This window comes from Gymnoscopelus braueri, assembly GCF_963280865.1.
Source record: "Gymnoscopelus braueri genome assembly, chromosome: 14".
Classification (NCBI taxonomy): domain Eukaryota; kingdom Metazoa; phylum Chordata; class Actinopteri; order Myctophiformes; family Myctophidae; genus Gymnoscopelus; species Gymnoscopelus braueri.
The window spans coordinates 42,621,378-42,761,377 of NC_137619.1; the positions used below are offsets into that span (position 1 = coordinate 42,621,378).

The 140,000-nt window shown below is 41.3% G+C and overlaps 2 protein-coding genes across 2 annotated transcripts; both read right to left on the minus strand.

The window, feature by feature from the left end:
• Positions 1-29,512: 29,512 nt before the first annotated feature.
• Positions 29,513-90,700, minus strand: kcnk12 (potassium channel, subfamily K, member 12; the record flags this gene model as incomplete). Its single annotated transcript, XM_080448713.1, has 2 exons — positions 29,513-30,408; positions 90,361-90,700. The coding sequence occupies 2 exons, from the start codon at positions 90,698-90,700 to the stop codon at positions 29,513-29,515; spliced, it is 1,236 nt and encodes a 411-aa protein (XP_080304839.1).
• Positions 69,514-73,143, minus strand: LOC308099871 (uncharacterized protein). Its single transcript, XM_080448714.1, has 7 exons — positions 72,904-73,143; positions 71,440-71,499; positions 71,193-71,258; positions 70,960-71,025; positions 70,645-70,704; positions 70,395-70,460; positions 69,514-70,139 (listed from the first exon to the last, which is right to left on the minus strand). The coding sequence occupies exons 1-7, from the start codon at positions 72,997-72,999 to the stop codon at positions 70,059-70,061; spliced, it is 495 nt and encodes a 164-aa protein (XP_080304840.1). The 5' UTR covers positions 73,000-73,143; the 3' UTR covers positions 69,514-70,058.
• Positions 90,701-140,000: the final 49,300 nt, after the last annotated feature.

Consider the following 140,000-nt stretch of genomic DNA (forward strand, 5'->3'; position numbering starts at 1 on the left):
TGGCACCAGTGGCCACTTTCCCCCCACGCGAAATTTCATACAGGGGAGAGGCCAGAGCCCCAGACCTCACGGGGCTTTCAAACGCAGTGCGATTTTCACTTATTTTCCCGGGTTTTTCGGCCGCAGTTTGCCACCCAGGGACCGGGGGGGGCACCGACGCGTGCGCACCCCCGGCCCGGATCCAACGAGCCCTCCGCCGGCGCCGGGCGACCCAGGGTCTGAGAGGTACCGCCCGTTTTGGCCCAAAAAAGAGCAGATCGACAAGCCGAAAAAAGTTGAGATTTTCGGCCGGGGGTCCGCCAGGGGGTCCCCGCGGACCTCTGGAGGCCATACAAACACTCAGCGCGATTTTTTATTTTTTTTTGAGAACCATGATTTTGGGGGTCTCCGCCGCCCAATTTTGGGTGCATTTTTAGTGTTTTGGGCATTAAGGGGTTAATAATAAAAAATGCCCAAGGGATTTCACCGGGCACCCTCTTGAATCCTTAAGAGGGGACCCCCAGCAGCAAGAATCAGTTGAGAAAAAAACTTTAACCGACGAAACCACGTTAAGCCCCATGACTCCCGGACTAATAAGGTGATAAGGTGGTCAGTTGGCTCTCATGCATTGAAGGAGGCATGAGCTCGGCCCTGGCCTCCCTAGGTTGGCAGAGGGAAGGTAGCGCCCAGGATTACATAGACAATTGGCACTGGGTGTAAAAAAATGGGGTTACAAAATCGTGGGATAAATATTTAAATACAAAAAAAAATGACTCGATTAGTCACCCCATGGAGACTTGAATTCATGGATACATTTTTGTTTTTGTCGCATTCCTAAGCCAATAATTTGATGACCAGCGGACCGGAGGAGACACAAAGGGGACTCTCCTACCGGTACCGCTGCCGGTCATCAATTATTGGCTTAGGAATGCGACAAAAACAAAAAAATATCCATGAATTCAAGTCTCCATGGGGTGACTAATCCATAGAAAAATAGTCATTTTGGGGTTGAACTAAAGGAACTGTGACCACTAATAATGCACTACACACACCATGGAGAATAAAGTCAGTAGAAGCACCAATTTATAACATATTTTGTGTAATTATACGAACAACATTTAGGGAGGGGGGGGGGGCTATCATGCAGTAACCTGGGAAATGCTGGGTAACAGAACATGAACCTGAATGTGTCATTTTGTGCCACGTTGTTGTTGGCAACGCCGGTCAATATATACAGTCTATACATAGTATGTATATATCAATAAAACTAAAACTACATAATATAATATACATAAAGTAAATGATAATTAATTGCTACAGATTGTTGGTGTGCATGTGTCTGGTGGAGTTTCAAAGTATCTTCAAGGTTCTGGAACCATTCAACTGTCTGAGAGATCATCTATATATATACTGTATGTAAATCTGATCCCTAGAAATCTCTCCAATGCCAGACTGAAAGCTGGCCTTGGTCAATATCAGTGCATGAGTCAGCCGTCAGAAGAGAGTCTGCATAAATGTGATCTCCATGGGACGCCAGGAGGGAAGAAGCCTCTGCTCTCAAGAAATATTAACATGCACAGCTGAAGTTTGCCAGAAGACACTTGGCTGAAGAACAGCACCACTGGGACAATGTGCAGTGTGTGGACAGATGAATCCAAGGCCTCAGGACCTGACCAGTAGACAGTGATGGAAGAAGTACTCACATGTTTCACTTAAAAGAGAATTTTGGACCAAGGATGAATGGTACAGTAGAAAAATGTCATAACTCCATCCCGGGTCCGCCATAGCTTAAAGGGATACTTCGCTTTCACATAAAATAAACATTAAAAAAATATATTAAAAAAAAATGAAAGAAGTTATGGCAAAATAAAGGCCCCCTCACACATTAGTAGGACACTCTAATGCGTGAGGGGGCCATGAATTTTCCATTACTTTTTTCATTTATTTTTAATATATTTTTTAAATGTTTATTTTATGTGAAAGTGAAGTATCCCTTTAACACACTCACTGCCAAAGGGGAGCATTCTCCCCTTTTCAGTCAATGGTGTTTACCGCCAAAGGGGAGAATTCTCCCCTTTTTTTTTATTGTATTTTGTTTTTGAATTTCTAAAAGGTTTCTCAAATTTTTTAGTATAATTGTTTTCCCGTTATTCACAGCAAATTAATTAAATTAATTAAAAAATAAAAAATAAATCCATTCACTTCAATGTTAAAAAATAAACGGAGAAATAATTAAAAAAAAATCTATAAAAAACTGATTAAAAACCCTGGCAGTGGGTGAGTACATTATGAATAAACTCTGGCAGTCACTTAAAATGTGCGCCAATAGGCCTTGCGCTAGATCGCGTATTTTAATAGCTTTTTATTTTATTTTTTGTGAGATCTGACGTTCATAGTGACAGAACACTACACAACAAAAAAAAGAAAAAAACGAAGTCTCGCTAGACGAGATTGAAATCTCGAGATTTCGATCTAGTCTAGTGAGACTTTAAAAAAAAATTTTTTGACAGTGTTCTGTCACTATGAACGTCAGATCTCACCCAAAAAAAATAGGCAATCTAGCGCAAGGCCTATTGGTGCACGTTTTAAGCTGTGGCGGACCCGGGACGGAGTTATGACATTTATCTACTGTACCATTCATCCTAAGATATCATAACGTCATAGAAAAGGTAAGAAAACCTTGGTCCAAAATTCCCCTTTAAGTAAAGGTATCAATACTGCAATGTAGATGTACTCTGTTACAAGTGGAAGTTCTGTATACAAAATGTACTTTATGTAGTAAAAGTACAAAAGTATTGGCATACAAATACTTAAAGTACCAAAAGTAAAAGTACTAGAATGTTTGAAAATAGCGTTGCATCGCGGCGCGTTGTGAGCTTGTAGATCGGCTATTTTCAAATAGCCTATGTATAAAATAGGGCTAAAGTGGTTAATGTATGTTTTATAATATAATAGTTTATATCTGCAAAGTAACTAGAGTTTTCAAATAATTGTAGTGGAGTAAAAGTACAATATTTTCCTTTGAGATGTACAGTAGTGGCGTAGAAGTAAAAGTATTGAAAATTGTAAATACTGAAGAAAGTATTCCACATTTAGTTCTGATTCTGGGTTCAAGAAACAGACCTGTACCAGATGACCTGGTAAGTCTGGATGGTTCAGAATCATGATGTAACACAATTTTTTGCCCAAAACCATGTAATGCTTTATAAACAAACAGATAGACTATCTGTTTGTTTATAAAGCATTACAGTATTTAGAAATTAATTCATTTACAGACAGGGAGCCAGTGTAAAGATCTAACAACACAGACCAAGAGAATAAGTAGGCCTGATAGTATAGGATCTGGCAGTGCGTGGAGAGGCCGAGGGTGAAAAACGACCCTGCACATCCACATCCACGTACAATGCAGAATCCACAGTCTATCTCAGCCGAGGGCTGAACTCTCACTGGCATCATCTGCTATGCTCCCAGTACGCCCACGCTTCTTCTTTTTTTTAAAGGTCCAGTGCAATGACATTTTCGGTCATTTTATTTGAAGTTTCAGTCTGAAACGGCCTCACAACCAGTGAAGTAAAAGTATCAATACTGCATTGTAGAAGTACTCTGTTACAAGTAAAAGTCCGGAATAAAAAAATTACTTGAATAAAAGTACAAAAGTATTGGTATCAAAATGTACTTAAAGTACCAAAAGTAAAAGTACTAAAATGTTTGAAAATAGCAGAGCAAGAGCAGGCTGGCCAAGAGAGACAGAGACGGCCACCCTGCAGAATGTTTGTTACCAAGTTGCTTATTTCTAACCTAAAATGTTTTCAGATACATATTTTAGTGTGCTGATTAAGTTAACGATGAGTAATACACCGTCTGGACGTCATCTTGAATGAGATTCAAAACGGAGTAGTTCTGTAATTAAAATCAGCTGTGTTTGGAGGAACGCGCAGCTATGGAAATCACACAGGTGAATGTAATCAAGTCATTTATATTCATGAAAGTGTATCTATGGGTGCGTTCGAAAATACAGCACTGAGCGCACTGGCCAATACAAACTAATAGGCGAGTGTGCTCCGGTGCGTAATTTTCGAACGCGCCCTTTGTCATCACGCAGCACATTTTTGTTTACAGGAAGTAATTAAGATTGGCTTTTTAGGGACTTTTGATATAAAAATACACAAACATGTTTTTTCTTTTCAACATGGCATCTATTATTAGGTTTGCCCATACAGTATGATGACCACGGATATGCTCTGACATTGTGAAAAACATATCCTTCATTTCACTAGACCTTTAAGTCATCTCTGCATTCAAAACACACACGCGCAGCCCAGTGGTCCAGCTGACCAATGGGCACTGATCGGAGCACTGCCAGAGATGAACCGCAAGGCTGGCGCCTCGAAAAGGTCATCAGCTTGAAAGGAATTCACTTTAATATGCATATGAATGTGGGGAGCTTACCGCCGAAAATAGATGAGTTTCGTCCGCTGACTTTCGAAGTATACAGTTGGGAATTATTTGAGTACCACACACGCACACGCACACACACACGCACACACGCACGCACGCACGCACGCACACACACACACAGTTCTTTTCATCTCCAAAAACTAAATTTTCAACACAAATGAACCATGATCACGTCAGCCGATAACACACCACAAACATAACAAGGTGCTAAGTGGTCCTCTGTAGTCTCACTTTATCCCATCAGACAGGAAACTCCTCTCAGATCACCATGGAATCTACACTCCAGCACTGACAATGTACCAACCTGGCAACTGACTGAATCCTTTTTTACTTTGCTTTGTTCTCATTCACTGCCAGAATAAATACATAAATAAATCATCCACTGCCAGCGATTTTTCGATTGAAGTAGTCTTTTGGCATCGCGACCCCCGTTCGCTTGTTATAGGCCGTTGAAAATAGCATGTCTCGCCAACAATACATAGTAAAACACAGGAGGCGAGATACAGGCGATTTCCCAAATACCTTAACCAGGAAGTGAATGGAGCAGTACAGCTTGGGATCACGTGATCTCCTGGTTCTGCGTGCATCTGGGGAAGAAATGGTCACTCATGTGTTAGCGAAGAGCGCCATCTAGTGGAAACACACACAAAAGAAGTTGTCAAAGTCATCCATGCCAGTGAAATAATGCATAGCAAATTGTGACATTATTAAAATCTGTATTATGCACTATCCAAGAGTATCATATGAATGTTGTTCTGTTATCATTTGAACAATGACCCACAACATACATTGTATTTCACATCACCCATTCATGCACACCACAACGGCACAGATACACTGGTAAACATTATAATGCTAATGTGGTAGCGCCGTACGCATTTACACACCGAAGGCGGAGGCAGCCATGCAAGGCAACCTGCTCATCAGGAGAAGTTATGGTTCTTGGTCAGGGACGCTTTGACACACAGCCAGGGGGAGCCGGGGATCGAACTGCGGCGTATATACCGCTTTGCCAGCATGTCTGCACATTAAGGGCCCTATTTATGATCTATCTCTAGCGTATGGTGCACTGCACGGTGGCGCATGGTATGTAGGGTGCAATCAGTGGTGTAAAGTAACTAAGTACATTTACTCAAGTACTGCACTTAAGTACAATTTTGAGGTATTTGTACTTTACTTGGGTATTTCCAATTTCCAATACTTTTACCTCTACTCCACTACATCTCGGATCCAAATATTATACTTTTACTCCACTACAATTATTTGAAAACTTTAGTTACTTTGTAGATTTGGATTATTATTACAAAACATACATTAACTACTTCAGCCCTATACATTTTGGCCATTTGGAAATAGCCGATCTACAAGCTCACAAAGTGTCGCATCGCGACGCGTTGTGAGCTTGTAGATCTGCTATTTTCAAAAGATTTTTATATATTTGAAAATGGGACATTCTGCATAATGAGTACTTTTACTTCTGGTACTTTAAGTACATTCTAATACCATAACTTTTGTACTTTTAACCAAGTACACTTTGAATCCTGGACTTTTACTTGTAACGGAGAATTTCTAAATTGCAGTATTGATACCTTTACTTTTACTACGTAAAAAAATGTAGTACTTTTTCCACTACTGGGTGCAATTGTGTAAGGGGTAGTTAAATGGCTCGTTACCTGAGTACAAAGTGAGGCGCACGCCACAAAGAGGTTGTATCTACTCTTAATTAGTATGTTTTGGTCATTACATCAATTAAACCAGAGTGTTGGCTCCCATTACCTTTAACTAGAAGGTGCACGTGTGCCTGCTTCATGCCCATATACTTAAATGACGGCAATTGGAGGAGATACAAACAATTTTCTGCTGAGAGAGCAACATAAAACCTACTGGAGCAGCAGAAATAATGTGATTTAATGATACGAGGAGATGTGGAAGGAACAAAAGCTCTCTGCTCACCAAGACATTACAAGGAAATGAGAGGTGGAACTACCGCAGTGGCCCTGCTGCTGTGTTCAGAACCACGCCTTCTTCCTGTAGCCTGTCTCCTCATGTACAAAAGATGTGCCTCCCATTCATCGCATGTGAGACTCAAGAGTTCTTTTTACTGGTGTTTATTCACTGAAAACATTGTAGAACTGACAGTACATACAGACAAGACAAAAAAACTAAAAATGAACTGGGATATTCTTACATTTACATTAATATTCATGACTTTCACATGAAGACTCATACTGATCACTTTGCCTGCTTGCACATACTTTAATTTATTTATTTCTGTTCAACTCCCTCTCTTCTCCTGCTCTCCCTCAGTCAAGTGGGACTGCTGCTCCCCTCTCAACCACAACAGGTGTAGCAAACAAAACTTGATTACAGAAACACAGATGTGACAAATGACCTAATTGGAAACTTACAAGAACACACTTCGAGCGCCCCCAAGAGACATGAATCAGTCACTAATACACAAAATAAAACTATGACTTGATGCCAGCAGTTACAAAAGACATCTGTGATATCTTGATGTATCAACTTAATATTCACAACATGCTCATTCTCAGTTAGGTTCTTTTTTAAACTGCATTTTATTTTTTTAAATGTTATCCCATGAATTTGTGACTCATTTTTCACCCAGTGCCAATTGCCTATGTAATCCTGGGCGCTACTCTCCCTCTGCCAGCCTGGGGAGAGCCCCGAACTGAGCTCATGCTTCCTTCAACGCATGAGGCCGCTTCTTATCACCTGACAGGGGGGGGTTTCCCTGGTAGGATGTAGCGCGTGGAAGGAACACGTTATTCCATCCAGTTCCTTTCCCCTCCATCAGGCGCCCCGGCTGACCAGGGGGAGGCAGTATAGAGACCAGGATTACTGCATGTTTTTTTGTGAGGGTACCTACCCTAGGGGACACGGGGAGAACAGGCAAACTCCACACAGAAAGGCCCTTTCGCCAACCCCACATAGGGTATGGGCACTGATGACACTGAGTGAGGAGAGAACACGCCCCCCAGCGCCAACAGCGTCCCCGGCGGGAATCGAATCCTGTGAGGTGACTGCGCCACCGTGGGTACATGGGTACATCATTAATGCATGAAGTCTGTTATTTAGTGGGTGTTAAGGTGGGGTGGGAGCGGCCAGTTTCAGGAGAGCTTTTGTTTTGTTTTTGTTCTGTCAAGTTTGTTTTGTCCTGTTTGTATGTATAGTATGCATAGTCCAGGGGCCAAGCCATATTTTGGTACCACCTAAGGTGACCGTACATTTTTTGTATTTCTGTTTTCCTACATGTCTCTAGTTTATATTTTGGTATGATAACCCTTCCAATCTTGTAGCTTAATGGCAGTTATCACTACCTACCGGCTAATGTATCCGGTAGGAGACACAAAGTAGAATCTTTGTGTCTCCTACCGGAGTATAAAAATTATTGCGACAAAAACCAAAATATATCCATGTATTCAAGGCTTCATGGGGTGTGCAATTGATAGAAAATAAATTATTTTTTGGGTGAACTCTTCCTTTAAGTTTCCCAGGGGGACTCTCTACCCATTCAGCTATGACCACCCTAGACCGAAGGAGGGTCAACTTTTACAAGCTTATGGAAAGCAGTCTTTTTGCAAACACCAAAAATCTGAGAAGTTATCAATTGCACACCCCATGAAGCCTTGAATACATGAATATATTTTGATTTTTGTCGCAATAATTTGATGCCCGGGTGTATTTCCGGTAGGAGACACAAAGATTCTACTTTGTGTCTCCTACCGGATACATTAGCCGGTAGGTAGTGATAACTGCCATTAAGCTACAAGATTGGAAGGGCTATCATACCAAAATATAAACTAGAGACATGTAGGAAGACAAAAATACAAAAACTTTACGGTCACCAGGTGGTACCAATTTGTGAAAATATCAGTGTTGGCCCCTGGACTAGCATGGATGTACTTATTGTATTGTTTTGTCTATTGTACTGCCTGTATTTTTGTCATAAGGACCCTCTCGAAAACGAGATGACACATCTCAAGGGGTTATCCTTCTAATGAAGGTACTATACTGCGCCACCGTGCCCCCAGGTTCTTTTTTAAATTGCATATTAAAGCATGACAGAGAGGCTGCACGTGCACGTTCATATGCCGTTGGAGCCCCAATTGGATATTGAGAGAGAACTCTCTCACGGGATGCAGGATAAACAATTGAAAATGGAAGTGATGACTAAGAGATCAGCAGAGAACTGGCACACTACAACTGAAGCTGATAAATGGGTGATCTATCCTGATTGGATTAAATTGACAAAATGACAACCCACCTGAAAATGTATTACATTTATTTTCTGTTTATTAAAGACCTAGAGACTGAGACAGTGCTATATAAATAGCAAGGACATATCTACACTGTAACTGTGCTGGATTTGAGACCAGCTCAGGACTGGTCTATAAGCACAATGGCTTTTTGAACTTTCTCACAGTACGCCAAACCATACCTAATTTTAAGACCAACAAAGACCATCAGTGTACGGTACAGATGAGCCAAGTAGGCCTACATTTGGTCGTCATTATCCAACGTGGGCACTGGGTCTGAAACTGACAACTGTGTTGACTGTAAACTAGTAATTATATTTGCACTGTGCCTAGTACCGCAGTGGTGGAATTTTTTTATTACTTAAGTCAATACTGCAATATAGAAATACTCCGTTAGGGTGCGGTCACACCAAAACATGGTTGGCCCCTGTTAAACTCAGGTTGTGCACGGCCACAGTTTTTTGCAGCCAGCGCATTCTAAATAAACGGAGTGGCCCACCTGTCACTCACTCACAGGACCCTCCCATGCAACAGCTACAACCAGTTGCTCTATCGCAAGCACCATGTCGCTTCCTGGGTCTTGGGACGGTCCGCTTTCCACTCACCCGATTGGACAGAGGGGGAAAAGCAGCATAGAGCGCATAAACGCAAGATGTGCGCGACAAGCGGAAAGATGCTCAAGACCATGAATCCACACATTTACATTGACAAAGCATTGGCAGATTCCTCCCCATAGGTAAAATAAAAGTACAGTGTGACCCCTTACAAGTAAGTCTGAAATTCAAAATGTACTTGAGTAAAAGTACAAAAGTATTGGCATGAAAATGTACGTAAAGTACCAAAAGTAAAAGTACTCATTATGCAGAATGTCCCATTTCAAGTTTTCAAATGTATAAACATCTTTTGAAAATAGCAGATCTACAAGCTCACAATGCGTCGCATCGCAACGCATTGTGAGCTTGTAGATCGGCTATTTTCAAATGGCCGGAATGTGTATAGGGCTGAAGTGGTTCATGTATGTTTTGTAATAATAATCAAAATCTACAAAGTAAAGTGAAGATTTCAAATAATTGTAGTGAAGTAAAAGTAGAATATTTGCCTCTGAGATGTAGTGGAGTACAAGTAAAAGTATTCAAAATTGGAAATACTCAAGTAAAGTGCAAATACCTCAAAATTGTACTTAAGTACAGTGCTTGAGTACATGTACTTTACACCACTATACTACGTGGGCACTGGGTATGAAAATGACAACTGTGTTGATTGTAAACCAGTAATAGAATAGATTCAAATAGAATAGTCCCCACTCCTTTGGGGTGTTTGTCACATTATGTGTCTATGCACATAGGTGAACTTCGTCCTCTGCTTTTTACCCATCCTATAAGAACTAGGAGCAGTGGGTAGCCTTCTCCCTCCATTGGCGCTCGGGGAGCAATTAGGGGTTAAGAGTCTTGCTCAAGGAAATAGACCAACACATTGCTGTCATGGCCTGTAATCGTACCTGGGACCTCTGGCTCCCCAGGCGGGCTCACTAACCACTCAGCTATAGCCTCCCCCAGTAATGATTTCTATCACTTCAAACCCCGGCCAGACAACTGAAGGCTTGCAATAATCTCATAGAAGCAGTGTTCAACTTAGAAATACTTTGTTTCAAACTTCATTAGCTGGATGTGTGTGAGTTCATGTTATCTGTTCCTTCGCTGTCTTTCCTTCCCGGCGCCATAGTAATTGAAAGACCAGATGTTATAATGTAATTGCATCATCAATCAGGGTTGCTCAACCCCGACAATAGGGAAATGTCCTGATTGCACATTTGACTTCTGATTCACACACTCTCCACCTTTAACCCATTTATACCGGGAAAGAATCTCTGTCATTTTTAGATTTCTTTGGCTATTAAAAAATAGCAGATCTACAAGCTCACTCTGTGCCGTGCTATGAGCTTGTAGATCTGCTATTTTTGAAAAATCGTGAACATTTCTTTGCAAATATTTGAACCTATATATTTTAAAGGGAACATTTTTAACTCAAATCTTTGCTTCTGGGGGTCCCTATTACAAAATATTTTGAGATGGGGGTCCGCGGCCAAATACCATATATAATTTTTGGAGTCCTTGACATGAAAAAGTTTGAGAAGTTACCACTGATATAGAAACATACGTTTTTCAAATAGAACTGTTAGGATTTAGAAGACACTTGTAGAATGAGGCAAAGATTTGAGTTAAAAATGTTAATATAAAATGTATATAAAAGATTTGCACAAATGTTTACGATTTGTGCAAATCATTTAGACTGGGACAAGTCCCGGTCTAAAAGGGTTAATTCAGATAAGCTCATGACTTGCTTCAGTCATTAGTGGTTCTTTAAGGTCTCACCATATCCATTTGAAATAGATAGGCCAGATAGAATATCTTTTCACAACAGATGGGAGGGCATATGGCAAGAGACGGTTCCTGGGATGAAAGAGGTGATAATAAACATGGCTGAATAGATCAAGTTAATGAATTGCCCCAGGTTGAGGCTCGTATCAAGAATAGACACTATAAAGCTCAGGTGATTGAAATGGTCTAAAAGCCATTAAAGTGTCTGTTATGTTGATTAGAAATAGCATTAAGTTATTTTTCATATTACTCCTTTTGCATTGCCTATACCCTATATAGCCGCTATAGCCTGGCATTGGCCAAACTGATAACGTGGATTCACTCTCACGTTCCTCCCCGGTATCAGGCTGGACTTCGGCCCATAGGGAGCGAGTACGAGAAATCAGAAAATGATTTTGATGCTTTTCACGGGACAGCAGTTGAAACGCAGTCACACAATCATTTTCTGATTTCTCATACTCGCTCCCTATGGGCCGAAGTCCAGACTGATACCGGGGAGGAACGTAAGAGTGAAGCCACGTTATCAGTCTGGCCAATGGCATGCCAGGCTAATACCGTTACCCCTCCCTGACAAACACTACCTGGTATGGCCAGACTAATATCACTGCGTAGATATTAGTCTGGAATCTCTGTGTGGAACCTGCATTTCCAAGGGGCAAATAAAAAAAAATTCTGGTGATAAACCCGCCCCATATTTGCATACCCAGACTTTTTTGGGAGGCCCAAGAGACCATATTCACACGGCGGCCATGTTTCTATGAAGTCAATGAAAGTAGCCACCCCGGGTGGCGGCACTTTCAATGTTAAATAGCATACATGTAGCATTAATTACATTTTAGTTTTTACATTTTTGTCTCCTCTGTCTCCTCCGTCAGTGTGTGCTCTCAGAGTCTCCAGTCAGGTGGCCAGTCAGATTCCTGGGGTGTCCCGTGCCACCCTAGGTCACCGCCACTGGACACGCCACTGCATTTGAAGGCTTACAATAAACTGAGGGGACTTCATCTGGATGATTTTGAATACAACATCAGAGTATCCTTCTCAATTCTGTGAGCACTAGATGTTATGTTTTACTGTGAATACAAGTCAAGTATAAGATACTCTGTAGGTCGTTCAATCTGTCCAGGAAATCCTGAGGGCAAACCGAGAGCTGGCTGTAGCTTATCATGGATTAGGCCTACATGCTTGTTTATTTTAAGGTGGTAGCTAAATTATTATCTATTGGCGTGTATTTGACATTAGTAGGCTAAAGTAACATCATTAGTGTTTTGTTGTACCAATTTATTTCACAAAAAGCCTACCAGTTGCACTCTAAAACACAGTTAGGCCTATGTAGCTAATATTAGCTGTTAAAGGAGAATTCCGGACATTTTAAGTGTTATCTTTGATGTGTCGTTACTCACCTACCGACGTTGCTTCCAGAACCTGGCAACACCAAGTTGCCAGGTTCTGGAAAGAAACAAGCAACCAGTGTTAAATCGTTCGCCATTAACGGTAGCCTCTCAGGAACTTTCAGCGCATGTTTGACTATCATGAGACTCTAATGAGTAGTAGTAGAGAAAAAAATAACTTTGCATCGGTTATAATAGACAAATTTCCCTAAGCCACGCGCTCCCATTATGACAACGGAGGGGGTTTAAAAAATGACGACAGGGGAATCTCTGGAAAAAAACAACGCCACTTTTTACGTCGGTAGGTGAGTAACGACACATCAAAGATAACACTTAAAATGTCCGGAATTCTCCTTTAAGAGGGTTTATGACGCAAAAGGACTGTACTTGTGCATGAACCATGAAAATGTTAAAGATAATGACGAATTTCCTGCGTTGGAAACCTGTTTCAATAGCATTACTTTTCATGTACCTCCAGTAGTAATGGATAATCTCCCGAGACACCATATGGTATTTGCCTTACAGTACATGGTTTCAAACATTCCAGTGACAGTCCATCACAGACAACAGCCTGTGCTACAGAGAGGATGAAATAATGCTAGATATGTTTCTTTTGTTGCCAGAAATTGATTGCATGGCTCATAACAATGCAGATCAATACAGAGAGAGCTGTGGGTGTACAATTGTTTTGATGACATACTATTATATGATCAATCAAGCTTGCAGATCCCATGAGGGGTGTAGAAACAGAAGAACAGTACACAGCACAGCACACAGCATCCCAACCTATCAAATGGTCATAGGTTGCAGTTGGTTAGGGTGGTTTGTTGTGGCATGTTTTTTTTGTTAGGGTTCAATTCATTAAAAAGTTAAGGTTAAAGGGATACTTCACTTTCGGGCCGGGGACACATTTAAAAAAAATATTAAAAATAAATGAAAAAAGTTATGGAAAATTCATGGCCCCCTCACACATTAGTAGGACACTGCGTGTCGTGAGGGGGCCATGAATTTTCCATAACTTTTTTCATTTATTTTTAATATTTTTTTTAAATGTGTCCCCGGCCCGAAAGTGAAGTATCCCTTTAAGTATTGTGGTCGTTAAGGTAAGGTTTAGATTATTGTTTGCTATTAACCAGTCAATGAAAACAAGCAAAGTATAACTGGAATTCAATATGTCTTTGTATGTACTGTATGTAGCTATAATTTGTTCAGCATGGGGAACAATGGAAAGCATTAGGGATGTCCGATATTATCGGCCTCCCAGTATTAGCATAAAAATGTAATATCAGAAAATATCGGTATCGGTTTTTGAAAAAAGAAAAAAAACTTTAAGTTACAAGAGTTCTTACTGTATGGTGTGTGTGTGTGTGTGTGTGTGTGTGTGTGTGTGTGTGTGTGTGTGTGTGTGTGTGTGTGTGATAAGAAATGTGAGCTTACCACAATCCCAGTAATCCTAATCATATTCCATCATATTCAAGGGCTTTTGCAGAGAAATGAGACAGACTCCAGTCAGCACTGCAGAGGGAAGGTGTGTGTGTCTGTGTCCAGCTGGCGCTCGTTGACGCTCATCAAAGCAATTATGCTTTTGCACTGTCAAATAGTCCAACATCTAATCTAAGATTAGTGGGACTCATTCAAATGACCACCAGTGAGTACCGGGACTCACTTTATTGAAAACCTAACAACATCACTGTATTATATTTGATTTATTAGATATTATATTGATATTATAGCTATTTTATTTGATTAGATATGCGATGTTGTTAACTGACAATCAGTTGACTTGTGGTGAAAAAGCCCACATATATCGGTTAGTCTCTGATTGTCTGGCTACATGAGACTATACAGATTGTAACATTCGGGGTGTGCCAACATAGCTGGGTAGGACTTCCCAGCTTATTGCCTCTTGGTGCACAAAGTATGTTTGTTTAATAAAACGTTTATTAAAAGTATCCCCATTATTTGATGCCAATGGCAGCAGATTGTTTTCCATGTACTGTTTTATCGTCCTCTATTGTGCTGTTGTTGTGCTGCAGGGAATATGTTGTGGGGATAAATTATTTATGTTGCTTTCCTACTGTATATTTAATTCAGCAGTCATATTGTGTTAAATGGGGGTATAATGGGGGTGATAGGGGTATCCCCCTATCCCTTAAGAGCTGAGCTTTGTCATCATAGCCATTTCTCAAACCAGTGGTATAAAGTAACTAAGCACATTTACTCAAGTACTGTACTTAAAGGGATATTTCACTTTCAAAAAAACTTTTGGTCATTTTATCATCTACTCAGGCCTTTGTGAACCCCCCAGACAGTTTTTAAGTTGCTCAATTCAGTATATAGATATTTGATATTCATTTAATCAGACACGCCCCCTTCCTATACAAACCCATTGTAACTTCAAACTCCATTTTAACCATGTTAGATTCATCAAAAACACCCGTCCTTGGTTCTGGTGACTCATACCGCCCCCCTAATACGCGAGGGGGCCGTGTTTTTTCAATTACTTTTTTCATTTATTTTTAATATTGTTTTTGGAAAATGAAAAAAATTAAATACAATAAAAAAATTAAATGAAAAAAATGATCGTAAAAACATGGCCCCCTCACGCATTAGGAGGGCAGCGTGAGTCACCAGAACCAAGTACGGGTGTTTTTGATGAATCTAACATGGTTAAAATTAAGTTTGAAGTTACAATGGGTTTGTATAGGAAGGGGGCGTGTCTGTTAAAATGAATATCAAATATCTAAATACTGAATCAAGCAACTTAAAAACTATCTGGGGGGTTCACAAAGGCCTGAGTAGACGATAAAATGACCAAAAGTTTTTTTGAAAGTGAAATATCCCTTTAAGTAAAATGTTGAGGTATTTTTTACTTTACTGGAGCATTTCCAATTTTCAGTACTTTTACTTCTACTCCACTATGTGTGTTGCCACAGACATACAAAACGAGCTGCCAATAATATTACCAGAAACACATAGGCCTGGCCCTAAATGTCAGTGGTATAAGTTCTTGAAAGCCATACTTGAGTAAAAGTAAAGATTTTCTTCTCTCTCTCTCTCTCTTTCTTCTCTCTCTCTCTCTCTCTCTCTCTCTCTCTCTCTCTCTCTCTCTCTCTCTCTCTCTCTCTCTCTCTCTCTCTCTCATCTTATTTGAACTTTTTGAAAATTTTGTAATTTAAGTAATTAAGACACTGAATAGTTTGTTTCATTACCATTCTTTCAGGTGAATGATCTCTCATGTTAGTTTTGGGCTACGTACTAGCTTATTTCCAAGTAGGTTGTGGCTAGATTCACTATACTTTCAGAAGTATGTAGCTTTCAAATAGTTCAGCTATTTTTTTCACCAATGGGTAGCTTGACAAAAGCTACATCACATCATATTCAGGGCCACATCAACATAAAAGTACAAAAGGTGCATTTTGAGTGCACATCAAAGGGAGAATTCTTCATCTCCATCCAGCTATGTTTGAGTTTTGAGTGGATTTTGTCCATCATACCAAAGAAAGAATTCTCCATATCCAACCACTCGTAGCTTTAACACAGTCGTATGTTTTAGTTTTAAGTGGATTCTGTCCATCACACCAAAGAAAGAATTCTACATCTACATCCACTTGTAAATGTTAGTTGTTTCACTCAGTCACTCAATAGTGCTGACTGATATACCTCAGTTTCAACTAATGATTCCATGGAAGAACAAACATTAGAGCATGTGCCCTTATCAGCCAGGTACTCAAACAGGAACAACAAACAAAACTTTCGTTCATACGAACATGGAAATACTGTGCTAGACCCCAAGAACACACACTGGAACGTCAATGTCAAATTCAAAGCCTGTGCAACATCATTTATTCTATCAAACATCAAAATGCGTACTGTAAATGATAAATGCAGTATATGAAACAGACACTAATAAGTCCCTATAATTGTCCACACAACAATGGACACTTGTCTTGTTCTCATGTGAATATGAACAGACCGAATAATTCAATATCATGATGATGAGAGACTGGCAATTATATTCAGATTTTATTTGAGTAACAAAGTGTCCAATGATAATGTGTAAAAGCATAACTTTCTAAATGTATTGAAGTAAATGTTGTGATTAATGTATAAACTCAAGTAAAGTATAGAGTTTTAATCAACAATTTGCCACATACAGTACATGGACAAGTCTTGCCACAGACACATTTTGTGCACGTACGGACAAATCGATGACCCCTGGACATTCTGTATTTTGTGAGTACTTTCTACTTTTGGTAAGTACATTTTGATACTTTTGTACTTTTACTCAAGTACATTTTGAATTCCGGACTTTTTACTTGTAACAGAGTATTTCTACATTGCAGTAATTTGAGTACTTTTTCTACCACTGCCCCTTGCTCAAGAGCTGAGCTTTGTCATCATAGCCATTTTGCAAACACTGCGAAGAACATGCTGCTTCTCGCATCAAGTAGCTGTGTTGTCATGTGGCTCCCTGGGAATCTTAAACTGACCCATCATTACCATGTTTGGTGAAGAGATACAGAGTAGATTTCAATGGTTAACTTTTCTAAACCTGAAAAAAGAAATGCCTCGCCAGAGACTACAATATGCCAGCATGATACATTGTTTTTTTATTCTCTGTTGTCAGTGTTCTCAACCCCACTGTGGTGCAGTGTGGGATTGCCAACAAATTGGGTTTCGAATGTGACAACATATCTTTTGAAACGTTTGCAGTATGGACATTTAACCACTTTAGCCGGATTTAGATTTCATTGTAGGCCTATGATGGTGTCACACAGCGAAAATAGCAGATCTAGCATTTATTTACTTTGTCACACACAATTCATTCGGTGGAATGAACGTCTTTCTTTCTCCTCTCTAGACTCAGCGGACAGTGTGCTTTTGGCAAGCTTTGAAAAACAGTTGATCTACAGAGTAGAGAGAATGCCTAAATGCCATCTAAATGACATGTTGTCCCAAAATCAAGTGTTATCTCCATGGGCAGAGAGAGCTGTTCTTCTCACAGACGTGGAGCTGTCTGACCATCTTTTACTGGATGTATATTTTACAATAAAAGATGTCAACAAGCGCCGGGCCTAGGACATCAACAAACTGTAGAGGAGAAGAGAACCGAACAGAAAGGAAACAGCAAACAACAGCAAATCAAAGGAACTGGGTTTCAGTGGAGATCTCGTCCATGGTGCATGAGGGCAGAGCGTGGCTTTGATAACAGCCCCCGGGTGTGATCCAACTAGCAAAGCCTGGCTTATAGCTGAGCAGCGGGAGCAAAGCCCCTGCAAAAGGAGCCTTGTGGTTCAAGGATTACACCTAACCACAACTACTTAACCACTTAAACCCCAGATATGGTTGAGAGGAGTCCCTCAGGGCTCAGTACTGTGTATTTTCTGTTTTCTGTCATTGTGGGGATCAGAATCAGAATCAGAATCAGAATCAGAATCAGAATCAGTTTTATTGTCACATCACAGGTTTACAAGGTAAAAAAGTGGGTGAAATTCGTTTTTGTACATCGTTCCCATCGCAACGTTAATTTCCATTGAAAGAAGAGGGGGGGGGGGGGAGAAGAAGAGGGGTGGGGGGCAAGTGGGAAGGAGATCAAAACAAGAGAGCAACAGAAGGCCAGACAAGTTATCTACATATTTACAAAGTACCTGAGATAATACAAAACTAAGGTGCCTGAGCATAGCAGCAATGTATGTATAGATGGGTTTCCGCGCGACGTCATCACAGAGCAGAATGCGCAATCTGCGCATGCGCGGGGTAGAACGAACCGGAAGCGCCCTTCACTCTGTTGTTATGTTCGGGATTTAGATAGGCATAATGCTGCTATTATAGGCATAATAGGCATAATGCTGCTATTATATACAAACAGATCCAACTTCCGACAAATCATTTTTATTGAGTAAAGAAGATATTACAAACTGCATAATTTAATCTACTTTCATTAAACCCGGTGAAGACCATTTATTTTATGAATGTACATTTGACTAGAGCTGCTGCGGGTAATAGCGCCCTCTACTGCTCAACCCTCCACTGCGCGCGCATCATCCTCTCATGTTTACAAACAGGAAACCCATCTATACTGTGCATGTTATACTTATACTGTGCATGATATACATATGGACGTTAAGGTGCTTAGAGAAAAAAAGAGCACAATAAAAAAGACAAAAAAAGTCAGTGCGTTATACATGGGATTAAGGTGCAAAAGGTCAGTGCGTGTCCACCTAGGGTGGACTGACCCTAGTATAATCCGCAAGTAGCTCCATGAGGGAGTGCAACAAAAAGTCATTTGTACCTGGTGTAGTCCACAGGTGTGTCCGAGGGGGAGCTAAGTCCAAGTCATTGTCCCTGGTATAATCCACAGGTGTGTTCAGGAAGAGCCAGAAATTGGGGAAAGCTTCCGCTGAAAATAGCCGATTGACAAGTTCACAACGCGACGCGTTGCGTTGTGAACTTGTTGATCTGCTATTTTCTGTGAAATCTTTGCTGAAAATAGCTGATCTACAAGCTCACCACGCGTCGCAAATAATGCGGCGCGTGGTGAGTCACGTTGTGTGTAGATCTTCAATTTTCCGGTCACTTAGCCTACTTTGCCGAATGTTTTTCTATTATGACACATGGCCATATTAGGGATGCTAGGGTTCATTGATTAATTGATTGATTGAATACTTTTATTCATCAGAAATGTAGACACGAGGTACAGTCAGACATTAAGGCTAAAAGGATAACACAAAAAAGTCCTGGGGACTTCCTGGGGACGTAATAATAATAAAGTCATACATTGACTCGTGTTGACAGGGTGAAAGTGGTAAATGGAGCACATCAGAGCACTATTTGTATGTGTGTGCGTGTGCGTGTGCGTGTGCGTGTGCGTGCGTGTGCGTTCGTGTGTGTGCGTGTGTGTGGGTGGGTGTGTGTGTGTGTGTGGTATTCAGAGATAAAAGTACATTCATGCCGCTGTGGGAAGAAGTGGCAGGAATATATGTGAGGCTTCTTATAAGTCTGTCAACATCTCTCACGACTCACATTCCTTGTGATCAAAATAGCCTTGGGCCTCAAACAATGCAAACCTCCTTGGGTGGTTGTCTTCATCGATTTCTTCAACTGCCTTCCTTTACAAAGAAGACAAAAGAACTGTATCTTCTGCAACCGAAGATGAAATATTACATTTTTACCATGATATACCTGTGCTTGCATCCAACAAAACTGTTGTGCGTCGTGATGCTTGGAGAATAATGAAGCTGTGGTATCCAGATATACAGCAGTTTTTACATAGAGACTCTGCTTGGTCAAATACCTGATTGATAGAGTATTGTGTAGAGTATATACACATACTGAAAGGTTCTCTTTGGCTCATTGCCAGACATCATTGAGCTTTATGTGCATTTAAAAGCAGACAGCAGAAATGGAAGCTTTGGTCTATATACAGACCATATATAAATGGGTGCGATAGGTGCAGGCACCAGTGACCAACAAACAATGTAGATAATCCCCAAGAATATTGTTTATAAAATAACATACTGTTACTGGTATGTTGACTAATTATGGTATGAACATTTGGCAACTATTTTACATCCCCAATTAAATCTTTGTAATGTTTTAGACACAGTGCATATAACCCAGACAGTTTCACATGCTAGACCAGTGGTTCTCAACCAGTGGTCCTTGAGGGGGTTCCAGGTGGTCCCCAGCTAAATGATGGACAGTTGGTAACCAAATAGACCCTTATAGATCTTAAACTCTTGAGAGTGTAAAATGAAACGCTCTCAAGAGTTAAATTATTGTTAAACATCTGCGTTACTTAGTTAAAGAATTGTTATTTTATTGAACGTTTGCCCGTCATCTCTCCTATATGGTACCAACATCAATACAGCATGGCATTGTGGACAAAATCTTATCCAACAATAACAAAAATATTCAACGTTTTGGGTCTGAGAGGCTGAATCTCATCAAATGGTGGTCTGTGGCTCAGATGCTGAATAAATAATGGACCTTGATCTGAAAAAGGTTGAAAACCACTGTGCTAGACACTCCATAGAGAATATTCTGCACCCTTCTTCATGATGCCAGACAGTGAGATTTGAGCCTGTGACCCTTGCTGCTTGCTCACTGCTAACGCATTAAATGCAATACGTTTTATCGCAAAGCGCTCGTAGAAAAACAGCCTTTTTATCTCCTCGAAAGTACTGGCCTCTGTGGAGATTGTTTTCTAATCAAACAGAGGTCTGCCTACGTGAGATTTCTGCAGAGATAACAACCCTCCCCGTCAGCATCACAAACGCCGGGCACACTGCAGAGAGCAGGAATTCACTTGGTTAAGCTACATGCACTCGGGCTACGAGGAGACTCTCACAGCTTGCTCTCCTCTTTTTCGAGAGACACGTAATAGAAAATATTGATCAGGCTATAGTTGCTGAACTTGCAAAAGATCAGTTGCAAACTTGCAAAGATATAAATGGAGAAATAAATGGATTTCGGATAAACACTATAGGGCTACTATTGTTGCTGTTTTTACATGTGTAATTGCTCAGATTGACAAGGTGACAACTCCTTTGGCCAAATGGAATCTAATCTTTTTACTTCACCGACTGTATAAGGACAAAACTGCTTGACACTAACAATGTTGGTGTCACTAAGATTATATTCATTTATAGTTTTTCACCTCACCAGGCATTTTGTGCAGAATATCCATGCTGGCTCATTATGGCTGGAGGTGGTTCCATTTCTTTCTTTTTAATCCCGCGATTTTGTAACCCTTATTTTTCACCCGGTGCCAATTTTCGAAGTGATCCGGGCCACTACACTCCCCTCACCAGCCTAGGGAGGCCAGGACCGAGCTCATGCCTCCTTCAATGCATGAGAGCCAACTGACCTTCTTGTCACCTGACAGGGGGGAGTTTCCCTGGTTGGACGTAGCGAGTGGAAGGAACACGTTATTCCAACCAGTTCCCTTCCCCTCCATCAGGCGCCCCGGCTGTCAAATTTTTGAGCGGTGCAACCGCTCCTATAAGAGGGTTTAGGACCCATCCGGGGTGAAAGTTTTTCTTTCCGTCGTGAAAATTTGTCTTTCGCTGTGACGCCATGCTGTGGAAAACACGCCCATAGGCTAAGCTCTGCAGGACGTGCTGTGATTGGCTAGCGAGACACATGATGAAATTAACTTCAAACTTCGCAGACGCGCTGTGATTGGCTAGCGAGACGCATGATGAAATTAATAATAATGTAAAAAATGTAAGCACGTCACTTCGCAGGACGTGCTGTGATTGGCAACCGAGATGCATGATGAAATTAATAACTCATAAATAGCACCGCTCACTTCACACTGGGTGTGATTTTTTACTTAAGTAAAAGTATCAATACAGCAGAAAATGTAGAAATACTCTGTTACATGTAAAAGTCCGGAATTCAAAATTTACTTGAGTAAAAGTACAAAAGTATTGGTATCAAGATGTACTTAAAGTACCAAAAGTAGAAAGTACTCATTATGCAGAATGTTCCATTTCACAAGTTTTCAAATGTATAAAATGTATTAAAATCTTTTGAAAATAGCAGATCAACAAGCTCACAATGTGTCGCATCCGGACGCATTGTGAGCTTGTAGATCGACTATTTTCAAATAGCCGAAATATATATAGAGCTTAAGTGGTTCATTTATGTTTAATAATCTAAATCTACTTGTAACTAAAGTTTTCAAATAATTGTAGTGAAGTAAAAGTACAATATTTGCCTCTGAGATGAAGTGGAGTAGAAGTAAAAGTATAGGAAATTGGAAATACTCCAGTAAAAAAATAAATACCTCAAAATTATAGTACTTGAGTAAATGTACTTAGTTACTTTCCACCACTGACTACCACCTATTCTCTGCTCTCTTCACTCGTAAAATGTGATGCTGAGATGCAGCAGGTGCAAATATGTCACTAACATCTGCCGTGAGGCAAAACAAATTTGTAAAGCGCTGACAGGGAGAGGCTGAGGTAATAGTAAGTACACCCTTCGCTACTAAAGTGTCAATTCTCCAGCTGAGCCAAGGTGGGCAGATGAGCCATGGATTAGACGAGCGTGCTGAATCGGCATGCTGCATCCACTTCCTGCTGCTGTTGCTGAAGCGTGCTTTATTTAGCTGTAACAGGATTGATTAACTTATGCATTTTTATAGGACAACGTAAAGACATTAGGAGATTAGAGACTTGATGTAAGAATCAACAACAGAGACGTTCATTCTGACAGGATCTGGTTGGATTCTAATGCCGAAAAGGGGAAGATTAAGTTCACCCCCAAAATGACTTTTTTTTCTATGGATTAGTCACCCCATGGAGACTTGAATTCATGGATATTTTTTAGTTTTTGTCGCATTCCTAAGCCAATAATTTGATAGGCTGCCCTAGCACGTCTGATATCTGGTCTGGAGAAAACACCCATTGGTTCACCGATCTGTGCCCTGCGCCCCTCCTCCTCCCCCAATGTGCAGTATTGAGAGCCCTGACGTCACAACATTTGGAGCGACGTCCACTCTGTTTGGTTGGGGAAATAAAAGGTTGACTGCCACTTCCTATGCCAGGAATGTGAACAGCTTGGTCCAGGCTCTTATTTTTGAGCAAAAAGTGAAGGAAAATAAAAGCCTGGAGATCGAGGCTAATAATTTGATGACCGGCATCGGTTCCGGTAGGAGACACAGAGAGTCTCCTTTGTGTCTCCTACCGGAACCGCTGCCTACCGGTCCGCTGGTCATCAAATTATTGGCTTAGGAATGCGACAAAAACAAAAACATATCCATGAATTCAAGTCTCCATGGGGTGACTAATCGGGAAAAAAGAGCAATTTTTTGGTTGAACTATCCCTTTAATAATAAATAAGCATTTCAAACAATCAAAGAAAGGGGACCCCAATAAATGTCAATGTTTAATGGTACTTCTTTTTTGTTTTATATAGGTTTTACTTTTATTTACATAAATATAAAAGTACAATCATCAGTATAAATGTGCAACTTGCAACCAGAGTTAACTTGCATACATAAACTCAATGTTACACCACGATGCAAGCAACAACATGGGACATACAGCTAGGAGGACATCAAAAAGGTCAACATAGCTATGGATTACAGACACTTGGTGCAGCTTAACCAACTTAAACCCTGTTTTATGCTCTTGTGGTGTGCCGTTGTCGCACGGCAAAAAATAGATCATCTACAAGCTCACAACGTGTCGCATTGTGAGCTTGTAGATCCGCTATTTTCACCTATATAATAATTACATCACCAAAATACTGACGCCGGGTTGAAAGTGGTTAAATCTTGCACTCAACTGCAGTTCTGTTCTAAGTTCTGCAGACAGACATGAGTTAGGGCTCCTCTTAGGCTTTATAAAAAAAAAGACAGATCCCCTTTGGACCATATCCTGTGGATTTGGAAATCAAGCTCTAGATCAAAGACAGTGTTAGCCCCGCCGAGTCTCTGAGCAGCCAAGCAAGGTAGCAATACAGTACATCATCCTGGTGAGGCCGAGCCATTCCACTGTTCATTTTATGTGGCGAGCCACTCAAACTGTTTAGTTGGATGCTGGAAGGCCCTTGAGCAATTATTTATAATGTACCCTATAGACAAATTGATCTAAAATTTAGATTCAGATAAAAATCCACAAATGGGTTTGCTTGAATGCTCACAAAAAGCCGAGTTCATGCACTGTTTCGAACATTCAACTAGGAAGTGCGTGGAATTATTATAATAATTGTACGTAATGTGCTGTAACTGTGCTGTCTAAATGGTAATGTGGTAATTATGCTACATGACCAGTGACCATTAAGTCACCTGTCTCAGTAAGACAAACTGTACACTGTTAAAGAGCTCATTCCTGGGACTGTGGGAGTCAACAGATTGCCAAGACCATGCAAACACTTCACGGGTCTTGAACCCATGCCGTGCTGCCCGCATTAATTTAGGAATAATCAACAGCCTACACTAGGCACTGAAGTCAGTGTCTGGGTGTTGTGTAAACCTAACCATGTTATTATGCAGCTTCTGAACACTGCTGGCAACTGCAGCTTACTCACATAGCAATTAAAATGTTGTAGTCAAGAGTGCTTTTATCTTTAGCTGTTGCAGGCAGAACATCCAGTGCCGCAATCCAAAGTCTGCTATGTTCACCCATTATATAATGTGTGGGTTTGAAAATTTTGCATCATTTTCAAAGAAATAAACTAGTGTACTGTAGTTCAGGATGTCTGGTTGACACCATGAGAGAAATCAATCAGATTAAAGAGGAAAAGTCGATGATATCACAATTATGAAGCATTTATGTTGATAACGAACACAAACATACAGTAATTCTTAGACCACCTGTCTCCCCTTACAGAAGACACAGAGGGCAGGACAGTTAAAACCATTGCAATCAATGGAGATCAATTTTGCGAAATGCAAAAGGTATCATCAACACACAAGCTCTACATACTATTGATTTTTGACAAGGAATCTTTTTTTCTTTGTTTTTATGCAAGGACAAAAGTAAGGCAATTGATTTCAAGCCATGCATGCATTTAAAGTGAGCAAACATTACTCTAAATACTATATTTGTATGTTGTAAAAGCTTGATGTAGTTCAGTATCAAGGAAAATACATTTTGAATGGATATTGAATCAAAATGAGTTCTGAGGGCCCACGTAAAAAGCCTAATTTTATATGCGGTTACACAGCGGTATTGCTCGCCAAAAATAACTTACGGTTTGTATCCTTCGCTTGAAGATCAGTTATTTTCGCAGAGTAACACCATCGGCCGATGAAAAATATAAATGAGGCCTTTAAGGGAGGCATTGAAGATGAATATCACAGTTCCTTATTCGCCATCTCAGTCCTTTTACACATCATACTATTTCATCTTGGGCAACAGAATCATGCATGCACACATACACACGCATTTCTCGTCCCCAAAATGAATTAAGGATAAATATCATTGGTTAAGCAATTGTGAACCTCTACCAATAGGGTATATATACCTTTACACTCCAATAGAGATAATGACATTTTGCAGACATCGGACGGAAATAACATTTTGCCAGTATACAGTATATATTTCCCCCTTCGGGTGACATATTAGGTGAGGGAACACTGTTGAATTCAGAGGATATCATTTGCTACAGTATACCCCATACACGCGGTTCAAAGCCGCGGGGCTTGACATTTTCTCTTTGTTATGGTGCCAGTGGTCTCACAACACAACAGGCTGCACATTCAAGGTGTGATGTCTCCTTCGTACACAGTAAAATCCTCAGTGTAAATTTAACTCTGAGTAAAGGCTACAAATGTAACCAAAATGGTTACATTTGTACACTCTCTGAGTTACAGATACATTTAACCAGTGGTGTAAACTAACTAAGTACATTTACTCAAGTACTGTACTTAAGTACGATTTTGGGGTATTTTGACTTTACTGGAGTATTTAAAAATGTCAGTACTTTTGCTTCTACTCCACTACATCTCAGAGGCAAATATTGTACTTTTACTCCACTACAATTATTTGAAAACTTTAGTTACTTTTACTTTGTAGATTTTGATTATTATTACAAAACATACATTAACCACTTCAGCACGTTTTGGCCTTTTGAAAATAGACGATCTACAAGCTCACAATGTTTCGCAATGCGACGCATTGTGAGCTTGTAGATCTGCTATTTTCAAAAGATTTGTAAGCATTTCATACATTTCAAAACTTGTGAAATAGGACATTCTGCATAATGAGTACTTTCTACTTTTGGTACTTTAGGTACGTTTTGATACGAATACTTCTGTACTTTTACTCAAGTGAATTTTGAATTTTGAACTTTTACTTGTAACAGAGTATGTACTATTGATACTTTTTCTTAAGTAAAACATTTGAGTACTTTTTCCACCACTGACAAATGGTTACATTTGTACACTCTCTGAGTTACAGATACATTTAACACAGAGGATTTCACTGCGTACGTTCATTAAACTGATCATCATCATCATCATGGAGGGGTATAAATAAGTCATCAGGTTAAAGAGACACGAGACACAGTGAGACACATTCACATTCAATCATCCATTGTGTCAGTATGTACCGTACAGATATTTGAAAGCTATAATAGAAAAATAGATCTCAAAGAGTTCCTCTGTTTTATATATATATTATATATACAACTACAGTATCTAGTATATGGCTTAATTACCATAATGGCATGCAAGGAAACTAAGACAAGCCTGAAGTTTCATCTACCTGAGTCATTTTCTCTATTATTCCTCTTGTCGAGGACGGACGGGGGGGGGGGAGAAAGTAATTCAGACCCTATTATGCACACACACAACAAACAAAAGAAATGGCATGGAAAAACAATAAAGGGCTAGATCTACTGTAGCTCTAATTTGCGTCCTATAATAAAGCAAGTCTTATTAAGGACATTCCGCTGCTATTTACAGTCATGTGTTTTCTTATTCACAGTGCAAAGGCTGATGAGAGCTAGAGTTGAGGTCTTATGAGGGAAGCAGGAGAGTGCGTGTGTGTGTGCGTGTGTGTGTGCATGTGTGTCTGTGTGTGTTTTGAATGCAGAGATGACAGGGTTGTTTAAAAAAAAATAGCGTGGGCGTATATACTGGGAGCATTATGTAGTAGAGGATGCCAGGGAGAGTTCAGCCCTGGGCTGCAGAAAGACTGTGGATTTTGCATTGTACGAGCAGGGTCGTTTTTCCTCCTCTCTCTCCATGCACTGCCAGCTCCTATAAACTATCATCACCAGGCCTATACTTGGATCTCCGAGACCCTCTCTGTTCACCTCAGCAAAGCTGTCCCTTAGGCCTGTCACAAATTATTACATAATCGTCTATTCGCAATTATTTTTTTTTGAAAAAAAAACCTTTTCAAATATTTAAAAAAGCAGAAATAGCTGATCTACAAGCTTACAACGCATCACGTTATACGTTTATACTTTTACTTCGTGATGCGTTGTAAGCTTGTAGATCAGCTATTTTTAAATATTTGAAAAGGTGTGAACACTTTTCAACATGGAAATGTATAAAATTATTAAATGTCAATAATTGTTATATATTGAGTGATTTGTCATCTGCCCTGTGCAACTTTTTATTACGAAGCATAAAAGGCAAACAGAAATTATTTTTATCCATGTGTTCCAAATTTCAATGGCCAAACACACAATCGTTATTCGCAAGTATTTGAGTGACAATTAATCGTCAACTTAAATTTGTAATCGTGACAGCCCTAATATTATCAGGCCTTTACTTGGTCTCCGAGACTCTCTGTCTCTCAAGTCAGCAAAGCCGTCCCTTCCATCTCTCCATCTCGCCCTCCTCTCCTCTCTCTGGGACAATTTCCCTGTCATGGTAACCTAATAACCTCTCTGTGCCTTTGGTTCATTCCATCACTGCTAAATCCTGAGGATTTGCAGTGGTTTTGTATCTTATAACCAGCCTGGTCTATTCTATTCTCTATTCAGAGAGACCTTTTTTTTTTGAGCGAACAAGTTTTATTTTCCAGAACTAAAAAACATCTACTCCACTGATCTGTCTCTCTCATTAACATAATGTGCCTGCAGGGCAAACTCATCCATATTTTATCCTCTCCCACACCCTTCCACCCATCAAAACCACCAGAACATAAACAATGTTGCTCCTAAATTAAAGGAGTAGTTCACCCCAAACAAATCTTATTTTCTATCAATTACTCTCCCCATGAAGCATTGAATTCATGGAGATTTTTTTGTTTTTGTCACATACCTAAGCCAATAATTTGATGACCGGCGGAAAGATGCTAATGTCTCCAGTAGGAGACTCAAAGAGTCTCATTTGAGTCTCCTACCGGAGAGACCGCCGGTCATCAAATTATTGGCTAAGGAATGCGACAAAAACTAAAAAATCTCCATGAATTCAATGCTTCATAGGGAGAGTAATTGATAGAAAATACGTTTTTTTTTGGGTGAACTACTCCTTTAATTCAAAATAATAAATAAGCCCACATACAGTTAGTTTTCAGTGTAAATAGTGCGTGACGACCCTCCCCCACACTTGACAAAGCAGGGCTTTTTTTATCATTTCCCCCCTGTTGCACACAGCTAGCTGCAGAAGAAGAGTGTGAGAAAGTGCCTTCTTGCATCCTACAGATACCCTTCAAGTCAAGGTCTCGGGTCCCTGAAAGCATGTTCTGAGCTGATAAGAAGCCCAGCTCCACCTCTCTCAAGGGCAAAGGATTTCCACTCTCATTCTACTCCACTCCACTCCTCTCTATTTGGCAAAATAGGAAATTGCAGCTTGAAGCCCTGTGGCCCTCTGTAATATCCTGTCAAACCTAAAAAAAAACATCTATAATACCACACCACCACTACACATGACAACCGTTCTCTCCACTCGCCCCAGTGTCAAGAAAATCTGGGTTTTTGCCCCAATGAATGAAAGGTCTACAAATGGTGCAAATAATGCATGAGGAAACATATAATGCATAGTTTAATATGTGCTATATCATCCAGAAATTTCCCTTTTTTTTTACCGTTTAAATGTTTTTCTATCGCCATGTACATTCAAATAAACTGGTAAAAAAAAAGCTCAAAAGCAATAATGATCACACTGAGTGATTCCCTTGGCTCCAATACAGTACGCTATTTCAATCTGATATATTAATCGTGTATGGCTGACTACATCTGATGCACAATAAATAACACTGTGTTCTCAGTAATTTTGTTCTAGGTTGGTATTGATTTAAGAATAGGAAAAACTGGATTATGGCCTCCGTGTTTTCAAGTCGTGTCACATGACGTAATAAAGAAGGTACAGGTTTAGATTCTCTCACCACCACCAATATCATCATCATCATAATCACCACCACGGCTCATCAATATCAACCAATACGTTCGAAAAAGTCATGCATATCATGCACATCAAGAGTGATACTGAGAATCCATTAAAAAAAAAACCCTGTCTCTGACCATGAGAAGTGACCTCAGGTGTTATTTCATGCAGGGTAAAACAGTGCTTCCTGCTGATTCCCTTCCTCAAACGTCTTTCAAACACACAGCTCCTCTACCTGGAATTACTGGTCTCTGCCAGCCTGTTGTTCATAATACCAAGGGCACCGACTCCTCCGGAGAAACCGTTATGGCGAGAGCTTCCACACACTGTCCTGGGATATCCGTTGGCCGAGTCCGAGAGCTGCTTCTGCATGAGCGCCAGAGACACCTTGTTGGAGGCCGTGAGCTCCTTCATGGAGATCATCTCGCCCGACAGCCTGCGTCCCCCTCCCTCCGTGTCGCTGTCGATAGGTCCGTCAGAGTCCTGACCCGAGCGTGCCCCCTGGCGGCTCTTGGAGCCCGGTCGGATGGCGTTGCGGCGGCTCAGGAAGGCGCTGGCCTTGTTGCAGCGCTGGCAGAACAGGCAGCTCATCTTCTCCAGCATCCAGTTGAGCACCTGCTTGATGACGATGGATATGACGTTGAAGAGCGAGTAGATGCAGCACACGCCCATCAGCAGGAAGAAGAAGTTGGCCAGCCGGTAGAGGCTCTGGTAGCCGTAGGCGGCGTTCTGGCTGCTCACGAAGTCCCCGAAGCCGATGGTGCTGAACGTGACGAAGCAGAAGTAGAGCGAGTCCAGGTACGCCCAGCCCTCCACGGGCGTGTACATGGCCGCGGCGCAGCAGGAGACGGTGATGGCGGACAGTCCGAGGATCAGCATCACGTGGTACACCGACGGCTTCCAGCCGGGGAAGCTGTAGGCCGAGAAGTCGTGGCGGATGCCCGGCGGGAGGATGCCGCTGTTCCTGATCCGCCGCTCCCTCACGGCCTTCATCACCACCGCCAGCAGGGTGATGATGCGCTCCAGGAAGAGGTTAAAGAAGAGGATGGTGGCCGCGCAGCCCAGCAGCCCGTAGAAGATCAGGAACACCTTCCCGGCCACCGTCACGGGAGTGGACATCCCGAAACCTGCAGAGAAACACAGGGACAGGGATTAAAAGAGTTGGAAGCTCTGAAGTCGAGGTTAATACTTGTTTTTATTGCTGTCAACGTTTCGGTCAATGTGGATCTTTATCAGGACTTTTCAAAGTCCCGATGGAGATATACATTGATCGAAACGTTGACACTGCAATAAATAAATAAGCGGAGCTTTTTCATTACCGGCAGGGTTGGGCGGGTTACTTTTAAAAAGGAATCCCCTACAGTTACAAGTTACTTTCTAAAAAATGTAGTCAGTAACGTAATCCCGATTACTCCATTTAAAAAGTAACTACTAGTTACTTTCAGTTACTTTTGGATTACTTTTAAGCAAAACTCTATTTATTTAGATAATACAAGTTTTACCATTGATAGACAAGAATGTTGAGCCTATGAAATTAAGATAAGGACAACAGAAATATGGTTAAGGTCATTTAATTGTTAAGAATTTGACCTCTCTGAACAGTTACATTACTGTAGAGTCATTGTGTCAACTAATAACAGATCATAAGAAAAGGCATCTTGACCTACAGTAACATTTTGATTGTTTGACAACCAACAACTAGCTCATTTTAAATAACACAACCGTCCCTATGGGATCTAACCTCCATCCATGTGTGGGCAAAGTGGCAAATAAAATCTCTTTACCTTTACAAAAAAATAATAAAACCTAATAAAATGCATAGCCTTTAATAAAAAGACACTAAATGCCTTTAGTTTACAGCCTATATTCCCTAAGGCTATACATAGGCTAGATGAGATCAAGTAAATAGAATAGACCAGGTTAGCATGCTATTATAATATGTTACTCTCTCCCTCCCCCTACAGGCAGGTATTATAATACGTTACTCTTTACCTCCCCCTACAGGCTGCTATTATAATATGTTACTCTCTACCTCCCCCTACAGGCTGCTATTATAATATGTTACTCTCTACCTCCCCCTACAGGCTGGTATTATAATATGTTACTCTCTACCTCCCCCTACAGGCTGGTATTATAATATGTTACTCTCTACCTCCCCCTAGAGGCTGCTATTATAATATGTTACTCTCTCCCTCCCCCTACAGGCTGGTATTATAATACGTTACTCTTTACCTCCCCCTACAGGCTGCTATTATAATATGTTACTCTCTACCTCCCCCTACAGCAGGGGTGTCGAACTCATTTTGGTGTCCGGGCAAGATTGGTCAAATGGTGACTTGAGGTGGGCAGGAACCAGTTGCGGACGCACATGCGCGCTCACACGCATTCAGTTATACAGCATTGTTTTTCAATCTGTTGTCTTGTCTTGTTATTATTATTATTATTATTATAAACCATTTTAAGTACAATAATTCAATTTGAAGTTAAACAATACCTGGTAATGTGTGTGGGTGGTTAAATAATTACATTTATAGAACAGTGGTGTAAAGTAACTAATTACATTTACTCAAGTACTGTACCTAAAGATTTGAGTTTTACTTTACTAGAGTATTTCCAATTTCCAGAACTTTTACTTCTACTCCACTACATCTCAGTCACTGCTATAACTACAGTATATCACTTTAAAAAATGTTTTATGAAGATTAGCTACTTTAATTATTTACATTAAAATCAAACAATGCAATTTGTAATGAGCCCATCCATTTGAAATACAACAATTAAATTCATTACCTGGTAATGTGTGAGGTAATGTGTGTGGTTATGATAATGTTCTCATCAGAACGGCCAATAACATTTACATTTTTTGTTTCTGTTAGCTAATGTGTGCCCATTGTTCTCAGGTTTCAGCTATAGATCACTGTACACAACATTCTTTTTATGCAGGCATACCTTCAACAAGGAAACTATATTATATATATATATATATATATATATATATATAGACATAAAAAAGTTAGAGAACCACATATTATAGCAACATAAGTGTTTCAGAAAACTGTTAGGATTTAGGAGACATTTGTAAAGATTTCCATGATTTTTCAAAAATAGCAGATCTACAAGCTCATAGTGCGAGCTCCTCCTTTCCTTTCTTCGTGTGTGTGTGTGTGTGTGTGTGTGTGTGTCTGTCTGTCTGTCTGTCTGTCTGTCTGTCTGTCTGTCTGACAGAGAGAGAGTGTGTGTGTGTCTGTCTGACAGAGAGAGAGAGAGAGTGTGTGTGTGTGTGTGTGTGTCTGTCTGACAGAGAGAGAGAGAGAGAGTGTGTGTGTGTGTGTGTCTGTCTGACTGACAGAGAGAGAGAGAGAGAGAGTGTGTGTGTGTGTGTGTGTGTGTGTCTGTCAGAGAGAGAGAGAGAGAGAGAGAGAGAGAGAGAGAGAGAGAGAGAGAGAGAGAGAGAGAGAGAGAGAGAGAGAGAGAGAGAGAGAGAGAGAGAGAGAGAGAGAGAGAGAATACTAGCTAGTTGAATAGACGGTTAACGAGCCAATCAGCCAGAACAGTCCACAGCTGGCTGTGGAATGTTGGCTGACTACCGGGCCATCAGAGGTACTTGCCAGCCAGTGGGGGAGGGGGGAGAGCTGCTTGGACGCTCAGCAAGGTAACGTGTAAACTCCGACTCTGTCTGTTAGAGGTAGTATCAATTCACTATTTGTAAAAGTATTTCGCGGGCCGCACTGGACCTTTCCGCGGGCCGCAAAATGCCCGCGGGCCGCGAGTTTGACACCCCTGCCCTACAGGCTGCTATTATAATATGTTACTCTCTACCTCCCCCTACAGGCTGCTATTATAATATGTTACTCTCTACCTCCCCCTACAGGCTGGTATTATAATATGTTACTCTCTACCTCCCCCTACAGGCTGCTATTATAATATGTTACTCTCTCCCTCCCCCTAAAGGCTGGTATTATAATACGTTACTCTTTACCTCCCCCTACAGGCTGCTATTATAATATGTTACTCTCTACCTCCCCCTACAGGCTGCTATTATAATATGTTACTCTCTACCTCCCCCTACAGGCTGCTATTATAATATGTTACTCTCTACCTCCCCCTACAGGCTGGCATTATAATATGTTACTCTCTACCTCCCCCTACAGGCTGGTATTATAATATGTTACTCTCTACCTCCCCCTACAGGCTGGTAGGGCCTGTAAAAGGCCAATCAAAAAGAAGGCCATCAAATAAAACGATGATTTTTAAGTCCACAGAAATAATTAATTTAACTTGAAGTTTAAGGATGACTTAATTTTAATATAGTACAAGAATAGTGTAACTATCTGTAAAATATAACCCATTTATTTCATTAAATTATGTATTGGGTTATAGCCTATTTGTCTCAATATTTGTCACATTCAGCACTGGACTTCACTGACTGTAGGGGTCACATTAATCACATTAGAATCACAGATTAGAGATTTTATGTATTTCCCCCTATTTTCTGTATTTTTCACTATTTAAAATATAGTATTTCTTAATTCCCCCCCCCCCCTCTCTCTCTGTCAAAAGTGTTGCTTGGCTTCCGCGCATTATAAACTGGAATATAGGCTTTAAATCTAACCTATCACTGGTTATGTGCAGCGTTTCACTTGATGTTGAATCTCAACCAGAGAACTGGTGTCTACCATTACCATATTGACAGAGGTGCACGCTGTGCGTCCTGACCGTCTCCACGCATCCATTCAGTAGCCTACCATCCCTACTCATGAGGCCTCCTGACTTTTGAGGCCCCAGGCGGTTGCCTAACCTTGCCTACAGTTAAGACCGCTACTGCAGTGCTGCTCACCGTCACTGCGCAGTTCCAGTGGGCAGCCACCAAGAAAGCTTTTTGAAGCAGCCACTAGGAAGCGACACAGCGTAGGCACCCTACGGGTCGTCGCATGCGACATGCATACTGTTATTTCGACTTATTATTATTTTAATGTTTGGTGACGGTGTTATAATAATGTATAACTTGTTTTTAAAATTTATGAGGGGAAGGGGAGAATGTAATCTGCCTGTGACCCTGTAAACATTGACTAGACAGTAAAGACTCATTTATATAGTCTACAAAGAACTCACCCTATAAAATTATATTTATACCCCGTAAGCTACTCTTTAAATAAAAAGCCTCATTTTATTTGACATAAAAGAGAAGACTGCGCTACCGATTATTTATCCCCAATCCAATGCTCTCCTATGTAGTATCTCCGTCTGCAGTGTTGCCTGGTCTGATTATTATAAGCCACATTGGGCTTATTTTTCTGAAGTTGCTTGTAAATAATGGTAGAACGGTTGTGAGCTTGTAGATCGTCTATTTTCAAATAGCCAACATATATAAATATGCTCATTGTTTAATGGACGACCGATATAGCTTTGAAGTGCTTGTGTGGACTTTTATAGTCGCTTCTTTTGGGCTTGTTTTCATAGACCTGGTTGCTTATTTCTCTCGCAAATTCTGGCAACACCGCCCTGACGCAGCAGCAGCCTCCTGTCTGTGGGGATTTTACACAGAGAGGTGCGCGCTGCGCTCAACTCCAATCCATTGCCGTCTGTGTGGAGTGTGCGCTCTTGCAGGTGGTTGTTTGGTGTTATAATAATGTATAACTTGTTTGTAAAATTAATGAGGGGAAGGGGAGAATGTAATCTTCATGTAACCCCCGTTACAACACCCCCGTTACTGTAATCCAGATTACACATTTTAAAATGTACTCTAAGACGTTACCGTTACGTTTTTTTTTTACTCTGATTACGTAACGGCGTTACATGTAATCCGTTACTTCCCAACCCTGATTACCGGTGTATTTACTTTTGTTGTTTGGGCCTGGGCATCAACCTGGATATGAGTGTACTATTGAATCTATACGTCTCATTTCAGTTTTGCTGAAATGGCATTTCAGTCAGATAACTCACGAATACATTGAACCAATATTATAGAATGAGAATACAAGTGTGGATGTAATATTTCATCTTGGCGTTCAGGCTCTGCTACATTTTTCTCCCTGCTCAGCACAATTAAACAACCATCATTAACCATTAAGAGCAGGGAGATAGATATATAATAACAACCCCCCATGGGGAACAGAACCAATAGCAGAGCCCACTGGTGGTGCTGGGGTGGCGGTGGGAGCAAACAGCCGCATGACAACAAACCAGAACACACAAAGCAGAAGAAACACAGATGTAGGTGAGCTTAAGTAACCCGCCCAATTGGTCAGCTGATTGCCACGTCAGTGTATGACGTATGGGTCTTGCATGACGCTGTATACAGCCACATAGTAATGAGCAGTAATGAAACCTCTCGAGTGTAAACTGCCTGAACTAACCTTGCAGGTTACGTATCATTAGGTTTTAAGCTGCAATCCCAAACTTATTTGAATGAAAACACATGTTATTTAACCAATCTGTATGGTAGAGTATGTTAATACGACATAACTAGTAATCTACATCTGCAGTGGTTGGAGTCTCCCTGTGCTTCCACTGAGAAAGTTAGATTTTGGTGTCGGGTAGGATTAGGAAACCTACTGGTTGACAAGTAGCTCTACCGAAGTTTATAAGCTCAATACCTCCCCTGGACAACCAGGGATTCCCTCAGAGATGAACGGTAGATGTTTGGACTCCCACGCAAGAGACCCACGTTCGAAGCAGGCGTTAACTATTGCAGTTACCTCTCTCAGACAGGAGAGGACATGAACCGGCTTTGGATGCTTTCAATGCACTGAATGAGACATTATCACGTTTAATCAGACTATTGATTGGTGAGATACTGACCTACCGACGGGGCTCAGTCCCCAAAACATGATTTACGATTCTGTGCCTATCGTTACATAACTCGGACGGCGCTGAGTCGGCTCAAACGAACTTTGCAACGTTCTGCACGGCAACTCGCTCGCTTTAGCTCGCTCGGTGGTGCCTCTCGTGGCTCAAGTTCGCTTGAGACGGCGCGCCTCTGACGCGGTCCACAACTATACTTTATACAAAACGCCTACTGAGCCCTGTTGGTAGGCCAGTATCTCTTTATTAGACCAATCAATAGTCTGATTAAACGTGGGTAGGTCAGTATCTCACCTACTGTCAGTGGGCATTTGGAAACCTAGACGTACTTCATCATTGTCGAAACAGAGAATAAAAGAAAGAAAGAATTGGAACAATATTTTATAACGGCTATAAAGACAAATATTCCAGAACATTAAAGTAGACCTGGTTCCATGTTGTCAGAGGTTTATCAATCCATGTATCCAAATGTGAAGAAAAAACACCCAGCAGTATCATGGTAACTTGGCTTGTGTTTGCGGTACTATTTTTTAAACTGCAAATAATACTATGAGTAAACTGTTCAAATATAGTCTACTTTTGTATCCTTTGTGGAATTAATTCAAAAACCATTGATTCTTCCCTTTCTATCATATTTCATGATTTGCAATAAAATATTCCCTAATTAGGAGGTTGCCTACTATAGAGGCATGATAATAATCAATTTGTCAACACTCTGCAATAATCTCTAACACTGTCTGTGATGACAAATAGAGTGTTGAACTTCCCACGACACGACAAGTGGTCAACACTCTCTTTAACAATAATTATGTTACTGATGACAGCATGGGTCTCAAGTGAAGAGCTAATGATTTTATGTAACATGGCATTGTTATTCATTTTACACTGAAGTAGACAACAGCATTATATTTCTGGATATAAAATGGGACAAAAGGTTCTTTTTGGGCGGATAATGATGACTGGGATGTGCAAAGATGTACAGTATTCTCTGGCTGAAGATACTTGACATGGAGGTGTGATGTGGCTTAACCACTTAAACCCCAGCATTGATATTGTGGGGAAAGCTTTCGCTGAAAATAGCAGATCGACAAGCTCACAACGCGACTCGTTAAAGAAAAAAAAAACATAAAATACACTAGTATTGAGCCCTTAGGGACTCCGGTTACCCATATGGGGTTTAAGTGGTTAAAGTGTGTGAGTTGAAGGAGAGGTTATGAGTGGAGCATTAAGGCTGAGTTATACAAGCTCAGAACGCGCCGCAGAGCGACACGACCTGAGCTTGTAGATCTGCTATTTACTTCTTTTTCCAAAAAATATTGGGGGGGCTTTAAAGGAGAAATCCGGACATTTTAAGTGTTATCTTTGATGTGTCGTTACTCACCTACCGACGTAGAAAGTGGCGTTGTTTTTTTCCAGCGATTCCCCTGTCGTCATTTTTTCGACCCCCTCCGTTGGCATAATGGGAGCTAAGGGAAATTCGTCTATTATAACCGATGCAAAGTTATTTTTTTCTCTACTACTACTCATTGTAGAGTCTCATGATACTCAAACATGCACTGAAAGTCCCTGAGAAGCTATCGCTAATGCCGAACGAGCTAACGCTGGTTGCTTGTTTCTCTCCCAGAACCTGGCAACTCGGTGTTGCCAGGGAGAGAAATAAGCAAACAACGTTAGCGCTCCCATTATGCCAACGGAGGGGGTCGAAAAAATGACGACAGGGGAATCGCTGGAAAAAAACAACGCCACTTTCTACGTTGGTAGGTGAGTAACGACACATCAAAGATAACACTTAAAATGTCCGGATTTCTCCTTTAATGCCTTTATTGAAGGACAGGCTGACAGGAAATGGGGAGAAAGATGGGGAGTGACATGCAGAAAAGGCCGTCGAGATCGGGACTCAAACCCGCAACACGCTGTCAGGCTGGACCGCTACGCCAGCGGTCCAGGCAGATCTCAGATAAATGAGGCTTTAGAAGATGGGTGGGTTCTGCTGCATGTGGAGGGAACATGTCTTAATCCAGAGGAAAGTCACAGAGGCGAGACTGACTGGCAGCTGTATGTCTAACCCTGATGCCAGCGTTAGTGAGTGAGAACGGAAGCCACATTTGCTTCACCTTGTAACTTTTTAAAATTAATAAAATATAATTGTGTCCAATCTGTATGGTAAAGTGTGTTAATAGTATTACAATATAACTTATACAATTGGGGTGGTTGTATTTTGTCTCTCTGCTCTTCTATTGAGACATTTAGATCGTGTCAAAGGTCATGTATCACCTACTGTAGACACAGGATCTGACACAAATTTTGACCTGATGGTCAAGATTATATTGTATCCCCTGAGCAAGCAGACAGGCTCTATTAGCTCAATGGTAATAAAAAAAAAATCTTTGCTCCATGTCTTTGTAAACAGATTGCATATAAATAATGGATATTATCTAAAAAATAACGTTGGTTTATGGAAATGAATCCCTGCAACCCCAATGCTGGAAAACAAAAATGCCCAGTAAAAAAACGTAGTGCTAATTTAACTTCAAAGTGTGTACACATGGGACCAAATGGTCAAGAGTCCATTTGGTCCCATTTGTACACACTTTGGAGTTAAATTAGCATGGACAAGAGTCCATTTAGTCCCATTTGTGCATTCAGAGTTAAATGGGATTTTGAAGTAGAAACTGAGGGAATATTTTCTCATAATCTGAAGAGCACAGTACAGACAAACACAGTACAGTATGAAAACAAGTGCACATCAATGAAAACACGTGCACATCAATGAAAACACGTGCACATCAAGAAACGCACACATGAACGCTTATTTTAGTTCATCTTTTGTGGACATTATGTTCAAGCAAGTGGATCCTAAACCGGCAGTATCAAACCCACAATGCATTGCGCGAAGTTTAGGTAAGGTTATAAAAAGGCATTAGGTTAGAAATGGTTACATTTATTCATGGGTTTAGGGTGGTTAAGATCGGGGAGGGCAGTTAATTGCCTGCCAAGGACGCATATATGCGTTCTTTCAAATCCAACGCTTCACCGCCAAGGACGCATATGCGTTCTTTTAAATAAAACATGTTTTTAGTGATTACGCTAGAGGGCAACCTCTTCGCCAACCTATGAAAGATCCCTTGACCGCGAGAGAATGATTGAAGCGGAAATGTCGTCATCCCCCCCAAAAAAAACTCTGTTGACTCCAATGTTTTGAGATTTAGAAAAACACTTCTAGATCGGATTTCTTCTCCCAGACTCTTGTTTTTTTTGGTGAAAACGAGCCATATCCAACTGCCGATAACAACAGAACGGACGTTAAAATGTTTTTGTTTTGTTCCGGTGGATAGAAGAGACCCTCCCCCTCCCCCAGACAGCTTTTGTTTACATCCGTGTCCACATCGTGGCTTCCGTGGGTCTGCGTGCCGTGGATCGTCAAAATAAGGTAAAACCACTGGCAAGGCGGATTAATTAATTAATTAATTCCTGGCAGTCAATGTGTTAATCCAATGAGATTGGATGCCCTCAAAATGCTGGTTTCAGAGCTTGTAGAAATTCCAATTCAGGAGACAACTTTTGTTGACTGAATAACCTTCTCAACCCCTGAATACGACACTTTCCCTGAGATCTGGAAAGTGATCTTCACAGGTGGCAAAGTGCAGGCACGCACACGCACACAAGCTATCTATGTGATTGATAATAGAGTAGCAGTACACACACACACACACACACACACACACACACACACACACACACCCCCCCCCCCCCCCCCCCCCCCCTCCCTGGTCACAGGCCAGAGGATGGTATATTTGTCCACAAATAAAAGCGTGCTGAGAGATCAACGAGTTCACTTCCATGCCAAGGTTAATTGATTTTTCCATCATTGCAAAGCCTCCATTTCTGTCTTGTCAGAGCATTAAAGTCATGCTTTCCCTTTCCCCGTTCCCTCCCAGCAAAGCGGCTCCGTAACCAACCCTTCAGTTTCAGGTAATAAACCACATCACGATCCAGACAACAGTTCCATTATGATGCACAAAATGGCTCTTTTGACCTTATCTTGCGGATTGAAAAAGCACTCTCATGTGAGTTCTCTGTTGACATGCCATGGTCATTTAGATCAGAGGGTGATTGTGATAGATTGTTATAATATACATGAAGAGAAAATATCCTCCCTCTCTTCTATGTGTGCACTTGACCAGTGTTGCCAGATTCTGTGAGAGAAACAAGCAACCAGGTCTAGGAAAACCAGCCCAAAAGAAGCGACTATATGTGTGCACTTTAACATATACATCAGCAATTTGAAAATAGCAGATCTACAAGCTCACAATCGCGACGCGTTGTGAGCTTGTAGATCGGCTATTTTCAAATAAAATCTGGCGGGGAAACTATAATAAGCAGATCTGGCAACCCTGCACGTGACGTCTGCACAGTACCACCTTATGAAGGCTGGGGGGGGGTCCTTGGAACAACACATTTTGAGATGGGGGGGTCCGCTGCCAAATACATATCATTTTGGGTGGTCCTTGACATGAAAAGTTTGGAGAACCGGTGCTGTAGAGAGGAATTACCTGTCTCTCTTCCATGTGTGTGCACGACCTCCTCATCACCACCTTATTCTAGGCTTGAAGAACACCATAGCATAGTGCAGTAGTTCTAAAACATTTTAATTTCAAGGACCGCCAGTTTGGTATGCAGTAAAGCCACGGACGCCCACTAATGAGAGTGTACAAACGGAACCAAACCGATTTTGTTCCATTTGTAGCGTACACTCTCAAGAACCAGTGAGGGTCCATTTGTTTTATTTAGCTGGGAACCTCCTGGAAACCCCTCAATGACCCCTGGGGGTCTCCGGAACCCACTTTGAGAACCATTGGTATAGTATAGGCCCTTAAGTGATTCATGACAGGCAATGCACTGTGACAATTAGCAAGACAACCGGCGGACAGGAGAACGGTGAGCAGTGGAGTCACCCAAATTAAGTCCTCCATTGAAATCACGTCTTCAGTACGTGTTTCATCGTTAATTAATTAAGCAGCCTGACCCCTCTCTGAAGGACGGGGCAGGCCAGATTAAATCTGCTCTGTACGCGGAGGGAAAGGACCTCTGTACCGTCTCTTATTACCAAACTAAATTAGCTAAGAGAGGAAAAACACCAGGCATCGATTCAGCGTAGCGTTTCAAAGCCATTACTCCAGACCACTGCGTCAAGATCCATTAGGGACCAACACAACTCTAATGGAAAGCAAAGGACAGGCAAAGCCGAGAACCAAGAGAGTCAAGCGCTGCATGGCTCTATCTACACTGGAGACACTTAATTGGCTGCAATAAGATTATGAAACCTTACATTAAAGGTTAGGACTTGTCGGACATTGAAGGCCAGCTTGTCCAGACGAATGGGGACTAATTGCTGTCCCCTCATTGAAGTAGTCCCTTGATCTCTCCATTCTGGTCCAGCCAAGATGAGTCACTTACTGTAATTCCACAGAACCTGATAAGGCAGGAAATATATGAGCTAATCCAATCCTGTCAGAGCCGTGGGGGAATATTTAGTCGTTGATATCAAATGAAGAATAAGCAACTCAACAGTGAAATGATATTATGCGCTCTAATGGCTAATGATAGCTGCTCACATAATTACACTACTAGAGACTCAACCAGAAGGAAAGTACAATTACAATTTACAATTTAAGCATTTAGCAGTCACTCTTATACCAGAGTGACTTACGAAATGCAAGATCGGAATACATGGCATGAACCCTAACACTGGTAAAATGGTCAGGTAAAAAGACTGCAAAGAAATAAACAATGAAGTGCTACTGTACTAGGATACCAGGTAAACATCAAACCTGCTGTAGCATCCGTCTAAACTACATGCTTTTGCATTCTAAACTGAATATAACAAGCAAATAGTGTATCTGAATAAAGTAACCAACATACAGTACATCTGCAAAGAGCAAATGTCACGTGGTTTTGATGCGCTGACTTGTCGCATGGGGAGGAGGGGTGAAGCCGTGAAGCCATGCGACAAGTCAGCGCATCAAAACCACGTGACTTCCATAGGGAATGAATTGAAACGGTTTCACACACCCCCCCCCCCTCCCACGAGGCATGCGAAAAGCATGCGTGAAGTGCTTTAAATGTGTGTACGAGGCCAAAGTATTTGGGGGCGAGGTGGAATCTGAAGAAGTGAGTTTTCAGACTGTGGTGGAAAATGGCGAGAGAGTCTGCAGTCCTGACTGAGAGGGGGAGGTCATTCCACAGTTTGGGAGCCAGGAGGCAGAAGAGTCTATACAGGACGCAAAGAGTGTTGGCCAGGGTGTCATAGGGAAGGGAGGGAAGTGATGGAATTATCCATTGGTTACCACACTGTGAGGAATGACCCCTTTAGCGGTTGGAGTTAGTACAGAGGCCTTGATAGGGTGCAACCAAAAAGGTGTATTTATTCTGATTGTTCACCGACAATACAAAAAATACATGAACACAGGAAGCTCTCCACACGGGTGGGGTCCAGCCCTCATCCTACCACCAACTGAATATATTTATTGCTGGCAGCCTTTTATACTCAGCTGGAGGCAATTAGTTTGGACTCCACCATGTCAAGGGGTAGATTACCGAATAATACACATACATACTGTAGATACAGATAACATTAACTCTCATAACATCTATTAAAACTCCATGAACTTCACCAATAATGATAATCATACTACAACATTACACAACAATATCCCTAGAAATTCCAAATACACATTACAAACCCCCCTAGGCCCGTCTGACTTGGTCCAGCCCAATTACACTGCCCACAGCACAACACAACTTACAGGGACATGTTAAAGGTAGGGTAAGTGATTTACTTTGGTTAACATAAGTGTTAAATAGCTCTATATTCTGATAGTACTCATTGCTATAGAATGTTTGTTCAGTAAAAGGAGTCTCCCATGTCTCTTCAGCTCTTTATTTAACAGAAAATGCATTTTCAGTGCTCTCTCCTGATTGGCTTAAATTGTGTCACCTACCTGAAAATGTACTATATTCTGTTTACTAAAGAGCTGGAGAGACCACTGTGACCAAACAAACGCTCTGTAGCAATGATTACTATCAGAATATAGTACTTTTTAACAAAGAATTAAAAAAATAACAAAAAATATCACTTACCCTACCTTTAAGCTTTTAATAATAATCACCTCACATTCCCTATATTGCACTTTTCAAACACGTTGCCGTTGTTCTCTTATCGCACTCATACCTATTACACATTGCACTTGCCCCTCATGATTATCATTCAATAAATACTTAAAATCATGACAATTAATTGTGCAAAATACGACTGTGCAAACTGCAGTGCCAAACATCAGAAACAGAGGGCCTCTCTGTTAACCACACACAGATGACAATACTGTAATGGTCCCCAAGCTAAGGAAAAACAAATGCACAGGCCTAGCAGAGAATCAGCAGGGACTGTACAGTAGCTTCTAAGCAAGCATATAGTGTTAAACGTTAAGCCCTGTGTGACTCAACAACAATGAGACTGATTGCACAGTCAAGACTTGGTGGCACTCATTAAATTCTACTTCTGAATGACTTTGCAGTATGTGACAGAGCGCCAAACAAGTGGAAAGACTGATGCATTTAATTAATGCTGTGCATTTGACTGCTTGTCTGGCCTTCCTCCCACACTTGCACTTTCACTGCGAGTTTCTAAAACATTGATGGAATACTGTATTTTTAGGATATAAAATACAATATATTACTGCAGAGAAACTGATCCAATTCTTCGAATGTTGAAGCAATATTTCATTTGGCAAGTCAACAAGGAACGCATCTGAGTCATTTTTAGATTTTTCCTTTTTTTTTACATTTGTGCAAATCTTTGAATATATTATTTTATTATCATTATTTATTTGTAACTCAAATCTTTGCTTCTGGGGATTCTACAAATGTCTTCTAAATCCTAAAAGTAAAAAAAAAAAAAAAATTATGTTGCTATAATATCAGTGGTTCTCAAACTTTTTTTTCATGTCAAAGACCACCCAAAATGATATGTATTTGTCTGTGGACCCCCCCCCCCCCCCCCATCTCAAAATATTTTGTTCCAGGGACCCCCAGAAGCAAAGATTTGTGTTAAAAATGTATATATATATATTCAAAGATTTGCACAAATCTTCCAAGATTTTTTCCAAAAAATAGCAGATCTACAAGCTCATAGCACGGCACTCAGTGCCGTGCTATGAGCTTGTATATCTACTATTTTTGAAGAGCCAAAGAAATCTTAAAATGACTCAGATGCGTTCCCGGTAGTAGTACGGTATACGTAACAACGCAACAAAGGAAAACACTTAACCTGCCTTTGGGCATAATATTGATCACATTGATCAGTATTGACAAAGTGTAAATCCATCTTCATGGATGGCCGAGCGTGTGTACATACTATTCAACAGTACCTGTGACGTGAGCACGCTGAATATAGTAGGAAATGCACAGCAGCCAACATGCTAGAGTCCAACAAAAGACTGAAAGAGAGACGGGTAATTCCTCTACAGCAGTAGTTCTCAAACATTTTCATGTCAAGGACCCCCAAAATGATATGTATTTGGCCGCGGACGCCCATCTCAAAATATGTTGTTCCAGGGACCCCCCCAGAAGCAAAGGTTTGAGTTACATATGTTTGCTTAAAATTAATATATTCGAAGATTTGCATAAACGTTCATGATTTTTCAAAAATAGCAGATCTACAAGCTCGTAGATCTGCTATTTTTGAATAGCCAAAGTATAAAAATCTGATGCTTTCCTAATTCCTTTACCTACAAATTCCAAAGTACAGTAGCTTATACTAAGGTAGTTCTAATAAGCTTTAAATTCATAGGTAATACGATACGATACGATACGATAATACTTTATTGTCAGTTCACACTGAAATTTGTCTTGCGACACAGCAGCCATGTATGCAACAATAAACATGACATAAGAAAACAAAACAGAATACATACATAAAGACATACAAAGACAAGAGCAATGTCCACCTCTCAGCCTACCCCAAGCCTACAACTCCTGATTAAGCCTCAATGTCGTCTGATGGACAAAGGACCTCTTCAGTTTGACCTTATTGTATGTAGGAACACTGTATCTCCTTCCTGAAGGCAGCAACCTATATTCTCCATACAAAGCATGGCTTGTGTTTGAAGTGATATTCCTTGCCAACCTTATCATACTGTCATTATACGTAGATGTATAGAGCCTCTGAAGTGGTTGTCCAACAATCTTTGAACAAATGTTCAGTTGCTGCAGCAGTTGTGACTTTAAGGCTACAGACAGACATCCATACCAGGTGGTACTACAGTACTGAAGAACACTCATAATAACAGAAGTGAAAAACAAAAGAAGAATCTGTCTACTAGCACCAAAAGATCTCAGGCGGCGAAGGAAATAGACTCTTTGCTTTGTCTTCTTACCCACTGATTCAATCTGGTCTTTCCATGACAGAAGGTGGTCAATTACTACTCCTAGGTATGTATACGAACATACCTGGTTGATCTGTTCACTATGAATAGTAATGGGGGATCTGTGTATCTCTAGTGGGGCACCAAAAACAATCTCCTCTGTCTTTTTTGTGTTAATGATAAGAGCGTTGTTATCACTCCACTCCACCACCTTATTTACTCTGTGTTGGTGCAGTCCAGGATCACTGGAACTATCCAAAAGAGAAATCAAAACTGTATCATCAGAGTACTTTAGAATGTATTGGTCTGGTTTGTCAGTGCGACATTCAGACAGACATTCCTCAGTACGACAGCTGTCAGTATAAAGGGTGAAAAGTACAGCTGAGCTTACACAACCCTGGGGAGCACCAACATTAGTAGTTAATGCTGCGGAGAGGGTTCTGTTCACTTTCACCCTCTGTACTCTGTTAGTAAGGAAGGAAGCATACCAGTGAATTAAGTATGGATTCAGTTCCAACTGTACCATCTTTGACACCAGAATATCAGACTGTATTGTATTGAAAGCTGAAGAGAAGTCTAAGAACAGCACCCTTGCATGATTCTTATTAGACTTATCTAGGTGTTTTGTAATGAAGTGGACCAGTGTGACAACCGCATCCTCTGTACCGCAACCTTTCTTATAAGCAAACTGACAGGGGTCGAATTTGTCTTTAGTTATACTTACAAGATGTTGCAACAGTATTCTTTCCAGTGATTTCATGATCACTGAAGTGAGAGCTATGGGTCTATAATCCTTATGTTCTTTTGGACATTGGATTTTGGGTAGTGGTTTTATGTGTGAGGTTTTCCAACACAGAGGAATTATGTGTGTGTCTACAGAGGTTTGAAATATTGGTTGCCACACAGGAGCCAACTCAGATGCGAAGTTTTTGAGGAGGAAAGCACTGCACTCGTCCGGCCCATTAGCTTTCCTTGTGTTAGTACACCAAAACACTGAGACCCTTATAACTCATAACTTTAGTATACATAATAAGAGAGCTCTGGTCTATTATGAGAGGTCTACAGGCTCATCTTTTCAAAATCTCATCATGAACGCCAGTGTTTGTGGCCATGAGGTTAGGTTAACGACAGCTTTTAGCAGCGAGTTGACATTGCAACACTAAAGTAATATCCATAAGGTCAACAGAAATAAGCAACAAAGGAACAGCACAAATCTCTATATTCACTGAGGTACAAGGTAAGGGCACAAACTAAACGACCCCTCAAACAAAGAATATCAGAGCACACAACTGCAATCCATACAGGAAATATGGATCATGGAATTGCAAAACATTATGCTGAAGCACATCATGGTTCACCCTCTTCATTAAAATTCTGTGCGTTTGAGAAAGTCGTGATGCCCAGAGGGGGTGATATTCTAAAGAAACTGTCCCAGAGAGAAATGCAGTGGATATACACACTCAACACTATGATGACAGCCAATGGACTGAATGACGATTATAGCTTAACATGCTTTTTGGGTTAAGACGGTCTTTGATGCCCCCGCACTGTTTATTGGATGTGTTACTTTATGATATATGCCTGAAATTGCCTATAATCAGCGATCATTCTTGCATACAAGTGATTGGACCTTGGTGACTGACTTAAGGTTTCAGCTGTAGGTGAACTCTGACCTTTTGTATAATAAAGCGAGTTGAATCTATGTGATATGAATGCTCTGATGAAGGCTCATAGCCGAAATGCGTAAGCATTCGTTTATTGGTGTGTGCCAATAAAAAAGTGGAAATGTGAGTACTTTGTCCTCCATTTATTTGAAATTTTGGATGTGCTACCCTTTTTGGGATTTTTTCAATTCCTACTTTTGATGACTTGTGTATACTGGATTTTGGGTCTAGCACTCCACTGAGAAAACGCATTGTTGCCTCTGAGATGTAGTGGAGTAGAAGTAAAAGTACTGAAAATTGGAAATACTCCAGTAAAGTAAAAATACCTCAAAACTGTACTTAAGTACAGTACTTGAGTAAAAGTACTTAGTTACTTTACACCACTGCGCACGTATGCACGGCACGCGCGCACGCACGCACGCACACACCAAAGGTTTGCAGGGGCTCTTTTGTCATCAAAAAAATCAAAGCTGTTGCAAAAGGTACAAATAACCGTCTAACAAAACAATAAATGAAGCCAAACAGAGTCAAATGTAAGCCAACAGCCCCACTGTGTCCCAGGTACAGAAAGCATCTGATAAGGTCTGATAAGATCCACGGGTGAAATTGCAGTGCAAGCCTTATTCCTCTGAAGGCTGTGTCTCTGTGACGAACAGGAAATCATTAGTCACAGGGTGGCGTGGCGGGGGGGTCTGCACAGACCACTGAAGCAGCAACCACACACCATCTGCTGAGGAGCTGCCAGGATGATACTGGCAGACTGGACAATAATAGGCACGTGAAGTGAGTGTAAACACAGACTGTGCTGCCAATTGTGTATCTCATGTCGATATGGAGATTGAGAGCGTGCTACAATGTTGCAGAACACAGATACAAAACCTGGCCTGTTGATACACACAGGCTACATTGAACTGTATGCCCACCATTAGTGAGCACCACCATGCACTTCAATACACATGGGCTGCAGTTAGCATTAAAGGGACAGTTCACCGATTTTTTTTTCCCTATCTATTAGTCACCCCATGGAGACTTGAATTCATGGATTGTTTTTTGTTTTTGTCACATTCCTAAGCCAATAATTTGATGACCAGCGGACCGGTATAGGCAGTGGTTTCGGTAGGAGACACAAAGGAGACTCTTTGTGTCTCCTACCGGAACTGCTGCCAGTCATCAAATTATTGGCTTAGGAATGCGACAAAAACAAAAACAAATCCATGAATTCAAGTCTCCATGGGGTAATTGATAGAAAAAAAGTCATTTTGGGGTGAACTATCCCTTTAAGCCACTTTGTGAGAGGAAAGCTATAACGGGACGATACTCTATAGGTTGATATTTAGTCAGGTTTAAAACTACAGTGGGTTAAAAGCACGGCAGGCTGCTGACCTTATACTGCACTGTGATGTAAGCAGAGTCAGATTTGGGTGTGCCAATGTGCAAAACGTGCCAATACATTTGACACTTGCAGATTGGCACACAGATGCTTGGGCACACCTTCATCTAACGAACCCATTATTAATTGTTTTTCATTTGCTATAGCGTTGCTTACTAGCCTGTCATGTTTGTAACATTCTGTAGTTATGTCTCCCTGGGGCAAACCGATTATTGCTTAAAACTCCACACATATCTCACCCACAACCACTGTAAACTGTATTTTAATAGTATCTGTTTTCTGTGTCAGGAATTGATAATCAGTGTTATTATGTTCCACATGGATGAGCAGTAATTACAAATAATGGACTGTGGTTAAAATAATTGAACACAGAGCACACAGTCATTAAAATAAGACCATTCTGTCATAAATCACAAAATGAATCACAATCATGTGTAGCAGCGTTTATCATTGATTTCTATCGCCAGCATAAGTCTTACAACCTCTACATATTCAAGGTCACATAGGCCAATATAAATTAAAAAAAAGTGTATGGACAGTATTTTAGTTTTTTTAATATAATTATTATAAATTTCTTATAGTATTTATATAGTATAGTATCACAGTGGATGTGCATGCACCATTTCTCTCACATAATACTGTACATTTTGCAAATTTTTACTATCAGAGTTCTCTGCCGATAAGTGGTACACCAATCCAATTGTTTCTGGGTGTTTACTTCACTGGCAAGGATGGCCAAGCTGCCTTCCTCACTATTGATTTATTGTCAAGAAAATGTGCTGCATATCGCCTTTGGCACTATCCAACTAACGTTTATAGCCCACCCTTTTATTAATTTCCCTTTGAAATTCTCATCTTTGCAGATTTTGAATAAGGCTCTGCAGCAAAGTGAAAATGCATTGAAAGACACGCAGAAGTACAACCTCGCCCTTTATGTAAAGGCACGCAAAGACTTCAATCGAGCAAATTCCACATTGGCGGAGATTTTCATGCTGTTGGATAATTGGTTTCCTTTAGCAGATTCACTGCCTCTGGCCACCATGACGGTTCAAGGCGATGTCCTTGTGCATGTTATTACGTGGTGTACGTACACAGCCCATGTTTGAATAAAAGCTTAGCTCCATCCATAAAGGTCTTATCTATTATGCCCAAAAGTAAACACACCTGTCCCTGGGGAAAGGCTTGTGAGGGCTTGACGACTAGGTGTCCAGAATCTAAATGTCCTCCCTCACACAGTACAGTATACTGTAACATACGGACACATAATCAATAGAAAGCAAATATGTAAATGCTTATTTAAGCATAGCTAAATTACAGACAATTACATCACTTAAGAATTGTCCGATCAGATGCAAATGAGTTGAAAGATGAGCACTGAAAATGAGAGATGACATGTTAGTTCTTGTGATTAAAGGACAAGACCACGTTGGTAGAGGTTTGGGTTGTGTAATTAACCTTGCCATGATGTAACTCCAAAGGTGGACAAGAAGTAAAAAATAGTTGCTCCATTGATTAGAAATTGATAATTAAAATTATACTCCTGATTGACTTACATTGCATGGTAAAACAGCTCTCAGTCACTCTTTTAGCATGTAAATGAACACAAAGTTGATTCAGACAATATAGCACATCACCAAACCCAGTACTTTTAGTTTTTTTTTATAAAAAAGTTAACTTCCTGCTGATTTTATTATTTGAAGATTCGGTGTTCTCTTCAACAGGAAGTTGACATTTTCATGAAAAAAACAAACAGTACTGGGTTTTATTATGTTCTATATTGTCTGAATCAGCTTTGTTTACATGCTAAAATAGTGACTTTGAGAGCTGTTTGACCGTACAATGTAAGTCAACGAGGAGCATATTTTGAATTATCAATTTCTAATCGACGGAGCAATTATTTTGGACTTCTTGTCCACCTTTGGAGTTACATCATGGCAAGGTTAATTACACAGCCCAAACCTCTACTAAAGTGGTCTTGCCCTTTAAACAGCAGACTTTTGATTTTATGGATGTTCATTAGCGTGGAAGAAAGATCACATGTCTCTTCAAATCAATACTGTGTGTAAACCAAACTTGTGAGAAAGCCTACTTACTAACGCCTTCAATGACCATCTCAGATCATACCAAATCACAGCTGAACGCCTCAAAGGAACCATCATGGCAGCATTGCTCCAACGCTGGCAATTAAATGGGTTTTACTTTCCATTAACCCATTAAAACCGGGAACGCATCTGTGTAACCACTTTAACCATTATTTTTTGCTTTGGCTATTCAAGAATAGCAGATATACAAGCTCATAGGGCGGCACTGAGTGCCACGCTACGAGCTTGTAGATCTGCTATTTTTTTTAAATTGTGAAAATGTGTGCAAATCTTTTGAATATACTGTATATAGTTTTTTAAAGGGAACATTTTTAACTCAAATCTTTGCTTCTGGGGGTCCCTGGAACAACATGTTTTGAGATGGGGGTCAAATACACATAATTTTGGGTGGTCCTTGACATGAAAACGTTTGAGAACCACTGATTATAGCAGCATAAGGATTTAGAAGACATTTGTAGAATCCCCGGCCCAGAAGCAAAGATTTGAGTTACAAATGTTCGCATTAAAAATATATATATTCAAAGATTTGCCAAAAAAAAATCAACAAATAGCAGATCTACATATCATAGCGCGGCTATGAGCTTGTATGTCTGCTATTTTTTGAATAGCCAAAGAAATCTATAAAATGACACAGATTATTTCCCGGTCTATAATGGGTTAAGCGGGCAACATCCATGAAGTCTCTCTTCACTCAGACCTCAATAATATTCCTTTGCCAGAGGCCATCAACATGGAAGCAGTAGAATCATTTGGTTTAATTGGGACAAAAATCTCCACATTTCACTCCATTCAGTATAGTGAACAGAGAAAATTGTTTTTGCTGGCTACACTAGCAGTTCTGCGGTTGTAATAAGCTGCTCCAGCTGTGTGCCTATAGCATGTCAGTGTATCAAGCATGTTGCTCTATACAAACAAAAGCACGATCCTACATGGTTATTTAGTTTTTCACAGGACAAATACAAAAAAAAGAAACTATTTAATGTCATTTCCAAAATAACAAACAGCACTTGAAGCCATTGGTGTAAGTAACTAAGTACATGTACTCAAGTACTGTACTGGAGTATTTCCATTTTTCTGTACTTTTACCTCTACTCCACTACATCTCAGAGGCAAATATTGTACTTTTACTCCAATACAATTATTTGAGAACTTTAGTTACTAGTTACTTTGCGGATATAAATTATTACATTATAAAACATACATCAACCACTTTAGCCCTGTATTATACATAGGCTATTTGAAAATAGCCAATCTACAAGCATCGCGACGCGTTGTGAGCTTGGAGGTCTGCTATTTTGAAACATTTTGGTACTTTTACTTTTGGTACTGTAAGTACATTTTGATGCCAATACTTCTGTACGTTTACTCAAGTAAATTTTGAATTCCAGACTTTTACTTGTAACAGAGTAAATCTACATTGCAGTATTGATACTTTTACTTAAGTAAAATATCTGAGTACGTCTTCCACCACTGCTTGAAGCACAGGTACACCTCAGGAGCCTAGTAGTGTGACATGTAATCCAATAATTCAGCAATCAGCAGGTGTTAATTTAGCATTCACATTTTATTGCTTGCAGATCACGTGTGTTCTTTCCCTTACCGTCAATGTTGTGTAGCCTTTGACAGGTTATCATGTTCCCTCACAGCATGTCTAATTTATTACCTACACTGTAAAAATCCTCAGTGTTTATTTAACACAGAGTTAAAAAAGGGTAAATTAGCACATTTTACTGTGTCGCACACAGTGGTAAATCAGCATGAAGAGGACGACATACCATATGACACAGATCGTGAGCCAAATTTAAACAGAGAGCTTCATGAATACACAGCCAAATCGGGTAACCCATTCAATCCGCGAACACATACGTGTCATTTTAGATGTTTTTAGCTATAACCACTATTTTATTTCTTTGGGCTATACAAAAATAGCAGATATACAAGCTCATAGCGCGGCACTCGAGCTTGTAGATCTGCTATTTATTTATTTTCAATCGTGAAAATGTTGAATACATATATTTTTAAAGCAAACATTTTTAACTCAAATCTTTGCTTCTGGGGATTCTACAAACAGTTTTTTTTTTAGAAAAAAACTTATGTTTCTATATATATCAGTGGTTCTCAAACTTTTTTCATGTCAAGGACCACTCAAAATGATGTGCATCTGTCCACGGACCCCCATCTCAAAATATTGTGTTCCAGGGACCCCCCCAGAAGCAAAGATTTGTGTTAAAAATGTACATATATATTCAAAGATTTGCACCCATTTTCACGATTTATTTTCCAAAAATAGCAGATCTACAAGCTACGAGCTTCTATATCTGCTATTTTTTAATAGCCAAAGAAATCTAAAATGACAGAGATGCGTTCCCAGATTGAATGGGTTAATTTAATTCTGGGAGCGTACAAACTAGGGCCCTTAAGGGGCCATAGCCCTCGGCACTTCAATGTGTAGGCATACATCTATATGTGCTGTATTCTTGCACATCATCCATTTGAGCCACCATAGGGATTTGGCGTTCATTTGGCTTTAATTGATGCAAGGCTTTTCCTTTTGACCTTTTTATTAGACGTGATCAAAGCACCTCCGCTTCTTTTCTAATTGATACGGTCTCTCTGGAGCTGAGCAGTTATTTTGGATGCCCCACTTTATTGAGTTTGGCCGAGGCTTTAAAGCGCATTATTTTGTAATGGGGGAAATGTAACAAGGCTCTCTTTGGCCGACACCGACAAGAAGCCTCTCTGACCCTACTTACTTACTTACTTACAGTACTTACTTACTTATAAGAAGGCTCTCACTCAACAAAAGCCCCTTAATACGATGCAAGTTTCTTTATGTATCCACAGATTGAAAATAAATGATGCTGGGATACATTCACAAGCTTAGCGTTGTGTCAGAATGGTTCCTGATACAAAGAAAGGTGAGACACCACTAGTGTCAAGTCAATACAGAATAGAGCAAAAATTATTCATCATCACCATTTCATTTATTTTTAAATTAATGACAAGGACCCCAAATTGATACGTATTAAGCCGCAAACTCCCATTTCAATATATTTTGTGCCGGGTAATGGTATCCACATAAGAGAGGATTTTTGCAGTTAGATTATATCTATTATTACATTTGACAAAATTCAGCGCTTCCGTGTGTCCTGGTTATCACCTTCCCTTTTCATTGTTTCGTTAAGTTACACAACAAGAACATGTAAAATTTCAGTAAAACGTTTGCCACAACGTTCTTTGTTTATTTAGGCATTGTTTCGTCTACTTTTCATTGTTCACTATACATTTGGCTCTTTGGAGCATATTTATTTTCTTTCAACAATATTTCGTCCCTGTACGAACCACACCGGAAGGGAACACTGTTAGCAAGAGTTAGCCAAAATGGCTAATAGTACTTTAAACACATTATGTCTTCCCGGTAATGTCCCTATTTCCACCACAGTCACGTTAATATGTCCCTAATTTCGTGCCATGTACATCCCAAAGAAAACATTATTAACCACGTTATAATCTTTATAAACAACAGCTCTGCGTGCAGCCGTGCGGTTTGTTCTCTGAGTGTTGTTTTCCGACAGTTGCCAGGTTTAGCGAGAGAAACAAGCAACCAGGTCTATGAAAATTGGCTCCGGTGTTGCTAGCCCAAAGTCGCTTATTATAGTAAGCGGACATGGCAACACTGAGTGAGAGAAAACAAGTCCAAAAGAAGCGAGCCCTTCCCCCCTGCGGCAAACGCTAGGGGTCCGGGGACCCCCACAAAGAGTGCACATATAAACACGATGTCACGGAGCGAAGCTTTCGCTGGGGGTCTATACACGGGGGACGGGGTCCCTGGACCCCCAGCGGAGGTCCATAACCCAAAGTCTGTTAATGCTTTGACTATATATATACTCAAGACATCAGGGATCTCCATACATGGGAATAAAAGGGACAAGGACTGACAGACAGATCTCCATGTATGGCCATATCTGTCACATCGGCAGTGGCATGTAGGTGTCGAACTCTAGAGGTTCGGTCCGCATAGCAGATGTCTATTATTAATGGGGAGATAACAGTGGAGAGTGAAACCCATCAGAATAGTCATTTTTATACATTCTCTAACTTCTAGCCAGTGAAATAATGGTGAAATTAAACTTCCTCATTTTGCTGGGGACCCCTTGGAACCCCCTCAAGGACCCCTGAGGGTCCCCAGTCCCCACTTTGGGAACAACTGCATTAGGTCACTTAAGAGAAGCAGTTGCTCGGCACATTTTAATTTCTCTGCTTCTGTTGATGACACACCTGTCAGAGCAGCTCATCGCTTACGCAGAGAAAATGATTTAAAACCCCTGAATGAGGCAGTTGGCAATTTTCTGCGGTCCATTACGACCGCTATCCAGGCACCTGAATGTCAGCAGGATGCCAATGAGCGTCCCATGCGTATAAAGCATTTTCTTTCCTCTTACACAGAGAAAATTACTTAAAAGCACTAAATGAGTTGCCAACTTTCTGTCATCCATTACAACTGTCATCTATGCACTTGAATGACAGACATGCTGATGAGTGTTCCAATCCTTATATTGTATGCAGCTGGTCATTATGCCGTGACATCTTTGTAATTAAAGTGTCTGACATTATGAATGTGCCAGCAGGGAAGGCCAGCCAACCATAGGGTTTAAGCAAAAGGGTTTTCTGCTTACGTGGAGAATTCAGACCTCATGACGGAGTTTTGCCCAGGTCAGCAGTGAAATGAATGAAATAATGACTACAAGTGGTTGTTTTATCCATTTTGGTCAAAGGCATAATGTAAATGTAAATGTTACTCAAAATGAGCACAAGAACAGGGTAGGTTGATGCATAGAGTTTACAGAGCAGCGTGATAGTTTTATACAACTAGATTCTGACAAGTCCCGGAAAAGACGCGCTGCGATTGGCCAGTAGTCACTTTGAGTGGCAGTTGGGGCAAACGCTCGCCCCAAAACATGATTCACGATTCTGTGCCTATCGGTACATAATCTCTCAAGAACAGATTCTGCACTGCGTTGGAATCTGTCGGGGAGGTTCGTCATAACAAGTGCGCATGGGCGTGCCTTCAGATCAGGAAGCGGGCCGCGCTTTACCCAATCAAATGTAGTGGGCGGGATTCACGTGTCCGTCCATCCTTCCCCCCTCGAAACAAACCGAAACTAATTTAACAATAACGTCCGCGGAGCAGACAAAACCACGGAAAGATATTCACATTTTAACTTACTCTTTCATCATAGAAACAAGTGGGCTTATAACCAAAACGATCGATGTTCTCTGGGAGAAGTGGTGTTAGTGTTCCGTGTAGAAATATTGTTAGTGGGAATGAAAACATAGTCGCACCAACCGGAAGTGACGCGCTGAAGGCATACAAAACACCGGTTTCCTTTGCGCTCTGGCTCTACGTTTTCTTCCGCCCAGAGCCAACAGACATAGAACAAACAGCAGAGGGCGCTGTTTTTCATTTTCAGTTGGCGATGGGTTCCCAGATTGATCGGTACATAACTCGGAGGGGGCTGTGTAGGCTCAAACGAACTTCGCAACGTTCACGGCACGGCAACTCGCTCGCTTTAGCTCGCTCGGTGGTGCCTCTTGTGGCTCAAGTTCGCTTGAGACTGCGCGCCTCCGTCTCGGTCCAAAACTATACTTTATCGGCCAAAAGAAATTGTCCGCGGTTATCGGAGAAAGAGTTCCGGCAGCGGAATTCGATCACGGGAGGTTGGGGTCGGCAGTCCAATGCTCAGCGAGGCACGCCACCAGACCAGTCAGACGAATAGGGTTTTGCGCTGTATTAGAATGTGCCAAGCCCCCACCGTCCCCACTAGTGATGAGCGGGCCGACCCGTAACCCGCGGGACCCGCGGGTCAACCCGCGGCGCGGGTGGGTCGAGTCAGGATTTCAGAGGCAATTATGCAGGCTACGGGTGAGCGGGTCAGCCGCTCTCACACGCAAATTTTTTTTTTAAATCACATGCTCTTGTTTTGTCTTTATTCCTAATAACAATAAGAATAATAACAATAAAACAGTTTGAATACACTTGGGGTGTATACTTGAAGATTATTTTCCTTCATGATTTTACCGTTTTTTTTTTTTTACCGCGGGTCGCGGGGCGGGTTGAGCCATAGATTTATATATGGGTTCGCGGGGCGGGTTGAGGCGGGTTGGGTTCCGTGGCGGGGCGGAGCGGGTCATGAAAAAACCCGACCCGCACATCACTAGTCCCCACCGTCCCCTCTGGGGGCGGAGTCCTTGTTTTCTAGTTTTTGCATTGAGCCAATCGCATGGCAGGCAGGGCGGGGCTTGGTAGAACCTAGTTACCATTTAATAATACGCCACAGGCCACATAGCGTTCATCATCTCCTTGGCCTGCCTGTATGTGCAGATAGCAGAATAAGTCAAATGTTAATTAGTTGGAGGTGGAGAGGGCTCTGCAAATACGCTGCGTCCTCTAAAATGATCACCGTATTTCTTTTTGCTTTATATGGTATGCCTCTTTGCGTTACGGTGTGTGTGTGCTGTACGCACACCTTGGCCTCTCCGCCCCGTCTCAAAGCTGATTTATGGCCCACTTTGACAGGGGGTGGAGGTGTGTGCGTTCCCCGGACAGGAGCTTTCAGCTGAGATGGGGATTTATCTAGACTTGCCCTCCTGTGCCGGGCCAAGACACACCAGCGCCCACGGAGATTGGACACAATCTTCTGGTGCTCTTGGGTCCGTCTCTGTCTCTGTCCGTCTGTCTGTCTAGCTACTGGCCACCTGTGTGCTATAGTGCAGTGGTTCTCAACCTTTACAGTCCGTGACCACCCAAAATAATCATATTTGAACTGGGGACCCCCCCAAAATAATCATATTTGAACTGGGAGCCCTCCAAAATAATAAAATTTTAACTGGGGACCCTCCAAAATAATCATATTTGAACTGGGGACCCCTCCCACCCTGATAAGCACTTGGAATGTAGGAGATGAGGCATTACATGTACTCGGTTGCACAGCTAGTTATTGTGAAAATAGCAGATATACAAGCTCACAACGCCTCGCGTTGCGAGGCGTTGTGAGCTTGTACATCGGCTATTTTCACAAGTTTTGTCTCTTTCCTATATTATTTGACAGTTTGGCCAATGTTTGACCAGTTTTTATAGTAGGCTATAGTTTGTTGATTACTTTTGATGCAGTAATGGTCTTTTTCTTGTCTTTCTATCCTTCTTTCTTTTTGTATTAAAAAGGTCTTAAAATACCTTAAATTGTCATCTGGGGACCCCCCCCAAATCATGTGGGGACCCCCCTGAGGGTCCTGACCCACAGGTTGAGAACCACTGCTGTGTGTGTGTGGTGGGACAGGTTTCATTTCATTGATGGTGGACAGAAAGGTCTGCCCACAACTGCAGTACATCGCCTATATTTGTATCTTTACAAACAAGTGTTGAATTTTTGTGGTCAACAACACTCTAAACTGCTGTTCACAGTCTTACAGATGAATAAAGGCCGATCTACACTGTCTTTCATGCAGATCATTAATTTTTTACTCACTCACATTTCCTGTGAGTCAGTTGATTTACTGCGCAACCTGGGGCGTCTGAGTTAACAAGAAGGGAAAGGCATGAGGCAGGAGTAGACACAAAAGTGTGTACTGTGCATGTGTGTCAGTGTGCATGCGTGTCGCTAGGAATGGGAGACGGATGAGGCCGAACAGCATAAGGTTTTAAAATGTGTTCATGTCTCTCTAGCCAGCTTCAAATGGCTCCGTAAAATGGCCAGTTAAGTGATCTCCATCTCATTATGTACTTATACTCCTCAGCAGTAGGCTATGCATGAGCAGTACATTTTCTCCAGCGTAATTACAAAGCGAGGAAAGGGTAATACCAGGCAACGAGGGGTCAAATTGATGCAACACATTACTAGAGCTGTGCGGTGTGATACGATATGACAAAAGTAACGACATCCCAGTGCATGAGCTGTACAATTTTGTGCCATGATCCTCCATTATCACAGCTGGATAAATAAGAGGACTGTCTGTTATAGGGAAACCACTCTGACATTCGACAGAAACAGGAGATCGAGTGGGAGAGACGCTGCGCTGGAGCGAGAAGCCTGCCTTGCGGCCCTATAAATCTGCTTTCACGAGCGTGCAATCATCTCTCACCCCACTTTCTGCGGGCACATTCATAAACAACTGCAAACGGCAACAAGGATGGGTTTGACCTAGCATAGCGGGCATTCAGTTAATCTCAAAAGACAAATGGGTGAAAACATGAAGTTAAAGAGACAACACGTTGTGCCCTCCAGAATCCAAATGATCTGTCGTGTATCATTTCTCCAGTGGTCAAGTACTGTACTTAAGTACAATTTTGATGTATTTTTTTTACTTTACTGGAGTATTTCCAATTTTCTGTACTTTTACTTCTACTCGACTACATCTCAGAGGCAAATATTGTACTTTTACTCCACTACAATTATTAGAAAACTATTTTAACCACTTCAGTCCTATACATTTTGGCCATTTGAAAATAGCAGATCTACAAGCTCACAATGGCATTGTGAGCTTTTAGATCTGCTATTTAAGATGTTTATACATTTGAAAACTTATGACATGGGACATTCTGCAGAATGAGTACTTTCTACTTTTGATACTTTAAGTACATTTTGATACAAATACTTTGGTACTTTTACTCAAGTAAGTTTATAATTCTGGACTTTTACTTGTAACAGAGTATTTCTGCACTGCGGTATTGAAACTTTTACTTGAGTAAAACAATTGGAATACTTTTTCCACCACTGCATTTCTCAACACAGGACTGCAAACGTGTGCTTCCCCCAAAGTCCTCTAACAGCCTACACACACACTACGTACAAATAGGGGTACGTTTGCTTCCATTTGTACACCTAATTTAACACTCAGGATGTCACCGTGTAGAGCAGTGGTTCGTTAAGTGGGGTCCGGGAACCCTCAGAGGTCTTTGAGGGATTTCCAAGGGGTCTTTGGCAAAAAAGGGGAACAGTTTAAAGGAGAATACCGGACAAATTAAGTGTTGTCTTTGATGTCTCGTTACTCACCTACCGACGTGAAAAGTGGCGTTCTTTTTTTTCCATAGATTCCCCTGTCGTCATTTTTTAAACCCCCTCCGTTGTCATAATGGGAGCGCGTGGGTTAGGGAGATTCGTCTATTATAACCGATGCAAAGTTGTTTTTTTCTCTACTGCTAGTCATTGTGGAGTCTCATGATAGTCAAACATGCGCTGAAACTTCCTCAAGGCCACCGTTAATGGCGAACGACTTAACACTGGTTGCTTGTTTCCAGAACCTGGCAACACGAGTTGCCAGGTTCTCAATAGAATGACTATTCAGACGAGTTGCCAGGTTCTCAATAAAATGACTATTCAGATCCTAGGTTCTCCACTGTTATCTCACCCCCTGCCGTACAGTATAGACGGAGTTCTGCACTCAGATCTAATCTGACAATAAAAATCTTCTCTAATGGCAAATTATGGGTCCATAGACTAGTAGGCTGTATGCATCACTGAGATCATGTCTGCCCTCATTTAGGAAGTGCAGGCTTTAGGACAGAGCAGCACTGGGCGAAAAGAGCCAGAATCCCCAAATATCGTTTTTTTGATTCTCGCTAGAATACGGACATTTCTGATGCATATCCTGAGTTTTGTTGATATGCACCATATCTGGGCAAATATTAACCCAATATACATCATGAAGACAATATATTGTACTAGGATACGAGCAACATTTAAATTTTGTCATGTATGTGTTCCGTAAATGACCTTAGATCATATCTGGAAATATCTGTTCACAATATTTTTCTAGAATACTGATTAGGTCTATGGCATATCTGGATGTGTCAGATATTGAGTTCATATATCACTTAAAGTCATATCTTTACTCTGGAACCGCTAGAGAATATAGACCATTTCCGATGCATATTTAAAGTTTTGTTGACATAAACCATACCTAATCAAATATGGTTGAAGTATTCGTCTAATTGTCATATACAATGTATGAATATGACGTAATGCAGTATATAGGAATATAATGACACCCTATTTGGAGTAGAATAATGGCAATATCTGTAGCATATATCATCACCTTTTGTCATATAAAACATTTTTACTACAGATTTTGCCATTGGCCCTGTTTTGGGTGAGATATTTAATTGATATTGATAAGTCATGAAAATTAACAGAATCTGGTGATTTATACTGGGCAGAATCCGAAAATATCTCATTGGATACGTCACTGGATTTTATGTAGAATACAGAACATTTCTGATACATATCCTGAGTTTATTGATATGCCATATTTGGTCAAATATGAACCCAATATACATCATGAGGACATATATTATATAAGGATACCAGCTACATCTTATTTGTGTCATCTGTGTGTTCCAAATATCACCTTATGTCCTATCTGGACATATCTGAGCACAATTTTTTTTCTAGAATACGGATCAAATCTATGGCATATCTGAATGTGTCACAAATACAGTCTGTGTTAAGCTCATATCAGTTAAAGTCATATCTTGACTCTGGAGCCACTAGAGAATTAAGTATACCGGAATATATTGATACCCTATTTTGAGTAGAATAATGGCAATATCTGTAGCATATATCATCACCCTTTGTCATATATAACATAATACCAAAGATTTTGCCATTGGGCCTGTTTTGGGTGAGATATTTAAGTGATATTGATAGGTCATAAATTGACAGAATCTGGTGATTTATACTGGGCAAATAGAGCCAGAATCCGAAAATATCTCATTGGATACGTCACTGGATTCTCTGTAGAATACAGAACATTTCAGATACATATCCTGAGTTTATTGATATGCCATATTTGGTCAAATATGAACCCAATATACATCATGAGGACATATATTATATAAGGATACCAGCTACATCTTATTTGTGTCATCTGTGTGTTCCAAATATCACCTTATGTCCTATCTGGACATATCTGAGCACAATTTTTTTTCTAGAATACGGATCAAATCTATGGCATATCTGAATGTGTCACAAATACAGTCTGTGTTAAGCTCATATCAGTTAAAGTCATATCTTGACTCTGGAGCCACTAGAGAATTAAGTATACCGGAATATATTGATACCCTATTTTGAGTAGAATAATGGCAATATCTGTAGCATATATCATCACCCTTTGTCATATATAACATAATACCAAAGATTTTGCCATTGGGCCTGTTTTGGGTGAGATATTTAAGTGATATTGATAGGTCATAAATTGACAGAATCTGGTGATTTATACTGGGCAAATAGAGCCAGAATCCGAAAATATCTCATTGGATACGTCACTGGATTCTCTGTAGAATACAGAACATTTCAGATACATATCCTGAGTTTATTGATATGCCATATTTGGTCAAATATGAACCCAATATACATCATGAGGACATATATTATATAAGGATACCAGCTACATCTTATTTGTGTCATCTGTGTGTTCCAAATATCACCTTATGTCCTATCTGGACATATCTGAGCACAATTTTTTTTCTAGAATACGGATCAAATCTATGGCATATCTGAATGTGTCACAAATACAGTCTGTGTTAAGCTCATATCAGTTAAAGTCATATCTTGACTCTGGAGCCACTAGAGAATTAAGTATACCGGAATATATTGATACCCTATTTTGAGTAGAATAATGGCAATATCTGTAGCATATATCATCACCCTTTGTCATATATAACATAATACCAAAGATTTTGCCATTGGGCCTGTTTTGGGTGAGATATTTAAGTGATATTGATAGGTCATAAATTGACAGAATCTGGTGATTTATACTGGGCAAATAGAGCCAGAATCCGAAAATATCTCATTGGATACGTCACTGGATTCTCTGTAGAATACAGAACATTTCAGATACATATCCTGAGTTTATTGATATGCCATATTTGGTCAAATATGAACCCAATATACATCATGAGGACATATATTATATAAGGATACCAGCTACATCTCATTTGTGTCATCTGTGTGTTCCAAACATCACCTTATGTTATTGTTATGTATCTGGACATATCTAACATGTTTTCTAGAATACGGATCGAGAATTACGATTTGCCATGCATATTCAGTGTTAACTTTTAATACATCCAAATTTAATATCAAAGAATACATTTCTTACCACATCAGTTGAAATTGTCAAATGTTGATTTAAAAAAAAATATATATATATGTATCAAATGTATAATTATATACGTATACATCTTGCAAATTCAGTCCAGTGATATCAAACAGATACACATTCAACTACAGACCTCCAAACAGATGCATCATGTAGCTTAAAATATATACATACCATACATAATATAGGACCCCTAATAACACATTAGGCCATATGGATCAAACAGATATACATTATGCATCTTAAAATATATACATACTGTACATAATAGGACCCCTAACACCACATTAGGCCGTGGCCAAACACATCAGTATGAATTGTACACCTGCTCTCTTAAAAGTTTTTGCTCCAGCATATCGTTTAACACATATTTTTTTAAATCTTCTCTTCTGGTGGTCCCTGGCACTAAACATTTCCAGATGGGGGTCTGCGGCCAATTACATATAATTTTGGGGGTCCTTGGCACGAAAATGTTTGAACCATATATGTTCAAAACCATGTATTTTCAGGAAATGGAAAAAGTAACCCGTTTTCCAATGAGATCCCATTTCAATGGTTAACTATTAGTAGAGGCCCTAGGGGGGTTCCACGCGACACCCCTTTTATAGAGATTTTGATGATCCCAAGAAAAAAAGTTGTCCAAAGTGTGTTTTTTTTCCTATGAGGCCTGCAGGATTCCTGGCTGGAATGCTGGCGAGTCTTTCGGAGACTGTGGCACGCTCAAATTTAGACGTAGCCCAAAGATAGAGATACCATTTGATTCTAGACAACCTCAGATTTCCAATGGGACCAACCATGTCATGCTATAGTGTCGGGAAGGGGGCTAAATACCTAATGATTCAAAGTTGGACAACATTTTGGCGAGGGACAAACAGCCATCACCATTTTCCAATTGGTCCCTTGAGCTGTCACCTCAATATATGTGAATGGGTTACATGGGAACCTACAAGCCTCCCCTGTACAGACATGCCAAATGTATGCCAATCTCATGCATTTTTGGGCAAGAACCATGCAGTTTTTTGCATGCAGTACAAATATGTAATTTCCACCTATTGTAAAAAGGAGACCACTACTGTATCTATAGCTGTATTAGACCACTGTATTGCATCTAGACTACTGTGATACATCTATATCCCACTGTACTGAATCTATTAACCACTGTACTGCATATATAGACCATTGTACTGCATCTGCATACATATTTGTACTGCATGCAAAAAACAACTGCATGGTTCTTGCCCAAAACTGCCTGAGATTGGCATACATTTGGCATGTCTGTACAGGGGAGGCTTGTAGGTTCCCATGTAACCCATTCACATATTGAGGTGACAGCTCAAGGGACCATTTGGAAAATGGTGATGGCCGTTTTTCCCTCGCCAAAATGTTGTCTAACTTTGAATCATTCAGTATTAGCCCCCTTCCCGACAAGGTAGCATGACAAGGTTGGTCCTATTGGAAACCTGAGGTTGTCTAGAATCAAATGGCATCTCTATCTCTAGCTACGTCTAAATGTGAACGTGCCACAGTCTCCAAAAGACAGTCTCACTGGCGTTCCAGCCAGGAATCCTGCAGGACTCATAGGGGTAATAGAACTGTGGAAAAAAAAAAAAATTGACCACTTTTTTTCTTGCGATCATCAAAATCTTTTTTTAGAGGTCCTATGAATGCATAAAAACAGACTATAAATAAGGGCTCGCACGTGGACCCCTCCTAGGGCCTCTACTAACATGTATCAAACCCACTGACAGTCTTAATCTCTTTGAACCCGACGTCCCCGTTTTGGGCATACCAATTATAGGCCAAAAAAATAAAATCAAAATTATTTCAGGGGAAAGGGGGGGCCCTCTCTATCGTGTAAAGGTTGTTGGGGGCCATTCTGCCCAACAACAATGATTATACAGGTTAAACACATCTTGCCGAAGGCAGTGTTACCAACACATTAACAGTTTCCTGCCTTGCTGTAGAAAAGGGTACTTTGAAAGTACAGCATGCACACTGACTAGCAATTCTTTTCAGTGGAAGGAAAGATGCATATGACCATGGTACTTGATTAGTTTCCCAGACTGTGCAATTGCTGTTTTGCCCAAAATGCCACTTATCCCCATGCTCTTTGAACCAATTCACTTTTGCTACTGCATGTTCAACCTTTGTCAAACATTCATCTCTCCATAAAAACACAAACACTTTCCATATATTTGACATCTCTCCCGGGCGCATTAGTGCATTAGGGTCGATAATGGGATCTCCTGTGACTCCCTCAACACCCAACCATTTTGCAGTCACAAATGATGATGATCCTGACCTATAGCGACATGTTGAAAATATATCACCAGCTAAACTATATCTGCTGCTGTACATGTAGTTTAAAGATACTCTCTCAATTCTCTCATTCTGATACATCACCTTAAACATTGACAGCAGATCTGAATTGTCTGACATTGACATTGTGGTTTGTTTAACAGGTGGAAGCAAAGTTTCTAGAGTATTATCAAGCTCAAAGTTTCCATGGGAAATATGATCATGCGAGAGATCATGTAGGACATGTAACTTCTCTGCCTGGATAGCTGTGGCAGTGGGGGTGTTTCGGAATAGTGTTTCAACCTCTGTATCAAATCTATCCAAAAGATCTGGGCACATTAACGGTTTGCCTGCTACCTGCCATTCAGCGAGCCATTTTCGCATCATAATCACTTCAGTGTCTTGGTTATTAGTGTGATAATCTCCTAATGTACCATTGGCACGTTCAAATGAGAAGCACCAGAATCCATGAACAGGTCCAAAGTCTTTAACACAGGACTTCAAATGTAGATGTAAATGCATATTCATAGTGCACCACTGTTTACCATATCGGTTTTCAAAGGATCTACAAAACATTTGGAGACATCTATGGGCATCCTCAATCTGCACATCATCAATAACTCTAGAGCATAGCAATTGTGTTGCTGCAACAAAAACTCTCCACAAACTATAGTCCTCTTCTCCTATGACTCCTTTAAGAGCAAAGGTGGAATAGACACAAACCCAAAGTTTCCACTGTGCTGCAGTAAAACCTTCAAAAGCTGCCTCAATCTTTGAGGGTATACCAGAGTCAATGTTACTTGGAAGTTTCAGTGCGTTTACCCTTTCCTGTATTGTGGCAAATCCTTCCTTGGAGATTGCACCTCTTTCTTTCCAAACTTGCATCACTCTTTTGGCTGTACCTTCCAGCAAGTTATGCATCGGATCAATAACATGCATTCGAACAACATCAAAATATGGTAATTCTTGTAAACAGCTGTATCTGGCTCCATATTTACCCTCAATCCGGCTTTTGCTAGCTTTGTTTTTTGCCCTCTTAGCTTCTCTGGCATATCTGCAGTGGTCCGTGTTACTTCTAACCGGCCATGTATCATCAAACCCAGAGTAATCTACCTTATTATCTACAGTCCGTAGAAAGCTTTTTAGGCACTTGCTGCAACCCTTAATTGCCATGTGGCCAAGAAAGCCTCCGGTTTTCCTCGCAGCTGGAATGTCACTCGCTAAAGACAACAAAGCTCCACGGACAAATTTTCCATCAATATTTAACCCAGCCCACAGTTGTTTCAAATCACTGACCAAAGGTTCCAAAAAACCATTTATGTGTTCCTTTGGCTCATGGGGACCAGGTATAATTCCAACAACTATGATATTGTCCTTCTTAAACCTTTCCTCCCTTGGAAGATTCATCACACAAAAGTACATTACCCCAACAGAGTCATTAATATGTTTATAGGGCTGGAACCAGTCAACATTGAGCATAAAACCAAGATTCCCTAACTCTTGTAAAAATGGCTTGCCCTCATAAACCTGAAAGTTCTTCCATACCTGCCCATCAAAAATGTCAGCATATACTCCCTCCTTAACATTACGCTGCCTCCACTTTTCACAGGACTCTTTGAAGCCAGGTCGCTTTAACATATCACTAACAGATTTTATCAAACTTCGATAACAAAATGTTCTTTTTGGGTAAAGAAACTCTTTTCCGTCTTTCCCGACAACAGATCTCATTAGCACAGTGTCACATTTATTACGAAATCTTTTTTGTGAATGTGTGGGATAAGCTACATGGCAACATTTGTTTGACTTCTTCTGGATGACCTTCCCACTAGCATCATGTGTTAACGTTACAGCTTCATCCAAGGTATATACAGAATGGCACTTTGGACATACAACAAATGTGGTAAAATCATTTCCATTTACAGATATAGCCTTCCTGAACATATATAAAGTTGCAGGGAAATGTGCTACAATATCTTGTAAAGGTGCGACACAAAATGTACTACTCAGTACATGTAACATTATTCTGAAAATTTTTAAGATTGACTCAAATGCCCGGTCAGAGACTGTGAAGAATGACTTCCACTTTGACAGTAACAAAAGCAAGAATGTGATTATGGCATGTTGCTCACATCTAGCAGTGTCCTCTGGATTTTCTTGGCCGTCTTGCCCATTGTTCAGTGACACTTCATTCTCACTCCAAACTTCTTGGTCCTCAGAATGTGACTAAAATGAGAAAGAACGAACACACAAAGAGAAAAAAATCGGATCAGCACAATAATGAGAATGACAAAGACTTCCGCGACAGTTACCCAGGTTACGCTGTAGTTAAATCTGCACCTTCGACAACAAGAAAATCAGCGGTAATCTATGAAGAGATAGTCAAAGATTCTTACAATGTGATGCTGTGTGTGATGCTCTCTAAAACAGACAGCTCAACAGAGCAATCCATGCCAAACTTTGTTCAAGTGAATCTCAATTTTGATTTTTACACCAAATTACACCAGATTTATCCCCCAGTGCTAACAGTAACTTCTGCAGCGCTACTCAACTTTTTTAAGCACAGGATAAAAATATACATTTCCGTTCAAATATATGGGTTGCTACATTCTTTTTCAAAAACAAACAGACAGACATATACAGGTGCGTCAATTGTTACAGGTATAATGCATAGTTTTCTATGCATTTCAGGGTTTTTGGGGGGTTTGACCCCCATTTCTTTTTTGCCGCGCGCCCAGGATAGGTGTCCCTTAATTCAATCTCTGGGAGTTGGCAACCCTAACCTTGCCATACCTTAGCTTTTGCTGAACTGATGCCACTGGACATACACACAAAATAAACAGGTACAGTGAAAAGAATATGTCAAAATGTACATTTTCTTATAACAATAACAATGTGTAGTGTGTGTTACAAAATGGAAAAATCCAAAATAGGACAGTCATTTTTAGTTTGCGGCCCCTTGGACTTTTGGTATTTTGCTGAGTGGCCCCTGAGCCATCTTAAGTTGAGTAGCCCTGATCTAAAGTGATGTTGCTAGGTTTTCAATGTAATGTTTGTTTTTTCCCTTTCGTTGTCTTTGATCTCCAAGGGTTATACTTATAGCTACATTCATTCATTTTCAAATTATCAGAAAATTAAACATTTGCCAAAATGTATACTGTTTGTACAATAAAGTGTGTGTGTGTGTGTGTGTGTACCTTATATCCTAATGCAGTGGTTCCTCAACCTTTTCAGGCTGTGACCCCCTCCAAAATCAAATTTGAACTGCCCCCCCCCCCCCCCCCCCAACAAGCACTTAGAATTAGGGGTTGAGAAATTACATTTAGTAGGACTCTGTTCCACAGATACATATTTTGAAAATAGCAGATCTACAAGCTTATAACGCCTTGCAACGCGAGGCGTTGTGAGCTTGTAGACCAGCTATTTTCAAAATGTTGCCTCCTTATATTATTTGACAATCTGGCCAATGTTTGACCAGTTTTTATAGTATAGTTTGTTGATTACTTTTGATGCAGTAATTGTCTTTATTCTTTTCTTTCTTGAGTTATTAAAAAGGTCTTAAAAGTCCTTAAATAGTGACTTCACCGTCATCTGGCTCCCCCCCCGCAAAAAAAAAAAAGAATCGACCCACAGGTTGAGAAACACTGTCCTAATGTACATTCTATATTCACTACTTCTTGGAAAGTAACAAACTCAGAATACAGGGTACAAACTCATAATATGAAAAAGATGGTGGTTCGTTTAATGCATCCTTTATTAAAAATGTGATGGATGCATGATGGATCCAGGATGCAGGGCTAGCAGCATCACTGGATCGGTGTACAGTATAATGTCTTTAGAGCCATGTATCTGAAGTCAAGTCTTAAGTCATGAATACCAAGTCTAATGAAGGGAATTATTGCAAGCAAGTCGACTAATTTGCATCTCTGGTCAAGAACACTCTTATGGATGGTTGTATGGATCAGTCATTATCATGAACAGTGTTAATGCAGATTTAATATTTCACATCATTTACCTGCTCAACTTCTGAGGAATCTTCATTGGTGCTTGAAGTGAGGCTTCTGGTCATCTGAAGCACAAAACATCAGGACAATAACTCGATTAATAACTGGATTGTGGGGTATTTATACCAAGTACATATAGCTGGACTTTTCCCCTGCATTTTCCCATCCTAACTATTAGTAACTCAAAACAAGTCAAAATTCGGGAAAAACAGGGAATAGCTCCTCTACAATAAGGCTCATTATGCATGGTTCTGGTGTCTAAGCAACATGACAACAAACATAAGTGCGACAACTAAACCTACATATATATTACTATTCAAGAGTGGACAACTGGACATTATTATTGTTATTATTAATCCATTACGCAGGAAATAAATATAATATCCTACGGGCAGACAGCTTCCATCACTCTAGTCTCATCTCCAATATACCTTTTGGACAGTTTCAGAGACTACATAGAATATGTGACTCTGATAATGACCAACAAGCCATCAAGTACCAGAGGTTTACACAGAGGGGCTAAAATATTTCTACTTGAACTGAACAGAGCTACCTTGGACCTTCTTTAAGTTCACCGCCCTCACTCCCCTCTACACCATTTATTTTAACCAAAAAGATTTACATATATTTTTGGGTGAATATTTGCCAATTATGACCAGAATAGCGACGCTAGGGTTCATGTGGTTACGAGTCATGGCCAACTGAAATTTCAACACTTCATTTACCTGCTGCCGGGTTAGGGTTAGGGTTAGGGTTAGTGCAATCTGCTTATCTTCTAGAGGTGAAAATACAAAGAAAATATCCAATATTATTTAGCCATTAGAACACAAATACAGTTTACACACGCACGCGCACATACGCACACTCAGTAGTTGAGTACAATGTATATAATGTCATCTCACTCACACCCCTGTGGGATAATAGTAAAGACTGGTCAACTCTAATTTAACACTTCTGTTACCTGTACATTTTCTTCAGGCGCATTATCCGTGTTGTCTGTGGTCTGGTTTCTGTTCTCCGTCTGGTTGACAACATGCAAGGAGAGTGATTTAGGGCATGTATTCCAAATACTAAAATATTTATACTTGAACTGAACAGAGCTACCTTGGACCTTCTTTAAGTTCACCGCCCTCACTCCCCTCTACACCATTTATTTTAACCAAAAAGATTTACATATATTTTTGGGTGAATATTTGCCAATTATGACCAGAATAGCGACGCTAGGGTTCATGTGGTTACGAGTCATGGCCAACTGAAATTTCAACACTTCATTTACCTGCTGCCGCTGGTGCTGTTCATCTTCTGATGACTCAATGCGGTTTGAGTGCAGTCTGCTTATCTTCTAGAGGTGAAAATACAAAGAAAATATCCAATATTATTTAGCCATTAGAACACAAATACAGTTTACACACGCACGCACATACGCACACTCAGTAGTTGAGTACAATGTATATAATGTCATCTCACTCACACCCCTGTGGGATAATAGTTAAGACTGGTCAACTCTAATTTAACACTTCTGTTACCTGTACATTTTCTTCAGGCGCATTATCCGTGTTGTCTGTGGTCTGGTTTCTGTTCTCCGTCTGGTTGACAACATGCAAGGAGAGTGATTTAGGGCATGTATTCCAAATACTAAAATATTTATACTTGAACTGAACAGAGCTACCTTGGACCTTCTTTAAGTTCACCGCCCTCACTCCCCTCTACACCATTTATTTTAACCAAAAAGATTTACATATATTTTTGGGTGAATATTTGCCAATTATGACCAGAATAGCGACGCTAGGGTTCATGTGGTTACGAGTCATGGCCAACTGAAATTTCAACACTTCATTTACCTGCTGCCGCTGGTGCTGTTCATCTTCTGATGACTCAATGCAGTTTGAGTGCAATCTGCTTATCTTCTAGAGGTGAAAATACAAAGAAAATATCCAATATTATTTAGCCATTAGGACACAAATACAGTTTCCCCACGCACACTCAGTACATTATGACCAGGTTATGACCAGAATAGGGACGCTAGGGTTCATGTGGTAGTCAAAGTCAACTGAAATCTCAACACTTCATTTACCTGCTTCTGCTGGTGCTGTTCATCTTCTGATGACTCAATGCGGTTTGAGTGCAGTCTGCTTATCTTCTAGAGGTGAAAATACAAAGAAAATATCCAATATTATTTAGCCATTAGGACACCAATACAGTTTACACACGCACGCACATACGCACACTCAGTAGTTGAGTACAATGTATATAATGTCATCTCACTCACACCACTGGATAATAGTTAAGACTGGTCAACTCTAATTTAACACTTCTGTTACCTGTACATTTTCTACAGGCGCATTATCCGTGTTGTCTGTGGTCTGGTTTCTGTTCTCCATCTGGTTGACAACATGCAAGGAGAGCAAGAGCTGATTTAGGGCATGTATTCCAATGAAGGCCCCCCAACATCCTATAGTGGTTCTCAAACTTTTTCATGTCAAGGACCCCCAAATTTACACTTATTAGCCCACGTACCCCCATTTTAAAAAATATGCCTCAGGACCCCCCATAAGAGAAGATTTTTCGGCACTCGCAGTGATTATCAGCGCTTTTTAATTTCAAGGACCCCCAATTTCACATGCATTAGGCTACGGACCCCCATTTAATAACATTTCTATCTCTGGGACCCCAATTCATATTGTAAAATCAATGTTAATGTAACTCTGAGAGTGTACAAATGGAACCAAATGGACCCGCCATTTGTACACTCGCAGAGTTACAGACCCATAAGGGTCCATTTGGTTCCTATATCCATCATTTAGCTGGGGACCCCCTGTAACTCGCTCAAGGACCCCTGGGGGTCCCCGGACCCCACTTTGAGAACCAATGTCCTATATCATTAATTAGTTGTTAAGACACATGCTCTTTTATACTGCCATCATCTCACCCTGTGCTTAAACTCTATACTTCAGCTGACCAAAGTCCCCCATGGGTCTATACTTGTTTCCATACTTTTTACTAGTTACCTTACCTCCATAAATATACTGTACCTAGGTACAGCATAAAAACATAAGGTATCTAGGTGTATGGTATATCTATCTATGGAGGTATCTACATGTGTACTTTTTACTTAGTCAGTTTCAAAGGCACTTTCAAAGGCACTTTCAAAGGCATAAATCTAATGCACAAAGCATATTCAATAAACCTCCAGCTGCCTCTTTACATTTACATCAACGTTACTGGTTAGCCAGCCACAACAACACTGTACACCACAGGCGCAGCCTCTCGTCTCCAGTAAAAAAAATAAAATACTCTTTCGTTACTCACCAAAACAAAGACTGTTTTATAGAGTTGAAAGCCTACATTCCTTAGTGGGAACACTCGGAGCGCCCCACCTCAACTCTAAAATACACTTTTTGGCCATATAAGAAAATATTTCACCGGCTGAAAAAAATCTGGTCAATAGAAAAGTTCCACTGAGTAGTTCTGTAGGGGGCGCGGTGGAGTAACCAAAACATTTTATCCTCCTGATGAAATATTTTATTATATGGCCCAAAAGTGTATTTTAGACCTGAGGTGGGGGGCTCAGAGTCTACCCACTACGGAAAGTAGGCTTTCAACATATTAAAACCGTCTTTGTTTTGGTCAGTAGTGACAGCGTATTTTTTATTTTTACAAAAGACGAGAGGCCTCACAGCCTGTACTGCCGCGGGTGTGCGGTGACATGAACATGTTTGAGAACCACTATCCTAAACAGTTTAAACTATCCCTATAAACTAAGTTTAATAATGTTAAAATCTTACCATTTCTCGATGGCGGTAAAATGCCGATTTGGAGAAGACTTCATCACAATGATGACAAAACATCGACCCTCTCATTCTTTTCCTTCTTTGATCCATATCGTTTTCTCGACGTATCAAACAAATGGGATTAATGGGGAAAGGAGTGGGAGAGAGAGAAAAACAGAGTGCTAGAATAAATGGAAAAGTTTGTTTTTCTGCGGGTGTAAAATAAACGCTAGAGCCGACGTAGAACAATGCTAGTCTGCTGGCTGACTGTGTGCGTCCTAATCATAGACTGTTCTGTTCCTGGTGCGTACAGGAAACAGTTGATTTACAAACTCTCAGCCCTTGGCTTTGCAATGCTTTGTGAGCTTGTAGATCGGCTAATTTATCTGGTCCCGCCCAATAACCCTTGACACAAGTAGTAGTTCCGGTGAAATTAGAACGTATTTATTATTATTTTTATTTTATTATTTACACTTTCATCCAACTATTTTGTTGTTCTACTGTTAGTAGTAGCTATACTACGTGTCCCATTAGATTCAATAGGACACACACCAGTGGTGGAAAAAGTACTGAAATGTTTTACTTAAAAGCTACAATACTGCAATGTAGAAGTAGGCTACTCTGACTGACAGACAGACAGACAGACAGACAGATAGATAGATGGATACATAGATACATATGGCTTTTCAAACCCCTCAGGGCAGGTAGGAGACCTGCCCTGGTGAGCATTGGGCCTGAACCAACCACCTATAGGTTCAATCCCCTGTTGGGGAATAAAAGGTCAGGAGGCCCTCTATAAAATTGGGCAGACTTACACTGTTCCAGAGCCTGCCCCTGAATTTCAGTAGCTACAATAAAAACCACAAGCAATTTACACATGCACATACAGATTAGGCAAGCAGGGCTCAGAGCATTATTGTTTCCCAGTCCCCGATGGCTCATTGAAGTCAGTCAGAAGGGCCTATAGATTTTTCCTATGTTTTTATATCGCCTCTGCATGCTCATGAATGACTAAGACCCCTGCACCTTCTGTATACGGCCGGTTGGCAGGTCACTAAAGTAAGGCCTGGTGTATGTATGCACTATGCAGGCTTTAAAACCCAGCTAGCTCATGTCATTATCAAACTGTTTAAGAAGCACTGTTGTTGAAGAGGCCTGCATGCATGGGGGGCTGAGGTGGTGTGGTATGTTTATGTTTCAATCCTCAGGCCTCTGAACATTATGGGCTCCCAGGCCCTGATTGCTCATTCAAGTCAGTAAGAATGGCCCCATTGGATTTTTGGATTTTTCTTTTCACTGTGTGTGTGTGTGTGTGTGTGTGTGTGTGTGTGTGTGTGTGTGTGTGTGTGTGTGTGTGTGTGTGTGTGTGTGTGTGTGTGTGTGTGTGTGTGTGTGTGTGTGTGTGCGCGCGTGTGTGTGTGAATAGATTAGGAGAGCAGGTGTACGTAGGCAACCTTTGCGGGCACATGTGTTCACTTAGCCTTTACTAAAGGTAATTGATACGCTGCTGATTAGCAAACCAATATGCCTCCTGCTTGGCATTCAGCATCAAGTGTTGGATTGTTGGGGGTAAGTACATGTGGCGAACTAACGTCATGTCCAGGGGATGTACTTGTACATCAAGCTGCCTCAGGCTACAGAAACAGGAGATATAGCAGCCTATCTCCTCCCCTATGGGCCTCATGGCTCGGCAAGGCTTACTTACGTATAGATGACTATAGATGACTATAGAGATGACTATAGATGACTACTACAAGCATAGTATAAAATAAACAATTCAATCAAAAACTAACAAAAAATCAGTAATACATGCAGACTATCTATTTGGGGAGAAAAGTTCTATGCACACTCTAACAATAATAGTTGTTGGCTGTTTTCACTCAAGAGGTCAAGGGCCCTCTAAGCCAGAGCCTTTGCATGAATTGTCAGGGTTCATCGGCATGCTGGCTTGGGTTGCACATTTTTGTCATAATTATATTTTTGCCAACTTGTAATTATGGCAAATGTCTCTATGTATTTAAACTACTCATTTATTTAGAGATGTGTCCTATTAAAAGTGTACAAATCAGCCAGCATGTTCTTTTTGGACAAGTGAAAGTTAAACCCACAAAAGACCTGTGGTGTAAAGTAAGTAAGTACATTTACTCAAGTACTGTACTTAAGTACAATCTTTAGGTATTTTTTACTTTACTGGAGTATTTCCAATACTTCTACTCCACTACATCTCTGAGGCAAATATTGTACTTTTGCTCCACTACAATTATTTGTAAACTAGTTACTAGTTACTTACTTTGTAGATATAAATCATTATATTATAAAACACACATTAAACACTTTAGCCCTGTTTTATAGGCTATTTGAAAATAGCCAATCTACAGGCTCACAACGTGTCGCGACTGAGCTTGTACATCTGCTATTTTCAAACATTTTAGTACTTTTACTTTTGGCACTTTAAGTATATTTTGATGCCATTACACTTTTGTACTTTTTTTTACTCAAAGTAACATTTTTAACACAGGCCTTTAACTTGTAACAGAGTATTTTTATATTGTGGTATTGCTACTTTTACTTAAGTAAAATATTAGTACTTCTAATATTCTTCCACCACTGCATAAGACTGGCTACCAGGTTCGATATTAACCCAGTTTTTTACCAATATGCTAAATAGGTCTAAAATACTTTTAAATGGCTGAAGGTTTTGGCAACCCGTGAACACCCAAAATGCATTGCATTGCATTCCCACAATTTTCGTTGGAAATAGTCCAATGTGATTGGCCCAGGAGTCGTCACGTGTGAAACGGTCGCTCCCTATTGGCGCGCTCACGAAAGGTTTAAAAGCGACCCCCGCGTTTTTCATTCACCGGTGTTTTTTTTTCTCAACTGACAGTGACAGCCACACCTACTGCAGCTCGTGGCGATGGCGGAACGGGGCCGTGAAACCTATATAGTGCATCAAAAGAAAAAGAAAAAAAACGATAGGCTTCAATCTTCTAGATCGAGTAGATCCAGGTCTCGTTCTAGCAGCCGTTCGCGGAGTTCTGTCCGCACAGACAGAAGAACTCCACAGTCAAGCGCAAGCTCTCGCTCTGCAAGTGCAACCCGGACGCCAAGACGACCGGCTGTTAACCGAAACTTGGGCGTCGTGACCAGAGATGACATCTGGAGGTAAATGTGTCTTTCACTATTTAGTTTGTTTCATTGTCCGAAAAGTGTTTTCTTCCACGATGTGTGTACGCTGTACGGTGCGGTGACTGTGTCACCAGGCTGAGGCCGAGGCTCCGCTCACCAAAGGGGCTCACCATGGAGTCAGTCACCCACCGCATGTACACGTCCACGATAGTGAAATTAATGCCATGGCATGGGTCTCCAACGTTTTCAGCTGCAACGACCCCCTAGTGCGGCGAGAGATGAAGCAGGGACCCCCTCTATATTGTCTAAAATTGTGTTTCAGATTCAACTTTTTTTGGTTTAAGTGTTATGCTCTTTTTTCCCACTACACCGACAGCTCTTTGCCCAAAATAGCCGATCTACAAGCTCACAGTGAGCTTGTAGATCGGCTATTTTTGGCTTAAATTCTCCTCAGAAAAGTGGTTTCAAGTGGTTAAGGTAAAAAAAACCAAAATCTCACAAACATTTGGCGGACTACCTGTAGTAACTCTGAGGACCCCCTAGGGGTCCTGGACCCCCTGTGGAAGACCCCTATACTGTACATGCTGTACTGTACCAGGACACTGACTAACACACTATGGTAACAGGATAGGTGAGCACAAGGGACATCTGGGCACCTCGATGTAAAATTGGCTATTTTGACCAAACTGTTGGGGGGGGGGGGGGGAATTGAAATTGTTTTAAAGTATACATGATTAGTACATGCTTAAACATTTGACAATTAAGGTCAAATATTTCTACTGTTGCTACAAAACTTGTATATCCAGTCACTTTGGGGCATACACAAGAAGTTGAAGGATAAAATCAAGTCTGATCATGATATACTGTGCATGTTCACATCATGTATAGGCTACTTTACATTACTTAAGGCCATTTTCAAAATTATTTTCTTTTTTTTTACCATTTTGGGAGAAAATAATAGTACTCCATTTGACATATGAGTACCATGTTCAATGTTTACAATGTTTAGGTGCCCACTCTTCCTGTAGCCCAGGGGTCTTCAATGTTTTCACACCAAGGACCCCTTGGCTGAGAGAGGCAGGGACCCCCACTACATATTGTACAAAATTGTGTTGTAAATTCAACAATTTCATAGACTTTGACGGCACTATCCATTGTGTATGTTAGATTAATGTGTATTTTCAGACATTTAACCACTTGAACTGTCAATATTTAGTATTTTTTTCCCCCTCTACACCAAACCTCTTTTCCAAAAATAGCAGATCTACAAGCAAAGCTCACAACGCCTCGCGCTGTGAGCTGTAGATCTGCTATTTTTGGCTAATGTTCCACTCAGTATATGGATAATGGGGTTAAAGTGGTTCATGTAAATGGCGGCCCCCCTGTAGTAACTCTGGGGACTGGGACCCCTTGTTAAAGACCCCTGCTGTAGACACATAAAACTGACCTGAGTAGCACTCAGGTTGGTGCCTCTTTTATTTCTCTCTGCAAAATTTCTTTGCCAAAAATAGCCGATCTACAAGGTCACAACATGTCCATGTTGCAACAACTTGTCAGCTTGCAGATCGGCTATTTCTGGCAAACATTCCCCCTAGAATAGAGATGCTGGGGTTCAAGTGTTTCAACAGAAAATGTATTTTATTTTAAACTTGGTTTTATGTCTTCAAAGTTGTAGCCTACTTAGAGGTAGGCTAAGTGATATTATTATGATTTTTTGGTTAAAACGGTTAAAGTACAATATTCTGATAGTAATCATTGCTACAGAGTGTTTGTTCGGTCACAGGGGTCTCTCCAGCTCTTTAGTAAACAGAATATAGTACATTTTCAGGTAGGTGACATTTTAAGCCAATCAAGAGATGGCACTGAAAATGCATGTTCTGTTTAATAAAGAGCTGGAGAGACATGGGAGACTCCTTTAACTGAACAAACGCTCTATATCAATGAGTACTATTAGAATATAGAGCTATTTAAAGGGATATTTCACTTTCAAAAAAACTTTTGGTCATTTTATCGTTTACTCAGGCTTTTGTGAGCCCCCCAGACCGTTTTTAAGTTTCTTGATTCAGTATTTAGATATTTGATATTCATTTTATCAGACACGCCTCCTTCCTATACAAACCCATTATAACTTCAAACTCTATTTTTAACATGCTAGATTCATCAAAAATACCCGTCCTTGGTGCTGCTGACTCTCCCTGCCCTCCTAATACGCGAGGGGGCCGTGTTTTTTCGATAACTTTTTTCATTTATTTTTAATTTTTTTTGGAAAATGAAAAGAATTAAATACAATAAAAAATATAATAAAATAAATGAAAAAAGTAATTGAAAAAACACGGCCCCCTCACGTATTAGGAGAGCAGGGTGAGTCAGCAGAACCAAGGACGGGTGTTTTTGATTAATCTAACAGGTTAAAAATGGAGTTTGAAGTTATAATGAGTTTGTATAGGAAGGGGGCGTGTCTGATAAAATGATCAAATATCTAAATACTAAATCAAGCAACTTAAAAACGGTCTGGGGGGCTCAAAAAATCCTGAGTAGACGATAAAATGACCCAAAGTTTTTTTGAAAGTGAAATATCCCTTAAAACTTATTTTGACATGACCGGTTGTGATTCATTTCTTGTGTACATTCATTTTGAAGCAATGCATTATATAGGTGTTGCCTGTCTTGTCTTGCGACTATGCTGATCTTGTTTGTTCATCTGTGAACAAGCCTATAACAGTGTTGAATCCTCTATTTTTGTTTTTCCCCCTCACATTTTTAGAGAGGTACAAAACCTCAACAAGAAGGTGGATGACCTGTCTGAAAACCTGAACAACAGGATGGATGTGCTCATGGAGAAGTTCGACGCAATGGACCATGCAGCTCCTAATACCAAGATACCACCAGAGTTGTCGGTATGTACTTATTTATTATCTTAAACTTTTTTTCTTTTCAGGCCAAGGACCTGAGACGGATGAAGCAGGGACCCCCACTACATATTGTATAAAATTGTGTTGTAGATTAAACTTCATAGACTTGTTTGGCAGCACCATCATCAGTTTTTGCATTGTAGGCATTACATTTAGGTTGACTCTGTTCCTCCAAAATGTTTTGTGAAAATAGCCGATCTACAAGCTCAACGCCTCGCAGTCGAGCTTGTAGATCGGCTATTTTCACAACGTTTGCCGCATTTTTTTGTAATATTTGGCCAATTTCATATTAAAAAGGTTTAGTCATTAAACTGCCACTTTACAAATGTGCAGAGGGACGTGCTGGCCAATGGGAAATTTGGGACAATTCCAGAAAGGCCTCTCCATTCCAGGCCGACCAGGCCGGCCGCTAAAAAAAACGTCCGAAATTAAGAACCGCCGGCCGGCCGCTTAAAAAAAATCCGGGCCTCTCTATCTGAGATTCCCAGGCTGAAATAGGGGCCCAGCACGTCCCTATACACTTATACTGTACGTTGGTTTGTTTACTGTTGAGTAAGAAAACAATGTTGCACATTAAGCTAATCATCTGGGGACCCCCCAAATTAATTTAGGGACCTCAAGCATCCATGTATTATTGTGTGTGTGTGTGTGTGTGTGTGTGTGTGTGTGTGTATACACGTGTATGTCCAAGCATTATGGTTAGTACAGTATGTCCAAGCGTCTATGTATTATGGCTAGTATGTCCAAGCATCCATGGCACATGATTATAGACTGACACCACTGTATTGATGTCCCTACAGATCACCGTCCGTCAGATCTATAGAGCCCTCGGAAAGGAATGGCTGGTCCAGCCAGAGGACAAGTACGTCCCCCCCCCCCTCTGAAATGCCTCTTGTGAAATAACATAAAACTTTTGTATCATGTTATGTTGAATGAGGGGTATCTTAAAAGTGTGATTTTTTTTTTTCCCCCACAGCTTCCGTACTGCTCAGAACGAGGTGGTGACCCAGGCTGTGATGCAGGCTATTCGTGACTCGGGGTCCCAGTGGACCACCAGCCTAGTCAGAAGTAAGTCTGATATCATGTTAATTTGGGGACTTTTGTCCTTAAATTGCTTGTAATTTTAACAATTGGATGACCTGCTGCTTACCTGTGATCGTAGTTAACTGAGGCATTTTCTATGTATGCGTTACCTTGCTTACTGCAAGTCGCTCTGGATAAAAAGTGTCTGCTAAATACCTACATTGTAGATTAGTGTTGATTTGACACTGTTAAAGATAACAGATGGCACACTGACCATCTAATATTGCAAAATGTTATATTGTTGTTTTTGTTAAAAAGGTTAGTTTTCTATTCAAATGGTAATTTCTATAGTGTTTGCTAAATAACAGGGGTCTCTTCTTGCTCTCAAATAAACAGAAAATAAATGTTCAACAGGAGAGTACCCCCATTTTGTTTGCCAGTTTACATTTTGTCTGCTCATTTCTTTGAGTGATCACTATCCTTTTGAGATGCCTTACTATAATACATTTAGAGTTCATAACGTGGTATTTGTGTTGTAATTTTCATTCACTAGGAGCCTGCAACAGGGCTTATGAAAACCTCAAAGCCGCTCAGAAACTGGAACTGGATGGGACTGTGGAGGAAGTAAAGAGGAGAAAGACCCTTACCAGCAGGAGAGATCGGGTGAGTTATTGCCCTGCTCTATTACTGTTGCATTTTATTGATCACGTGAATTATAAATTACCTTTTTTATGTAAGGGATATAACAGTGAGGTGGTAATTACTGAGAAATACACTGAAGGACACAAAGCAGAGGGGTCATACAGTCCAAATGTTTGTAGCTTGGGTTGTGTAGCTGCCATAATATAGCTCTGGTCCAGAGCTATATTAGTAGTAAAAAATAAACAATATACTAGTTTCACTACTCGCCAAAACAAAAACATGGGTTTCTGATCTTAAGCCTATTCTACAGATCTGGTCATAGCATTGTTTTATTGTCCAGTCCAGATCGGTGGCACACTTGAGTGAATCAAAGCTTTTCTGTCAGGACATTTTATTTCCTGGCCAAAAAGTGGATTTTACACAAAAGGTGGGGGTTATAAAAGGCTTCCCACCATAGACGACGTTTTCAGCATCATAAAACTGCCTTGTTTCAGTGAAAATCATACTTGTAGTGATCATACTCTCAATGGTTCCCAAACTGGGGGTCGGGGACCCAAATGATTTTGCGGGGTACGGGGTACCCTGATAATTACCTAGTGCAACATTGTTTTCTCACTCGACAGTAAACAAACCAACATACTGTTTAATGTATACAGGGAATCTGCACATTTATAGTGACAATTTAAGGACTTTATTACTTTATTGTCTCCGCCAGGCCGAAAGGCATAGCGAGAGTATGTTTTCCACCCCGTCCGTCCGTCCGTGTGTGTGTCCTTGTGTCCGTCCGTCTGTGACCAGCTAATCTCTGCCACCGTTGGCTTGATCACAGCGCCACTGTGCACATACATTCAGAACCTTTGCCTCAAAATTTTCTCATGGGCCTTTTTATAGCACCACCAGGAGGCCGATTTGTGCAAAACATATTTTTTGACAGTACTCCTACAGATTTTGTCCAAAAATCCCGCAAATCGGTACACAGTATCTCTATAGTCATTAAACGAAACGGGTCATTCAGATTTCTCATATTCCATCCTGATTGGCTAAAAATGTCTTCCAAAGTTTGCAGGAGCGCTCCGTTTTGAACAAAATGCCTCAAATCATGAACACAGCATGCAATTTCCGTCAAGTTTTGCACGCACATTTCTATTAGGCCGAGGAAGAACTACCATTTGAAAATTTTCAAATCAGCCTCATGGTGGCGCTATAACAGGCCGATTCGTGTTTTTACCTATAATTGCACCGATCTGTGTAAAACTTTGTATGCACACTCCCTAGAGGTCAAGGAAAAACCTTTGGCCTGCATTTTTCACATCTGCCTTTTATAGCGCCACCAGGAGACTGACTTATGTAAAACAATTATTTTTAATACTACTCCTTCCAATTTTATCCAAATTTCACACAAATCGGTACACATGATCTCTATAGTCATTTGATCACGACGGATGCGTTAGATTTTTCATATTCCATCCTGATTGGCTAAGATTGACATCAAAAGTTTGCATTATTGGCTTGTTTTGAACAAAATTCCGCAAATCATGAACGCACCGTCCAATTGCGCTCAAACTTTGCACGCACATTCACACTATGTTGAGGAACAAATGCCACCCTTTTAACATTGGCCTGTTATAGCGCCACCAACGGGTCTAATTTAGCGAAACGCATGTTTTTAACAAAATGCCTCAAATCATCAATGCAGTCAGTGTCCGATTGTCGTGCAAGGCCTAAGAAGAAATGGCACCCTTTTCACGTTGGCCTATTATAGCGCCACCAGGAGGCCACAATAGCCTACCTGACCTGGCGGAGACCTGTGCTCCGAGGAGCACTTTTTCTAGTTTTATATCTCTAACCGCGTCAACTAAATCTAATGCCTCAACTCCTACAATTCCAAGTGCTTGTCAGGGTGGGGGGTCCCCAGTTCAAATATCATTATGAAGGGGGGTCACAGCCTGAAAAGCTTGGGAGCCCTTGTCATACTGTACACCTGTTCATTTTACAGTCCATGGAAAATGCACTGTTCCTGGTCCAGAAGTTAGCAAGAACTCTCTAATGCTCTGGACTAGAGCTAGCCATAATATAACCCTCATACTGTATTTACTTTTGTTGATCGCTTTAAAAGTCTAACCACCTCTTCTCATCTGTTACACAGCTTTTCAAGAAACGGGTCAAGATTGGGCAGAAGGTTCTGTCGAGAGCGGACTTGGATTACCTCAGTGGTGCGGACGCAAACTTCGTCAGTGATGAAGAGAGCGATGAAGACAAGACTGCCTTTAAAATAACATCACCAAAGTGGCGCGCCGGACGGCTGACCAAAATAATGGGTTCTTGTCAAACTGCCCTGGATGAGAACCGTAGGAAGGGTGTGGAGCCGAAGTCCAACCGCGTTCGTACAAACTATGGACTCTTCACCAGACGCACCCCCCCTGCTGCAGAGGGCAAGCGTCACTATCTGCAGGAGAGCGAGGAGGCAGAAGACGACACTGAAGTGTAAAGCCTGTCTCCGTGGATTTGTGTATAGGCTCTGTGCACAACTGGACTCCTAAGCTTTTGGAAGGGAATATAAATGGTTCCAGTTCAGTTTACCTAGCTTTGTTTGATTGGCTTAGCAGCAGATTTGGACTGGAAACACGTGAAGGTGTCATTATGTTTCTGGTTCAAATCTGATGCTGAGCCAATCAAACAAAGCTATGGGGAACTGAACTGGAACACGAAACATTTATGCTCCCTTTCAAAAGCTTCGGAGTACAGTTGTGCACAGTTAACGGTGGTGTGTGGATGTTTTTATTTTAATGTTTTTAGGAGTACAGTTGTGAACAGTTTAGGGTAGTGTGTGTGTGTGTGTGTGGATGTTTATTTTAATTTTTTTAGCATCACTCACACCCCGTTCCGTTTAAAGTCAGTTCAGTTCTCCAGAGACTTCTGCCCAATCTTGACCCGTCGTTCCTACCTTTGTTCCTAGTCGTGTGGAGAGGGAGTTTGGAAGTGCGTGTGTGGAGAGAGGGAGAGTTTGAGGTGTGTGTGTGGAGAAGAGTTTGGAGGTGTGTGTGTTTTGGAGGTCTTGGCCCCAGCTCTGTTAAGAAATAAATATTTCTCATTTGAAAGTGATTTTTTTGTTGTCATTTTTAGCTTAATATTTATCTTCAAAGTAGATCGGCCATGGTTACAGGCCGTATCAATACAATAACCTGACATAATATGCAAGTGGTGTTTGGACTTCAAATATGGTTACAGGTCGTATCGATACAATATCCTGACATAAAATGCAAGTGGTATTAGGACTTCAAATATGGTTCCAGGTCGTATCGATACAATATCCTGACATAAAATGCAAGTGGTATTAGGACTTCAAATATGGTTACAGGTCGTATCGATACAATATCCTGACATAAAATGCAAGTGGTATTAGGACTTCAAATATGGTTACAGGTCGTATCGATACAATATCCTGACATAAAATGCAAGTGGTATTAGGACTTCAAATATGGTTCCAGGTCGTATCGATACAATATCCTGACATAAAATGCAAGTGGTGTTTGGACTTCAAATATGGTTACAGGTCGTATCGATATAATATCCTGACATAAAATGCAAGTGGTGTTTGGACTTCAAATATGGTTACAGGTCGTACTTCAAATATGGTTACAGGTCGTATCGATACAATATCCTGACATAAAATGCAAGTGGTGTTTGGACTTCAAATATGGTTACAGGTCGTACTTCAAATATGGTTACAGGTCGTATCGATACAATATCCTGACATAAAATGCAAGTGGTGTTTGGACTTCAAATATGGTTACAGGTCGTACTTCAAATATGGTTACAGGTCGTATCGATACAATATCCTGACATAAAATGAAAGTGGTGTTTGGACTTCAAATATGGTTACAGATCGTATCAATACAATATCCTGACATAAGCTGCAACTGGTGTTTGGACTTCAAATATGGATAGTGGTCATATCTTGACATTAGATATGAGTAACGAATCATCTCCACATATGACAGCTGTCCATTTCTTATGAGATATTTTAGACACTGATTAGAATTATTTCCCGAATATGGCATGTGGTAATATACAGTATCTGGGATGATACACTCCATATTCTATCAAGAATAAAAGTGGTCCCACATCCGTAGTTGATATGCTCCGACCATGAAATATATTTCAAATACTGTTCGGAGAGTATCCCATTTGGATATCATCATATTTGCATCATATCTGGTAATATTCGGGCAACGATATCTAGGGATTCTTGGGTTTTTTGCGCAGTGCAGTGGCTCTCAACCAGATCTTTAACTCTTGAGAGTGTAAAATGAAACCAAATTGTACCCATTTGGTTTCATTTTACGCTCTCAAGAGTTAAATGATTGTTAAACATTTGCATTACAATTATAAATAAATTCTTATTTTGATCAACGTTGGCCTGTTATCTCTCCTATGTGGTACCACATCAATACAGCATGGATGGAATTGTGGACAAAATTTAATCCAACGATAACAAAATATTCTACGTCTTGGGTCTGAGAGGCTAAATCTCATCAGACGGTAGTTCCGTGGCTCAAATGGCGAATAAATAATGGACCTTGATATGAAAAGGGATGAAAAACACTGGGATAGAAGCAGGGCTTCCCTGGCTGGTTCAATCAAAGCTCTCTGTCTGTCTAAACACAAGACTCTGTGATAAATGGTTCCTGGTCAGACAGGTGTGTAATTACACTCACCGCACACACTGTGATTCTCATCATGCTTACATCAGCAGGTTTTCAACTGATACTGTGTGGCAAAACAAGCATTCAACTATACGGTCCGGCCCATCAATTGCCAATTAACGCTGCTAATGATGCTGATAACTGAAACGTGACCTTAAAGGCAGGGTGGGCAAAAAACAATTTCCCAGAGAGGGCCATAATGACTTAGGTCAGCGAAGGGCCACACACTCGACAATTGAACTGAAACTACTGTAATTCCCTATATCTGGGGCTGCCCCAGTCCACCATCTCCCGTTTACAGATGGTTCAAAATTCTGCTGCTAGACTCATTACTGGAACAAAGAAACGAGAACATATTACCCCTACGCTGGCACAACTGCACTGGTTACCGGTAAAATATAGAATTGAGTTTAAAGCTTTGCTCTTTGTTTTTAAAGCTCTCAACGGCCTAGCCCCTCCATACATTTCTGATCTGATAAAAGAGCCTCCTGCCACTAGGTTACTAGGTACTTACTAGGTTATCCACTCAGAAACTCCTTTCGGTTCCCCCAACAAACCTCATTACCAAAGGTGACCGGGCTTTCTCCGTGGCAGCACCTACAGTATACGCTTTTTGTATATGCCTTTTCTTTGTGAATAGACTAAGGTCTATTTTTTGCTCTTGTTTTGGAAAGCACTTTGGGTCAGCTGGTGTCGTTTTTAAAGGTGCTATATAAATGAATTTGACTTGACTTGAAACACATAGAACTGACTTACGTTAAAATTGCATGAATTTGGTAGACATGATAGACTTTCAAAATGTTGTTACTCTGAGGTTACAATGAAAAGATTATTTACATAAAACAATCCACTTCAATGCCTTATCAACTTTTAAATGAGCCTTAATGTCTTATTTACAGTAGTTGTCTGATGTGCACATCCATATCACTGATAAAACACATTGCATTATGTTATAAATATGGACACAAAGCAGACTGTTTCACTGTTGGAATATGCAATGCCGGAATGTACTCAAATGGTAATTAATAAATAGTACTATTAATATGTGTCGAGGTACATTAATTTCCGTCAAAACCATTAGCATAATGCTGCCTTTTAGAAATGATTTAGATAGTTGAGATCAGTCAAGTCAAGGCCGTATGTTGCCTATGTCTGCCTTAATGGGAGTTGGTTATCTCCTTTTCTCATTGAGACTAACTACAGGCACTCCATGATCATATCAGTTTAGTGATATGTCACGTCAGTCATTAAAATCCTAAAAACTAAAAGACGAAAGATCTTTACCCATGGAATGTATGTTAAAGGGATAGTTCACCCTCAATAATAGAATTGTTTTGGGTGAACTATCCCTTTAAGTTAAGCGCACATACAACTTCAGCATTGCCATTCATCTTTCTCACACAATTATCACACACACCTCCACACACAAGCAAGATTAATCCCACATTGTTTAATATCGTGGGAATAGCTCAAATCAACATGCTCATTACAAAGCATCACAACGTGTTAAGATAGACTACACTCACATCTGTGAGGATATGCAGGTAAATCAAATTATTGTCAGTCATCTCTATGTTGGTTCTGGGCTCTGTGAGCGATCAACCGGAAGTAGTGATTCCATTCACTCTTTTTCTTATGCTCTTCACCTTCCACTTTCACACTCAATCTAACTCAGTCTAATGGCAGACTTTAGGAGCCAGTGTGCTGTAGCCCATATAGGTTCTCAAACTTTGTTTTTCAAGGATCCCATAACCCTGAGTGTGTACAAATGGAACCATTTCCATTTGTACTCTCTAAGAGTTGCAGACCTGTAAGGGTCCATTAGAAATGCCCTCAAAGAACCCTGTAGCCAATGTTCCCTTTACCATCTCTCCCTGCCGGTCTGACTTCATTGAATAAGTGGAGGTGACTAAGCAGGCAGCTGGTGGGGACCAGAGCTACAATAGTAGACCTGTCGACTCCAGGCAACAACACAGTCCTATAAACCAACGGTTTCACGTCATGCCTGTGGTGTATTTGTATTACACAGAAAGGGTGTTTGAATGTGAATGATTCCTTGTGCTCCCCAGTAGCAACGTAGACGGCCATTGGTTAAACAGAGTGTGACTTGAACTGTTGTAAAAGTCGAAGAGGGCATGATTTAATTGCTTTTGCCGTCTGGCTCTCAGGATGCATTCTCTACCCACTGGGCAGTAAGAATAAACTTCAAATTTACTTTAACCAACAATATTAGTGATGCTGCAAAAATGCAATAATGGCAAATAGCCAGTAGTGAAAGAAACTTAAGTAAAAGTAGCGGTAACACAATGTAGGAATACTCTGTCAGAAGTAAATGTCCTGTATTCAACATTGCCATCAAAATATGTTAAAAGTACTATAAGTATGCATTATACAGAATGTCCCATCTCACAAGTTTTCCAAATTATAAAAATCTTTTGAAAATAGCAGATCTGCCAGCTCACAACACACTCCTTGTGAGCTTGAACTGTAGATCGGCTAATTTTGAATAGACAAAATATAAAATAGGGCTGAATTGGTCAATGTATGTTTTGTAATAATAATCATAATCTACAAAGTAACTTTTAACAACATTTCTCAAATAATTGTAGTGGAATAAAAAGAGTATAGAGTATTGTAAAATGGACATACTCAAGTAAAGCAAAACTAGGCTACCTCAAAATTGTGCTTAAGCACACTACTGTACTTGAGAAATGTACTCTGTTACTTTCCACCACTGCAAATAGCTCAGCCTCACTGGCTCTCACAGCATCATCAAATAATCTCAGAGCTAGAGAGACAGACAAAATGGCCTGAGTTGTCCTAATTGGCAGTGGTCAGCTATCTATCAGCTTTCTGTGGCTATGAATGGCAGTCACATTACCGTAATAAATAAATGTGTTTGTCGAGTGAAATCACGTGTCCTCCCTAATGAGCAGACAGACAGCATGGCTGTCGCTCTGCCTGAATATGTAGGGCAGGTCAACAGCACATAATGGATGCTGACAAAAACGCAACTATCTTCAGTAAATCTTCATGGAGATGACAGCACTGAAGCTACATTTCCATGAGTTATTCTTAGGGGTCTGGGGGAAATCCCTGAAGGACATTATTGACATAGATCTGATTTATTTGAGCTATATTTGATGTGGAATGTGGAGTACCAGAGTTCACGGCAAAAACACGAACGTCTCAAATTGATTTCCGCACTGATGATAACTGACAGACAAGAGATTCCCTTTCATTCCTCCAAGCAATATTCTGCAGGCACATTACAAAGGAGGGACTCGTCTCTATTGTAATGTAGAGCTAAGGAAGAGTGACACACAAGCAGCAGGGGGTCGCTTGTCTGGTAAACAGACAATGTTTGGGAAACCCGAGATCCCCTGCATATCAGCTCTCACTGACCACACTGAAGAAGTAGCATATGGGGGTAGAGACAGACAGACATACAGACAGACAGAGAGACAGACAGACAGACAGACATAAAAAAGAGAGAGCGAGAGGGGGGGGGGGGTACTGAGATCAAAGCACAAATCAAATCCACACAGAAATTATGCATTCAAAAGGAAGAAGACATAAGATGAGAAGATCCTCTCATTTGGCTTGATGCTGAGTATCTGTGAGCTACATTTCTCATGATGATGAGTCCCACACATGACAGGAAAAAACAATGAAGGGAATTTGGCCCCATGTGTGTTGGAAGAGAGAGAGGGTGGGTGGGTGGGAAGGGGGGGGGGCAAATACATAAAGAAACAGGCTTAATAGAAACCTCATGTCAAACACACAGAGTGATCTCTGAAAGGTCTTCTGCCCTTGTGATTCTATAAGTCTCCCTGAGCACTAAACACTCATTATTTTTCTCTTCATATTTCTCCTTGCCACCATTTTCAATTACTGAGTCACTTGGGAGGTTCCTTGCATGTATGTGTGTGTGTGTGTGTGTGTGTGTGTGTGTGTGTGTGTGTGTGTGTGTGTGTGTGTGTGTGTGTGTGTGTGTGTGTGTGTGTGTGTGTGTGTGTGTGTGTGTGGACCAGCACAGGATAAGAGCTGTCCGTCAGCTCATATTGTTATTGCCCCGGGCTTGCTCAATCATTCGCTCGTTCACTGGCTCAATCACAGTCTCCAGATGTCCATCATCTTTAGTTATTAGCGCATGACGAGAACACGAGAGAGAAAGAGGAGGGGTCCGAGTTATCAGGCATGTAATGCACTATAGCATTGGCCCTCAGGGCGTCCTGGTGGGCACGCTTGCTCTTTTCTGACCTATTGCATGAGTAAATGTTAAAGGAGGGGGAGTAGAAGGGGTTTCTCATTGACATTCCTTTTTGGTTGGACTGAAAATGTGGCGATAGGCACCCATGGGTGCTGTCCTATTGTGTTTGACACAGAAGTGCCATTCCAAATGGCAGGCAGCTGTCACCCTCCATGGCCTGAATGCTTCACAGACTAAATGCAACACATGACTGGGAGGGGGGGGGGTTGGACACTCTGGTGCTCTTTGTGGAAATCAGTGCATTCTACCAGGACCATTACAGGTGCTCCTACACACCAGCCAGTCGCTCATGCTTGACTCCTGTGGTTGCAGCAACACAACAGCATCGGTTATTTAATCAACTAAATGCATAATAGTGCCTTTTATGGTCTTTTAAAGACTTCCCAAAGGGTACAAAAATGCAATCAATCTTAACATCATTTGTTTGTGTTCCTCCACCTGCTCATCTATCCCTGCATGTCATAGCCTCTAGCAACTGAAAAAATGACTTGTTGGTCTACTGTGCGAAAATATATATTTTTTTCAATTTATTCAAATATTTTAAAGCAGACAACGTCTATTGATTTGTGTATAGGTCCTAGCAGGGATGCAAAGGTCAGGGAAAATCACTGATTATTTAGACTTTGGCTATTCAAACATAGCAGATTTACAAGCTCATAGGTCACTTTGTGCGTGCTAGCCTATGAGCTTGTAGATCTGCAATTTTTTTTGAAAGAAAATAGCAACAGGGCGCGTGGATGGCGCTGATGGACACTACTTGTGCACACTGCGGATATACCATACCCACCTATTGTTGACACCACAGTTCCGACAAAGTAAAAAGCCCCCGTAAAATCCCATCGCGGCCGCAGCGCGTCCGCGCGGATCCCGGCGGCGATGGCGGCCTCGTACTCCCGCAGGAAGGAGCTCAGGTCCCGCAGGCTGACGTTGAAGGTCTCGCTGAAGTTGAAAAGTGTCCTGTTCCAGCGGCCGTGAGCCCGCAGCTCCGAGGGCCGCTCGATGGCGGAGAAAACCGCAGCGCCGCACAGCAGGTACAGCACGATGAGGACGGCGAGCAGCAAGAACCGGCCGTTGTCTTCGTTTAAGTGCAGGGAGCGGCAGCCCTGCAGTCGCTGAGGCATAATCATCCAAATTTCAGCACCAGCCGCGCGTCGGACAGCGACCAGCTCCACGCCGGAGAAGGCATCCAACTCCTCTTCACTATTTTGTCCTGGAAGTCAATACAATAAGTAAAGTACTCCTCCGACCCTTCTGCGGTGACTTGTAAGAAAAATCCAGCTTTTTTTTTTTTTTTTACTCTCCGGAGAATCTCCTCGTTAGAGTTAGTGTAAAGTAGGTTATTTGAAGCTCAAGAGAGACGCGAGAGAAGACCCACTTGTGGATCATAAGCCATGTCTATGCGGTCTGGGGATCTTAGTATAATTTGATTTTCATTTGGAATTGACTTTAAAAAAAGCATTTTTCTGATTTTCGTTTCAGAACAAAAATCAAAAAAATTGGCTAATCTTTCACATTTTCTTGACCATAAAAGAATCATGAAAATGCTATTTTTTTTTGATTTTCCCAGACCATATGCCCTTATTGTTTCACGACTATTTCACTGGTTTGTTTAACAAAAGAAAAAGGAAAAAGAAAGAAAGAGTCCATCAGCATGGCCGTTAATATCCCAGCTTGACCGTATAGATGTTCAGTTACAGTTGTGGCATCATCGCAGTTGAAGTGAAGTATAGGCTGCAGCTTTCATCCGAGCAGATGCGCTATTCTTCCGCTCAGTAAACTGAGGAGGGAAAATGCAATCATCCTGTGCATTGCTGCCGCAGTAAAACAACGCTGGTCCCACGTGTGTGACTCTCCAACAATATCCAGACACGCTTCGAATCTCGCGCAAGTTATAGGTCGACACGTTGATCTGTCTAAGGCACATAAATGCCACTTTATTGAACTCATCCGTCTTCAGTTTTCCTCTGGCTGGTGTGGATATTATGCGGAGATAAAGTCCTCCTCATGTTAATGTGCTGGTCGAGAAGCGCCAGTAGCACATCTCGTCTAACAGGCTGTGCATGTTGAGATCACCTCCAGCCCCTGAATTCTGCGCCCTCGAGGGAGCGCGCACACGCGCTGACTCTGCTCTCTCTCCCAGTCATTTGTTTCAGCAATACAAGCCAGCCAGGTGAAACTATTGTGCACTTATTCATGATTTGTGAGGCAAATACGTCTGATCAATGACGCCTATATAGTGTAGTATAGGCTATAATTTATAAATTATTTATAGCATCTCCCATACATATATATAAATGTGTGTATATGTGTGTGTGTGTGTGTGTGTGTGTGTGTGTGTGTGTGTGTGTGTGTGTGTGTGTGTGTGTGTGTGCGCGTGTGTGTGTGTGTGTACACACAGCCTCTCCCATAAATATATATAAATATATATACACACAATGTGTGTGTGTGTGTGTGTGTGTGTGTGTGTGTGTGTGTGTGTGTGTGTGCTCACACACACACACACACACACACACACACACACACACACACACACACACACACACACACACACACACACACACACACACACACACACACACACACACACACACACACACACACACACACACACACACACACACACTCTCTCTCTCACACACACACTCCTATAAAAGGTCATACAAATGCAGCCCATGTCTACAGAAGGGGTTATTAATGTTTTAGTATTCTGCTTATCATTCACCAGGCTGTATATTTGCCTAGGCTATATATCTATAGCTGCTCCAGGTCTGCAGACGCCTCACGCTGTGTGTAGCCTATAGGCTGCAGACTGTAACTAACCAATTGGGCACAAGCTGTCTGTCTGGCGTGGATCTACAACACTATAGCCAATTACAATGCTCCTGTCCCTCCAAAAAAAAAAAAAAAAAGGAGAGAGGGAGGGAGGGAGGGAGAGGGAGAGGGAGAGAGAGAGAGAGAGAGAGAGACGTTCAGTGCAACCTCACACTGTCTGCCGAACTGTCAAAGCCTATAAGTCAGAGAGGACATTTATACTGAAGTCTGTGACTCCTACACACCCAAAAAAATGGTGCTTCAGCGGTTCTTTGAGATTCTTGTGGTGCTATATAGCACCACAGTGGTTCTTAAGTGGTTCTTTGGGTGGTTGTGGTGCCTCAGCGGTTCTTCAGTGGTTCTTTGGGATTGTTGTGGTGCTATATAGCACCTCAGTAGTCAGTACTAAGTCCTATAGAACAGTGTGGTTCTCAATCCTTGCATGCCCTACATGTCAATATGTATTATTTATTTATATATATATATATATATATATATATATATATATATATATATATATATATATATATATATATATATATATATATATATATATATATATATATATATATATATATATATATATATGTGGGTGCCCTAGCTATTTTTAGTAGTAGTTGAGCATTCTCATAATCACACTATATCAAATACATCTAATAAATATATGGGGCCTGCCCAAATCTCTAATTCAAACAAAACTAGGCATGCACACATGTCAGTCAAATACATGAGCCGAGGTGTATCTCGTGGAATCTCTAGGAAACTGAAGAAAACTACAAATGGCTGCCAAGTGACGTAAACTCTCAGTGCTTCTTTCCTATTGGTTGGCTGACTTGGCTCCAAGTCAAAGTTCACCATGCAGGGTGTCATGTTACAAATCAACAGATCTACAAGTTAACAACCCTCCTGAGAAGATAATAATATAACTGTGTCATCGTTGATTCATCAAGAAGATAGAAGAAAGCAGCTTAAAGAAGGGATTTTTTTTAGGCGAGTGTTTAATGGCAAAGAATGTGGCTTTTGACATTACTGGGGAAACTTTATTTTGGTCATTTGCGATTTTGTACCGTGTTTTTGTCGTGTATTCTGGTGGCTTTGAAGACGGTGATAATGGCTGTTATGGATATTAAGTATGTTAACAATATGAGCCTCCTATGTGTCAAAAACACAGAATTTAACTAGACGTATCTTGATAGGTACATGTTGCCCAAATGATTGACAACCATTTTGTGGCTGTCAACAGAGTTTAACAACTGTCAACCTGGCGTCCCTATTTTGGACATGACATTATAAGTGAAAATAGGGAAAATATCCAATTTCAAGCTCACAACGGTCACATAGTGACACGTGAGCTTGTAGATATTAATCTATTTAGCTATATAGTACTATGGTGGTTCTCAAAGTAGGGTCTGGGGGCTTAAAGGGCTGTCAGTGGGCCCCAAGCAAAATGAGTTAAAATAGCATTAAATCGGCCTCCGACGGTATTCCTCCAAGCATATTCCTCAAGTCCCGGCGGCGGCGACCCGCGACCGGCGCAACCACACTTTGCAATTTCCCAGAATTGCGACGCATCTAGTTTCTTTAGCTACTGATGATTTTATTATTTTACTTTAATATACATTAGCATGCTGATTATATGGTTATAGGCTAGCATTCATCCTAGTTAGTACAGTAATGTGTTAATTGCCTCCTTATTGATCTGTACCCAATTACAGTTACTGTAAGAGGTGTAAGGTAAACCTTATTGGACGTTCTTGTATTGCAATACCGGTATTTTTATCAGTCGATTTGAGTATGCAATTGATCGTTAATCAGATATCAGCCAAAATGTTAATATTGTGCATCACTAATTTCAGTAGTAGTATGAAAGTAGTTGAATGCCAGAAGTGGCCAGAAGTGCTCAGACCAGCGCTTCTGGCATATCAACAGCAATGCAGTATGACCACATCGTGCTCACATTGGATGGCCAGGTGATCACAGATGAGAGTGAGTACATCTCCATGGCACAAGGACTGTGTGTATATTTTGTGTTCAGAATCCAGTACTCTAAAGGACTGAACAAGACACTGACCTTTTTGGAGTTGTGTTGTTCTGAAATTGAAGGATGCAGGGCAGGCAAACCTCCTGTCACAGTAAAAAAGAATGTACAACTCCATCTGTGAGTAGCTTGTAGGAGTCCGTATTCTCTCTAGATTTTGTCCTGACATTTCAGCATTGATGTTCAAGTTAGCGACATTGAGTGTATATTTATTAATGATATAGAGGATATTTGTATCATAGTTTTATCAATACATTATTTATTTGCTAAAATAAATAAAACTTTTGAAAAGGTTATGTATTGTGTTAAATTTCTAGTCGCTAGTGAAGTGACAGAGATCGCCCTCCCCGCCTGCCTTCCCACTCTCAAACACGGCCAGTTGTGTTCGTTGGAGCACCAGGCCAAGCCGGAGGCACCACAGAGGATTCAAAGTTCAAACTCTTGCCCTTTACAGTGGTGGGCACTGAGACACCCAAGCACCCATCAGATCAATACCCAGCAGCCGTTGTGGTCAAAATGTTTCGAAAGGTCACATGGGGGCATCTAAACTAGGAACAGCAAGGTTACTGTGGTTACAAAAATAAAAATATGGCGGGCCCGGTGCATCCAGCAGGCTTTACCCTTATTGGAATTAATTAAGCCATTCTAAGACTGTTTTACAGCGTTTTTGGTTCCTTTGCACCCAGGTAAACCCCATTGTCTCCTCAACCATGAATTCTACCACACAAACTGCAGCAACCGTGTTTGGCAGCCAATTGTAGTCCATGTTTTTTTTTTTTTTTTTTAATTTTATCCCGCGATTTTGTAACCCTATATTTTTTACACCCAGTGCCAATTCTCTATGTAATCCTGGGCACTACCTTCCCTCTGCCAACCTAGGGAGGCCAGGGCCGAGCTCATGCCTCCTTCAATGCATGAGAGCCAACTGACCTTCTTGTCACCTGACAGGGGAGAGTTTCCCTGGTTGGACGTAGCGCGTGGAAGGAACACGTTATTCCAACCAGTTCCCTTCCCCTCCATCAGGCGCCCCGGCTGGCCAGGGGGAGGCAGTATAGTGACCAGGATTACTGCATGTTTTTGTGAGGGTACCTACCCTAGGAGACACGGGGAGAACATACAAATTCCACACAGAAAGGCCCTTTCGCCAACCCCACCTAGGGTATGGGCACTGATGACGCGGAGGAGAGAACACGCCCCCAGCGCCCACAGCGTCCCCCTGCGGGAATCGAACCCAGGACCTTCTAGCTGTGAGGCGACAGCACTACCGACTGTGCCACCGTGCCCCCCTCCAATTGTAGTCCATGTTTGACATGACAAGTTCCTTCTGCAGCTATGTCACTGAAGGTGACATTTCAATGTGCGAATGCACATTGAAATGTCACTTCGAACGTTCTTAGTTTTTTTGTCTTTTCTGAGCATTTATTTGATACAGTGGAGAGAGACAGGAAACACGGAGAGAAAACAGGGCTGACATGCAGCAAATTGTCCAAACAGCCGGGAATTGAACCGGGGACTCGCTATCAGGCACAAGAGCCCATGTGTTACATGCCCTAACCACCCGGGCATCAGGTGGCCCAGCTATTTAGAAATGTTTTAAAGCCTTTAACCAAGAGGGAAGGCTTCAGGACAGTGTTCTAAGAATGAACACGCCACCAGAATGATTTAACAGCCTGACACAATTTTATATTTAGCACACTGATAGAAATGGAACAGTGGAGATGCTATACTCAGCGATACTGCTGGCCAATCATTAAATAAAATAGCGTATAGATCAAATAATAAAATAGCCTAAAGCCTCTTTGAAACATACTGTAGGCTCCCTGCTCTTACTGTAGCTGCTCCAACTTTTCTTTTTTTTTTTTTGGAGAGTTGGGTCACCACAGGTGAGGAAGAATGCACATCAACACTGTGATGTTGAGTAGTCAGTGCATGTTCAGACGAGACACACTTTATGAGACAACACGGTTTGAATTACACGTCCAAAGAGCCAAAATAAGAGGGGAATAATCCTCTTGCCGCATGAGTGCCTATCCTTCAAACAAAATCAATGACCACTCGGGAGTCAGCGATCCTGTACATATCGACTGCAACACAAAAGACACATTATCCAGCAACAAGTAACTAACTGAATACTAAAAATGGTATGACCACGTCGTGGAGGTCGTACATTCGATTATGCTTAGAATAAGGCTGCAGGAAACACTGTGGACGTCTGGACACATTTTAATGACTTTATGAAAAAAAAAAAAGTTTGTTGTTGATTGACATGCAGTGATATCATTCAGCTGTGGCTTATATGAAATTATATTGCTGCTTATATCTAACCTTTATATGTTACCATCACTTATAATACTTCTACAATACATTATATTTGACAGCTTGTAAGAGCCTAAATGTCTCCACTAGGCCTATTAGCTATTGTTTCGGTACAGCCTATCTTGTTATGGTTCAGTTTGTCCTCGAAGCAGCTAACAGTATAACTATGATCTCTGCCCTGTGCTCGAGGCAGAACTATCGTACCACTGACATGAGTGTTAAAGTGATAACGTACTTCTGACATGATATCATGTACATAATCACCACCACCTAGAATATTGTCTCGACTCCTATTGCCTCATCGATTGCTGATTGATCCAGAATTACACGACAGTACAATGTGTGGTGGTTAAGTGTCTCTGATCAACTGTGGAGTGAGTAGAGACGTGTGTAGGCTACCTAAAGGTGGTTACAAACCGGCGAATATGCAAATATACGCAAAATTCGGACTCGTTCCGAATAATTAAAAGACACTTTTTCGCTCCATGTAAGCTTACATTGACTTTATAAGGTTTTTAAAAAAACCGTATTATTCGCATGAAAAAAATCGCCCCGGTGTGTAAGGACCTTAAGACCATAAGAGATAACATAGCACAACAAGGAACACTTCTTGACACATTTTTATAACAAAAGCAGCAAGTACAATGTAAGCCTGTCACAATATTACACTGTGTCCCTAGTAATTGCTGATTGCAGCCACTGCTATAAGGTGCTCAGGGGTTCCCAAACTTTTCTAAGCCAAGGACGCCCAATTAGCCATGTCTGTGTCCTATTTCCCCCTATTGCGAATTGGCTTAAAAAGAAAATAGTATACAGTAGCTGATCTACAACCTCAAGGATTGTGATGCAATGTGTTGTGAGCTTGTAGATCTGCGATTCTTTTGACAGCTAGGACATGCCCAAAACAGGGACGCCAACATTAATTTAAATTTAAATGATCAAATGTATCATTTGTATTATGTATGAATAATTTTTGTTTTCCTCTCCATGCCTCCAATTGGCCCCCCATGCGTCCCCGGTGCCCCCTCTGGGCCACGCCCCCCCACTTTGAAATCCTGTGCTATAGCTAATCGGTATCAGCTCCACACTCGCATTCCATTCAGCATTTTCCTTCATAAATACAAAGAAGCTGGTGGTTTGGGGGCCTCATGCTTGTCATATCCATTTACAATTTCACCAGGGAGAAGGCAATTACTGAGGAGAATGGGAGTAGTCGAGGCAATGTATTCATATTCTCTAATCTAATTAGCCTACAAATGCAGAATGAGGAACAAAGCACATTGAAGTATGACCCTGTCTGTACGATGGGTCTCTCCTGCAGAGAAAACCATTACCTCAGAAAGCAAGAGATCACAGGATGGAGAATGTTCAAGAAGATAGTTAGCAAAACTAAAAACTAAAAAGTCAGTGGATATTTGCCGTCAGTCGGCCTTGGTAAAGGAAACGCTGTTAAGCCGTTGCGGTGCTGAAAGCCCTCTCCAGTTCCTTACTCTAACCTTGACCTTAGCAAACCATGTAATTACAATTTGCAGTTGCTGCTGTTAGCAGACACTTATCCAGAATGATGTACAAAGTTCAAGATTGGAGTAAGAACTCTAGTCAACAAACAGGGCATGGGGTCAAATAAACAAAGAGTGTCAAGAAAAAAAGTTACTGCCGGTATAGACATCAAAGACAATCTGTCTAAAGCTAGGCAAAGCACTGAATACTCCCAACATCGATACGCATTAACGCATTTGTATTATGTTATTGATGCTGTTGTCCTATGAGAGCGAACCAAGACACATTCCTATCAACTCTGTGTTGAAATGGCAATAAAACTATTGAACTTGAATCCAGACTAATCGAATTACATCGATCGAGGAGGGCTGAATACAGCTGAATATCCTCTATAGCAACAAAGAATGTGTCTATGGTGCCAACACTGGACCTTTCTTTTCCTTCTCAGCCTTTTTAAAAAACAAGGATCCCCAGTTTGATATGCATTAATAATGATAATAATACACTTTATTTGTATAGCACCTTTCATGACATGAAATGTAGCTCAAAGTGCTTTACAGAGCAAGAATACAATTACAGAAAAAGTAACTAAATTAACAATAAAGCAATAAAATAAAAGCAAAAGCATAAAACATTAAAAGAAAAGCAAGAAAGGCAATGAATCAGGCAAAACAGTGAGGACATGAATAACAACACAGAGATTTAAAAATCGACTAAAAGCAAGAGTGAAGAAATAGGTCTTTAGCTGTGTTTTAGAAGCAGAATGCTGCTTCACCGTGTTATACATGTCATTGTAGGCGCTTTGAGCAGGTCAGCACTAGAAGACCTGAGGGGGCGGTTTGGAACATATCTAGGCAGGCAGTCATACAGTAGAGGTACAGTAGGAAGGTGCCAGACCTTTTAGAGCTTTATAGGCCCCCATTTGTTAAAACATTCATGTCTGGGATCCCAATCTACACTGTAACATCCTCAGTGTCAATTTAACTCTGAGAGTGTACACATTGAACAGTAAGGGTCCATTTGGTTCAATCATTTAGCTGGGACCCCCCCTGGAGCCCCTTCAAGGACCCCGGGGGATCCCCAGATGGCACGTTGAGAACCATTGATCTAGGGTGTGCTTTATAATTAGCTTCAAATAGTAGTTGGAACATATCTCCATATATCTCAGGTGCCGGCGCAAACCTTGTGGAGACATACAATGAAAGGATTATCCGCACTCTCTTCAGTTATATTCTTAATTAATTTTTCAAATAGGTTCACAGCTGCAGCAGTCTATCTGGAGAAACGGACGCGTTTCGGCACGTCGGCCTTCCTCAGCGTTTCAAACTAGAATACATCAAAAAGGAAGTGACATATAGCTATGTGATAGTGTACAGCTGATTCTCATTGGTGAATACTATTCACTCACAATTCATAATACTGTCAATGTTTACATAATAAGCATTATAAATAGTATTTGTATTGAACAATTTCTTAAAGTTTCCACAAAACACCACAACCAACAACTCTGCCCCCACCTCTTCTCAGTGGGTTGACGACTTCTAAACCTTGAAATCTCAGTGTACAAACGTCATGTTTTATAGTGCCTGGCAACTGGAGACGTCTCGTCTTTACATACTTTGTGGGGTCAGCAGCACTGATGGCACTGAGAAGAAGATCAAGTCCTTGAGAATGACATCTAATGACATCATAGGTCTTCACTACCACACAGGCAGAATACCAACTATGATCGGAATAAATCCAGAATTTTAACAGTGGTGGAAGAAGTACTTAGATTTCTGGAAGTAAAACAAGCAAAAGTCCTGCACTCAAAAGTTTACTTGAGTGAAAGTACAAAAGTATTGGCATCAAAACATAATTACAGTACCAAAGTAAAAGTACTCCGATTTTTCTAAATGTGTCGAAAATAGCAGATCTACAAGCTCACAACGCATCTATTTTGTAATAGAGCAAGTAATAGGGCTTAAGTGGTTAATGTATGTTTTGTAATAATAATCAAAATCTACAAAGTAACTTGTGACTAATTACAAGTTACTAGACACACCCATTAGGAGTGCGTGGCCGTTCAGACTCCAGTTGGAGTGGACTGATTGCTTGGCCACAGAAAGAGCTGCTTTCAGCTATCTCATTCTCATCTGATTGGCTTCACACACTCAACACTGCACACTCGGTCGCTTTAGCTCCCTCGGTGGTCCTTCACGGGAGACTGCCTGAGACTGCGCGCCTCCGTCATGGTCCGAAACCAAAACCAAAACCGAAACTGAACTATTTAAGTCATCTCCGTTGGTAGGTCAGTATGTCTTGATAACACGCAATGAATGGTCTGATAAATCGCGGGTAGGTCAGTATGTCGCCTACTTCGCCCATTCAATGGTCTAATAAAAGGTGATAATGTCCCATTCAATGCATTGATAGCATCCGAATGGGGTGCCCTTGGGGCCTCAGCAATACGCCCACCAAGTGTGAAGTCGATCGGATTAACTGTTCTCAAGACAGACAGACGGACGGACGGACAGAGATTCCTTGAATTTATAAGTAGACGATGATGATAATGATGATGATGATGATGATAGTGATATTGAACATGATCAGTGGTGAAAAAAGTACCCACATTTTTTACTTCAGTAAAAGTATCAATACTGCCATGTAGAAATACTCTATTACAAGTAAAAGTCTGGAATTCAAAATGTGAGTAAAAGTACAAAAGTACTGAACATGATGATTCTGATGATAAAATAGAGGGGGATGTTATGATAAGAGGGGTTTATGGGAAGACTAAGGAGTTTCCACTCTAAAGGTTATTCATACCGTTTTCTCTCAGACACATACCATCCCTGTAAATGATCTCAAGCTTCAGAGATGATTTATTGCATATGAATTTAGTTCATATGCACTAAAGCAGACTGGACTGGCATGACAAAGTGAGATCCACGTCACATGAGAACAATTGATGGTCCCCTTTAAAACGTCAAAGCTCTTCTGTCACATAGCCATTAGTATAAGAGCTAACTGTTGAGACGTAAGTGCACTACAGCCTTAACGGAGAGCATCAGCCTTATGACAGAAGATACAGAGGGCATGTGGAAAGGACACTTGTGCATAGAGGACACTGAGAAGGGACCCCCCCCCCCACCCCGACCCCCACCCAACCTCCTGGGGACATTCAATGAATAATGATGAGGAGACAAGTGGAGGACACACACACACACACACATACACACACACACACTCTTACAGTGAGTGAAGGAAGCGAGAGGGAAGCATGCATGTGGGGGGTGGGATTTCCCTTCCCACCGCTGAGCAAGAAGTGCTGATTGTGAGCAAGCGGTGATATCAATCTTTTTGTCATGTCACATGGAAAAAGGCCCGCAGCCCGGCCCCTTTACTGGATAATTGCAATATGAAGTGTTTCACAAGTTCTTTGGCGAGTCGAAATGACGGGAGTAATACATGCACGATAGCATCAAGACATCGATTTGCATCTCACCTGACAAGGCCAAACAAGGTCCTCTGAGACAGAGACGGACCCTTCAGAAATCTCATTTATCACTTGACCTCTGCTTCGAAGGTCAGCGCTGACACAGTCTCGACAAGTTACATTTTGTCTCGGTACACTTGTTGTCGGGTAATTAATTGACATGAACCAATAATGACTCCCCCTATGTTTCCTGTCTTCACGTTGCACCTTGTGATAGTCTCAAGGGCTTGATATACTTCGTAGCAGGTGGTGTCACGCACTGAAAATAGCAGATCTACAAGCTCGGATATTTTTGGTCCGTGACACCAGCGCACAACCAAGCATACTGATTTATAAATCCGGTTTTCGTAGTCATTTCTACAGTGTGCCCTCTAGAGCTGTCCGTGGTGCTGACCTAGACTGCTGTAACAGTGTTGGTTAGTTTATTCATTTACTGTTAGTCATTTTGTGAAAAGACATTCTCAATCCCAACTTGTCACTTACAGATGCTTGGTCAGGACACACTGGGTACCCCTTTGGCATCAGTTTTCAATATCTAGGGTAGTCCCCTCCCGCTCACTCAGATCAGCTAACACAGTGAAGCTGCCTGAACCTTCCCTAAAACATCCGGGACAACGGTCCACACGTCCCAGACACTTCTCCCTCCTGGCTCCCAAACTGTGGAGAAAAACTCCCCCATATTATTTAGAACTGCAGACTCACTCCCAATTGCCCGCCGTAAGAGTCCAGACTCCACTTTAGCCTGTAGCACTTGACCTAGCCTTGACGACCATGCAGACTTATGCAAAGATTTAAATGTGATTTAGATAGCTGCTATTTAGACCTGGTATCCTATCCTATAGTTTCAAGGGACACAAACCCTCCCTCCCTTTTGGTTGTGTGGGTTTGTGTCCCATTGGTACAATTGTAATTAACCCTGTACGGATTCACGCTCTAGGCCTACCACTAATTCTACACCCGGGGACCCGCTCCCCGAAGTTTCTTTTATCTCCCACGTCGCAGTTCCATGGACTGTCACTATGGATCCCCAGCTGCGGCTCAAGACTGTGACTGTGGACCGGGCCTCTCCATGGAGCACGACCGTGGATTTCTACTACACTACACTATACCACTACACTATACTGTATATTATCTTAACATTCTTATATTATACCATTATATACTGCATACACATTATTGCTGTACTATATTATATTATCATATACTATCTTACACTATTATATTTTCTACTGTTGTTATTGTTACTACTTGTACTGTATCTCCTTCTGTCTCTCCTCCGTCTCTGTCTCTCCCTCTCTCTCTTCTTTCCCCCGACACGGTCGAGGCAGAAGGCCGCCACCCTAGAGCCTAGGGTCTGCCTGACGTTTCTTCCAGTTAAGAGGGAGTTTTTCGTTGCCACTGTCGCAAAATTGCTTGCTCAGGGTGGGATTGTCGGGTCTCTTCTCTACATGTAAAGTGTCTTGAGACAACTTGTTGTGATTTGACACTTTAATACAATTGAATTGAATGTACAGATTATGTTTTGATAGTATATTGTTTAGACTGATGCTAGGTTCTTGGTTTACCTGTGATCCTAGTTTACTGAGGCACTAACACTGTCTCTCTGCATTTGATGCATGTATTTACCTTGCTTATTGTAAGTTGCTCTGGGTAAAGAGCGTCTGCTAAATGCCTAAATTGTAAATGTAGTCCAATTGGTAGTCCGATCAAACTGAGGAATAGTATTGGAGGCCAATCGTAGCCGTAGCTACAAAATCAGGATGGAATATGAAACATCTGTCAGATTCAGATTCATCTTGATCACATGACTGTAGAGATATTTTGGCCGATGTGAAAGATTTGAGGCAGAGGTTCTTTCTTGGCTTCCAGGGAGTGTGCGTGCAAAGTTATTAGCTGTTTATAGACAAACACACAGACACACACACGGACAGACGGACAGGAGCGAAAATAGTCTCTGGCGTTCGGTTGTCAGGCCTGGCAGAGACAAAAAGTCTGAGCAGCGCATAGCGTACGGCAGGGGTCTTCAACAGGGGGTCCGGGACCCCTAGGGGGTCCTCAGAGTTACTACAGGGGGTCCGCCAAATCTTTGTGTGATATGATTTTTTTTACCTTAACCACTTGAACCCTATAGCATCCCTTTTCTGAGGAGAACTGCATTGTGAGCTTTTAAATGTGCTATTTCTGGCAAATGTTCCACCTGTTATAGGGGGTGCTAGGGTTCAAGTGGTAAACTAAACTTCTAGTGGGAATTTGAAAGGTGTGCTCAGTGAAGCAAAGAGATCATCCAGGAGGCTTGTTAACAGAAGGAGAGAGAGCATTTGCTGCAAGGGGCTCCACATTTGTGGAATAAATTTCCTCTAGAAGTTAGACAGGCTTCCTCACAGGCCACTTTTAAAAACTCTTCTAAAGACTCACTTCTATAGAATGGCTTTTAAGTAGAGGATTGGACAATAGACTCATTTGAAGACTCCATTGTATAGTCTCTTTTTTTGTGTTTTTTGCTTTAATTGAACCGTCTTTTTTGTTTTTCTTTCCCCACCCGAACCTCTAGTACATTTAAAATAACCAGTGATACTTGAGTACATTTACTCAAGTACTGTACTTAAGTACAATTTTGAGGTATTTTTTACTTTACTTGAGTATTTCCAATTTTCTGTACTTTTACTTCTACAAATATTGTACTTTTACTCCACTACAATTATTTGAAAACTTAATTACTAGTTACTTTGCAGATATAAATTATTATATTATAAAACATACATTAACCAATTTAGCCCTATTTTATACCTAGGCTATTGGAAAATAGACGATAATTTACCATCATGGAGATTGAAAGAAGACTTTAAACTAGCGACTGGAAGCATATAGTATTTATGACAATGTTTATTAAGGTACTAAAATCGAGTGTAAAGTTCAGCAAAAACCCATCCGCTTGAATAGAGCCTAATTGCTTCTGACACCAGCAGGGATGAAACAGCGAGACTACAGGCCATTCATAAGAACGGTCACTTCCTATATAGCCTCAATTTACAAGCCGGGTGGTAGCACGCACGCGCACACAGGCACACGCGCACACGTGCACACACACACACACACACACACACACACAATCCAGCAGACATTAATCTCCAGTTGAATTAACATGTACAGCAATGTCTGTCTTGATGCTGCCTCTTGCAATTGAAAAAAGTGTTGAATACTACACAGCCCCATCCATATCTTTATACCACAGCTTTAATCCAGGTTTGGATGTTTCATGAAAAGCATTTCCCCTGTACATCCTCTGAGAAGGATTTGCCCACAAGAATCCAATTACATTTTGCAATCCATTGTTAATGTATTCATGTTTCAGAGAAAGCAGGACCGCAGTGAATGGCCCGCTCACCAGATATATATATTTTCAAGGAACAGTTAGGAGACCAGAGTCTGATGATCTGAGAGGCAGAGAGCAGAGAAGAGATTTACCATTCAGCAGTGGTGTAAAGTAACTAAGTACATTTACTCAAGTACTGTACTTATGTAAAAATGTTGTGGTATTTTTCACTTTACTGGAGTATTTCCAATTTTCAGTACTTTTACGTCTACTCCACTACATCTCAGAGGCAAATATTGTACTTTACTTATTATCACAAAACATACATTACCCACTTCAGCCCTGTATACATTTCGGTCATTTGAAAATAGCAGATCTACAAGCTCACAATGGGTCGCAACGCATTGTGAGCTTGTAGATCTGCTATTTTCAAAATATGTTTCATACATTTATGAAACATTTTCCCATTTTCACACAAACTTGTGAAATAATGAGGACATAATGAGTACTTACTCATGTGTAAGTATATTTTGATGCCAAAACTTTTGTACTTTTACTCAAGTACATTTTGAATACTGGTACTTTTACTTGTAACAGAGTACTTCTAAATTGTGGTATTGCTACTTTTACAAAATGTGAGTACTTCTTCCACCGCTGCCATTCAGGAGCTAAACCATTTAGATTTGTAAGACTTCATATCGTATCAGGAGCTGGTGAAGCGATACATGAGTACTACCATGTGCAGCTTTGAGGGAACTTACAATCATTTAGAGGAGATGGGCTCTAAAGATTTTATTTGATCTTTTAAGCTATATTTCATTTTTGGAATAAAATGTCTACCCCGGAGGGGAGGACTAACGGCTCCGTCATACAACGGTGTCACTCATTGAAAATAGCTCATCTATTATAAGCCCGATCTTGTAGATCAGCTATTTTCGATTTGCAACATCATCGTATGATAAAGACGAAATCATACGTACTTTGTTAGAACTGTGGGCTTTGAGGCTGAATACTCCTGAAGTCCTCATGCTTTCACCATATGAATTTCCATTCCAAGTAGAGGCTTGACCCATATTACACAAGGTCCACATTAGATAACTGTACTGACCATTACTTAAAATAAATTAAAACCACAGTATTCAGAAACAGAATGATGTTTCGGAAGTGCTTTTATGCTAATGACACCTATCCATGTTTAGACATATGATGGTAATCATTATTTAGTTAGAAATATTTCATGCAAAGTTGCATTGGGATTGGCTGAGCATATGAGCTCAACTGGCTGTGTTTGGGGGAAGGAAGTTGGGGGAGCGGGGCGATCTTTGTCACAGTGCTGGCAACTTCTATCGGCTGGAACGGTGCCTGTCAAAGAGGGGTTTTGAGAGGGGTGGGGGGGGGGGGGGTAAGATGGAGGCTCTACGATTCTACGTCCTCCTGGTGGAGGCTCCTCACCAGTATCCAATCCAATCCAATCCACTTTATTTATATAGTGTGGTGGATATACACACACAGGACAATTATTAAGTACAGTTATAATTCACAATGCTTACAATAGTTTGTTCCACTTTACCGTAGGCAGTATTACCTTTAAATGCATAGGTGCCTTTACCTTTAAGAGTTAATACACACCTCCGAGGTGCTGACGTATTTACCTGCGCGACAGGTTTGTTGTTATTGTTTTTTGTTTGAAATAAACGGAGTGCTACTTGGCTCTTCAAAGAGGAATAAATCTCCGTCGTTTCTCTGCCTGCACTCCTACATTGGTGACCCCTTTTACTCTTGGACGTTTCCAGAGTTTACTGAACATGTCTGCTACACTAAAGTTGCCCGACTTTTGGGAACGGAACGCAAGTGCGTGGTTCGCACAGGCGGAGGCTCAATTCGCCATCAAGGACATAACGGTGGACGAAACAAAGTTTTATCATGTGGTGACGTCCCTTACCAGCTCGACTGCGGGGAGAGTGGTGAGCCTGCTAGAACGTCCTCCAACATGGAACAAATACACCACTCTGAAGACGCATCTACTGGAGACTTTTGGACTTAATGAATCCGAACGTGCGCGCCAACTCCTCTCCCTTCCCGGTCTCGGCGACAGTAAGCCTTCTGAGCTGATGGATCACATGCTGGCTCTGCTGGGAGACAATCAGCCGTGTGTTCTTTTTAAGGAGTTATTCCTGCAGCAGCTTCCAGACCAGGTTCGTTTGGCACTTGCAAATTCACCTATTACTGATTTTCGTCAACTGGCCAGGGAGGCAGACAAATATTTCTCAGCTGGAAAAAAATGTTTTGCAGCCACGCCCCCTTCCACCTCCAGTGCCACCAGTGATGACTATATGCACCAGCCATACTCCATCTCTGCCACCACCACTGTGCCCCGACGTGCAAAGCAGTCAGGAGGATTGTGTTTCTACCACGCCAAGTTTGGCAACAAAGCCAAGAAATGCCTACCCCCCTGTACATTCAGTGCGTCGGGAAACGCATCGGCCGCCACCTATTAGCAGCCGTGGGTGTCGGCCGTTCCGGCGGCTTGCTGTTTATTACTGACTCCCTCTCCGGTCGTCGCTTTCTTTGTGACACAGGCGCCCATATGAGTGCACTGCCAGCATCATCCACAGACATTCGAGCAGGGCCACGCGGCCCCCCCTTGTGGCTGCCAATGGCAGCACAATCCACACCTTTGGCACACGCACTGTGACAGTGTGTTTTGCTGGTCAGCGTTTCACCTGAGATTTTGTGTCAGCAAAAGTGTCCACCCCCCTATTGGGTGCTGATTTATTTTTTGCCAACAAGCTTCTAGTGGATGTGAGGAACCGCCGCCTTGTCCACGCCGAGACATTCGGCTCATTTCCCTGTGAACACAGTGACACTGCCCCGACAAAGCTGTCCAGTGCCCTCTCGCCCGCTGATGACTTTTCTCACCTCCTCGAGGAGTTCTCGGACATCACCGCACCTACCTTCTCATCCGCCTCTGCCAAACATGGCGTGTTGCACTACATCTCCACCGATGGCCCACCTGTGCACGCCAAGGCCCGCCGTCTTGACCCACACAAGCTCGCTATTGCAAGGGCTGAGTTCGACGCCATGGAACGCCTTGGCATCGTTCGTCGGTCGAACAGTCCTTGGGCCTCCCCCCTTCACCTGGTGCCCAAGCCCAATGGAGGTTGGCGCCCGTGCGGCGACTACCGGCGCCTTAATGCTGTCACTACACCAGACCGTTACCCTATTCCGCACATTCATGACTTTTCAGCCCACCTGGCGGGTGCGTCTATTTTTTCAAAAGTGGACCTCGTCCGGGGCTATCACCAGGTACCCGTTCAGCCTCAGGACATTCCCAAAACGGCGGTGATCACCCCATTTGGGCTATTTGAGTTTCTCAGGATGCCATTCGGCCTAAAAAATGCTGCCCAGACCTTTCAGCGTTTGATGGACACTGTGCTGCGTGACTTGTCGTTCCTTTTTGTCTACCTGGACGACATCCTGGTGGCCAGCACGTCTAAGACAGAGCACCTGTCACACCTGCGTATTCTCTTCAGTCGTCTCCAACAGCACGGCTTGATCATCAACCCAGCGAAATGCCAGTTTGGACTGTCTTCCATGGATTTCCTGGGCCACCACATCACTACAGCCGGGGCGGTTCCACTGCCATCGAAGGTGGAGGCAGTGCTGAAGCTCCCGCAGCCTCTCACTGTCAGGGCTCTACAAGAGTTCTGCGGAATGGTCAATTTTTACCACCGTTTTGTGCCTCGCGCTGCCAACCTTATGCGGCCGTTGTACAGTGCTCTCAAGGGTAAAAAGACTCCTAAGCACGCCATTTCTTGGTCCACGGACATGTTGACGGCTTTCTCTGCCACAAAAGATGCCCTTGCAGACGCAACTATGCTGGCTCACCCGGTGCCTGAGGCCCCGGTTGCTTTGACCACGGACGCCTCAGACTATGCTGTTGGTGCTGTTCTCCAGCAGTTGGTTAATAGTGTTTGGCAACCGCTCGCTTTTTTTAGCCGCCAACTTCGGTCCAACGAGCAGAAATATAGCACTTTTGACCGTGAACTCCTCGCCCTGTACTTAGCAGTCTGACACTTCCGTTTCCTGCTGGAAGCTCGTCCCTTCACAGCCTTTGTAGACCACAAGCCTTTGACCTTCGCCATGGCCAAGGTGTCGGAACCATGGTCTGCCAGGCAGCAGCGCCACCTTGCTTTCATCTCTGAATTCACCACGGACATCCAACACGTGTCGGGGAAAGACAATCCCGTGGCTGACTGCCTCTCCCGTGTGGTCATTGGCGCTGTCCACCTCGGAATAGATTATGCCCGAATGGCTGTGGACCAGGCCTCAGACCCCGACATTCAGGCGTACAGAACAGCAGTCACTGGCCTCAAGTTGGCGGACGTCCCGTTCGGCGATGACGGCACCATGCTGCTCTGTGACGTATCTCTGGCCCTGCCCCGTCCTGTGGTGCCGCAGGTCTGGAGACGGCAAGTTTTCGACATCATACATGGCCTCTCGCACCCGGGCTGCAAGCCGTCACAACGTCTCGTGGCGGCAAAGTTTGTCTGGCATGGCCTGAAGAAGGACATTCGTGACTGGGTCAGAACCTGCGTGGCATGCCAACGCTCAAAGATCCATCGCCATGTTAAGGCCCCATTGGAGCAGTTCACGGTTCCTGAAAGGCGTTTTGACCATGTCAATGTTGACCTGGTGGGACCCCTTCCTCCCTCCAGGGGATTTACTCACCTCCTGACTATGGTGGACCGGACCACCCGTTGGCCGGAGGTTGTCCCGCTGTCTGCAACGACTTCTGCTGAGGTGGCCCGGGCCTTCATCGGTACCTGGGTCGCCCGGTTCGGTGCCCCCTCTGATCTTTCTTCTGATCGTGGGCCCCAGTTTACTTCCGAACTCTGGAATTCTGTTGCCCGTCAGTTAGGTGTCTCACTCCACCGCACTACAGCATACCACCCTCAGGCCAACGGCATGTGTGAACGATTTCACAGAGACATGAAGGCCGCCCTTAAAGCTTCTCTCACGGACGACGGCTGGGTCGACAAACTCCCATGGGTGATGCTGGGGATTAGGACAGCGCCGAAGGAGGACCTCCTTTCTTCCTCGGCGGAGTTAGTCTATGGCCAAACCCTCAGAGTCCCGGGTGATTTTATTCCCCGCACTACAGTCCCCTGGTCTGCTTCTGACCAACGGAGTAGTCTCCAGGACACTGCCCGTACTTTCCTACCAATCCCGACCTCGCGCCACTGCCTGCCCCAGGTGCACATTCCCCCCGACCTGCGAGCAGCAGGGTATGTGTTCATCCGCCACGATGCCCATCGGGGACCCCTGCAACCACCATACGATGGTCCTTATCGGGTTGTGGAGGCTGGCGACAAGACATTTGTCATCGATATCGGGGGCAGACTGGATCGCGTCTCAGTGGACCGGCTGAAGCCGGCCCACCTGGATTTGAGCCGTTCAGTTGAGGTGGCTCAGGCACCGCGCCGCGGCCGGCCCCCGGGTAGGGCTGCCGTGGAACAGGTCCGGCCCCCTTTGAGCCCCCCGCACGGCCACCCGCCGCCTGCTCACCGTCAGCGACCTTCTGTCACCCTCCCGCTTCACCCCCCTCTGCCTGCCCGGGAGCTTCGGAATAGCTTTGGGCGGGCCATTCGGGTCCCTGTCGTTTCACTGGACCAGTTCTTGTGAATTCTGGGGGGACGTGTGTGGTGGATATACACACACAGGACAATTATTAAGTACAGTTATAATTCACAATGCTTACAATAGTTTGTTCCACTTTACCGTAGGCAGTATTACCTTTAAATGCATAGGTGCCTTTACCTTTAAGAGTTAATACACACCTCTGAGGTGCTGACGTATTTACCTGCGCGACAGGTTTGTTGTTATTGTTTTTTGTTTGAAATAAACGGAGTGCTACTTGGCTCTTCAAAGAGGAATAAATCTCCATCGTTTCTCTGCCTGCACTCCTACAATAGCACATTTTACAACTCAAGGTTTCAAAAGTGCTGTACAGAAAATCAAAAACCAAATACACTGGGTAAGCTAAAAACACAGAAAAACAACAGCAAAACATACAGCAAAATAAGAAACAAAATAAACAACAAAAGGAGACACATCACTGAAAATACAAGACGCAGCAGCGTCAGCAGACGGTGAAACAAAACATAGACCATAGAAACTATGAAACGGGGTCGAATGCCAAGGTACAAAGGTGGGACTTAAGGCGAGATTTAAAAGCCTCGATGGTGGGGGCCAGTTTGCAGTGGCAAAACAGAAATGTGTGGGGAGGGTCAATTGGCATAACAAAATCCGGGTAAAAAAACTGCTATTCTAATATAAATATATCATATACTGTATATAGGATATATATCATATGTCTTTATACCCAGTTAAACTGATGCCATGCCAATGCCTCATGATGACCATTTTGAGAGTCCCTGCTATTTTGATTGATTGATTGAATACTTTATTTAGAAAGACATGGAAACAGTACATGGAAGTACAATTCACAATACAAGGTCCTCTAAACTGGATCGCTCATAAAGGCACAGTGGCTTATTTAACATGAGATCCCCCACGCACTCAAATCATGATGACATTTAAGAAGACACTAAAATATACACTACTATGCAGGACGTCATACACATACAAATCAGCTTACAGGTTACTGGTATGAAAAGCAAAAAATATGTACAATAGACAGTTTTAGGAGGAGGAGGAGGAGAGGGGGGGGTAGGTTAAGACTTTGACAGGGGCCAGTTTGGAATTGCAGCCTCCTGAAGGTGTTTCTTTAGGCGTTCTTTATGACACTTGTTCAGACAGAAGCTGGACGTGGTCCAAAGTAAAAGCACCAGAAACTCAGCGTCTTGTTGTAGCTATAAGTATGGGACCATATTTCTTCATCATTAAGCCTAATATATATTCTGTACTACTACCTACTATATATTCTGTAGTAAGACAGTGTCGCAATGCGACACATTCTTAGCTTGAAAATTACTTTTTCCAAGCTATAAATTAGGTTTTACACCTTTTCAAAGCCACTATATTCCTGAACAGTTCCCAGCTCCCACGGGACGCCGCAAGAATGGAATCATAAACAACAAAACGGCAGATTTTGAAGCTTTTCAGAAGCACTTGCTTTGCCAGTTCTTTTATGGGCATAATCTCTCTATCAAACAACATCCTGAAGCGGACTGATAATATTCATGACGTGTTCCCTGCCAGCAGATAAAAGCCTGCCTTGAGTGATTATCTTCCTGAAACATACACGCTTTAGTAAACCCCCAGCTACAGTATGGTATACAGTAATAGCTTAATTGTGGTGAGAACGTCTATTCAGTCCATCTGTTTAAACCTAATTACATTAGATAAATGGACACCTGAATCATTTTCAGATTAGTGGTTTATATATAGTATACTGTACATACAGCATTATAGCCTACTTGTTTTAGGCCTATACAATTGCGATGGTCCAAAACGCCCCCCCCCCCCCCCCCCAAAATAAATAAATAAAAAATAATAACTGGTAAATTGTCATTGGGATGAGACATGGCGAGGTTCTGTGATGATAATGAATGAAGAATGGTTGAATGGACAGCTTTTCATGGTGTATGGACTTATAAGTCTCCTGAAGCAGCACATTTCACAGTCCACTGGAGCCATCATAAATGCAGCGCTCTTGGCTAAGGCCAGCAGTTCAGCAAATCCACACCACAATACACTTTACATTGTTTATCTAGCCACTAATGGCAATTTTCAATTATATCCCCGAAGTGACTTATGAATCCAACAATAATTATAATTAGTAAGGTGATTTCTGCTCCAGCTTATTATAGTAAACAATGGATTATATATACTACACACCTTGTACATTTTCTAATTCTAAACACAGGGTAATTGGAGTTTCCTTAAAGGGACAGTTCACCCCAAAATGTCATTTTTTTCTATCGATTACTCACCCCATATTTTTTAGTTTTTGTCACATTCCTAAGCCAATAATTTCAAGATGAGCAGTGGGTTCCGGTAGGAGACACAAAGAGTCTCCTTTGTGTCTCCTACCGGAACCGCTGCCTACCGGTCCGCTGGTCATCATGGTATTGGCTTAGGAATGCGAGAATGCGAAAAAAAGAAAAAAGAAATTCTGTGAACTATCCCTTTAAACAGGGCAAATACAGTACAGGCTCCGGTTACTGTCCTAGTAGTGCCGTTTCAAATTAAGATTTACTTTTCTCCCGTCAGGACACTGTGTTTTATAGTGGAGGAAGTCAGAATCTGCTGCATTCATTTATCATGGCGACGGCCTCCTATAGACCCCCCCCCCCATACATCGTCATCTTCGGTATGTGTTCTATAGGTGTTTGAGCAGAGCAAAAAGGATTGTGAAGAATGAAGTGTTTTTGCCCATTGCAGACGGTGAAGTGCCTGAGGTGTCTCAAGGGCACCACGAAGAGACTGAGCAAGACTTCTTTCTCCCCGAGGCTATTATCAGTGCTCTGAATGTGGACATACTGTAACAAACCAAAACTGCCTTCAATTTGTGAACATATTTGCTCACTAGGGAACGTACACTGTCATTATTCTCCTTTTTTGCAGTGGTGGAAAAAGTACTAACATTATTTAATTAAAAGTATCAATACTGCAATGTAGAAATCCGTTACAAGTAAAGGTCCGGAATTCAAAATTTACTTGAGTAAAAGTACAAAAGTATTGGTCTGAAATGTACTTAAAGTACCAAAAGTACAAACTCATTGTGCAGAATATCCCACACAAGTTTTCAAATATATAAAATGTATAAAAAGCTCTTGAAAATAGCAGATCTACAAGCTCACAATGCGTCGCGATGATTGTGAGCTTGTAGATTGGCTATTTTCAAATGGCCAAAATGTATATAGGGCTGAAGTGGTTAATGTATGTTTTGTGATAATAATCAAAATCAAATAATTGTAGTGGAGTAAAAGTACAATATTTGCCTCCGAGATGTAGTGGAGTAGAAGTAAAAGTACTGAAAATTGGAAATACTATACTTAGTTACTTTACACCACTGCCCTTATCTCACTATGGAACGTACACTGTCACCCCCCCCCCCCCCCCCCCCACACACACACACACACACGTAAAATTGCTACAGTAGTCTGCCAGGTCATGTGTTTTTTTGCCAACGTATGAGAAGGGCAATACAGAGCACCAGCTCAGCTTATATCATTCCTTCTGACATGTTACATAACGCACATACTAATTACGCCATTCCGGTTGGTCATTAGGTTTTGTCTGGTGTGACGGTTCCCTGTATAGTAGGTTATATTTCACTCTTAGGTTATGTGGTGATGGTTTGTGTATTCGCTTTGAGTTCATTTCTCCTTCTCATTGGCTCCTATGGACTTATGGGGAGCTGTTGTGAGATGTTGGCCATCAGCCTAATTGGCGTGCACCTGGGCCCGGATGCCCACGCCTTATAAAAACCTGTCTCGTCCCCAGTGCTCTCTTCTTTCTGTTCATTTGACTTTTGCACCTCCCCCCCGCGACCCACCATCTACAGTATGCACCTCCTCCAACATTTCTGTTAACCCATGCAGCACTCTCACTCACACACACACACTACTACACAATCCACTCATGCATACACACATTACACTACTGACTTTACTGATTTCCACAGAAATACTACTTTCTTTGTAAACTGCATCTCCCCTGTATTTTTGCTATGTTCCCTGGCACCCCTATAGCCCAGGGTCATAACGCTGGCTTCAAGGCACGCAGAGATATGACAGCTGAAACCATGGACAATTTAGAAACCCAAGGTACCCCCCCCCCCCAAGACACCAGATATGACAATAGATTTCTGTCCATTAATAAGTGACTACTGACGACAGGATTATAATTAAATCTGAACGGCTTAGTTCGGCCAAACTAATGGACAAGTTGACATGTTGACAAATAGGTCTAATGAACTTCACTGTAGGATGGGGGATGACTGTTTGAAGCAGTTACACCAGGCCTGAGTCAAACTAACTGGGCTCAGAGCTAGGTGTGACTACATAGATACCTGCTGTGCATCGAGGTAATAGATGTACACAGGAGAGATCAGTCATCCCCACATACAGTACATTCAGAACTAGGGCTGTCACTGTCACAGTTTACAGTCTAGGCATTTAGCAGACGCTCTTAATCCAGAGCGATATACAGTAAGCAAGGACACAAGATAATACATCATAATACATCATAATACCACAGACATATACTATCACTGGGACCTAGATATCAAATCAATGATGGGCAGCAAAGGCTGCATTCTCCCTGAGGCATAGAAACTATTAGAAGGGATTAACCTGAAAATTCACTGATTGCTCGACATTCACTCTGAGAAAACATTTCCTTTCAATATCTTGTAACACAGCTTCATTCTCCAAATGACTGCAGAAAGCACAAAGTGATGAGTTTTGTCTCTCAGTGGGATCGACTCCAATGCTGCAGTTAGTTTGGTTCCATACTGCTGACATGCACTAGAACTGAACCAAATGGGAAATGGAGCTTTCAATATGTGTGTAGTGTTGTTATCATTTAGGCCCAGTGGTGTCATATGGGGTCCCATATGGGGACAGCATTGTCATTTGCCACCCCCTAGCATCCACATTTAAAGGTATACAGGGTAAGTGATATTTTTTGGTTAAAACAAAAAGTATTTTGTTAAAAGGTTAAAATACTATATTCTGATAGTAATCATTGCTATAGAGTGTTTTTTCAGTAACAGATGTCTCCCTGTCTCTCCAGCTCTTTAACAAACAGAAAATAAAATGTTCGGTAGGTGTCAAAATCTCAGCCAATCAGGAGAAAGTACCAATTTTTAAGCTTAATTTGTATAGTGTTCCAGTTCCAATTTTGCATGCTCATTTCTTAGTGTCATCACTTCCAATTTCACTTGTTTAATCTGTATCCTGATTGAGTTCTCTGTCCTGGTTGGATAAAATTGGAAATGAAACTGAAACTGAAACGAAAATGCATTTTCTGTTTAATAAAGAGCTGGAGAGACAAGGAGACTCCTAATACTGAACAAACACTCTATAGCAATGAGTACTATCAGAATATAGAGCTATTTAACAATTATTTTAACCAACGCAAATCACTTACCCTACCTTTAATCTAAAATTCAGTTATTTTATGCATATTTTCTCCACAAAAAAGTTAACATTTGGGGCAAGAGGGTGAGCAGTTTTTCTTTGCATTTGTACATGTTTGGAGACCCTACGGGCTTAGGAGCTGAAAATCCAGTGAGAAATGGGGGGGTGGTAGCTACGACTCTCGTAGATTGAAAATGTCAGAATCGATAAAATACATCTACGAGAGTCGTATTCTACGGCTAGGCATACTGTATCATTACAGGCAAACTTTATCAAGCATTTTCTTTGATAGCAAAAATAGACAATCAACAAGCTCACAACGCATTGCATCACACCATGTGCAATCTGGGAACCCAGAACCAAATGAGAAGGAAAAACAGCGCCCTCTGCTGTTTGTTCTATCTCACTTGGCTCTGGGACAATGACGACGTAGCACCCGTGCGCAAGGAAACCAGGGTTTTGGTCTTCCTTCAGCCTTTCACTTCTGGTGGTGCGACTATGTTTTCATTCCCACTAACAATATTTACACAGAACACTAACACCACTTCTCCCAGAGAACATGGATGGTTTTGGTTATAAGCCCACTTGTTTCTATGATAAAAGAGCAAGTTAAAATGTGGTTTTGTCTGCTCCGCGGACGCTATTGTTAAATTAGTTTCAGTTGGTTTCGAGTGGGGAATGATCGGCGGACACGTAAATCCCACCCACTACATTTGATTGGGTAAAGCGCGGCCTGCTTCCTGATCTGAAGGCACGCCCACTTGTAGCCCAGTGTGTACACGTTATGACGAACCTTCACGACAGATTCCAACGCAGAGCAGAATCTGTTCTTGAGAGATTACGCCATGTGAGCATGTAGATCTGCTGTTTTTTTTAATATAGGGCTTTATGTGGAAACTTGTTTTGCCGCCTTCTAGTTCTTTTCTGAAATTATGCCTCTGTTTATGCCTCTGTTCATGTATGATTCATTCCACACGTAGACAGGTTTGATTTGGGTGTGTTTGACGAGCACGTTTAGAACCAAACCAAGTAGCCGTTTGTAAGATTCATGCAGTGGTGTGATCCACATCAACATGTTGTAGTGTCATTGACATCAGGGCCATTTTGCAGCAGGGCTGTGTTTATGCCCATGTGTTTATCTCTCTGCTGGCAGCTGTGTTTCCATCTGTCTCTGTTGCATTCAAAGCCTGACAGAGACATGTGGTGCATATTAGTCTCTCTCTTTTACAATCTTGGAATGCTACACAGAAAGTCTGTAATTCCGACACAGACAGGTCAAATTGATACAGTAGTCCGCCAGTTCATGTGTTTTCTTTTTTAAGATGTATTTTTATTTTTGGGCTTTTATGTCTTTATGGATAGGACAATAGGCTGACAGGAAATGGGGAGTGACATGCAGCAAAGGCCGTCGGGATCGGGACTTGAACCCAGCTCAGCTTATATTATTCCTTCTGACATGTTATATAACGCACATAATTATGCCATTTCGGTTGGTCATTAGGTTTTGTCTGGCTTCAGCTGTGACAGCTGAAGCCATGGACAATTTAGAAAGTCTGTAATTCCGACTCGCAAAATGTCTGCACAGGAAGCTGTTTGTCATTTCCGTTCCCTGAAATAGTTCCAAGTGCTGAATTTCAAATTTGAATTTTATCTTGAAGAGGGCTTTTAATAAGCTCCCAATAAAACTTTAATAGGAAGGACAACGCCTCAAACCGTCCTTCCTTCCAGCACATCGTGCAGACCTTTCTTCTTTTTCATGTACTGTATGTATTTTTGTCCAGCGCCTGTCAAATATGTGGATGTGCAACTTGTGCGTGCTCTACTGTACCTTGGACAGTTGTAGCTAACATTGACAGACTGCCAGGTACACATAGTGGTGGTTTATGTAAACTATGTGGCCAATGTTTACCACGTAGTAACAGTGGCAGTGGTGGAAAAAGTACTCACGTTTTTTACTTAAGTAAAAGTATCAATACTGCAATGTAGAAATACTCTGTTACAAGTAAAAGTCGGCTATTTTCAAATGGCCGAAATGTATATAGGGCTGAAGTGGTTACTGTATGTTTTGTAATAATCAAAATCTACAAAGTGACTAGTAAGTAACTAAAGAATTCAAATAAATGTAGTGTAGTAAAAGTACAATATTTGCCTCTGAGATGTAGTGGAGTAGAAGTAAAAGTAAAAAAAATGGAAATAATCAATTAAGTAAAAATACCTCAAAAATGTACTTAACTACAGTACTAGAGTAAATGTACTTAGTTGCTTTACATCACTGAACAGTGGTATGGTTCTATAAATGCAGAGGGAGAGGATAAATATAAGCCATCATGGTGACTGTGATTCCTCCTCCATGTGAGGCTGAACAGGGCACAGGGCCCAGACAGAAATGATAAGAGACTAAAAGAGCAATAACCTGATCACGATGTATAGAAACCACCGGATCAACCAGGCACATGGAAACTATCATCTCCACCAAGTGACAGACGGCAAACACATCAAGCTCAAATGCTCTCTCTGTGTGTGTGTGTGTGTGTGTGTGTGTGTGTGTGTGTGTGTGTGTGTAAGATCCACAAATCCTGTGTGTATTCTGGGGTGTGTGACATCATGATAAGCTCTGGGTTTACCTGACAGCATGGTGGTGAAGCTGAAGGTGGCAGGAGGAGTTGAATAGCAGAATAAAACACATGGCTTGGCTCTGTGTCGATAAGCTCAATGAAGAGGTTTGTGTGCTTGTGTGTTGTCTCTGGATGCAGTCCCAGGGAAGACACAGCTGCTAACAATGAGTGACTGAAGCAGATTGGTTGCTGTGTGTGCACAGTAGAGGCAGGTGTGGCAGAAGTGGGAGTCATTAATTGCACTCCATTAACAGTGGGTTTTTTTTTTCACAAAGCGCCAGTAATGCTGCCTTAAAGCCACAATCTGTCATTTGGTGAGCTCCATCCATTGTTAGTATGTCTGCAGGAAATAATCACACCGCTTCTAGCCGTGCTTGAATTACATTTGAACTAATGTTTTTTTAAACAAACCTTGACTTAATGCGTTTACAGAGAGCAATTGGAGCGAAAAACATACATTGATTTTTCTATAAATAAACATAAACGGAGCCAGTAGTCGGCTACATAAGCTCCTACTGTTCCTGCTGTCCTCCTGTATATCAGATTGGATTTGAATGTTCGGGTACACACAGCAATTGTGTGCCTGGTGTCACATAAGATTGGTTATTTGCAGTGGTGTAAGTACTGTACTTAAGTTTAAAAAAAGGTATTTGTACTTTACTTGAGTATTTCCCAATTTCCAATACTTTTACTTGTACTCCACTACATCTCAGAGGCTTTGTACTTTTACTCAACTACAGTTGAGTTGGAAATCTTTAGTTACTAGTTACTTTGTAGATTTTGATTATTATTACAAAACATACAGTAACCACTTCAGCCCTATATACATTTCGGCCATTTGAAAATAGCCGATCTACAAGCTCACAATGCGTCGCATGGCGACGCATTTGTGAGCTTGTAGATCTGCTATTTTCAAAAGATGTTTATACTTTGAAAACTTGAAATGGGACATTCAGCATAATGACTACTTTTACTTTTGGTACTTTTTAAGTATATTTTGATGCCAATACCTTTGTACTTTTACTCAAGCACATTTTGAATTCCGGACTTTTACTTAACAGAGTATTTCTATATTGCAGTATTGATACTTTTACTTAAGTAAAAAACATGAGTACTTTTTCCACCACTGGTTGTTTGGCTGCCTCTGTGACTCCTCGGCTATATTTATAGATAATTTGTATTGTTTCCTGGCTTGTATGTAAGCACTGCTAATTGTACTTGTCCACCAACAGACATAGTATCAATTAGGCTGTGCAAAGCCTAGTTTATATACTTTGCCTGAGTTGAGACACTGTGACAGCCTTGTCACTTGCTGAAAATAACTTTCGTTTCACCGGAACAAACTTAATGTAATACATCACATTTTTCAGTTGGAAGACAGTTAAGTATAAATTGGCTTTCCTTCTCCCTGTCTGTCTTTCATCTTTCGTCTTAATTTGCTTTGGGTGAACAGCCACTGTGCAATCTGCTGTGCTGAAAATAAATCGTTAGTTATTGATAGGTTTCTATGAATGCCATGAATACTTTTGAGCTCCAAATATTTACAGAGATAGTAGATTATGTCCAAAAACAGCACATGGTGTTGGTACACTGCTCAGCATGTCAGTAATTTTTTGTCGCCAATAATTTTTTACCTCTTTTTCTCCCCAATTTAGTCGTTATGCCAATTGATTCCTCCCCACACACATTTCTGTGTTGTCACTGCTGTTGTAGCCTACTGACTCACCTGCCAGTGAGGAGCCCCCACCAGGAGGACGGTGGGGAGTTTGTTTAGAGGGATAGAGTCAGTGGGAGTGTCTATAATGTGGTGGCAGCGGTGAACTAAAGGTTAGAAGAGTGAGTTTGTAACCGAAAGGTTCCTGGTTCAATTCCCCGGATTGGCAGACAAAAACTAATCTGGGTGGGGAAGTGAATGGCCACCACTTACCCCACCCCCAACACTTCGTAAGAGCCCCTGAGCAAGGCACTGAACCCCTGGCTTAGTGTCCAACAGTATAAGACTGTGGTTGTACTGGACAGTTCAGAGGCAAGCATGCACATACCAACAAAAATTCACAGGTGCTGAACTAAAATACGTATAAGAAGAGGGAAGGGAAGTCCGCACACTGTATAATAGCTCCCAGTAGAAAATGTATTAGTAATACATTACTAATTAGTCATACATTTTCGACTGGAAGCTATTATGCAGTGTGCGGACTTCCCTTCCTCAGGTTTTAATGTGGGTGCATGTGTGAGTGAGTGTGAAGCAGGGCATTCCTGAAAAAGAGAATTGGTTCTCAGTGAACCTCCCCTGGGTAAATAAACCCATGGCTATGAAATGTTCATTTGCAATTTTCTGCTGTGGTCCCAACAATATTTGTGGATAAAGTTTGCTGAAGTAGCGCACCACATAACATAGTTAAGCTATGTTCAAATAAATAAATAAATAAATAAAATATATGATATATCCAAGATATGACTGGGAAGTATTGGTCTTGCAGCTACATTTATAAGGTTATAAAATGTAGCTGCAAGAGCAATACTTTCTAGTCATATCTTGGATTGGTTGATTTGAAAGAGAAGTTATTAACTAATTATGTAGTTATCAGTTGTCTCCCCCTACTCTTTTATTTGTTTCTATCTGTGTGTGTATGTGTGTTGTTTCTCTAAGAGTGTATTGAGTGTTTAGTCAGAGTGAGTGTTATTTGGGGTGCTTTAACTGTGTTCTCTCTCTCATGCCTCTCAGCACATGGAGAGCTGTTTTCTCTCTGCTCGGTGGATTGTCACAGTGCATAACCAGGTGCTTAATTTGAAAGAGAATTATTAGATGGAACAAATGACTCGCAGTAGAGTTAGTTAGTAGAGAGTACTCTTTATGGGAATGGCATTATGCTTACCCTAACTAACCCTGCTAGAAACTAAGTGTCGGGCAGTCATTCATTTTCAATGGTAGCCAGGCTACACTGAGCAACATGGAAGTCGCGAGATACATCCTTTATATAGAACCTCACGCATCTTTAACAAACTTTTAAACTAGCCATTGTATATGTGAAATGAGTGAATATTGACCAACTGCACAGCCTTTTTCTTGCCAAAAATGTTATCAGACGCTATTTGTTGTTGCACTGTATAGGTGAAATATAGATTACTTCCAGTCATTGCTCTTCAGCACTCCACTCAACGACATAAGCATTGTCCATGCTGGCTGTATAGTCGTGACAGGGAATCCAAGTGGAGGTCCTGATCAAATCACCCAAAACATGATATTTTTTAAATCTAAATCTACTCATTTGGCAACATGTGGTGGATTATATTAGTTTTGGTGCAAGCCTTGTCGGAACTAAAGTCCAACCTCTGATTTGTGTTTGGTCAAAAGATAGGAGAATGAGGTGGTGAACATTTTAACCACTGCAAACCGTAAAAAAAAATCTGCCTCGCTGTGCCAGGTTGTGGATAGTGCATGCACGGTCCATGCATATGATAGACAGAGTGCAATGTGTGAAATATAGACAAATAATGGGACATTGATCTGGCTTCATATAGCCATTGCGATCAAAAGTAAAATATGGCTTGACCACATCCCAGCTTTTGCATTTTAATGGAGGTGCTTTGCTGAGCAGTGATCCACATCTCTCATGAGGCAGTGCCCATATAGTAGAATTGCACTCCGCTCACTACATCCCATGGCCTGGAGGGGAAGATAGATCTGCCATGATAGGTCTGCCATCTATCATCATGGCTAGTCTCCTCGCAGGCTAGTCTGTTGTTAAGGCCAACCTGCTGACCAATGGTGTATAACTTCATCACTCAGTGAACTTCATCAGTCTGTGACTCAATCAAAGACATAATGCATCTGTATAAGGGCTGGTCCAGGGCTCAGCTATATAGGGAGAGTGAGTGCAGTGGGAAAAAGAGGTTTGTTTATTAGCCTATAGATCAGTGGTTCTCAAACTTTTTCATGCCAAGGATATGTATTTGGCCGCGGACCCCCACCTGAAAATATGGTGTGCCAGGGACCCCCCAGAAGCAAAGATTTGAGTAAAAAATGTTCGCCTTTACATAAAAAGAAAAAAAGATTTGCACGCATTTTCGAGATAAAAAAATAAATAGCAGATCTACAAGCTGCCGCGCTATGAGCTTGTATATCTGCTATTTTTGAATAGCCAAAGTATAAAATATGGATAAAGTGGTTAAAATGATTGTGACGCTTTATTAACTGATTTGGTTGGGGACCCCCTGGTTTTCTTGTTTTTGTCGCATTCCTAAGCCAATAATTTGATGACCGGCAGTCTCCTTTGTATCTCCTACCGGAACCGTTGCCTACCGGTCTCCGCCGGTCATCAAATTATTGGCTTAGGAATGCGACAAAAACAAAAATAATATCCATGAATTCAAGTCTCCATGGGGTGACTAATCGATTTTTTTTGGGCGAACTATCCCTTTAATGAACTGTCTGATTTGTAAATATCTAGAACAAAACAAACAAACAAAGCTGCTGTTGCAGCTGCAGGATAACAAAAGTGTGACCATAGAGCAGATATTGTAGCTTTGTTAACCCCCTGGCTACGCCATGCTTTAAAACTCCGGTCTGAAAGGCTCCACAGAAAGTCTGGGCCTCCCAGAATAGCAGTGAGATGGGACTGGGGCTGGTCAGCCCTACATCCAGCTATTTTTAATAGAGCAGGTCAACATCTTGTGATGCATACATTTTATGCATAACACATTTATGCCTAATGATTATAGGCCCCAAATGTCTCCACAATCAGTGGGGGAAAAAGTACTCAAATGTTTTACTTAAGTAAAAGTATCAATACTTCAATGTAGAGATACTCTGTTACAAGTAAAAGTCCAGAATTCAAAATTTACTGAGTGAACCGAAATGTACTTAAAGTACCAAAAAGTAGAAAGTACTCATTATGCAGAATGTCCCATTTCACATGTTTTCAAATGTATAAAATGTCTAAAAATCTTTTGAAAATAGCAGATCTACAAGCTCGTACAGTAGGTCGTCTATTTTCAAATGGCCGAAATGTATGTAGGGCTGAAGTGGTTACTGTATATTTTGTAATAATAATCAAAATCTACAAAGTAACTAGTAATTAAAGTTTTCAAATAATTGTAGTGGAGTAAAAGTACAATATTTGCCTCTGAGATGTAGTGGAGTAGAAGTAAAAGTCTTGGAAATTGGAAATACACGAGTAAAGTACAAATCCCTCAAAATTGTACATAAACACAGTACTTGAGTACATGTACTTAGTTACTTTACACCACTGTCCACAATGCAGTTCACATTCACAACACATTCACTGTAACATGAATAACTTTCAACCTCGACATCCCTATTTTGGACATGTCATTAAAGGAGCCCCCCCCCCATTTCCATAAATCGTCTATTTCCGTTGTACGGTATGACAAAAGATAGCTTAATATGGCTGAAGCGGTTCATGACCCGGGGTCATGTCATTACTGTAACGGTTCAGAGCTTTTTTCCATTTCATCTTGAGTAAATCACTGCAGAAGCACATTTTGGATGTGTGTGTGTGTGTGTGTGTGTGGGTGGGTGGGTGGGTGGGTGGGTGGTTGTGATATTATGTGGAATTCATTTCTAACACTGCCGGTGTCGGGCATGACCTTTTTTTTTCGAAAAGCCCATTTCCATGGCATATCTGCATAACAAGAAACAGGCCTGCAGTAATAGTACATGGGGTTTACAAAACAGATGGCTTGGTGAAAAATCATCCCATTTTCAAGCGGTTCCGCACACATACATACAAGGCAACATTGTGGTGTTCTGTGTGAACTCTCACGAACCCCCTATCGACTGATTAATGCTGCTTATCTCATTGTGCAGAGAGAACACAGTATGCGCATTAAGCCATTCAATCCGGGAACGCATCTGTGTCATTTTAAGATGTCTTTGGCTATTCAAAAATAGCGGTGCCGCGCTATGAGCTTGTAGATCTGCTATTTTTGAAAAATCGTGAAAATGTGTCAGAATCTTTGAATATATATATATATATATATATTTTCACGATTTAAAAAAAAAATGCCGCGCTACGAGCTTGTAGATCTGCTATTTTTGAATAGCCGAAATGTATAAAACAATGGTTATAGCTAAAAATCGACACGTTCCCCGGGTCTTAATGGGTTAACAATCCAGATACATTTAATGTAGCATCAGTCTTCCTCCTTCTTCTCTGCCCTGGCGGTACAGTCTGCCGCATAATTCTACACCCCTCCCCTGGAACACCCACCGTGTGACAGGAGGAGAAGAGAAGCTCGGGAGTTTGCTGTGCTCGCCGTTTCTTCCAGATTGATGCTGTGAATTTTGTGGGGCTGTTGAAAAGATGCTAAGATTACCACTCTGTAATGTCACAGGTTGGATAGGATCTGTGGAGTTTACTAACGGCTCTGTCATTTTCGTATCTTCTTTTTTCCTTCCCTGCTCTGATCTTAAGAGCAGGAGTCTTCAACGTTTTTCAGGCCATGGACCCCCTAGCTGAGAGAGAGATGAAGCAGGGACCCCCTCTATATTGTATAAAATTGAGTTTTTAGTTTTTTTTTACTTGATTTGCTCTTTTTCCCCCTCTACACCTATACCTCTTTGCCAAAAATAGCAGATCTACAAGCTCACAACGCCTCGCAGCGCGAGGCGTTGTGAGCTTGTAGATCTGCTATTTCTGGCGAATGTTCCCCTCAGAAAAGGAATTCTAGGGTTCAAGTGGTTAATGTAAAAAAAGAAATCTCAAAAAGATTTGGCGGACCCCCTATAGTAGCTCTGAGGACCCCCTTAGGGGTCCCGGACCCCCTGTTGAAGACCCCTGTCTTAGAGTGTAAGCTCTGATTGTGAATGTAACATAATAGTATGGACAGAAGACAGCCAAGGTTTTCAGGACAAAACATCTCTTTAATGCCGTGCAGCTACATGCTGCTTGCCATGCCTTTGGTGTATACTGATGGTTGTGGTATGCATTGCCACAAGGGAACAACTGTTACAGGGCAAAACAGATCTTACATTCTGTCCAGACAGTGGCCCGAATCAGTGTTGATTTTTACTCGTATTTAGTCATCTGAAAAGTCTTAGTTTTTGCTTAGTTTTGGTCGACTAAATATCAAAAGATTATTGTCGACTAATTCTACAGTTGATTTAGTCGACTAAAATGTATTTTGTGGTGCCTTGATGGTGTCGTAATGGCTGATTTTACACTTGGTTGCATGCTGAAAATAGCCGATCTACAAGCTCACAGCGCGTCGTGTTGTGAGCTTGTAGATCTGCTATTTTCAGAGTGCAACACCCGAGCACAACCAAACATAAAATGACTTGTCTTTTAGTTCTACTGGATCTCTCACTAACATTTTTGTCTAGTTTTTATTTGATGACGAAATTGTCAATATGTTTCATTTTAGTTTTTATCATCATAGCTTAGTTTTTATTTAGTTTTTAGTCAGTAAAAAAAGGTAGTCGATAAACATTTTTCGTCATAGTTTTAGTCGACGAAATCAACACTGGCCCGAATGTTTGTGGGGATGACTCTCTCCTGTGTGCAGCGATTGTTGGATGAACAGGTGTGTAGTGTAGTCACACCTTGCTCTGAGTCAAATTAGTTTAACTGCATGCGACTGCATAAATGCAGTCATCCCTCATTATAGCTAAACTGAGGCTAGAGAGAAGAATCCCTGAGCAGAAGCTTATAGTACTCCCTCCCCAAACAAGCAGCACAGAAAACCCGAAAAGAAATGTCAACCCCTCCCCTAAGACCAGTGCCCCGCACTCCTCCCCATGTGTCCATGCAGCCTGCCATCTTCCCGGCCAATTTACCAATGTACCAGGACAGGACAGACAACAGCCAAGGTTCTCAGGACAAAACATCTCTTTATTTCCATTATAGGCAAGGAAACACAACACTTTACGTTACAGGGGAGAGCAGAATAGTACGTTCTGTCCAGACAGTGGCTCGTCCTGAATGCACTGAGTGTGGGGATGACTGATTCCTCCTGTGTACATCCATTACCTCCATGCACAACAGTTATGTAGTCACACCCAGTTTGACTCAGGCCAGGTGTAACTGCTTAAGTCGGTCATCCCCAATAGACCTATTTATCCACATGTTTTATTTATGTCAGCTTGTCCTGTTGTCCATGTTGTCCATTAGTTTGGCCGAACTAAGCCATTCAGATTTAATTGTAATCCTGTCGTCAGTAGTCACTTATTAATGGACAGAAATCTATTGTCATATATGGTGTCTTGGGGGGGGGGGGGGGTGCCTTGGGTTTCTAAATTGTCCATGGTTTCAGCTGTCACATCTGTTACAATCTGGGAACCCATCGCAAATGAAAAGGAAAAACAGCGCCCTCTGCTGTTTTTTACTATCTCACTTGGCTCTGGGAGGAAGTCGACGTAGCACACGTGCGCAAGGAAACCGGGGTTTTGGTCTGCCTTCAGCCTTTCACTTCCGGTGGTGCGACTATGTTTTCATTCCCACTAACAATATTTCTACACGGAACACTAACACCACTTCTCCCAGAGAACATGGATCGTTTTGGTTATAAGCCCACTTGTTTCTATGATTCTGAAAGAGTAAGTTAAAATGTGAATATCTTTCCGTGGTTTTGTCTGCTCCGAGGACGCTATTGTTAAATGAGTTTCGGTTTCTTTCTAGTGGGGAAGGATCGGTGGACACGTAAATCCCGCCCACTACATTTGATTGGGTAAAGCGTGGCCTGCTTCCTGATCTGAAGGCACGCCCACTTGTAGGCCAGTGCGTACGCGATATGACGAACCCCCCCGACAGATTCAAGCGGAGAGCAGAATCTGCTCTTGAGAGATTATATCTGTTACAACCCATCCCTGCGTGCCTTGAAGCTAGACGAAGCTAGATGTGTGTGTGTGTGTGTGTGTGTGTGTGTGTGTGTGTGTGTGTGTGTGTGTGTGTGTGTGTGTGTGTGTGTGTGTGTGTGTGTGTGTGTGTGTGTGTGTGTGTGTGTGTGTGTGTGTGTGTGTGTGTGTGTGTGTGTGTGTGGTCTCAAAATAGCAGTGTTAATTTTGTTGACTAAGACTAAAAGTGGACTTTTATAGTGGACTTCATCCACTATAAAACACAGTGACCTCCTGAAGGGTGAAAAGTAAATCTTAATTTGAAACGGCACTACTAGGACAGTAACTGGAGCCTGTACTGTATTTGTCCTGCTTAACCCATTAAGACCTGAGGCCGACTCCACATATTGGGAACATTTTTAAAAACACTTTCGAGATGTTTCAAAACATGTTCAAAAATGGCAGATGCACAAGCTCGCAGCTCGCAGCTCATAAAATAACTGAATTAGAGGTTAAATGTGGATGCTAGGGGGTGGTAAATGACAATGTCCCCCCATGGGACCCCAAAAGACACCACTGGGCCTAATTTAAATAATAGCACACATATTGAAAGCTCCATTTTCCATTTGGTTCAGTTCTAGTGCATATCAGCAGTATGGAACTAAACTAACTGCTGCTTTGGAGTCAATCCCACTGAGAGACAAAACTCATCACCTTGTGCTTTCTGCAGTCATTTGAAGCTGTGTTACAAGATATTGTAAGGAAGTGTTTTCTCAGAGTGAATGTCAATTCAATTCAATTTTATTAAAGTGTCAAATCACCATCAACAAGTTGTCTCAAGACACTTGAGCAGAGACCCGACAGTCCCATCCTGAGCAAGCAATTTTGCGACAGTGGCAACGAAAAACTCCCCATTAACTGGAAGAAATGTCAGGCAGACCCTAGGCTCTAGGGTGGGTGGGGCTATCTGCCTCGACCGTGTCGGGGGGGGAAAGAAGAGAGAGCGAGAGAGGAGAGACAGAGAGAGAGATACAAGTAGTAGCAATAACAGTAATAGTAAATATAATAGTGTAAGATAGTATATAATAATATAATATAGTACAACAATAATGTTGTATAGTATATAATGGTATAATATAAGAATGTTGAGATAATATACAGGATAGTGGTATCGTATAATATAGTATAAATCCACAGTCGTCCATAGAGAGGCCCGGTCTGCAGTCTCTTGAGCTGCAGCAATCAGTGCATTTTCAGGTTAATCCCTTATAATAGTTTCTATGCCTCAGGAAGGCATAGGAAATCAATGATATAAGGCAGCTTTGCTGCCTATCATTGATTTGATATCTAGGTCCCATAACAATCTATTGAGGAGAAATTTGCTACAAGATGTCCATGTTCCAGCTACAGCCCCATTATTTACTCACACATGGGGATAATCAGACTCAACAGCCATATGGGCTTGGTGTTATTTATAACATTATTCAAAGACTCCCAGTATAATTTTCTCTAGAGGATACAATACAGCCAAAACTTTTGACATGGGTTTTAAAATCCTATCCAGCCCATTTTGACACATGTACGGAAGTGGTAGAAATTCTGATCATCTTCCACCCCCCAATTGTTTTCCCTCTCAAAACTAGTTGTTGCCAGACCCACCCCCCCACCGGCTGCCCAGCCGGCTGCCCAGCCGGCTGCCCAGCCGCGCCATTTGTGTTCATTTGAGCACCAGGCCAAGCCGGAGGCGCTGTGGAGGAATGGAATAGAACCCCTATAGTCTCCACGATGGTGGGCAGCCAGGAACTTTAGCGCTGTGCCACCCAGATGCCCTAATAATTAATAGCCCCACTCTCTCGAAGTAATCAAAATGGTATCTTGTATACTTTTCCCAATACAATAATCACAATTATGTAAATATGGAATTGTTGGAATCAGAATTATCTGTGGAATTACTAATCAAAAAGCAGCACATTTGGATAATGAGCAGGGTACAGCTATCTTGCTACTGATGCTATAGTGTCGCATTGCCTTTTATTAAGTTATTAATGCTCACAGTCAAACAAGATAAGACCAAGACAGATGGTTTCAAGACTCCACTTCTCTGTTGACTGTTAATCAAAAACATATTCCACAAGATCTCTCAGATCTCTAGACTGGCTTCTAGAGAGTCGTATAATTGATTAAAAAAGAATATTCTTCTCTTTTCTGCAAAAGGCATTAAACAGCGTTTAGTTATTGTGATCTGAGGCTTGCACCAACTTTTATATTCTCCAGCATGATTAGCTAATAGTATGGATGGAATATCATGTTGTAGTTCATTACTGATAGTGTGAGGAAAAAGGAAAAACATAATTGCACTGTGACCTTTATTTATTTTATGACTCTTTTAATATAATCTCCATTTTATCCCTTCTATTATTTATTCATCTTTAAATGGCCTTTTATGCCCCATGATAAGCAATGTGAATATAAATGTGCCATACAGATGAACCTGCCTTGAACACACGTTTGCCATGGCAACACATGAAAAGATGAGATCAGAGAGAGATAGACTCACTGCATCACCTACTGTAACAGAGCACATACAAAGTGCCTTATACCTAGTTGTGTGCCGTGTCACGTACCGAACATAGCCGATCTATAGCTCACAACAGGTCGCGCTGCAAGTTCAACGCATTGCGAGCTTGTAGATCTGCTATCTTCGGTGCATGACCCCGCACGCCATGAATTATAAATCAAACCTTAGCCCAAGTCTAACCAGTGGTGGAAAGTAACTAAGTACACTTACTTAAGTGCAATTTTGAGGTATTTGTACTTTACTTGAGTATTTCCAATTTCCAATACATTTACTTCTACTCCAGTACATCTCAGACCCAAATATTGTACTTTTTCTCCACTACATATATTTGAAAACTTTAGTTACTAGTTACTTTGTATATTTTGATTATTATTACAAAACATGCATTAACCACTTCAGCCCTACATACATTTTGGCCATTTGCTCACAATGTGTCGCGATGCGACGCATTGTGAGCTTGTAGATCTGCTATTTTCAAGAGATTTGTATACATTTGAAAACTTAAAATGGGACATTCTGCATAATGAGTACTTTTACTTTTGGTACTTTAAGTACATTTTGATGCCAATACTTTTGTACTTTTACTCAAGTAAATTTTGAATTCCGGATCTTTTACTTGTAACAGAGTATTTCTACATTGCAGTATTGCGATTTTTACTGAAAGCAATTGATTACTTTTTCCACCACTGATTAATTATAAATCAAACCTTAGCCCAAGCCTATAACCACAGCTCAGAACCTGCCAGCTGTATGTTCTTGGAGCCGTTTATTGCTGAGTCTGGCATTTGCATACCTTTTAGTGGTTCCCATGCCAGAAACAGCTCCTCCACACTGGCATAGCCTTACTGTGACAGGAGGCCGGGCATAAAGTGGGCAGATGATGACACCGTGGGAGATGGAGGAAAGGGACAAGAGTTCACGTACCACCCCTTTATCATGGGCATATCAATCAGTGTCTAAAGTAGGGCCACTGAAGTCATTATGGAAGCATTTCCACTAACCAGATGTCTCTCCTCTGCATAGAAAGTGCCTACTTACTGTACCCTTCATAATCCCTTCATACATTTTTGGCAAAACAACACAGCGGATCCTTTACTTTTAAAGTTGGTTATGACTGCCAACTTTCCCCCCCAAAAAAGAACTGTTTCATTTCTTGTGCCCTGCTGTGCTCAGACCTTCCCTTTCCATTTCGTGAAAATCTATCCTAATCATTGCACACACACACATACAGTATGTGCACACGCTCAAGCACACATGCAGTTCGAGACACACACACACAGCACTATACCGATAGGTATTGAGGAACCCGTGGTCTGGTTGATGTAATGTTTGCCTTAACCCATTAAGACCAGGACAGCATCTGTGTCATTTTCTATACAACTGCTATACAAAAATAGCAGATCTACAGCACGGCACTCGCTTGTAGATCTGCTATTTTTTAAAAATCTTGAAAATATGTGCAAATCTTTGAATATATATATTTTTAAAGCGAACATTTTTAACTTACTTTGCTTCATGGGGGTCCCTGGAACTAAATATTTTGAGATGGGGGTCCGCGGCCAATTACATATCATTTTGGGGAGTCCTTCACATGAAAAGGTTTGAGAACCACTGATATAGAAACATACGTTTTTCAAAAAACTGTCAGGATTTAGAAGACATTTGTAGAATCCCGAGAAGCAAAGATTTGAGTTACAAATGTTTGCTTTTAAAAATAGATATATTCAAAGATTTGCAAAAGTGTTTTGACGCGCTATGAGCTTGTATGTCTGCTATTTTTGAATAGCCCAAAGACATCTAAAATGACACAGATGCGTTCCCGGATTTAATGGGTTAATGGGTCTTCACCGCGAATGAGAATGAGGTGTCTGTCTGGCTCCCCTTTGGGCCCACAGTACGGTTTCAACTGGTACTGTCTGTGACACGACATATAATGTCGACTTGTCCTGAAGCAGACTCACACACGTTGCTGTCACAGCTCAGTGAGACGCCGTGGAGAGGACACCTCTGTGAGTCTGTCCATCAGACTGATGAATGAGTGGATAATTGGGGTATTTTTTATGCCAGAGTGGCGTCCAAAATGTTGAAGCTGTACCGTATGTTTCTATGCAGTCGGCAGTGGGGGACAGAAACAAAGTACATTTACTTGAGTACCTACTGTAGTACAGTGGTTCTCAAACTATTTCATGCCAAGGACCCCCAAAATGATATGTATTTGGCCGCGGACCAAAAATATTTTGTTCCAGAGACCCCCAGAAGCAAAGATTTGAGTTACAAATGTTCGCTTTAAAAAATATATATTCCAAGATTTGCACAAATGTTCAAGATTTTTCAAAAATAGCAGATCTACAAGCTCTCGGTGCCGCGCAATGAGCTTGTATATCTGCTATTTTTGAATAGCCAAAGTATAAAAGGTCATAATTATTCTGATGCTATATTTACACATTTTTCTGGGTACCCCCTGCAACACCCTCAAGTACCCCTGGGGGTCCCCGGACCCCACTTTGAGAACCAATGCTGTAGTACATGTTTTGAGAATCTTGAGTACAGTATTTGTATGTTTTTGGATCATTTGACTTTCCACCCCTGGGACCCCAAATGACACCACTGGGCCTAAATAATAACAACACACAAATGGAAAGCTCCATTTGGTTCAGTTCTAGTGCATGTCAGCAGTATGGAAAAAAACTAACTGCTGCATTGGAGTCAATCCCACTGAGAGACAAAACTCATCACTTTGTGCTTTCTGCAGTCATTGGGAGAATGAAGCTGTGTTACAAGATGTTGAAAAAGACGTATTTTCTTAGAGTGAATGTCCAGCAATCAGTGAATTGTCAGGTTAATCCCTTATAATGGTTTCTATGCCTCAGGAAGAATGACTTCACTACACTTTCACTTCACTACATTTAAAAGACAAATATTGTACTTTTGACTCCACTATATGTCTAATAATGCTACAGATTGTGAGCTTGTAGATCAGCTATTTTCACTTTTTAAATGTCTGTCAAATAATTTTTTTAATACAGCAATACATATTATTAAAAACAAACTGTACTTTGTATTTTGCACTTTTTAATATTTAAAGGTAGGGTAAGTGATTTACATTTGTTTAAATAAGTGTTAAATAGCTCTATATTCTGATAGTACTCTTTGCTATAGAGTGTTTGTTCAGTAACAGGAGTCTCTCATGTCTCTCCAGCTCTTTATTAAACAGAAAATGCATTTTCAGTGCTCTCTCCTGATTGGCTTAAATTTAGTCACCTACAGTACCTGAAAATGTGCAATATTCTGTTTACTAAAGAGCTGGAGAGACCCCTGTGACCGAACAAACGCTCTGTAATGATTACTATCAGAATACACTACTTTAACCTTTTTAACAAAACAAAAACAAAACGCCAAAAACTATCACTTACCCTACCTTTAAGTATTTTTAGTTAAAGTTTAGTTACTTCAGCATGTTAACTCAAGGAGCAGGAGTTTCTATACTTTCACTTTGACTCAAGTACTGGGGTCGGGTACTTTGTCCACCACTGTATGTTTGTGGGCAGCAGTGTTGATTTTGTCGACTAAAACTATGGCGAAAACGAAATAAAAACTAAGCTATGACGACTAAAACTAAGACTAAATATATTGACAATTTCGTCAACAAATAAAAACTAGACTAAAATGTTAGTGAGGGACGAGTGGAGAACAGATCCAGTATAACTAATACAAGTCATTTTGTTTGGTTGCGCTCAAAATCAACACTAGTGATCAGGCAGGGAGCTAGTGATGTGTCGTTCATGATCGATTCGTTCAAAATAACTAGTTCATTTGCCATGAACGTGAACGAGCTCGTTCACTTTCTGAAACTGTTATGTTCACTCGCGACGTAAAAAAAACGCTCCCGCGATGGTGTCTTACAAACATTATGAAACATACATTAACCACTTTAGCCCTATTTCATACCTAGGCTATTTGAAAATAGCAGATCTACAAGCTCACAACGCGTCGCATCGCGACGCGCTGTGAGCTTGTAGATCGGCTATTTTCAAATATGTTAGTACTTTTACTTTTGGTACTTTAAGTACTTTTGAGTTTTACTCAAGTACATTTTGAACACTAGAAAATAGCGCTACTGAACGAGAACGTGAACGAATCATTTGAACGAATCATTGCCGTGAACGTGAACGAAATCGTTCGTTCACTGAAATGAACCTTTTTTCCCACCACTACAGGGAGCAGGCTGAGGACTAATAAGAGAGAGAGAGAGAGAGGTGGTATTTAGGAAAGCAGATGCTGAAAGCAGCCCCTGGCCTGGCTGTGTAGGACTATGGATTTCTCCTCTCTGTTCAGTGACACACCAACAGTCAGGGCTTCCTGTACAGTCATGACTGTCTGTCTGTCTGTCTGTCTGTCTGTCTGTCTGTCTGTCTGTCTGTCTGTCTGTCTGTCTGTCTGTCTGTCTGTCTGCGTGCAGTGGTGGAAAAAATACTCGGATAATAAAAGTAGCACTGCCACAACATAAAAACACTCTGTTACAAGTAAAAGGCCTGTGTTCAAAATGTTACTTGAGTAAAAGTACAAAAGTATTGGTATAAAAATGTACTCAAAGTACCAAAAGTAAAAGTCCTAAAAGGTTTGAAAATAGAAGATCTACAAGCTCACAACGTGTCGCGATGTGACTCGTTGTGAGCTTGTAGATCGGCTACTTTCAAATAGCCTATGTATAAAATAGGCTTAAGTGGTTAAAGTATGTTTTATAATATAATAATTAATATCTGCAAAGTAACTAGTAACTAAAGTGTTCAAACAATTGTAGTGGAGTAAAAGTACAATATTTGCCTCTGAGATGTACAGTAGTGGAGTAGAAGTAAAAGTACTGAAAACTGGAAATACCCCAGTAAAGTAACAAATACTTCAATATTGTACTTAAGTACAGTACTTGAGTAAATGTGCTTAGTTACTTTACACCACTGTCTGTTCCCGTCTCTCATTGTCTCTCTGTCTCTCTCTCATACAACGTCTGTTAATCCTTCAGTGGATGTGTGAATGTTAACCGGCATTGGCACGTCTGGGCTCTGTTGAATGTCAGAAGGCTTGACTGACAGGCCAGGGAAATGTGTGTTTTATAGAAGAACACACAGTGCAGTGTACAATGCGTTCAGACCTTCACACCTTGCACAAATACGTAAGAGGCTACTGACCTCAAAGCCTGTTTCTTTGTGAAACCTGATGTAGAAAATGTACCTCCAACCACCAGACCCCCTGTCTGTCTGTCTGTCTGTCTGTCTGTCTGTCTGTCTGTCTGTCTGTCTGTCTGTCTGTCTCTATCTCTCCAACCCTGTCAGAACACTTTGTACCATTAAGATGGAGAGTGTTCTGACAGGCTGCATCACGGTGCGGTTTGGCAAGACGACAGCAGAGATTATTGGCACAGAACTGCTGTACCACAACTTCATAAGGTTTACACCGCTCGCTGTAAAAGCAAAGCACAACAACATCATTAAGGACACTACAGCCACCGCGCTCATGTTCCCTTCTCGCTCCTTCCATCTAAAAAGAAACATTACCGGACCATCAAATGTGACACACCACCACCTCAGTAACACTTTATTTCCACAGGCAGACACAGACAGGTCGCTGAACAGCTGACACATGCACCACACATTGTTGTTGTATAATACTGTATGCATGTATGTGTACATCCTGTACTTTATATTACTGTGCATAATGTATAGGTGAAATGCGTATACTATACCACTGTTTCCCAAACCAATTGTCACCCAATTGTTATGGTTGACGAGTAAATATAGTTTCCTAAAGATTTCCTAAAAATAGTTTCCTACATACAAAATATATATGATAATAATAGACATTCTAAATATTAAAACAACTTTTGATCAATTAAATAGAAATTGCAAAATCTTTCAAAACTATTTCATAAATGAAATTAAAATAGCAGATCCGCGTTGTGAGCTTGTAGATCTGCTATTTTCACTAGCTTGGGTCTTGAGCTAAAAAGTCTGGGAAGCACTGTACTGTACAGTCTGTGTGTCAGCAGTCTGTTGGTTTTGGGATGGTACATCCTTTGTGTTAATGCAGTGATCCAGATGACGGGTATTTCATTGTATTATATTACACATGAAAATAGTAGGCCTAATTATAATCATTTCTCAGATATAGCCTATAGCGCTTTTTTAAAAATAGGCCTACTTAATGCTTTACACATGGAAAAACAACCTTTGAGGTAAAGTTGAACCCCCGGAGGGAGAAGGTTATGATGAGGATGGTTTATGTATTCTCCACCATACAGATGTCACTCTGTCTGTTCTGTTGAGTGTACTATTATTCTGACAGGGATTTGTGCCGGTCGTGTTCTCTGGTCCCAGAGGAGTTGAGGTGGAGGAGGTACAATATGTGCATCATGCACGACAACAAGGATGTTATGAAACTATCAAAAACGGCTTGAGTGAAAACGCAGTCAGATCCTTCCCCGACGTCAGTGCGCATTGATTTTGCCCAAATGGACATGGAGGGAGATGAGGGGAGAGAGAGGGAGAGCTCCATCAGCATGAGGGAGAGAGAGAGAGAGGGTGCAGAGAGGGGGGAGGGAGGGAGAGAGGGGGAGGGAGAGAGGGGGAGGGAGGGAGAGTGAGTGAGCAAGAGTGAGATGAAGGGAGGGTGAAGGAGAGGGGGAGAGCTAGATCAGTATGAGGGAGAGAAGGGGATAAGGAGAGGGGGAGACAGAGGGAGGGAGAGAGGGAGAGGGAGGGGGGGGTGAAGTGAGGGGAAGGGGAGAGGGAGGGATTCTATTTCCCCCGTGCAGTAACCCAGTGGTTCTCATCCAATGGTCCGGGGACCACCGGTGGTCCTTGAGGGGGTTCCAGGTGGTCACCAGCTAAATGATGGTTGGTAACCAAATGGACCCTTATTAGATCTTTAACTCTTGAGACGAGTGCAAAATTTAAACAAATGGACCCGTATTTTACGCTCTCAAGAGTTAAATTATCGTTAAACATCTGCATGTTTAATTTACAATAAGTCTACACAATTAAATGTAGAAGAATTGTTGTTTTGATCAACGTGTGCCTGTTGCCTCTCCTATGACACCACATGAACACATGGATTTGTGGACAAAATCTTGTCCAATGACAACCAAATATTATTATTTTTTTTAGGGGGGGGGGGGTCTGAGAGGCTAAATCTCATCAAACGGTGGTCCGTGGCTCAAATGCCAAATAAATAATGCACCTTGATATGAAAAGGGTTGAGAACCACTGCAGTAACCAACCAAATGCTGAGTAATGGAACCTCAACGTGCTGACAATGCTTCCCTCCTCAACACCTTGTCAGTGCAATAATCCTGGCAATGGCGGCATGATGATATTAATTATGGATAGAATAATAATTATGGATAGAATAATTATGTTAATTTATCTATAGATATTGCTGGTTATAGAAATAATGAGCCACTGGTCAGCTGTGACAGTAGGCTGCTGTATCCTCCTATAATTCTACAAAGCTCTGTGAGCGCGTCCCCAAAATCTCTTCTGCCCGGTTCTCCTCAGTGGCTGGAGCAATTGATCTGCATTTGCACACAGCCATTGACCATTACCATGTGCACGGAACACCGAAGCCTGTTTTTCGCTTTCCCCAAATGTCAGCTGTTTATTATTAGCTTTTTTTGTGTTCGCTGGCTTTTGCTGGGTTGCCAAATCATGTGCGTGAAACAAGCGCCGGTGTTGCCACATCTGTGAAACAAGCGGACCATCCGTGCAAACAAGTGGACCATGACGCACTTTGGGTGCTCATATCTCTAGGTCTGTACTGTCTGCAACCCCTCCTTTTCCCCCCCTCTACACTCAATAACTTCCCCAAAAATTGCAGATCTACCAAGCTCATAACAAGCTTGCAGACCTGCTATTTTCAGTGAACTTTCGCCCCCTAGAAAAGGTAAGGTAGGGTTCATTTGTGGTTAAGCCAATACTCTCACATATAGAGAGAGAGGTTGTGTCTGCCTCCCAGGCTGAAAATAGAAGACGGTTCCTCCACGGGAGAGGAGCCAGATAGCTGAAGGCTCTGCCTCGCATTCTTCTTTTAGACTTTCTACACTCTTGTCTCCAAATGATGGTGGCACAGTGAAGGCTTCAGTCAAAAATAATAGCCTATTAAACCCTTTAAGACCGGGAACGCTTCCGTGTCATTTTTAGATTTCTTTGGGGCTATTCAAAAATGGCAGATATACAAGCTCATAGCGCGGCACTCATGAGCTTGTAGACCTGCTATTTTTTGGGGGAGAAATCGCTTGTACAAATCTTTAGTTTGAATATATAGATTTTTTTTTTAAAAGCAAATATTTGTAACTCAAATCTTTGGTTCTGGGGATTCGACAAATGTCTTCTAAATCCTAACAGTTTTTTTTTTTTTTAACTTATGTTGCTATAATCAGTGGTTCTCAAACTTTTTTCCATATCAAGGACCCCCAAAATTATATGTATTTGGCTGATGGACCCCCATCTCAAAATATTTTGTTCCAGGGACCCCCAGAAGCAAAAATTTGAGTTATGCTTTTAAAATAGCAGATCTACAAGCTCATAGTGCGGCACTCTGTGCCGCACTATGAGCTTGTACATCTACTATTTTTGAATAGCCAAAGTATAAAACAATGGTTTAAGTGGTTACACAGATGTGTCCCCGGTCTTAATGGGTTAAAGGCTGCCTCATGCTTGAAAATGAAAGTATGATGATGCACATTATGACATTGCAGTCTCCTTCACAGAGATGTGCAGACAGACGTGTGGCAACAAAAATATAAATCAGCCTCCATCTTTTCCACCAGTAGGACCCAAACGTAGGACAAAGTAGGCAGAATTCAGAGCTAAATTAAGTTTGACTTCTCCAGTGTGACGAACAGTGGTGGAAAATAAATAAGTACTGTACTTAAGTAAAATTTTGAGGTATTTGTAGTTTATTTGAGTATTTCCAATTTCCAATACTTTTACTTCTACTCCACTACATTTCAGGGGCAAATATTGTACTTTTACTCTACTCTACTACATTTACTCGAAAACTTTAGTTGCTAGTTACTTTTCAGATATAAACTATGAAATAATGAAACATACATTAACCACTTTAGCCCTATTTTATACATAGGCTATTTGAAAATAGCTATTTTGATGCCAATACTTTTACCCAAGTAAATGTTTTATTCTGGACTTTTACTTGTAACAGAGTATTTTTATATTGCAGTATTGGTACTTTTACTTAAGTAAAACATTTGAGTACTTTTTCCACCACTGGTGACGGAACACAGGACAACACATGCACAGGTAAAGGCAGGATGAACGGCATAGCTCACATGGTTACTGTCTGACAGAGTAAAGAAGAGCAGTTTACTCAAAGTAAACATACGGTAAACACAGATGATCAAACACGCACAGGCTAACACAGACACAGGTGAACATAATGCACTGAACAGATGACAGGAAGGCTCAAGATGGGAGGGTCACAGGGTGTAAACAAAAGCATATGGTGGTCAAATAGGTGGTAAACTGAGGAACACATATACGGTAGTATGCAGTGTAAACACAAAAGCACATACTGGACAAAGACAAAGAAGACAAGAAACAGCTGGGGAGAAATGGTAAATGGTGCATTTATGTAGCGCTTTTATCCAAAGCGGTTTACATAGATTGTGCATTACATTCACCCATTCACACACACATTCACACACCGATGGCGGAGGCAACCATGCAAGGCACCAACCTGCTCATCGGGAGCAATTAGGGGTTCAGCGTCTTGCTCACTTCTACACTAAAGGTCAACACACCGGGGATTATGCAAATATACGCAAAATTTGGACTCGTTCCGAATAAATAAAAGATGCTT

Coding starts and splice junctions, on each gene's coding strand:
- LOC308099871 (XM_080448714.1), bottom strand. CDS start 72,999: ATGGATCAAAGAAGGAAAAGAATGAGAGGGTCGATGTTTTGTCATCAT. Junction 71,500..72,903: donor TTTACCGCCATCGAGAAATG/GTAAGATTTTAA, acceptor GTTGTCAACCAG/ATGGAGAACAGAAACCAGAC. Junction 71,259..71,439: donor CGCCTGTAGAAAATGTACAG/GTAACAGAAGTG, acceptor TTTCACCTCTAG/AAGATAAGCAGACTGCACTC.